General features: G+C 34.5%; 8 protein-coding genes and 1 non-coding gene across 9 annotated transcripts; 3 read left to right on the forward strand and 6 right to left on the reverse strand.

The window, feature by feature from the left end:
- Window positions 1-1121: 1121 nt before the first annotated feature.
- Window positions 1122-2892, forward strand: LOC131660146 (ubiquitin-fold modifier-conjugating enzyme 1). The gene is made up of 3 exons (XM_058929306.1): window positions 1122-1541; window positions 1638-1699; window positions 2607-2892. Exons 1-3 carry the CDS (start codon window positions 1209-1211, stop codon window positions 2734-2736), a joined length of 525 nt encoding a protein of 174 aa, XP_058785289.1. The 5' UTR covers window positions 1122-1208; the 3' UTR covers window positions 2737-2892.
- A 21762-nt stretch (window positions 2893-24654) lies between these two features.
- LOC131660148 (glutamyl-tRNA reductase 1, chloroplastic-like) lies at window positions 24655-27746 on the forward strand. Its single transcript, XM_058929307.1, has 3 exons — window positions 24655-25083; window positions 25983-26224; window positions 26301-27746. The coding sequence occupies exons 1-3, from the start codon at window positions 24831-24833 to the stop codon at window positions 27429-27431; spliced, it is 1626 nt and encodes a 541-aa protein (XP_058785290.1). The 5' UTR covers window positions 24655-24830; the 3' UTR covers window positions 27432-27746.
- Window positions 27747-27849: 103 nt separating this feature from the next.
- TRNAV-AAC (transfer RNA valine (anticodon AAC)) lies at window positions 27850-27923 on the reverse strand. The gene has a single exon. It is a non-coding gene; the product is annotated as a tRNA-Val (tRNA).
- A 3322-nt stretch (window positions 27924-31245) lies between these two features.
- On the reverse strand, window positions 31246-33781 carry LOC131657460 (uncharacterized). Its single transcript, XM_058926857.1, has 2 exons — window positions 32161-33781; window positions 31246-32078 (listed from the first exon to the last, which is right to left on the reverse strand). Exons 1-2 carry the CDS (start codon window positions 33779-33781, stop codon window positions 31246-31248), a joined length of 2454 nt encoding a protein of 817 aa, XP_058782840.1.
- Window positions 33782-42699: 8918 nt separating this feature from the next.
- On the reverse strand, window positions 42700-45837 carry LOC131660149 (E3 ubiquitin-protein ligase WAV3). The gene is made up of 2 exons (XM_058929308.1): window positions 45267-45837; window positions 42700-45173 (listed from the first exon to the last, which is right to left on the reverse strand). Exons 1-2 carry the CDS (start codon window positions 45636-45638, stop codon window positions 43227-43229), a joined length of 2319 nt encoding a protein of 772 aa, XP_058785291.1. The 5' UTR covers window positions 45639-45837; the 3' UTR covers window positions 42700-43226.
- Window positions 45838-59108: 13271 nt separating this feature from the next.
- On the forward strand, window positions 59109-60323 carry LOC131657461 (uncharacterized). Its single transcript, XM_058926858.1, has one exon. It carries the CDS (start codon window positions 59109-59111, stop codon window positions 60321-60323), a length of 1215 nt encoding a protein of 404 aa, XP_058782841.1.
- Window positions 60324-68765: 8442 nt separating this feature from the next.
- LOC131657462 (uncharacterized) lies at window positions 68766-69272 on the reverse strand. The gene has a single exon (XM_058926859.1). The coding sequence runs from the start codon at window positions 69270-69272 to the stop codon at window positions 68766-68768; it is 507 nt and encodes a 168-aa protein (XP_058782842.1).
- A 35339-nt stretch (window positions 69273-104611) lies between these two features.
- LOC131654802 (uncharacterized protein At5g65660-like) lies at window positions 104612-105496 on the reverse strand. The gene is made up of 2 exons (XM_058924734.1): window positions 105201-105496; window positions 104612-105106 (listed from the first exon to the last, which is right to left on the reverse strand). The coding sequence occupies exons 1-2, from the start codon at window positions 105414-105416 to the stop codon at window positions 104972-104974; spliced, it is 351 nt and encodes a 116-aa protein (XP_058780717.1). The 5' UTR covers window positions 105417-105496; the 3' UTR covers window positions 104612-104971.
- Window positions 105497-133975: 28479 nt separating this feature from the next.
- On the reverse strand, window positions 133976-135771 carry LOC131654803 (transcription factor bHLH93-like). Its single transcript, XM_058924735.1, has 4 exons — window positions 135125-135771; window positions 134863-135021; window positions 134515-134679; window positions 133976-134416 (listed from the first exon to the last, which is right to left on the reverse strand). The coding sequence occupies exons 1-4, from the start codon at window positions 135716-135718 to the stop codon at window positions 134330-134332; spliced, it is 1005 nt and encodes a 334-aa protein (XP_058780718.1). The 5' UTR covers window positions 135719-135771; the 3' UTR covers window positions 133976-134329.
- Window positions 135772-144179: the final 8408 nt, after the last annotated feature.

Here is a 144179-nt window from a genome sequence, read left to right on the forward strand (position 1 = left end):
TATGAAGAAGCAGATGATTGAGTATGTGGCTTCATGTTTGACTTGTCAGAAAGCTAAGGTAGAGCATCAAAAGCTAGCTGGATTAATGCAGTCTCTGGATGTTCAACTATGGAAGTGGAATAACATTTCCATGGACTTTGTTGCAGCATTACTGAAGACGTTACGAAAGTTTGATTATATATGTGTGATTGTGGACAATTTGACGAAGTCAACTCACTTTATACCAATTACGATCAATTATGATGTGGCCAATATAGCAGAGATTTATGTTGGGGAGATCTTCAGACTACATGGAGTACCATTTAGGATTGTTTCAGATAGGGATCCGAAGTTTACTTTTCACTTCTAGGGAGCGTTGCATGAAACTTTCGGTACAAAGTTGAGATTGGGTTCTGCCTACCATACTCAAACAAATGGACAGATCGAGAGGACCATTCAGACCTTGGAAGACATGTTGAGAGCGTGTGTCTTAGATGATCAGGGGAGATGGGACAAGTCATTACCACTTATGGAATTTACATATAACAATAATTATCATGCTAGTATTAGAATGATGTCGTACAAGGCTCTATATAGACACAAATGCCAGACACCTTTATGTTAGTACAAGGACGGAGAAAGCTCGTTTATGAGACCCTAGTTGGTACAACAGACGATTGAGAAAGTCAAGTTGATTTAGGAAAGAATGGAAACAACTCAAAGCAGGCAAAAGAGTTATGCAGATAAGCAGATAAGAGCTGTGAAATTTCAAGAAAGGATTCTCAAAATAAAAATATTTCAGTAGTTTATAAATTGACCGCTTTACATTTTAAGTTATTTACTTTCCTTCAAATGAATTGAAAATGCTGTAATTTACCACTTATGAATTTGAATTGTCATAGAGTTTGGTTAATTTCAAAACCTATTATTTTTGTTTAAACAAATATTTTTATTAATCTCTGAGACATATCTTGGATGAAAATCAGAGACGTTACAACACGGGCCGTCCTGCGGGCCACGACCCACGACCCGTTTTGTTCCGCGAAGCCCACAAGCCCACAATTGAACCAACTTACCTACGGACCTACTAGTATTCCCGGTTCATCTATTTGAACCGCTAAACCGGTTCAATTCTAAAAACACTTCACAGAGAGAGTGTAGACAAGGAATGCAGCATAACTAAGCGCGTACGTTGAAAGCGAAAAGAACATAACAGAAAACACAGAACAATGGAAGGTTGGGACCCGAACACGAAATCCACACTAACACAGATCCCACTGTTAACCACAAAGGCCGGTCCCCGCGACGGCGCGGCATGGACGGCGCGTCTGAAGGAAGAGTACAAATCTCTGATTGCATACACTCAGATGAACAAATCCAACGACAACGATTGGTTTCGGATCTCCGCTTCCAATCCCGAAGGTACTCGCTGGACCGGGAAATGTTGGTATGTTTATAATCTTCTCAAGTATGAATTTGATCTTCAGTTTGATATTCCGGTTACGTATCCTTCCACCGCGCCGGAGCTTGAGCTTCCTCAGTTGGATGGAAAAACTCAGAAGGTTGTTTTCTATTTTTCGATTGTAGTATTGATTGATTGATTGATTGATTAATATTGTTTTGATTTGCTGATTTTGTTGTTGGGGTTTTGGTTTCAGATGTATAGAGGAGGAAAGATTTGTTTAACTGTGCACTTCAAGCCTCTTTGGGCGAAAAATTGGTACTTTTTATGTTATTGTTGGATACTTAGGGTTATTGTGATATTGTTTGATATTAGGGTTTGGACAGTTGGGAATAGAACCTTGTTTTTTGAATATGAAATTGGTTTGACTTGAATGAGGTGATTGTTTATTTGGATATGAGGGTTTTAAAAAACGGTCACAGTCGCGTAAAGACTTCAGCGATTTTGGTCGGTACAGGTGTTGTGATACTGATTGCGGTCGTTGCGGTGTGAATTAACCATAGTTTGTTTTTTAATATAAAACGGTGATAACTGTATCGGTATCGGTATTTGCCGAAACTGTTATTTGAACTTATCTGGCGACATAATCACTTGTGAGCTATGAAGCACGGACACCGGAAACACGACACCAACACTAATACAAACGCTAGTAATAAATTGAAAAATAATGAGTAAATTAAACGTAATCACAAGTGTAGGCGGTAATAATTTGAAAAAAATGAATAAATTAAACGAAGTCACAAGTGTAGGTGTCAGTTTCAGACATAACTTTTTTTAGAGGTGTCGGTGCTACAAAGTATAGAGCATGCGAGGATATGCTAGAGAGCTTATAGAAACATCATAAGACATGTTGTTAAAGTTGTTTTCAGCTCATTTCAATATGCTCTCGATGATAGCTGTGATGAATAGTATTGTAGCTTATATGAAATAATTCGACTTTATTTTAGTTTTGTTATAGAATTAACTTATACACAAAAAGTTATACAGCAAATGTAGATGCAGTAACTTGTAAGTGATTAATTAAGTTGTTCGTCCAAACATGGTCTAGTTTTAGGTGATTTGTGATGCTAACTTTGTTATGGAAGATTTTATTTTACGACATTCTTTCACTGATTTGCTGAATTCTAAGCACTGATATCTTTGTATCTTTGGCTTTCTTTTACAGCCCTAGATTTGGTATAGCACATGCACTTTGCTTGGGTCTTGCTCCGTGGCTTGCGGCCGAGATTCCCATTCTTGTGGATTCTGGTATGATCAAGCACAAAGACGATGCGACCACATCATCTGAATCTTAGTTATTCAATGCTTGATTTAAGCTGTAAAAGTAGAACTCGTGTTTTATACTTATCAAATTTGTCAAAAGGGAAATAAAATGAGCTGTTTGACTGCGTATTTAGGATTTTTCTTGTAACTTGCATGCATTTATCTGCAGATGTTGAAGTCTTGAGATCCGTAAGTGCTTTGACAAATTACTATATAGTATATTATAGACACAACAACATGGATAATTTACTGGTGCTTTTCATCTAAACCTGATTTTTATTCAAGTGATTGACTGAAAAGGTTCATCTTTTTGTATTTATAATAATGAATTTATGTTGAATTATGATTAAAACTTCACCTGAACTGAAAGTGATGACAACATTTGCATAGACTATAGGTATGGTTGAAGTTTTAAAATGAAGTTTGGGTCAATTGTCCAAGTTTCACCTTTCTCATTCCATGACTAATGTTCTATGTTCTAATTTTTTCCACCTGGAATGCTCTTCTTGCATATGTATTTCTTGGATAAAATGTATAGTATATTTTGCCTTTGTATCACTCAGCATTTACATGTCTTTTTTTGTTCATAGGGCAAATTTATGTCTTCACTATTTTAGTATTCACTGGCTTTTTCTTGCCAATGAAGTTGTAGAGGTATCTTAAGAAATAGGAGGTGTAGGATACATCATTAGATTGGCCCTGTCTTTGTAAGTATATAGGTTAGTGTCGGACTTCTCTCCCGTTTCTTCAGTCGTCTTCCATTTTCTATTATAGTTATGTGTAAGTGTAACATTAACTGCAAATCTCTGTTCAAAGATTTGATGAATGGGTTTTGAAGCTTTATGCTCTCCTTTTTGTCAAAATGATAATTATATTAGTTTCACTTTTGATACTCTGCCACACAGTTGACTAAGTTGCTGTTTACGTAGTTTACACCCCTGCATAAAAGAGGGCAAATTACAGTGAACTGGTATACTTTTTAATTTTCCCAGAATCATACTTCTTTTAGTAGATCCGTGAATTTTTGTGTATAGTTTACAACAGGTAAGGTTTTCTTGTATGAAAATGATTTTTCTTGGCCTGAAATCTTTTATAAACAAATTTTAGTAGTTGATTTCTCAGGATAGAAAAAGTATGTCCTTGTTTAATGGTATGAAATAGTAGTTGTCATCGGAAAATTTACATCTGCTAACATTTTTTCATTGGTATTACTAGCTCCAAACATCTATATGGGCCATATGACATTGAGTCTTCACACTGAGGTCTGAGATTTTGTCTGATAGTTTTGACAGAAAAAGAGGGAAGTTTCTTTCCTAACTCTTGTTAGTGCTCAAGTTTCTCCAAATAATGAAGAGTGTTTGTTGCTTCCCCTAGATCTTGTTAGGGTTCAAGCTGATGTCTGTCTTCCTGTCTGTCCCTTTGTATGGAGTTATCAGCATGTTTCTAGTGTCATTTCCCTTCATCTTGCATTGCCTCTTTCTCCTTTGAGAATGAGTATCACCTCTGGCATTTGCCTTTGGCACCATCACCCACCCCGTCCACCCAAACTTCCTTTTTTTTCCTTCTAATTTGGCCCTCCAACCCTCAGATTTGGTCCCTCAAACATCAAGTATTGATGTTGCAACATGAAAGACCGGGCTCACAAGTCTAAGGAAATAAATGACAAGGTGCCTTTGCAAAACCTCCATAATTGTTTTTTTAGGTGGTGTCTTTTGGTGGTGTTTGTTTCATTCTTAGCTAGTCAAGGTAGTCATGAATGATTGGTAGATGTATAAGTCAGGAACAGTTCTTGTGTTTAAAGTTGTATTTTTCCCCATTAATTATATACTTTATTCTATAGTGGATAATTGTCTACACATGGTGTAAATGTAATGTTTATGACCGTTCAGCCATTTGAATGAATGAAATATAAAAAAGAAAAAAGATAATAGAATTTGTGGAAAAATAATTATAGGAAAAGAGAGAAGAATTAACTGATTAGTTTTTTTTTCTTTCAATTATTAGGAAAAAAGAGGAAAATGATTTGGAAAAATTGACAGAGTCCTAAAAATTATCTTCCAATATATTTTTAGATTTCACATATGAGAAAAATAAATCCACTTTTTATTTTTATGCACCAATTTGCAAGTTTTAAAGTTTTATAAGACTAATTTAGATTTTTTTACACATTTAAAAAGACCAACTTACAATTTAATAAAAATTTATAAAGATGAACTTGCTGAATTTGAAAAATATATGGATCAATATGCAAATTTTAAAAATATATAAGAATTGTACTTGATGTGAGTATAATGGATACTACACTACTTGCGTTATTGAGTGCACGAGGGCTTTAGGGTCTAATGCGTGAAAAGTGATTCAATCTTACATATTTAGGGCTTTAGGGTCTAATGCGTGAAAAGTGATTCAATCTTACATATTTATTGGCTTTAGGGTCTAATGTGTGAAAAGTGATTCAATCTTACATAGTTGTCTGACTATGTATTTATAAATGTGGTCGTTTGATTGAAGAGTCGATCGAGAGATCGGTTCGAACGCCTACAAATTTTGATACATGTCTCTAGACTTTGACTCACTAGTGAAGTGACAATGGTAAGTCATTTCTTTAATGTAGAAGAAGTGGTTAACCCATAAGACCATGAATAGTTTAGGTATTGACGGAGTTAATCTCGTTAAACTTACTTAATAATATGACTTAACACATTCTTCTACGATATAAAACACAAAGAAAGTGAGGTGAGATTGATCATATGTTCTCCACGTTATCTCACCCATTCTTATTGACATTTTTTGTGTCTTTTGCGAGATGGAGAATTGATGGACCAAGTTCATTGACCTTTAATGGACTTGTTTTATGATAGTTGGGTATGACCTAAGATATTCCAGTCCAGAGTCTCTAAAGCATAAGACTGATAAGGGCAAAGTGATTAAGTGATGACATTTCAGTCTAGTTCCTCATGCACAAGGTTTGGAAAGATGAAATGGTTAAGAAAAACGTGTTCCTCTATAGTAGGCGAGTAAACTTGTACTGATAAATGGCTTCGACTATGATATGTTCAATGAGACGGAGAAAGATTCTATCAACTTCTCAGGGCAGTTTCACGTTTTAAATAAGTGGGAGTTAATGGACGATGTGGAGGACGATAAAGTACTCGATAAATATTTACATAAGTGTCAGCCATATGCCTACTTTGACTTAGTTTGTGCATTATTCCCATTAATTTCATGATTCTTTTGTAGAGAGGATGGCTCCCCTATTTGTTTTGAGAGGAAACTCTATCAGAGAGGAAGAAGTCAGAGAGGCGCGGAGTGAGGGCCACCAACCTGAAAATGACCCTTATGGATTACTGACTTAGGTTGCAAAGAAAAGAAAACTCGTGGACGAGGCTCAAATTATCCAGGATATTTTGTTTTGAACCATAAAGTCGACCACTCTTAACGAGGTCCAATCTTCTCCCAAGGTAAAAAAGTAGAAGGTTGTCAAAGGAAAAACTCACATTAATCTAGAGGCGAGCGCTTCGATAGACATGAAATATATGGTGCCATAAGATAATAATATGGTTGTTCCCCAACAGAAAATATCCTCTTTGACTCCTTCCAAAAATGAGGGGGTGCATTCTCTCTGGAATGAAGTTTTTGATGTCGTCTTCGTGCATGACCATCACAACCTTCCGATTGACTTGCAAAAAAAAAAGATGTGTGTGAAATGGATGTTTAACAGGGCAGAAACCTATCATTTGAGGAGTGCTCTTATGGAGTGAATGGTGTGTAAAAAACATGACCATGCAAAGAAATATGCGAGGGTGTTGAAGGCATACTTAAGGAAGATGAAAGGAAGTTTTGATCACACCAAAATTTCACTTGATTCGGAAAATAAGAAACTCACCTCTTTAGAAAAGAAACATTGAGACACCCATTGCTTGTTACAAAAGTTGGATGTGGAGAAGAAGGAAAAATATGAGGTGCACCAAAAGTAGGATGAAGAGATGGAAAAGGAGAGATCCGAGATTCTCGTCTTGAAAAATACAATTGATGGTGATGTCGTTATTTAGGCCTCGTTACAAGATGGCTTGGACGACTCTTGTACAAAGAGCGTTCTTGCCTCCAACCAGGAATTTGAGAAAGGAAAATAGTAGGTGAAATTCCCATACCCTCACTTGGATCTGATTGTTCTTGATCTGTTCAAGTTTGTGCGATATGGAAAGTTGATGAAGGAAGAGGATGACCATCCGTTTGAGGAGAAAAATGTATATATTTCAGAGCAAAATGTTACTTTCATTTCTAATGACAAAACTACTCCAGAAGAAGGCGAGCCTATGATGCTTGATAATTAAATTCTATCAAGTGTTTTTTTTTTTTTTTGCTTTTTAGTTTGAATGTTTATGGAACTATTCCTTTTTAAAGGCCTTATGATTAATGAAGCATATAATACGAACGAGTCATGTTTAAAATTGTGTTCACCCTTTTGAGTATGGATTACCCTTGGTTGTTGTTTATCCTTGATTTTTTTGGTGATATATCCTTGAATATGATTAAGGTCTTTTAGTCTTCAGCTTGTCGATTTACCACAATTTATATTGCATTTGAACATATTTAAGAGTAATGTAGTTATGAGTGAGCTCTTAAACGCTTGATATTGCTTTGGCGAAATTTAGGCACAATGACTTTTGTCAAGACGCTAAAACGCCTCCAAGGGCGTAGTGATACCCTGAAGGATGCAACAATACCCCAAAGGGTAAACAATATCCCGGAGGGTGCAATGATATCTCGAAGGACACAATGATAACTTGAAGGGAACAACGACACTCTGAGGGGCACAACGATATCGCAAAGGGCATAACGATATCCTAAAGGGCGCAATGATACCCTGAATGGTACAATAATACACCGAATGATACAATGATACTCCAAAAGGTGAAATGATTTTTTATATTCTTGGAAACATATAACCTTGGTAAATAGAATGTCTTGTTAAAAATTCATTCCCTTTAAGGGGGAAAAGTGCCACCATATTCCTTTTATTGATATATTGAGTTAGAAATGCAAATTGTGGCAGTATATTTGATTACCGTATAAACATAGATAAATAAAAAAAACTAGTGGTAGTAATACCTCATATTTACTAAGTTTTACGATTTGAAAATAGGGCCATCATTTAATTATTCTAGCTTGTAGGTGCCATGTGATAATTTTTATTGTATTCTATAAGCTTCCTTATAATTGGGGAATAACTTTACAATTCAAGTAGGAACCATGACCTTCTTGAGTACCGGATCATCTTCTTTCATATCCTTGTTGCATACTCTTGAATATGGGCGATTTCACACGCTTCGTTGAGAAGATATGCGACACACTTGTTGATGTTTGATTTTCTTTATATATAAAAAATAACGAATTTTAATAAGTCATTCTACAAGTCATGAATAATCATAGGGTGAATAAGGAGTTACAGATCATGTTAGTAATTTTAAAGGATAACTGAATCTTTTAGAAGTTATACCTTTCTCAATAAAATGCTCGTATCCTCACGTGGACGTGTCAACTTCAATTGGTATCTTGGCTTGGCGTCAACACCATAAACCATCTTAGAAAGTGTCTCTTTGGTGGAAGAACGGGGTGTCATATGATAAAATTAATATTATTTATAAATAAATAATTTTTTTATTGATATGTAAATTAAAATAAATACATATAACGAATACGATAAAATATAAACATAAAACTTGTTGATTTTTCTAAAAAATTAAAAAAAATAATGGTTTGTGAGATTTTAACGAAGTTTGGTTTGATTTGGTTTATAAAATATAAATCGCAAACCGAACCGAACCGAACCGTGCACTTATGTTAGAAAATGATCCAAACACATCTGATCCAAATGCAATTTTTTGTGGTTTTCAATTTGATTGATTCGATTAACAATTTGCTATTGGATCGGTTCGATTTTGAACATCTTTGTTCTGGACTGGCCCAAATGTCCCAATTGGCCGAATTCATTCTTGGCATACACCGACCCACTAAGCATTGGCCTAAATCACCATAGCCAAGAGGGTTACAACATTAACCCAGCATTCCGAACACGTATGAGGATTAACCGAGCACGCTGGGACCCCGTCCCCGGCAACTGCTAGTATCCCGGGCACGACTAGTCTAGACGTAGTCAAAGATCCCCTATATTCTGGGCCAGAAAACACGCCTAAGCCCAAAAGATAGGAGATCCATGAGAACACTTATATATAGCTGTCTATCCCTAGAGGACAAGCTAATCCAAACTTTGCCCAAAATCTCATATTTTCTGTTGTACCTTGTTGTTCTCTTACTTACTTTGGCATTGGAGTACCTTGCAGGTACGACCCCCCATTTTTCTCAACCATCACCGAAGATCAAGTCTACCGTTGTTGGCCATCTGTTCTGCTCGTAGAGAACAATCTCTATATGGCACGCCTAGACGTACCTTCTCAAATGACCCTATTGGATGAGACAATATATCTCCAACTTCAGGTGCTGATAGTCATTTATGTGATTACCCTTTAGTTTGGGGTATTTACACCACTTATTAGGTTCATTTTCAATCACCTCCCATTTGGGAATTGTTGAAAGAGTATTGTGGTGTACTTTTCGTTATTATCGTATCCACAGGGATTATTGCGATATCACCGCCGTTCTATAGCCTATTTTGTCTTGAGTTAATGTTACTTTAAATTTGGGTTTGCAAAAGGTCATTCAATTCTTTTAGTAGCAAAGAGTAAATTAATGAAAGTTCTAAGTTAAAGAAAATGTATCAAGATTCGATTTCATCGACCTAAATTTGTATGTCTCCTTATAAATATACGTATATGAACATGGTAACGATCAACATAATTACGTATCGACGCCTATATCGTCCGTGTCCGCAACGATATAGTTAGATTTACCGTATTGTTTAACCGACGATTTCTCCACCGTTTAAACAATACAAATAACGTTTTAAAACCGATACTAAGTAAACATCAAACGCTAAATCCATGTCTGCAATTTATAGTTTGATAGATGATAAAGTTAGATCTAGATACAAATATTGATGTCTCAAACACTTATACCAAAGAAAAAGCTTTAATAAACAAACTAAACCATCTATATTGATCATCACTTGTTCATACACATATATTCACAAGAAAAACCTACAAAAGGCTAGGAAGATTACATCTTATCTTGATACAAAAGAGATTTAGCTATCCATGAAAATGGTAGCTTGCTCAAGAAGTAAAGGATGAAGATCAACAAGCATCAAAGGCGATTAATCGACGATCAAAGCTTCCAATCTTCGATTCTTTGTTTGCTACAGTGCACAAGTGTTCTTTAGCTCTCAAGATCAACCAACCAACACAAAATATCTGAAAACCCCTTTATATAGCATTTCTGAATTCTGTCCAGGGCGCGTCGCGCCCTCCAGCGCGCTTCGCGCCAATACACTTAAGAAATTTAAACCGCCCATGCGCGTGACGCGCGCAACTCTCTGCTTTGAAGCTCCAAAATATCTTGCCCAGGGCGCGACGCGCCCACATCTCCGCGCGACGCGCGCTTACTTCTGCCAGGCACTCTCTTGCAAAGCTCAAAACAAGCTCCAAACTTCCCCAAAATTGGCTAAAACCTACAAAATCATAACTAAAACACATATTAACATAAAATGAAAGCTTAATATTATAAACTATAAATAATTATCTAAAACTTCAGGGAATTGTACGAATATCCGATAAAAACGGTCGAAAGGTGCCATTAATTAAACTAAATATAAACACAATTTGGCACCTAACAACTCTCCCCAACTTAAACTCTTGTTTGTCCTCAAACAAAACAATGATAAATTACCGGGAACACAAAATATCACAAATGAAACAACAAGGTAGAAACAAGAACAATTGAATGGTTCAAATTCCAAAAGTACACAAAGATCAATCCTTACCAGTTTTCATCAAAGTACCATGATAACAATGCTAATCCTATATACAAATTCTATGTCAGAAATTCCACAAAGCAAAAGAAGTTCAAGAATGAATCACACCTACGTATTTCTCTACTGAGAGAACAAAATTGGAGGATCCTAACACTCACCAGACAATGACGCAAACATACCGAATTAATTATAAACTCATCTAAGCATAAGATATATAAAAAGTATATAAGCATGAATCACTAAGGACTTTAGGGTTGTAGCTTGGCTTGGTTAACAAGGAAGTGTCTCATATCTCACGGCCATTGAATCGAAAATGTCAAAACCTAAGAGAGCATTCAAATTCAATTATAACAACCTAAACAACCAAGTTTACCACATTATTCATTACTTGCTCAAGGGTCACAGAATTCTTTTCTTTCTTTCTCTTTTTTTTTTTTTTATTATTATTATAAATATATATACCCCTTGAGCACTATCTTTTGATATATCCTCACCAATGTACACCTTTATTTCATTCTCCCCAACTTGTATATTACCAAGACATCACTAAGAATGCTCCCTATTCTAAGGCAAAAAGGGGTCAATCCTTACCATATCAAATGGCAACAGTTCAAGGTAGAAAGAAAAGAAAGTCATCAAGATTCTATCAAAAATCGGTATAGAGATCTATATACAACATAAGCTTAACCGATAAGAATCTTGGAAAACGGCTCAAAGTGGTTAGCAAATACTCACACACTCACCGGGTAGGTTATATTTGGATTGGAAGTTTTTCTCATAGTGCAGAACAAAACGCCTTGATCACTTTCATGCTTAACACAATTTAATAACAATGCAAGATTAATCATAATAAAAACGAGTTAAAACGCACATTGCTGGTATCCAGCACAATTTATATATATATACACAGTGGAAAGTCTCCTCACAACTACAGCTAGGCTAAAGTGATTCACAATTGAACTAATTTTATCCACAGAAATTAATGACAACTAATTTGTACAATTAAAAGCATCAGAATCGAAGGTACTTGATAAAAAAAATGATAAAGGATGTACCTTGCGCGTACAGTTTTCAACTTATATCATCACCACTCAAATTGTGTTGCATCATCCAAATTCATCGTGGCAACAAAAATTCGTGTTCCAGCTAATTAATCATCAGGACAACTTATCAAACCATTATTTCTAAAATATAAACACTAAACTAAAATAAACTACTTAAAAATAAATAAATGCAAAAATAAAATAAACTGAACTTATATAAAATAAAAACCACACCAAACAGGTGTTAACTATCCAAACTATCCAAAGGCGTAAACTTAGCCTTTCAAAGTACCTCATCCAAAAGGATGGAACAAAACTATAAACATTAAAAACAAAGTAACTAAAAATTGTTCTAACATAAAACTAAAAACAATAAAACATAAAACAGTAAAACAAAACTACTCCTCATCGGAAGTCTCCGGATCATCCTGCTCCATCCCCTCCTCAGGATCTGGCCTGCCCTCAGGCCATGAAGCATAGGCAGATAAATCATCCCTGGAACCAACAGGCTGCTGCAGAGAAAGCTGCCGGATAGAATCCTGCAAAAACAAAAACGCTCTCTGATGCGCCATATGCATCTGATAGTTCCAATCACTTGCATCACCATACTGTGGACCAGCAGGCGGTGCAGCAGCAACCGGAACAGCCTGAGAAGCATCGGGAAGGTCAGATGCACCAGCAGCAACACCAAAAGGACGACCTCCAGGCAAACAGTACCTGTTAGCAAAAATATCATCTATAACACCATCCATGGGGATCATCCCACCAGTTGGGAACCGGACACCAGCCTTCCTGCACAAACCCATTATTAAACCAGGAAAAATCAACCTACATTTCACCCCATCTCCATGAAGAGTCCCATTCAGGGCGACTCTTTTCAGCTCATTCGCCACAATCCTGGACACATCAATGTTATCACTATTCAGAATACCCTGAACCAAACCTGCCGTATCAATGGTGAGGGAAGAAGTGTGACTCCGTGGCCTAATGTTGTAAAGGACCACCGAAGTCACCAACTGAGCCTCCTCCGTCAACTGACTACGAGTAAAAGTCTTTGGCAGCCCAGCTTTAGTCAGAGTATAGGTGAAACCAGTCCTGCAAATCCTGTCCCTAATGCTGTCTGCATCCCAATTTCCTCTATTCAACCTGGGATGGTACTGACACTCTTCTACCAAAGCAAGAGGGTTATCCAGAAAATCAAAAATAGCCTCTTTGCTAAAATCAATGGCCTTACCTCTCACCCATGTTTTAAACGGGTAAGCTTCAGTACCTGACCAACTGCTCGGAGGCAAGGCATTTGCATAAAACTCTCTGACAATCTCCACCTGATAGAATTGTGGTGGAGTGAACAACTTGTCCCAGCATGTTTCAGACAAAGCAGTCCACGCCCTTTGGAAGAGGCCGTGGTCAATAGGAACCACCGTGCGTTCACTCCACACAACGCGGCTTTCAAGCTCATGGTACCTCGCCTCTTGCTCCGGACCTAGAAACTTCGTCCGATCAAACCTGCCAGCTTGTGAGGAAGATCCCTCACCAGAACCAGTCTTCTTTCTCTTTAAAAAGGGTGCCATTCCTGCACAAATTTAAAATCAAACAAAACACACACAAATTGAAACAAAGTTAGCATAACCTCAATTTTAATAGCCTACATCAATCCACATTCATCATCAATCACAAAACAGACCCTATACAACTTCACAGAATGCATAAAAAAAATTCAAAATTTAACCCAGGGTGCGACGCGCGCTGAACAGGGCGCGACGCGCGCTCTGCGAAACCCAGAAAATTTCTTCAGAAATCTGCAAAACAGAAAAGGAGAACAAGTTTCTCCTCCCTTCTAAAGGTTCCAGCACACAAAATATGCATCAATAACATGTTTTCTACCCTAGTTTTTCACAATTATTCAAAATATTCCTAAATCTAAAAACCTAACTTCTAAAACTATATTAATGGAAATAGAAGGGAATAAGAACAAACCTTTGATGATGATGACAATGGAGAGACGAAAATAGTGAGAGAATGCAAGAATTGAAATGAGCAAGTGTGTGTTGTGTTGTTCTATTCTTGGAACAAAGAGGAAGAAGGGTGGAATGGAGGCAAAGACCTCCAAAACCCTAACTAAACCTCTGCCAGCGAAACCGGGTCGGGCCCAGCATGGGTGGGCGCAAATAAAAATTATTTTTTTTTTCAAAAATATACACAGCGCGCGACGCGCGCAGACTCGGCGCGACGCGCCCTCATCTCTGCCAAGAAGGGGTCTTAGGACTCACAAAGCGCGCGACGCGCGCAAATGGGTGCGACGCGCGCTACACCAGAAACAGCAGAAAAACTGCATTGTTTCAGCACGCCCAAAAATACCGGTAGATCGCTTCTGGCTCGACGACAACCTAAAAATCCCACCTGCATAAATAACACAAATACAAGTGAATATATACAACTTGGGGTGCCTCCCAAGAGCGCTTTGTTTAACGTCGGTCAGCTCGACGGTCAAAGGCAATCAAGGATCGCCAAACGATAAAACGCAAGTTTCACGATTAAAATCGCTTCCCCGATACACCTTCAACCTCTGACCATTTACTACCCACTCTTGGTTTGATTTTTGGTCCTCTATCACAATAGCCCCTTGGCTTCTCACTTCTTTGACCAAAAACGGTCCGGACCATTTAGACTTCAACTTTCCCGGGAAAAGTCTTAACCGAGAATTGAAGAGTAAAACTAATTGCCCTACCTTAAAGTCCTTCATTCTAACCTTACTATCATGATAGAATTTGGTCTTTTCCTTGTAAATTGAATTGGACTTATAGGCATGCAATCTCATCTCTTCCAACTCATTAAGTTGGATTTTTCTTCTCTCTCCACACAACTTGTGGTCAAAATTCAAAAGCTTTAAGGCCCAATATGCCTTATGCTCTAGTTCTACGGGAAGGTGGCAACTTTTACCATACACCATTTGGAATGGTGTAAGACCGATCGGTGCTTTGAAAGCGGTCCGATACGCCCACAAGGTTTCATCTAACTTCATTGACCAATCCTTCCTAGAGCTAGACACAGTTTTCTCAAGAATTCTCTTAATCTCTCTATTGGTCCTCTCAACTTGCCCATTAGTTTGTGGATGATATGGAGTAGCTACCTTGTGCTTTACTCCATATTGCTCCAACACTTTTTCAAGCGGAGCATTACAAAAATGAGATCCACCATCACTAATTAATACTCTTGGCGAGCCAAACCGCGAAAATATATTTTTCTTCAAAAACTTTATCACGGTCTTACCATCTGCTTTGGGTGAAGCAATCGCTTCCACCCACTTAGACACATAATCAACAGCTACCAAGATGTATTCATTTGACATTGAGGAAGGGAATGGTCCAACAAAATCAATGCCCCAACAATCGAATACCTCAACTTCTACAATACTTTGGAGGGGCATTTCCTCTCTTTTCCCTATTCCACCAGTTCTTTGACAACTGTCGCATGAGGCAACATGGTGGTAAGCATCTTTGAACAAAGTAGGCCACCAAAATCCCGATTGAAGGACTTTTGTGGCCGTACGCAAACCATTAAAATGACCACCATAAGGCGAATTGTGGCAATGCCACAAAATGCTTTTTGCCTCCTCATCCGCGACACATCTTCTCAAAAGATTGTCACTACTCAAATTAAACAAGTGAGGATCGTCCCAAACATAAAAATTAGCATCGTTTAAAAACTTTTTTCTTTGATTCCAAGTTAGATCCTCCGGTATCCAGCCAGATGCTTTGTGATTAGCCATATCTGCGAACCAGGGTCTAACTTCTTGTACCATGTACAGTTTTTCATCGGGGAATTCTTCCCTCACCTCTTTTTCATTGTTTGTCACCTCGGTATTCACTAACCGAGACAAATGATCCGCAATCAAATTTTCTGTACCTTTCTTATCTTTCACTTCAAGATCGAATTCTTGAAGCAAAAGAATCCACCGAATAAGCCTCTGTTTTGAATCAGGCTTGGTGAGAAGATATTTGATTGCGGCATGATCAGTATAACACACAACTTTAGAACCAATGAGGTAAGGACGAAACTTTTCCAATGCAAATACAATTGCGAGCAATTCTTTTTCTGTGGTGGCATAGTTAACCTGTGCCTCATTTAAAACTTTGCTCGCATAATGTATAGCATGGAATTGTTTGTCCTTCCTTTGGCCTAAGACCGCACCAACCGCATAGTCACTCGCATCGCACATGAGTTCAAACTCAAGCGACCAATTAGGAGCGACAATTATGGGTGTGGTGGTCAAATTTGCTTTAAGTTCTAGGAAAGCTTTTAGACATGATTCATCAAAATTAAATTCCATACCTTTGTTGAGCAAATTACTCAAAGGCTTTGCAACCTTGGAGAAATCCTTGATGAATCTTCTATAGAACCCAGCATGTCCCAAGAAGCTCCTTATGCCTTTCACATTCACCGGAGGGGGAAGTTTTTCAATAACTTCAATTTTTGCCGGATCGACCTCAAGACCCTTTGAAGAAACCTTGTGGCCAAGAACAATCCCATCCGTCACCATGAAAGTACATTTCTCCCAGTTGAGAACCAAATTTGTTTCAATGCATCTCTCCATTACCACATCAAGGTTCTTTAAGCACAAGTCAAATGACGACCCGTACACAGAAAAATCATCCATGAACACCTCAATGCTTTTCTCAATCAAATCAGAGAAGATAGCTTGCATGCACCTTTGAAATGTTGCAGGAGCATTACATAGTCCAAATGGCATTCTTCGGTAAGCGAAAACGCCAAAAGGACATGTAAAAGCAGTTTTCTCGTGGTCCGCCGGATTCACTGATATTTGATTGTATCCCGAATAACCATCCAAGAAACAATAGAAATTTCTTCCGGCTAACCTCTCTAACATTTGATCCATAAAAGGTAATGGAAAGTGATCTTTTCTTGTTGCTTGGTTCAACCTCCTATAATCAATACACATACGCCACCCGGTCACCGCTCTCGAAGGAATCAACTCGTTCTTCTCATTTCTCACAACTGTCAATCCACCCTTCTTAGGAACCACATGCACCGGGCTCACCCATTCGCTATCGGAGATGGGATAAATCATCCCCGCCTCTAATAACTTCACAACCTCTTTTCTAACAACTTCTTTCATGGTTGGATTCAATCGCCTTTGAGGTTGTGCCACGGGCCGAAAATCATCTTCTAACATAATCTTATGCATACAATAGGCCGGACTAATACCCTTCAAGTCGGATAAAACCCATCCTATTGCTTCTTGATTCTTCGTCAACACTTCCTTCAATCGATGCTCTTCCTTGTTAGACAAACCACTATTAATGATAACCGGCTTAGTAGAATTGTCACCGAGAAACACGTATTTCAAGTGAGATGGTAACACATTCAACTCCACCTTTTGCTCTTCAACTTTAGGTTCATCCTTCAACTCTTCAATTTGAGTTTCAAATGGATTCATCTCCTCACAAGCCTCTAAATTTCTCAAGCAATCTTCAATTTCCTTCTCTTGATCTTTGGTGAGAACTTCGAGAGCTTCCATTAAAGTCTTCTCAAGAGGATTCGACAAGTGCATTTGATTCTCCACTTTCATAATAGCCCTTTCGGTAGCATCGATTCTAAAACAATCATCCTCATCATTAGGATGCTTGATGGCTTCAAAGAGATCAAGACATAATTCTTCATCTTGGTACCTTAATTTCATTAAGCCATCATCAATATCGATCATCATTCGGGCCGTCTTCATAAAAGGCCTTCCTAAGATCAATGGAATCTCAGGATCTTCTTCCATGTCTATGACAATAAAATCAACAGGATACCAAAATTTGTCAACCTTGACAAGCAAGTCTTCCGCAACTCCATGAGGATGAGCTGTGGATTTATCTGCTAATGATAACGTCATTCTTGTCGGCTTCAAATCGTTGATTCCTAATCTTCTCACCATAGACAATGGGATCAAATTAATGCTAGAACCGGTATCTACCAAACCTTTGCCTATGTGAACATTTCCAATAGACACCGGTAAGGTTACCCGCCCAGGATCATTTGATTTTATCGGAGTAGTGCGTTGAATTAACGCATTACAACAAGAGCTCACCGTTACTACCTCCGGATCCAAGAATCTTCTCTTCTTAGTGATGATGTCTTTGATGAATTTTGCATACATCGGCATTTGCTCTAATGCTTCGGAAAAAGGGACATTGATTTGCAACTTGCTAAAAATGTCCAAGAACCGAGCATAGTGCTTTGCATCTTCTTTCTTTGACGGACCGGGAGGGTAAGGTAATTTCTTCACTTGTATAGAATCATCCACCTTCTTCTTTCCCTTTTCACTCACACTCAATTTTTTTCTCTCTTTTTCTACAACTTTCTCAAGAGTTTCTTTTTCCACTAATTCTTTCTCTTTCTCATTTTCAACTAAATCACCCTCAACATTTTTTTCTACTTCAATCACCCTATCTTTTTCTTTCTCAACAATTTCCTCCTCAACTATTTCTCCTACACCCATATCAATTTTTCTACCGCTACGAGTTAGAATTGACTTACAATGCTCACGAGGATTTTCTTGTGTAGTAGCCGGAAAAGGACCTTTGTTTTGATCGGCAAGTTGCTTTGACAATTGCCCGACTTGAGTTTCAAGGTTCTTAATTGCGGCATCCGTACTCTTTTGGCTTGCAATTTGCAATTGCATGAATTGGCTAAGAGTGTCCTCGATAGAAGGCTTTGTTTGTTGAGGTTGTTGATTGTAACCGCCTTGATAAGGATTTTGACGATTCGATGGGCCCGCTTCCGGCCTCCATCCTTGTTGATAACCTTGATTACCTCTTTGTTGGTAACCTTGGTTATTGTTGTAAGGTTGTTGTTGTTGTCTTCCACCATATCCTTGATTAGGATTAGACACATAATTCACCTCTTCACCCGGTGGAGGACAAAAACCTGTTTGATGGTCACCCCTACACAATTCACAACACATCACATGTTGATTTTTAGAAGGGCTCCCATTTATCTCTTTGATTTGTTGAGGGAGTTTTGACATTTGTTGAGTGAGCAATTCTACTTGTTGTGTCAATAACTTGTTTTGAGCAAGTATTGCATCACTAGTATTCAATTCAAGAACTCCCGGTTTTCTTTGCAATGCACTACGGTTGTGTTGCCCTTGATGATCATTCAAAGCCATTCTATCAATGATAGCAATCGCTTCTGCAGCAGTTTTTGACATCAACGAACCACCCGCGGTAGCATCTAAAAGAGTTTTTGGTTGAGGTTGGAGTCCATTTCTAAAGATATGGATTTGAGACAACTCATCAAACCCATGACCTTTGCACTTTCTAACCATGGACTTGAACCTCTCCCATGCTTCATTGAGAGATTCATTCGAACCTTGAGAGAACACCGCAACAGAAGTTTTCGCTTCCATGAACCTATTGTGAGGAAAGAACCGATCCAAGAACTTCTCTTCTAACTCGTTCCAATTTGTCATGACATTATTAGGTTGATCAAGGTACCATTCCTTAGCTTTTCCAATTAAGGAATGAGGGAAAAGTCTCCTGAACACCTGCTCTTCTTGGTCTTCCGGAGCACCAATTGTTCCGGCAATCTCGTAGAACTTTGTTAGATGAGTAAATGGATCCTCGTGATCTGCCCCTGTGAACGGATTTTGGTATAATAATTGAAGTAACCCCGTCTTCATTTCGGAGTTTCTTCCATTGGCCTGATCACGAGCAAATTGTGCATTGAGACGAGGGCTGTTAACACATGGCCCTCGAGCTGGAGGATCCGCAGCCATTTCTTCCTCAACCAAGTTTTCGACAGGAGTTGAAGAAGAAGATGCCTCTTGTTGCTGTCTTCTTTCCCTAGCTAGTTGTCTCCTCCTACGAGTTTTGCTATTCTCTCTACGAGCAGTCCTCTCAATCTCAGGATCAAAAAGGAGTTGATCTGCAGGTACACGTCCTCGCATAAACTGTAATCTGAAAAACTAACCAAGCAAATTAACAAACACAAGGAAAATAAATTTAGAAACAAGATATTAATTATAAGACTCAATACAAAACAAACTATTGCAATGCTTGCAATATCTAAACAACATTCCCCGGCAACGGCGCCATTTTGTTGAAAGAGTATTGTGGTGTACTTTTCGTTATTATCGTATCCACAGGGATTATTGCGATATCACCGCCGTTCTATAGCCTATTTTGTCTTGAGTTAATGTTACTTTAAATTTGGGTTTGCAAAAGGTCATTCAATTCTTTTAGTAGCAAAGAGTAAATTAATGAAAGTTCTAAGTTAAAGAAAATGTATCAAGATTCGATTTCATCGACCTAAATTTGTATGTCTCCTTATAAATATACGTATATGAACATGGTAACGATCAACATAATTACGTATCGACGCCTATATCGTCCGTGTCCGCAACGATATAGTTAGATTTACCGTATTGTTTAACCGACGATTTCTCCACCGTTTAAACAATACAAATAACGTTTTAAAACCGATACTAAGTAAACATCAAACGCTAAATCCATGTCTGCAATTTATAGTTTGATAGATGATAAAGTTAGATCTAGATACAAATATTGATGTCTCAAACACTTATACCAAAGAAAAAGCTTTAATAAACAAACTAAACCATCTATATTGATCATCACTTGTTCATACACATATATTCACAAGAAAAACCTACAAAAGGCTAGGAAGATTACATCTTATCTTGATACAAAAGAGATTTAGCTATCCATGAAAATGGTAGCTTGCTCAAGAAGTAAAGGATGAAGATCAACAAGCATCAAAGGCGATTAATCGACGATCAAAGCTTCCAATCTTCGATTCTTTGTTTGCTACAGTGCACAAGTGTTCTTTAGCTCTCAAGATCAACCAACCAACACAAAATATCTGAAAACCCCTTTATATAGCATTTCTGAATTCTGTCCAGGGCGCGTCGCGCCCTCCAGCGCGCTTCGCGCCAATACACTTAAGAAATTTAAACCGCCCATGCGCGTGACGCGCGCAACTCTCTGCTTTGAAGCTCAAAAATATCTTGCCCAGGGCGCGACGCGCCCACATCTCCGCGCGACGCGCGCTTACTTCTGCCAGGCACTCTCTTGCAAAGCTCAAAACAAGCTCCAAACTTCCCCAAAATTGGCTAAAACCTACAAAATCATAACTAAAACACATATTAACATAAAATGAAAGCTTAATATTATAAACTATAAATAATTATCTAAAACTTCAGGGAATTGTACGAATATCCGATAAAAACGGTCGAAAGGTGCCATTAATTAAACTAAATATAAACACAATTTGGCACCTAACAGGAATCAAAAGATCAATAATGACCTTGGTGTGGATAATCTCCCTCCATATATGTTCTTAGTGGCTGTTTAGAGCTGTGTAATTTTCCATGGTGGATTCCAACTGTACAACATGGTGGATTCCAACTGACAACATGGTCCATTTCCGTTTTACGAAGTCCAATGGTGGATTCCAACTGTACTTATTATGAGTACAATTAATACTACACTACTTTCCTAGTTGAGTAACTGAGGTGAGTCATCCCTTTAATTTAGAAGATGCGTTTGACCCATAGGACCATGAATACTTCAGTTATTGACATAGAGAGTCTCGTTGGACTTACTTAAAACATGGTTTGATACGTTCTCCTACGAGATACAACACAAAGGAAATATATGTTTGGATGAGCTCTTCAACCACTATTTTCTAGGGGTGAAAAAATGGGTCCTGTCCGTTGGACATGCTTGTTTTTCTCGAACTTTAGTGCGGGGCGGGTCAATGGTTTAGGCTCGCACCCTTTAATGTGCTCGTCCAGTCCCACCCCGTTTTTACGAGCATTTGAGGACACATATATTAACTTAATTTTTTTTTTGTATTTTTAGGCTTAAAATGTGCAGTGCCCGCGGACTTGCCCTGTCCTCACTTTTTATGCGGGCTAAGGTTTTATGGCCGTACCATCAACTATGTGCGCCCCATTTTTTGCGGACTTTTACGGGGCGGATCTAAATGGGACGAACATGTCCGTTTGCCATCCCTAATATTTTCACACCCCAATGCAACTTTTAACGTGATTTTGTGAAGTTAAAAAACTAAGTGTTTGGTTTAACATGATGATAAAGTAAACTCCAAACCAAACATATATAAATGAGGTGAGCTTGATCACGTGTTTGCCACATTATCTCGTCATTTCTTATATAAATATTATGTATTATTTACAAGTCAGAGAATTGATGGGTCAGGTTCTTAACTTTTCATGTACTCGTTTTATGATAGTTGGATTTTCAAAAATATTTCATTTTAGAGTCTTTCAAACACAAAGACCTGTAAATAAGAAGTGATTAAGGGATACCATTTTATTCCAAGAAACAATTTGGATAATTTAAAAGTATTATAAAGACAAATTTAAGATTCCCACAATAGAAAATAATAAATATAAAATTTAAATTCTAAACTTTTTACCTAGTATTCAAATTTCATGAAATTAGGCCTTAGACAAAATATATCATCAAAATTTATTTATCTGAAATTTCTCCAAGTTTATATCAAAACAATTGAATTTATATAGAAGAATTTAAAGTTTACAGATCCCCGTACAAAATTTCACCATCACACTCTAAATGCATTTTTGGAATGAATAAAATATTTGATATATGATCTATATGTTGCAACTAATTAGCTTCTCTGTTAATTGATGCTCTTTTTTTTAGAGAAAATAAACTAGTACAAGGCAAATGTGATAAACCAGGTAAGGATAGTTGGAAAGTACCCACAGAATAAGCATATCTGAAAGCTGGACAATTATCTTTGAACTCACCCTATGGCAAGATCATAAATAGAAAGTACATAATTTCAAGCCAAAGACTACTAAATAAAAACCATAATTTCTAATCAACTTGTTGATTGTATAAAAAAAAAATGCAGCACATAGTATTTCAGACAGACATCTGTTTAAGAGTATATATACTTATGTCAAGTAGACATTAATGCTTAAGTTATAAGATTATGTGCATCAATCAAGGCAAGACTGTCTCTATTATATTGCTTCTCCAACTTGATTCATGATTCTGGTGAATTTATGATGATTATATCTTACCAACTATTGTGATATAGATTGTTTGTTTTTGGGGGCCACAAGGTAACAATAACAACAGAATCTTTTAAGGATTTTGTGTATGGCTAGGATGGTTTAAACTTTTTCAGTGAAATTGTGGCAAAATGAGAACTTGAAATCTCAAAGAGTAGTTTGGATCACATATTCTAGTATTGTACCCTACCTCTCATTGCCTTATCTTTTTCTCTTAATAAGCATGTAAAGATATTCAATTTCAAGTATATGCCTTGGAGATTCAATGACTTTGTGAGTACCACGTTGTTATTTATACACCATAATAACTGGATTAATTTAGTTAAATTTCTCATTTTATGAAAAGGGTGTGTAAAAACAAATGAAGATCCCTTAGTAAAAAAAGGGTAATGATTTGTAAGCATAAAATTGAAGACTTTGTTGATTCAAGGTCTCTTATATTTATGACTAGATATAGTAGTACAAAAATGAGTGATATTTTATATTTTTTATGCTGCATTTCTTTTTACCATTTAAAAAAAAATGGAACAGAGATCGAATTGGTAAAACTTTCAACATATGATTTAATTGATTCAACCGGTTAAACCTATGATCAAATCGTTTATTAAATAAACTAATAATATGAAACTATTTTTTTATAGATATGTTACTCATAATCATATTTTCACAACTTAGTAAAATAAATATTTCAAAAATCTATTATAAACTTAATACAACAATATAATAACAAAACATAATTGTGCATTTCATTTAAAAATAATTTTATCAAATTAAAGAATTACACTCAAATAAGTTAAACTAATTTAAACCAAAAGTAAAATAAAGTTCAAATAATTAAGAATACTTAAATTTAGATACAATAAAAAAATAAACAATACAATACACTTAATTAAATAACAAAAAGAAAATTCGAGTTAGTTGAAAGAAAATCTATAACGGAGTGACAAAATTTAAAAATTTGTATGTTTGTAATAAAAACACGAAATTCTTTTTGTGATTGGAGAATGCATGTTAAGTTTTGATATTTACATATTAAACTTTTAAAAAAAATAATAAATGGCCAATTTGATGCACTTTTTTTGAATCGGACGGTTTTATAAAACCGACTTCGGTTCTATGATTCTAATGATTTTGGATGGTTCAATCCGATTTTTCTGATTCTACTCCGATTTTGATCCACTAAAGGTTTTAAAAGGTTGACCCAATCGAATTCATTCCCGATTCACGGTATAATCAATTGAATCGGACGATTCAATCCGTTTTTTAAAACATTGATATCAATAGTATATTCATTTTGGAGTAATGAAATAATACACCCTCCATTATCTTTTATAAATAAATTTGACTTTTTACCTTCATTCAATAAATAATGTATTTAAACTATGATTATGCTAACATGTGCCCTTAGGGCACGTGTTAATATACTTTAATTAGAAAAAAATAAATATAATAAAATTATGTTTAAAGTTTTAAAAAATTAAATAAACGCATAAAAATATTTCTAATTAAAGTATCAATAACATGTGCCCAGCACATGTTAACATTTTTTTTAAACTATATATAAATTAGATATGTTTTATATTCAATGAATCTAAAAAGTTATATTTTATTTATAATAAAAAATAAATCTGACTTAATTCTATTTATTTGATAACCAGAGTAATGATATACAATTTTTTATAATTAATTTTAAAATTTAAAATGATTATAATTAAATACTATTAAATTTATTTAAACAATGAAAATCATTTTAAAAAATGTAATGTAAAAAAACATTACATTAAAGAGTAATAATTATGAGTATGATAAAAGATAGTGAAATTTGGATTGTGGAGTAGGGTCCATCGAAGAGAGAGTGTGGATAAAACGCGCGGTACACAAGCCAATCAAAACTCACAGAAACACATCCCAAACTATTTTCTCTCTAAAAACCCATCATCTTCACAACCACACCGAGTGTGCGTCTCTCTGTGTGTGTGGAAGGGTCAATTCAATTACACCGTTTTTTCCCCCTTCCTCCTCCTCTTTCAGATTCAATACTAGGGTTACGGTTCTTCTCTCACAATGGCAGTTTCAACCACTTTCTCCGCTCCCAAATTCGACTCTCTTTTCCTCAAATCATCTCCATCTTCTTCTTCTTCTTCAAGGTCATCATCACCGTCCACTCAATCTCATTTTTCACTTCTAACGAAATCCAGAACCACCTTCATTCAAAAAGGAATCATTCGTTGTGATGCTCAAAATTCTGTTCAGAATAATGGCAGCAGCAGTAGCTCCCTCTCTCCTCTTGAGCTCCTCAAAACTTCCTCAGCTGATAGTAAGTCAATGCATTCATCTTCCATATTTTCTGTCCTATTTTTTTCTAATTTCTAATCCTATGAATTATGTTAGATATACGAATAGCTAATGCAACAGCAGTGAGTTTGCATTATTGCTCAAAATGTTGATTCTATTGTTTCTCTGGATGCTGAATAGTATTTAAGCATTGAATTTTAATGTTTTATCTCTCTTTTTTCACTGGTGATTTTGAGTCTATTTACTTCATAGAGAAGACTTGCGATGTTGTACGAGACAGAATGTGAATGTTGGGTGGTTAAGAATCAACACGGGAATAAAGTTTGTGTAGAAGAGGTGTGTGGTAAGACTAGAAAGATAAGATTATAAATGAAAATATTAGAGATAGTGTTGGAGTTGTGTCTATCTATAGTAGAGAAGATGGTGGGAAATATGCTTAGGTGGTTTGGATATGTAGAGAGAAGACCCATAAATTTTGTGGTAAAGAGAGTAGATTAGATGGCGAGAAGTCAAACAACTAGAAGAGGAAAGAGATCTAGAAAGACTAAGAGAAGTTATGAAGAAAGATCTCGAGATTAACAATTTGGATAGAAACACGGGTCTTGGATAGAACGTTACGGCGAAGGTTTATCCATGTAGTGGCATAATGCTTAGTTGTTGTTGTTACTTCATAAAGGAGATCTGTTTCTCTTTGATATATTTCTTTATTGGTTGGGCTTTTATGTTGCATCACTAATTACATATCAATGTTTCTAAGACTTCTAGCATTTGTGATTTGTAACGTCTAGAGGGTTATTTACCAAAGGAGAGAAAGAAAGACGAGATTACATGCTTTTCATTGGTCAATGATTTGTTATGGTTAATTTTTTTAAACATGCAAGTTGAGACTTTCGAATAATTTCTACAATTAACTTTTAACAGGATATACAAAGGAAAGGAGCAGCATTGTTGTCATTGGGCTCAGTGTGCACACTGCTCCGGTGGAGATGCGTGAAAAACTTGCCATACCGGAAGCAGAATGGCCTAGAGCTATTGCAGAGCTGTGCAGTCTCAATCATATTGAAGAAGCAGCGGTTCTGAGTACCTGTAACCGAATGGAGATATATGTTGTTGCTCTATCCCAACACCGTGGTGTCAAAGAGGTCATGGAATGGATGTCAAAGGTAAGTAGCAAGTTTATCTCCTAAAGGTATTTGTAGTACATTGCAACATATTTAAGGTTCATGTTCTTGTTTGCAGACAAGTTCTGTTCCTGTTTCAGAGCTTTGTGAGCACCGGTTTTTACTTTACAACAAAGATGCCACACAACATATTTTTCAAGTATCAGCAGGTCTTGAGTCTCTTGTATTGGGAGAAGGTCAAATCCTTGCTCAGGTTAAGCAAGTTGTCAAAGTTGGACAAGGAGTTAATGGATTTGGAAGAAATATTAGCGGTCTATTCAAGCATGCAATAACTGTTGGAAAACGGGTTAGAGCCGAGACTAACATTGCTGCTGGGGCAGTTTCTGTGAGCTCAGCCGCTGTTGAGTTGGCCTATATGAAGCTACCTGGAGCCTCTCATGGTAGTGCCAGAATGCTTGTAATCGGTGCTGGGAAGATGGGAAAGCTAGTAATCAAACATTTGGCTTCAAAAGGTTGCTCAAGGGTGGTTGTTGTCAATAGAACTGAGGAAAGAGTTGCTGCAATACGGGAAGATCTGAAGGATATTGAAATTATTTACAAACCTCTTTCAGAAATGCTCTCCTGTGCTGGTGAAGCAGATGTAGTATTCACCAGTACAGCATCAGAAACCCCATTATTCGTGAAAGACGACGTCAAGGACCTTCCTCCAACAAATCAAAATGTTGGAGGTCATCGCCTTTTCATTGACATTTCTGTTCCTCGGAATGTTGGTTCATGTGTCTCGGAGATTGAATCTGCGCGAGTTTACAATGTTGACGACCTTAAAGAGGTTGTGGCTGCAAACAAAGAGGATCGGCTAAGAAAAGCAAGGGAAGCACAGGTGATCATTAATGAAGAGTTAAACCAATTTGAAGCTTGGAGGGACTCACTGGAAACTGTTCCTACCATTAAAAAATTGAGGGCCTATGCTGAAAGGATCAGGGCTGCGGAGCTTGAAAAATGCTTGGGTAAGATGGGCGACGATATCTCAAAAAAGACACGGAAAGCTGTGGATGATCTCAGTCGGGGTATTGTGAATAGGATGCTTCATGGTCCAATGCAACATTTAAGGTGTGATGGGAGTGATGACCGCACTCTAACCGAGACCCTTGAGAACATGCATGCTTTGAACAGAATGTTCAGCCTTGAGACTGAAATATCTGTGTTGGAGCAAAAGGTTCGAGCAAAGGTGGAACAAAACCAGAAGTGAGATGGATCCAACACCAATTTCTTTGACGATACACATTTGTTTCTTTCATTAGAATAAGAGGAAACAACACCCTCACCATTTTAAGATTTAAAATGGTTGTATATTTAGTTGCATAGTTGAAACAGTAGAAGTCTCCTCAGTGGAGCTTCAATTGATTGTTGTGTCTATGCATCTGCTAGACCAAACTTGTTTTGGCATTTGGCTTATGTGTTTACACATCCATCTGGTTTTGTATTATACCGAAATGAACATGTTTTTATGAGCTTTGTATTTACCACAAACAATATTTGCATGAAATGAACATGTTTTTATGAGCTTTGGATTTACCACAAACAATGTATCCGGTTATTGTAGTAAGTTGCAAAAACTAACAGCAACAAACGCCATTGATGATGAAAGATGAAAAAATTCAAGATTTTGGCTTCGCCCGGACTCGAACCGGAGACCTTCAGTGTGTTAGACTGACGTGATAACCAACTACACCACGAAACCAGTTGTATATATTTTCCATATTTTGGTTGAACAATATCAGTGTAGTTCCTTCAGACTGGAGAACAAGCATTTCATAGTTTATATATATAGTGTAAGTACCTTTATATGATAACTCTATCAGAATGAACAAAATTTACAATTTTCTTTCATCTTTAATCTCATACAGTCATCAACCTCTGTTTTTCCTATAGTGCGAGCAAGCACTTGTTCTAGCAAATTGGTATCACGAGCACTGATTCAAGGTGTAGAATACGCATACTGTGGTTTACAATCATTATCAACCAAACACACTTTCAATTCTTGATGTCAAGATTTGAGATAGATGGCACAAACCGATGAAGACCTTGTTTTGTTATCAAGAATTCCATGCAAATGCAACAAAATCCCATAAGGTTCTTCCCAAAGATCAAAAGAGAAATGACTCCAAGGCCATGCAAATTTTGATAAAATTTCTCATGCTGAGAGTGCAAACTAGACATGGGATCTTTTGATTAAATACTAGTATAAAAGAGGTGAAAAGGTGAAGAATGTAAAGTTGCAATCCCTGAGAAGGTAATATGAAATACTGCAAATGGATAAGAATGAAACTGTTGTTGCAGCTTATACATCAAAGATTCAAGGCTAGGTGTACACTATGAAGAGTTGTGGTGAAGTAATGACCGAGAAGATGGTGATTATATTGAAAGGGTAATAAGAACACTCACTCCTCATTTTGATAATGTTGATATTCAAGAATCTGGTACGTCAACAACTTTAAAGATGGAAGATCTTATAGGATCATTAGAAGAACATGAACTAGGAATTCTTGAAGGAAAGTGAGTGCAAGAATCATTTCAAGAACCGCAAGTTCAAACATATTATTCAAACATCAAGCTCGATCATTGTTTCTAGATACATGTTATTAATGATGGAAAATCAACAATAATTAAGGATGTATTGTTTGTACCAGGTATGCAATACAATTTATTAAGTGTTGGCCAAATCATAAAAAAGGGCAATATAATGCTAGGTTTGCTCAGTCTTACTATAAAAAATTGCAGAAAAATTTGGCTGACGTGATAACCAACTACACCACGAAACCAGTTGTGTGTATTTTCCATTTTTTGTTTAAATAATAACAGTGTAGATCCTTCAGACTTTCAGAAGTTCATGAGAAATAAACCAGTCGAGTAGTGTAAGAGAATGCTTCAAACAATGATAGAAACTGATAAATACTTGCTTGTCATCTGGCTGGAAACTCAACCACTATATATCAAATAAAACATAAAAAAAAATCATGTATGTTTAGAAAACAATTTTCATCATAAAAAACTCTATGAATCTTTGTGCACACAAAGATCAGTCATGTTAAAATTACATTATTTGGAAGAGTCAGTTCTGTCGTATGTTTATTCAGTCATAGGTCAATTTGTGAATGGTTACTAGTTATAGAAATTAGTTAGTTAGTTTTGAGGATAGTCTATAAATAGTGTACGATAAATCAATCATTGACAAAATTTACTATTTTCTCTTATATTTAGGGCCAGTTTATTTTGGTTTTTTTTTAAAAACGATTTTATAGTGTTACATAATTTTGTGAAAATAAAATTTATAAAATTTTTTTAATAAAATTTTCAAATAAAAATTTTGTTTGAATAGTTATTCTTAAAATGTGATTTTAGGTATTCCATCTATTTATGGAGAAAAAATTTGGATATAAAAATTTTAAAAAATCACTTAATTTTAAAGCTATTTCAAATAGATTTTCATAAAAATCATTTTTGAAATACAACTTTTTTAAAAAATTACAATTTTGACTAAGTTTTAGTCTTCAATAATATATATTTATGTTATAGGATGTCAAAATTAATGTTTCATATTTAAAAAAATAAATATAAAAAATTTGTAATATTTAAAAAAACGGTTTTGAAAAATCTATTTTTTTAAAACTGAAACAAACGGACCTTTAGTCTATGTTTTTTTTCCACCTTTCTTTTCCTATAGTGCAAGTAAACACTATGAAGGGGGTGAAAAGGTGAAGAGTGCAATATCTGAGAATGTAATATGAAATACTACAAATAAATAAGAATGAAGATTTTTTTACTGTACTGCCACAAAAATGAAACAAATATACCATAATGCCACAAAGTGAAAATAAATGACCAATATGCCACATTTCCAGTTCAGGTCCGGCCACCCCTTGGACGGACGGATGAAGGCCTTTTTCTCGTAGTTTGGGTCCGGCCAGGGGTGGGCCGGACGGTAACTGGGCCCTTTTTTTTTATTTTTTTTTGTTTTTTTTAAATTGATATAATGGTAAATATTAATTATAAAAAATTGTTTTTTTATTTTAAAAAATGAGTTAAAGGCAATAAAATACAATTAAATATAATAAAAAATATTATAATATAATTAAAATTAATTTATAATAAAAGGTTCAAAAAAAATTAAAATATATTTAAAAAAAATACATTTGCCAATATTTATTTTAATTGAATTTAAAAATTTATTAATCTTGAAAATGGTTTTTTTATTAAAAATAATGATTAAAATATAATAAAATTATGAGTAAGTCACGGGTTGGACGAACATGTGTTGGTTCGGCCAATAGATGGACGAACATTTGTGGGTTCGGCCAATAGATGGACGAACATGTGTGGGTTCGGCCAATAGATGGACGAGGGCATATATTTTATTATTATTTTTTTGCCTATAAATAAGACAAAACAACCACATTTCCAATCACATCAGTTACAATTGAAGGTATAGTGTTACTATTGGAGATGTCTTCTGAACCCCTTCCAACGTTTCCACCTATGAAGAGAGATGCAACATTATTTTTTTCAGCAACAAAGCCTCCGTTGAAGATCAAACTATGGAACACTCAAACTTTCGAGCATCTACAGAGGCACTTGATCGGATGGTTAGACGGAAACATTCTTGAGGGTGAAAAGATAAGGAAAATTGAAAGGCAGGTCACAGAGAAAGACCCAAATGGAGTAGTAACTCGTTCTTGGAGAGCCGTGAAAAATGACGCTGGTGTCCTTATGATGATGCTAGGACCACACGATATTGTGTTGATGGTTGTAATCTCTTAGAATATGTTTTAATTGTTTCCTGTGATGTCGTTTTAAGTGCTTCATGTGTGGTTGTTTTATTTGTGGCGGTCTTTATTTCGATGTCATTGAATGTTGTATTAGTAATGTGAAATGTTGTTTTAGTTATGTTCAATGTGAAATGTTGTTTTAGTCATTGATGGTTGCAAACTCAATTAAAAAAACATTATATTACATTCATAAAGCTAGTTTTAGTAAACATTAAATAAAGCTAGTTGAAGTAAACATTAAGGAGGCCTATTGGACGGGCCTGATACATTTGGACATTTACTTCGGATATGGCCTACTTCACGGCATATCCCACACATTCTCTTTTCCTTTTCCATGTCGTCCATTTCGGTTCGAATCCGAGTACTGTTAGGGCGGCCTCTTTTTTTCCTACGCATAGTTTCGTCATGACAAAGAGTAGGCCCTCTATATTGAGGCCAATTGTCTTGATGTGGGAGGATCTGGAAGCTTTGTTGGTAGACTTTAAAAACATGTTGTATCTTGAACACGTCGGGTATGTGAATGGTGTAGTCTTGGCGTATACTTTCACATGCTGCAATCACATGTGAGCAAGGCAAATGGAACGCTTGAAATTTTCCACAATCACATGTTCGCTTTCGCAGATCAACACCGTAAGTACCAGTTGGACGACCATCGTTGCGGTTTATTCTTTCGGCCACCATAAAATAGAACCTCTCCCGGTCAAACTGGTAAACATTATGACTGCTTGCTTTGTTGACTTCTTCAGTCATCCCCTTGATACACTTGTCTGTAAAAGTTTGGCCTGATGTCAACCTCTTTGTCCATTCATGTCCGCGTTGACCAAATAATGCTCCCATCCGAAAATATGTGGCCGAAAACAAAGACGCTATTGGAAGATTTCTGGTAGCCTTTAGCACAGAGTTCATTGCTTCTGCAAGGTTAGTCGTCATGTGTCCCCATCGTTGCCCTCTATCAAACGCCCTTGCCCACTTCTCCCTGGGGATATTTTCAATCCACTCCATAGCATCTCTATTTGTCTGACGAATTTCGGTTCTATAGTAATTGTACGTTGACTCCGTCAATGCATATCCTGTTACAAATAATAAACATGTCAAGAAACCGACAAAGTGAATTTGAAAAAATCACTTCATAAAGATCAACCAGACTATTACCCATGTTGACGAGTTTTTTACGTAGTTCTTTGTCTCTAATCGCACGCATAAAATTTTGCGCGATATGCCTTATGCAATAGACATGTGATGACGGAGGATTTTGCCATCCATTTGCAAGATCATCATAGGCACTTTTAATCGATGGATGTCTGTCTGATATTAGGCATAGATTGGGTTGGGGTGTCACATGGATTCTTAGATTACGAAGGAAAAAACTCCAAGCATCCTTGGTTTCACCCTCGACAATAGCGAAAGCAATTGGAAAAATGTTACCATTCCCATCCTGCGCCACAGCCATCAACAATGTCCCTTTGTACCTTCCATACAACCATGTTCCGTCGACTTGAACGATTGGCTTGCAATAGGCAAAACCATGGATGCAAGGTTGAAAAGCCCAAAATAGACGATGGAATATCATCTTATCACCCAACTGACTTCCTTCGTTTGAAAATGCAGGTAAAGTTTCCAAGTCTATTATCATTCCAGGCAGATATGTTTTCATTACCAATAACCATTGTGGAAGGTCATTGTAAGATGTCTCCCAGTTTCCATACAAGGATTCTATGGCCTTTACCTTTGCAATCCACGCTTTCCTGTAAGATATATTATAACCATACTTTCCTGTTATATGAGAAATAATGAGCTTTACCTTAATTGAGGGGTCGGTGTTAACCAAATCTCTGATGCAGTGAGAGACAATATCTGATGTAAGTTGTCTATGATCTTGCGACATTGAAGTGGTTGTGCAGACATGTGGTCCACTCAACTTAGCTATCATCCACTTAGAATTCTTCTTGCGAACTGATGCTCTACATTTGAATTTGCAAGTTGGATTTTTGCATTTGATGACATATCTCTTCGTATCAGATTTGTATACCCAATAATCAAGATTATTGGTGATATGCCAATGTTGAATAGCAGCAACGCACTCCTCCTTGTCTTCAAACTCCATTCCCTCATATAAATCAACATCACTATAGTTTGTTATGTGGGAACCAAAAATTGATTCAGACGGTGCCTCTTCTAAACAGATATTTCGCATGTGATCCGGTGGGGCGTACATGCTAATCGGTCGTGCAAGTGTAGGCTGCGACGGCTCAACAGTATCAGGGTCATTGTCATCACCAAAAAGATCTTCATATTGCACTTCTTGTATTTCATCCTCACTGTACTCGTCCACCTGTTCGTCGGGTATAAATGGTTCATTGTTTTGGGTTGGCTCTTCGTCAGTGGGTTGGCTCAAACCGTATTGATGCGAATGCGACTCTTGCGATTGGTTAATGGGAGGACTAACAATATGAACATATAGCTCCATATCGTCAAGAGGAGCAAACGAATTGTGACATTCGAACATCACTTTAACGCCATCGTCGTCCTCTATTGGTTTCATGACGTAAAAAATGATACCGCTTTCTCCATTAAACAACGGAAGTCGATAAATAATTTCACTTACAGGAAGTTGCAATTTTGTTTCGATCCGTTCCTTCAAATGCATAAAATCGGCTCTACAATGCACTTTGAAACGTTTTGTTTCGGTATTACTAAACGAAAAACCGTTGGTTAGATCGTTACTGATAACACCATTGTAATGCACTGAACAAATAATGTTTCTCTGAGCCATTGAAATGAATCTATATTTGTTCTCTGAACAAATAAATTTTCTATGTGTTTGAATGTGTGTTTGAATGTGTGTTTGAATGTGTGTTGCTATACATTTATCAGTCAAAGTGGTATTAATACTGTGCCAACCAAAGATGGACACGTAGGGAATCCACCAGGCAAAGGACGAATGTGTGTTTGAAGGGTTCGGTAAAATTGACATGGATACACGACGAGTTGAATGAATTAGAAAGCCATTCTCAACAAACCGAGGAGGAAAATATACTGCATGCAAAATTATATATCTTAAGTATGATTGCTGTTTTATTTCCTGATAAATCTCATAATGTATTGCATTCTTCTTGGTTCAAATTTGTCAAAGATCTTGATGAATGTGGCAAATATAGTTGGGGGTCTGCGTGTTTGGCTTACCTTTACAGGGAGATGTGCAAAGCATGTCGTGTAGGATGCATGAGTGTTGGAGGCTGCTCACTCATTCTCGCTGTGTGGACTTACTATCGCATTCCACAACTTGCTCCAAGGAGTGAAATTGCTCCAACCTATCCATACGCCACTAGGTAAATTCTTTACTCTATATATTTATTTTTCCAATAAATTAACGCATAGTCCTAATTGAACTTTTTAAATATGCAAGATTTGCACAACGAGGTATGGAGTATTACTCATCTCCAAATGCTTTTCTTGATGGATATCGTTTCATTTTGGATCACATGGTCCAAGGAGATGTAAGTTATTTTCCAACCCATATACTAAATCTTTCATTTACTTGAATACGACTCTTATATTTATTTATGTCTTACAGTTTTTGTGGAGGCCTTACGAAGAATATCCTCGTCGCACTCAACGAGAAGCTAAAGCGTGGAGTGCAACTACATATATTATCTGTTTTCATATTGTGGAAATGCATCACGCCGACAGGGTTAGGCTTTAATTTGGTTTTACGCAAAACATCCCTCAACCCCCGAGGTGTCTTGGAGATCATCACTTGGTGACGAAGAATGATGTAAAGGATTGTAATTATCGAGATGTGAACATTCACGAGAACAATGAGTGGAAAGGTAGAAGAAACTTAATAATGACAGGTGAGTTGAGTACTACTTTACGCCACACCGATGATTATATGCAATGGTTAAGAAATATTCCATTGTTATATTTGTCGAAAGAAACGTATTTGGCAGACCCTCGTTATTACACCTCCTCTACATCAACCCCACAAACAACCTTTCATCAACAAATCCCACAATCATTCCAACCAACCACACAATTCCAAACAACACAACAATTCCAACAAACACCACAATTCCAAACAACACCACAATTCCAACAAACACCGCAATTCCAACAAACACCACAATTCCAAACAACGCCACAATTCCAACCAACAACACAATTCCAACAAACACAATTCCAACAACAAACTTCTTCCTTTCCACAAACATACCAACACACTCAAACCACACAACAACACACATTTTTTGCCACCCCATCTCAAATTCCAACCCCCTACACCTCAACCCCCCAAACAAACTACTACTATCACCAAGAACAATATCAACAATCAACACTTCGACCACCGCTACATAACACCCCAATCCCTCAACCCGACTTCGACCAATCATACTCCCAATCTCAACCGCTTTCACTCTCCCAACCACAACATACCTTTGACACCACAAATGTCTACTATCCAGACATGTCATCAAATGTGCCACAAACCTTTGTAGCTTCTACTCAACCATTCATTGACATCACTGATGATCAAGTACTCGAAAATTTACCGACAATAACTCCACAACAACTGGCGAGGTTTATGAATGATGGTCCGTCGCATCAAAACGATGATCTTTCAAGCGACGATTCTCCACAAAGGCAACCTCCACCAAACATTGAGCAACCGTTAGGTAAGGGTAAGAGAGCAAAGATACCCAAAAAATGTCTCACTGGTGGCCATATGGTCCAACCAAAGCCCAAAAAAAAATAGGCCTTCTTTCCTTGTACGTGTTTATGTATTGAATAAAATAAATATTGGAAATACAATTTTTTTTATTCATATTTAATGTTATTTATTATATTTTAATGTTTTTTATAAATTTTATTGTTTTTTATTTAATTTTATTGTTTTTATTTAATGTATTTAATTTATATTTTAATGTTTTTATTTAATGTATTTAATTTATTATATTTTTTATTTAATAAATTTTATTTATTATATTTTTTATTTAATGTATTTAATGTTTTTTATTTAATTTTATTGTTTTTTAATCTTTAATTAAAATAAAAAATCAATTATAGCTTTTAATAATCAATTTAAAAAAAAAAAAAAAAAAAAGGGCCCAGTTACCGTCCGGCCCACCCCTGGCCGGACCCAAACTACGAGAAAAAGGCCTTCATCCGTCCGTCCAAGGGGTGGCCGGACCTGAACTGGAAATGTGGCCTATTGGTCATTTATTTTCATTTTGTGACATTATGGTATATTTGTTTCATTTTTGTGGCATTACAGTAAAAAAAATCTAAGAATGAAACTACTGCAGCTTATGCATCAAAGGTTCAAGGCCTAATGTACACTATGAAGAGCTTTGATTTGAAATTGATTTTGAAATATGAAACGTGGGATACAAATTCTCCATACGAAAATGATATGCAAATCTGTATCGGGTGTTGTACAGACAGAGTGAACAACGGTCCCCCCCTACAACATCACGTGAATAAATTCATATCACCACTACTATTTATGCTACACAAATTTCTTCTTTTATTTAATAGTATTTAAACAACATGAAACAGTATCATTATGAATATATGAATATGATGGTTATATATTTTTTGGTTATGAAAATATGTGTTACATTTGCAGTCACTTTAAATAGATATAATTTATTTTGTTCATATAATATACAAAATCTCCACCACAACCTCATGGCTTGTACGTGCAGCAATAATGTCCTAGAATAATAGTAATATACATTGTCTGTAACCTTGTTTATCATATAACTAACCAAGTCTCACTCTTAATATTCTTAATTGTTTGATCCTTTACAAAAATTATAAAATTAAAATTAAGTTGCGTTTTTTTTTTTATATTTAACCAAGTCTATTGTTTGATCCTTTACAAAAATTATAAAATTAAAATTAATTTCTAAAAAAGAAATAAAAAAAATCATATTTAATCTCTCTTACTTAAATAAATCGGGCCATATTAATTTTTAAGTACTCTTAGAACATCTCCGATGGGGAAACTTATTTAAATTGCTTGAACTATTTGCGTGGGACCAAATTGCCACATTACATTTAAATAACATCTAAGCAATCTAAACCAATTTTACTTCAATGGTAATTTTAATGAGTAATCTATATGTGGTTCAATCAATTTATATTTGGCCCCACAAATTATCAAGATTAATATTATTTAATGATAAGCAACTCACTTTTTTGGATTGCTTCATGATGTAACTTACACAAATATTTTAGCAACGGGAACGCCACGTGTGTCAGCTCCAATGATAATAATACTAAGTTCCAGAACTTATAAATCTTAGTGTACATTAAACGACCCCATTAAAAATGCTCTTAGTACTCTTGTTGGAATACAAGTTGCTTATAATTTCTTTTTTGTTAATATATTGTTTTAAACAATTATTTCCTACTTTTGAATTTTGAATAATGATCGACCTGTCATATATATATATATATATATATATATATATATATATATATATATATATATATATATATATAGATAGATAGATAGATAGATAGATATATAGATAGATAGATAGATAGATAGATAGATAGATAGATAGATAGATAGATAGATAGATAGATAGATAGATAGATAGAGAGAGAGAGAGAGAGAGAGAGAGAGAGAGAGAGAGAGGAGAGAGAGAGAGAGAGAGAGAGAGAGGAGAGAGAGAGAGAGAGAGAGAGAGAGAGAGGAGAGAGAGAGAGAGAGAGAGAGAGAGAGAGAGAGAGAGAGAGAGAGAGAGAGAGAGAGAGAGAGAGAGAGAGAGAGAGAGAGAGAGAGAGAGAGAGAGAGAGAGAGAGAGAGAGAGAGAGAGAGAGAGGGTTATATTTACTCCTGAAGTAAGTTATTATAACTTACTCCAAATCTAGACCATTGATTCTTTTCAATCTAGTGGTTAAAAATAATAAGTAATTAAATGTGGAGAGAGAAAACTATTACTTATTATTTTTAACCATTAGATTGAGAAGAATCAATGGTCTAGATTTGGAGTAAGTTATAATAACTTACTCTTGGAGTAAATATAACCTTCCTTATATATATATATATATATATATATATATATATATATATATATATATTATTTTACATAATATTTATTTTCTTTTTAGACGATAGGATAGATCTAGAAGGGGGTTGAATAGATCCCTTGTTTATTTTTCGTGCTTTTTCAAATATAAGCGAAAGCACCCGGATTTAAATTCGTCTAAAATGATCTTTTATTGGAATGATTGAATATGCGAGACCGAATGGATTGAGATTGATGAAAAGTGAATCAATACTTTGTTCAAGATTATCAAGTGCTTAAACTATGTCACTCGGTGATTATTACTTCCAATGATCTATTTAAGGTAGCTACAATAATTTGTGTGTTTGTTAATTCGTCAAACACTTGGTGAGCAAAATGCACCAAGTTCAAACAGTTCACAATCACATAAATTATGGTGAATGAAAGGGTCTTGTTAACACCATGATTGATGCATAGAGGGTTTTGTTAACTATCCTTTTCAAGATTCTGGACATGTTTCCATATGATCCTAATCTTGTGGATCTGTTCTTAAGATTCCTCCAAACCATGTTTGCCTTCGTCGAATCTAGACGATGCTTTGTTGTCACTTCATCATTAATGTTCTTAAAACATGTCATTAATGTTTTCTTGAACAAATGTCTTTTTTGTTTAACATCTTTGTTGACTTTCTTCTGGCTAAAAATTACAATTAAGCAAACTTTAACTAACCTAATTCAACTAAAATTACAAAAAAAAGGCTAAGTCAAAATTCCTGTCGAGGCTAACTCTTTCGACATTTCGACAGCTATACAATTTCGACACACATAATACATTTCGACATACAACATAGTTTCAACGCAAAGAATTACATTTTTAAACAAAGAAGTCAAATGAATGTTGATGAACCTATACAATAAAGGACAACCCATATGGATTTCTTGATATTTATGATGAGATATTTGCTCCATTTGTAAGGATGAATATTGTTAGAATATTATCATCTCTTGTTTCTCACTTTAGTTGGGAGCTAAACCAATTTGGTGTTTAAAATAAATCCATACATGGAAACTTATAGGAGGAGGTGCATACAGAGATTTCACCAAACTATGGTATCACAATAAAAAAAGTATGTTAACTAAGGAAGGTCTTTATAGACTAAAGCATTTCTATCAGGCATAGTTTGGAAGATTCACAAAGCAATGACATCTTTGGGTTATAAGTAAATCCAATGAGGTCACACTCTATTCTTCAAGTATTCACAAGGAGGAAAACTAATTGTACTTCTTGTTTATTTTGTTTATATTATTATTATATAAGACGATTTGACTGAGAGGTAGTTACTCAAGGAGAAATTATCGGTGGAGTTCGAAATGAAGGACATTGGCCAATTCAATTATTTCTTTGGAATTGAAATAGACTGGTAAAAAAACACATTTATCTCTTAGAGAAAATATGTACTTTATCTTTTGGACAAAATATGAAAGATTGGATACAAACTTGTAAATGTTTCTATTGAACAAAATTTATATGATGAGTTATGAAGAAGAAAGAGCCAAAGTTAACAAGACATAATATCAGAGACTAATGAGAAAGTTGATTTATTTGACACACATTTGACCATATTTGGCTTATGCAATCAGTGTAGTGAGTCAATTAATGTATGGCCCAAGAGCAAGGCATTTACAAATTGTTGACTGAATTCTATAATATTATCTCAAAGCAAGTGTGAGAAGAGACGTCTTGTGCAAAAGAGATGGAAATCTATCTATGAAAGTATACATAAATGTTTATTATGCATGTTCAATAAACAATCGAATTTCTACTTCTGACTATTGTATTTTCTTGTGTGAAAATCTTGTTATTTGGAGATGCAAGAAGCAAAGTGTAGTAACTCGATCAAGTGATGAAGCATAATTTAGAACTATGTCACTAGGAGTTTGTGAACTATTGTGAGTGAATTACGTGCTAAAAGATTTGAAAATACATTGTGAAAATTTTATTGAGCTTGTGTTTGACAACAAATAAACCATCAGTATTACACATAATCATGTTCATTATCACAAAATAAAACGAACTGAGATTGACCGATATTTCATCAAAAAAAAAGTTGAATAGTGGAAGATAACTACCGAAGTCGTTTAGTCATTACACGATTTTTAGCGAGTTTTTATATTATTTTTAATTGTTTTTCTATTAATAGTTTGTGTTTTCTATCATTTTAATCATAATTCAAAGGATTGTGGAAAAGATTGATCCGATTTAAAATTATCCTAACTAGACAAATTATACAATATTTTTATGGTGGAAGTTATGATGATAAAAAGTAAAATGAAACTTGAACACAAGAATTGTAAAAAAATAATAAATATGATGATTAAATAACTGATAAAATGTCAATCAAAAGAGATAGTATTAATAATAAATAAAATTAGAAGGATAATTCAATTAACATTTGTTAGTTGAGTTAAATGACTTAAATAGTAGGTCTATGATTCAATTTATATTTTCATATAAATATAAATTACTTGTTAATATTTATAAATCAATAAATTAAAAAAGTAAAAAGAAAAAATTGCTTGTTCAGTTTATTTTCTCTTTAATGTATCTTTTTCCTTTCAATAGAAGTGAAAGAAACCTCCATATTTAGTAGTAATAGACATAGGCTAAGTGACATAATAATAGGCATGCCCCCTCAATCATATCTATACCAATGTTGTTGTTGTTATAGTGGTAGCTAGCTAAGTAAGGTTCTTAGTAATTACTAATTACTACGCTAATAAGAATAAAACCAAAACAACTCAGGGCCTGGCAATAACAGAAAGGCCTAGATAGTGATGGATTTAGACAACTGATAAACTTATTGGGCTCCACAACTCTGGTCTCTACTTAAGATCCTATTTTCATGCAAACTAGCATAAATTGTCCCCCCTCAATCTCTTATTTATTTTTAGAAAGCAGCTGGAAATTTGTTGTCAAACAGAGGAAGATAAGCTTGCTTGATTGTGATTGAGAACTGTTTTAATGTTACATATAGTTGGCCTTTTGTATTTATGAACAACTTCTAACCTCGACTTAAGCCTCATCATATCTATATCTAAAGGTGTTGGTAATTTGAGACTTTGTAGCTTTCATTCCTTTGAGGAAGATGACAAAATATCTCTCATCAATATATCATGACACAGAGATAATAGGTGAGTACATGAAAAATAATTGTGATGAGATGACTTAATGAGAATTTGAAGGAAAAACATCAAATTAAATGTATAAAGAGAAACTTATGACTATCTAAATTAAGATGTTCTTAATTATTTTACCAAGTTTTGGAAGTAGTCACATTTTAATAAGGTGACTACATTTTAAGAAGTAGTTACATGTTATGTAATAATGACATTTTTTAATAGAGGTGGCACCATCTAAGTTATGTAACACCAACACTTCTAACATTAATGTTCAATGTAGGACATAGAGGTTAGAGTTGAATTCGACATATATGATTATATTTAATTATGTTTCATTGCATCGTAATCTAGTTTCCTTATTTAGATTGAGGTATCCTAGTTTAATTCACTTCGTCCTTATAGATGTCGTGTTTAAATTCCAACATAAGTATAATAGTCAAATTTTGCTTAAATTTTTGTAGTAGTCAAATTTTGAGAATTTTGCATAGCCCTAATTTGCCTATGTTTAGATTTATGGTAAAATTGCGGTGAAGTTGCACGATTAGTAAAGCTACTACTTGTAGTTTCTCAAAAATCACGGTGGAAGAGTATGAAACGTGAGGTGGCGGTGACCCACCACGTTTTCAAACACACACTTTAACTCACTTCCCCCTCCATGATTGGGCAAAATTCCCTGAAGGAATAAGTATAGTAGTCATTGGACCAATCTCACTTCTAACATAAAAGGATAACTGAGCACATTTACTCTTTTAATGAAACAAACTTAAGAGACAGGTAGTCTAATTTTGTAAGCATAAAACCTATCTCTCCACTGCATCTATAAATATTCAGTTAAACATTTGAAAAACCTATCTCTCCACTGCATCTATAAATATTCAGTTAAACATTTGAAAATAAACATTCAATCTTGTACATATCTTATTAAATAAAATACTCTTCTACCCAAATAAAACTTTCATTACTATTACCATGTTTTGTTTAGGGTGTTACTAATATTGAAATAAAGTGAAAACCGTCTGAGTAAATTCAATTTCTTGCAATACACTCACTTGCCATAACATTTTTAGATGTCTTATTTCTGACACAAAAATGCACCCTATTTCCCATCTTTTTTACCCACATAACTCCAAAGCACGTTATTGGTATTTCTCAAATAATTGCCTTTTAGCACTTTTGGGTCCCTTCCACATATTTCGATTCTAAAGTTGTTAAGGTAAGGAGTATTTCCAATAAAAGCATCAAGTTGCCATGAAGAATGCAATCATTCATTCATCATTTCCCTCTATCTTGTTTTTCTTCCAAAAGATCATGTTAACCCATACCTATTCCACTCCTTGATTATTAGACCCACATATTATCCAATACAATAAAACCACATCCAAAATCCTCAAGATGTTGACATAAAAGGCAAATCATTATAAAAAAATCATACAATCAAAAAACCCCATGTCAACATAAGTTTTGAGTTGTAATGAATCTCATGGACTATGATCTTTGAAAAGGGAATGATTAAAATTGATAACAGTATATAGAACAGAGAGAAGACAAAAAGATATGATCAACCAACCAATCAAATTCTCCCAATTTAAAGTGGGCCATACACTCCCATCTTCCCATGCACAAAGGGCCGCACCGGTTGCTACCACTTTGTCTCTATTCCCATCCCCAATTGTTTTCTTCCCTCAAATTTACATAATGTTCAAAATTATAAAAAAATAAGAAAAGATAATTACTCCCTCCGTCTCATAATAAGTGTCTCATTTGCACTTTTTTCATGTCTCAAAATAAATGTCTCTTTAGAAAACCAATGCAACATTTATAATTTTTTCCACTACTATACCCCTATTTATTAACTTTCACGTTTTTCAACTTCTCTAATACCTATAAGAAATAAGGGTACTTTAGTAAATAATATTAACTTTATCATTAAAACCAACACATCCAATCATTTTCTTAAAAACCGCGCAAAACTCAAATAAGACACTTATTATGAGACGGAGGGAGTATTAATTAAAAAAAATTAAAACCTAGCATTTTCGAAGCCGTGTAAGTCGCTGACTTTATTCAAGGACTTCTTGACCATAGCCATCTTAGCCAGCATCTCAGCCGCTCTCCAAGCTGATGTAGGTGTAAGCGGCTCACCATTTTCATCCACCATATTACTATTCATCTCTCTCTCAACTCCTCTTCTTCTTTGCACCATTTGTTGCTGTTGAGCCTCAACTTGAACTTGTTCTTGTTGTCTCCTCCAATGAAGCTCTGCCAGCTCAGCTTCCAAGCCGCGAACATACTGTTCAGCCGAAGCCGAGCCAGATTGAATCAAAAGCGCACGAGCTGAAGAAAGTAAATGTTGGGCGCTGGTGAAGTCACTGTTATGATCTAGAAGTCTCCTTGACTCAGCTATGGCTCTGGTAGTTATGAACAGGTTTCTCAGCCTCTCGATCCTGGTTTGTGATGATCGTACGGTCTGAAACTGATTCTGATTATGTAGTTGCACTGTAAGTCCCTGTTCTCTACCGTATACTATCTCTTGACTTGCTGGGTCCTTATAAAGACACCGTACCGTCATCACATGGTTGGTCCCTGTACCCAAAGTTGACAAGGGAACTCTCATTTCAACTAATAGCTCTCTTTCTTCCTCAGCGTATAAATCGCCGAGCCGTACGGCTCCTAAGCTTAGCAGCGTGGGCCTACCACTGCAGGAATATATAGCACTAATTTCGGCCCGGGCCGAATCAGATTGAAAGCCCAATTGAATCCTCAAGTCCTGAACTACAACACTCAAAAGCCCACCAACGCATTTAGCAAACGCGTCTTCCCCAGGTTCATGACTGTAACCGGTTTTACTTCCAAACCCAAACGCGTGAACCGGTATTTCAATGTGAGCAAACCGGGTCGAGGACGCGTGGCTGAATGTCTTGCGTTGATTTTGTTTGTTACTGTTATGAACCTTTTCATCTTGACCGTCAGATAAAAGCATGACGCTACAAACAGGGTTTCTTTCTCTACGATCTTCCAATACTCTTGTTGCTTTCCTCAAAGCCTCTCCTAAGCCGTTTCCTTCACCGGTGACAAGGCGGTCAATGATGCGCCGAGCCATACGCTGACCTTGAGCCGTCATTCTTCTCAACGGTAAGAGCCGTTTGGAAATAGAAGAAAATGCGACAATAGAAAGCCTATCAGCTGGGCCTAATGAGGAAATTACCAAACGCATCGCGCGCTTTAGCATTTGAAGCTTTGCACTAGTCATGCTTCCTCCAATATCTAGTACTGTTACGAGATCTATCGGTGCTCGCCGTGAAGGATCCAGAGTGCTGGTTCCGCCGCGGAGGGGCGGCGGTGCTTTCACTTTCAAAACCAAAGCGTATGTTTCGTGTGTTCTGGAAACTGATACGACTGCACACTCTGGCATTAACTTCACCTGGACAGTTCTTGAATCTCCGTCACCAGATTGTATATCGTCGGAGTGGGATTTGTTAGATGATGTAGATTTTGTGTTAACGAAAAAACCTTGAAACTCGCCGTTGTCGTTGTCATCCTCATCATCTTCCACGTTTTCATCAACTTCAGGAATAGTGATAATCCTTCCACCACCGGCGGAAGAAGAAAGAAGAGGCTCATCATCGTCGTAAGATCTCGTTGATTCTGATTGTTGCTGATGTTGTTGATGATGTTGAGACTGATTCAAGTTCTTGGTTCTGAAAACTGGAGGTGGATTTTCCATTTGTTTTGAATTATCATTTCCATTGGAGTGGTTTGTGTGAGATTGTTGAGCAGCGAGATTCTTGTGCGCCGCTAGTAGCGGAACGTCCTTCCATGTGGCGTTGCAGACAGGGCAAACAAGAGTAGCATGATTGCGTACATGTGCTGCGATGCACGGGAAATGAAAAGCATGTGCACATTCCGCCGTGTAAATCGCCATTCCTTGTCCAGTTTTCACACTATTCAAACAGATTCCGCAGCTACTCTGTTTAAAAAAATCAAATCAATAATAAATATCTTTGGAATTGGATCTCATGAAAATTTCTATAAATGAATATGGATGAAAAAGTATATATACCCTGAATTTGAAGCTGTTTTTGAAGAGAGACAACTTCAAAGGAGAGCGAGGAGAACTTGGATTCGACGCTGAATTTACTCTAGGAGATTTCGTTATCCTTGGAGTGTTACTGCTACTTTTGCTTTGAAATCTGGGGCTATCATTCATTTGAGAAGCTGCTTCAGTTATTGTACGACAACGCAGGCTTGGACTTGAAGCAGGTTGAGATTGATTCAACCGTGGAGTGGAACTATTACTACCACCACCAGAAAGAAAACTCAACCGAGCACAGCTTCTCGGGCTTGGGCTCGGGCTTCGGTTCTTCTTGTTACTATCAGAAATAGTAGATTCAGGGTCGCGTGTACAAAAGGCTCTTCTCCATCCAGTACCCATTTTTCACTCACCAAAAGAAAAGGTACTACACTTTTTCTATCCTGGATAGAAGGAAGATATGATATGAGAAAGAGAAGTTTTGTTTGCTTTGGTTTTGAGAAAAGCAAAAAGATCTCTGCAATTAAAAGCCTCGAGAGAGAGAGATCTATCTATCCTCTCTCTTTCCCTACCTGGCTGTTTGTATTTATATATATTTTTCTTCTTGGTTTTGTTAATAGTTTTGTGAAAACATTAACCTACTCTAAATAAACAGGTTTTTACCTAATTATGTAAATTGGTCAACGCTTCCACGTTTAATTAATCATTAATCATTTCAATTATTTTATAATAATTATATTAGCAATTAAATATGGATCACAGATCAAGTTGATCTTGATCATAATAACCGAACAAACTGCTAAATGCAGATCCATGCACATTGTACACCAACTCAATATGTAATATTTAATTATATTATATTAAAAGTAATATTAATTATTGGCGGTTTGATTCGTCACATCATGTTCGCGATTGTAATGAATTATTCACAAAAACTCATTGCTTATTTATAAAAATTGGGACCACTGAGTAGGGTTAGTCACTGCCAATTCCATTTTCTTACAACCGACTGTGACTGTATGTAAGTATGTACTAATCCAATGTTTACGTGAGATTAACCTCGGATTACACAGTAATGTAATTTTTATGTAGTAAAAAGCTATGGCTATGTGTCAGTTATAGAGCTAAAATTTGAAACTAGACTAGTACTATTTCATGCATGTTACACTGTAGTAGATTGAAATAAACATGTATAGGAATACAAAAAGGTGAAAACGTTGATGGCAATAAAAAAGAGTCAGAATTACTACTACTATATAAGAGCATCTCCAATGGTGCAACCCATTTTTGGGTTCTTTATGGGTCCCACTAGCCACATCATCTTAAAATAATTTTTATAATTTTTATTTTAATTGTATAATTCTAAAAAGTTATTATTGGGCCCACAACTTTACCTCATAAACTAATTTGATTGGGTACCACAATTTTTTCATAGTTGCATTGCAATGCAATGGTACTATGATGTGGCATGTCTAGGTGGAGAACTTATTAGAAGAAACTACCATTGGAGATGGTCTAAATGACTCGCTGATCAAAACATCCACATGACCCGTCCTTTCTTGGTGTGTCAGTAGTTTGGAGACCTATGCCCAAAGGGCCCCTCTACCTAGGGGTGATCAAAACCAAACCAACCCAATAGAAAACCGCAAACCAAACCAAACCAAACCGAAACCGCAAAAAACCGCATTTGGTTCGGATTAGTTTGGGTCAGTTTTTACAAAACCGCACGGTTCGGTTCGGTTTGCGGTTTGTATTTTGTAAACCGAACCAAACCGAATCAAACCGCACTATGTTACAACCTAAATTTTACTAACTCACATCCAACCCAAACTTAAACTTATTATACATTAGCATTATGATTACGAACAATTTTCTCATCCTTACACATATAATTTCAGTCCCGATCTTCTAAAATCTCTAATAACATTATCGCACCTTCTTTGCCACATATATCTTCTCTCTTCTTCTATAATCTCTACTCTCTTATATTCTTTCTTTTTCACCTTCTCATTTTTATGTAAATGTTTCGTATTTCAGATTCGTTTTTATCGCATATCTTCTTCTCTAATCTCTCAACACTTTTTTTTCTTTTTCACTTTCATTAATCTTTCGTCGCTTCTATTTTTTTGTTTCGTTATAATAATTTTTATATTATTTTATGCTATTATTTTATGTTTAATATTCCGCTTTTGTCTAATTTAATTTTTACATATTAAATGAATAATTGTTGTCAAAATATGACGAGTTTTGTTGTTATTTGATAGTGTATGAATGTATAAATACAAAATTATGTTATCATCTATATGTGTATGTATGGCTCAATAAAATATTTGTAAAAAATCGAACCAACCGAACCGAACCAAACCGCATTAGTTTGGTTTGGTTTGGTTCGGATTTTTTTTAAAAGCCAACCGAACCAAACCAAACCGCACTATTTTTTCTCTTGCGGTTCGGATGATTTTTTTCGTCAAAACCGCCCAAACCGCACCGCGAGCACCCCTACCCCTACCCAATCCAAAACTCAGACCCTACTGCAAACTCTTTTTACTTTGTGTAATGCAACCATTACCCACCTGCTTGCTATCTTACATTTTTTTTCTTTATTAGAATTCTATATTCAAACATTTGAGAAATAAATTCTTAAATAATTTATTTTTACTTTAACTATCAACCCATTACAATCTAATCCCTCCGTCCTATAATAGTTATTCATTTGAAATAACATGATGTTTCTTAATGAATGTTCTATTTCAATTTTTAATATATTTTTTTTTTCAATTTTATTTTCTAATTAATAAAAGTTTTATCATTTCCAATATGTAATAAGGGTACTATAATAAAAATACTATTCTCTCTTACTTTTAACTACTTTTCTTATTCTATGTTTGGTTTCACGTTTGAAGCATCTAAAACTGATTTTGGACGTCTAGAATTGATTTTGACGTGTTTGGTTGATCTCGAATAGAATTGATCATGCTTTCTAGAATTGATTCTACTTGAAGCTAAGATTTATAGCTTTGATCAAACGTGATTTTTACACTGAAATTTATTGTTCAACTCTCTTTTACAAAAATTTCTCCAAACATAAATACCTTTACCTTTAAGTCACATTTATCCAGGATCAATTTTACTTAATCAATTCACTCAAAATCAATTTTTTTCACCACATAATCAAACACACGTCTAATTTGTGTAAAATGGTGGATTGAGTCACTCATTATAGGACGGAAGGAGTAATTATATACTCTCCTCATTATGCCTTTTTAGTGTATTTTTTTAGACAGTCAAAAGGTCACCTTTGTCATTTTAAAATGTCAATTAATTAATCATATTATGAAGATTTTTTTTTAATAACCAAGTTTAAAAAAATATATAAAACAAACTAATATTTTAAAAAAATTACCCATCTAACCATGTTTTAGGTTGTTTTCCACTTAGGCGTCATGTGTCATGGCGCCTCCTATATATTTTTTAAAATTTTTCAGTTATCTGCGAATTTTCCTGCAGATTTAGTGTTATCTGCCGATTTACCTGTGAATTTACCTACGGATATATTTAATGTTTAGTCTGCAGGTCAATCCGCAGGTAACACCGAATCCGCAGGTAAAGCCGCAGGTAATTGAAAAAAATTTAAAAATTTATAGGAGGCGCCATGGCACATGACGCCTACGTGGAAAACACCCCCAAACATGGCTAAATGGGTAATTTTTTTTTAATATTATTTTATTTTGTATTTTTTTAATTTAAAAACTTGGTTATTATAAAAAAAAATCTTATCATATTATACCGTAAAAGAGAAGGGATTGACTACTTTTGATTTTGATGTCTTTCCCTCTATCTCTCTTAACCACTACTCTCTCTCCTAACCATTGTCTTCAAGGTAGCAAATTCATTCCCTGCCGTCAATGTGGTTAAAAATCAAAACTTTTTCAACATTGTTCTATCTAGTCTAAAGGTTTTTACTTTAATGTTTATAATAACGTGTTTAATATGGTAAATGTGGTTAAAAATAAAAACTTTGTGATAAGTCTTCTAACCATCTGTTTTACGTTGTAAAAGTGGCTAAAAATCAAAACTTTGTGATTAATGTCTTCTAACCATGCGTTTTATTTCATTATGGTGTCATTTTCTGCTATGCTATGATTTTCATTACATGGAGTTAAAATTGCATATTGACAAGAATATAAATCCAATGTTGGCGTTGAGGGAAAACTAAAAATCACATAGCTTCATAGAGGATACTATTATTTGTAAACTGTGTCGGTGAGAGAACACGATATTATCTTAGCCAACTTTGTTATCCTTGATTAATCCTTGTTAAAATTTCTGAAAATTGTTCAATAGAAAATATAAACTAGACCTATATCATACAAAATAATTGGATATCTATCATATCATTATTGGATATCTATGACATTCTTTTTCTTTAAGGTTGCCTCACATTGGTGGCCACCTTTTTGGCATTTCTCACAATTATAATGGCTTTCACTCATACTCCACCGGTTGCTTCATTCGTTGGCCTTGGCTATCTTTAATAGTTATTTCTTTCGCGAGCTCTTGAGTAATGTCCATTTGAGTAATATACGAGCATAAGAAACTCTCAGTTTATTTTTCGTACATTCATCAGTGAACATAGATTTCCCAAGAGCACTTCCTTTCTTGTTTAGGCTTTTCGTTTCCCATAGGTACAGAGGCAGTTGTGGCAATTTAATCCATATCAGTATCACCCTTAACATTTCATTATGTAAGTTAAACCCCGGTTTCCACTCTTTTAACAGCACATGCATGTCGTGGATATTGAAAGGTCCATTCATCAACACCGTCGCTTTTTCTCTTATCAAGTGGAATCGGAGTATGAAGTATCCTTCCTCGTTATAGAACATGCCAGGTAGCATAACAAAGTTCCAAGACTTACTCTTGTATTGCTTGATCGCGTTCATACTCAGATCGCCTCCTATGATGTACATGATTAGCGCTAATTCCTAATATTTCACTTATGATTCAATGTCTTGTTTTTCAATCTCGATTTCGCCATCCACCAGTGTCGATGCAACGAATTCAATTGCCATTCCATTAGTTGGGTTGCGATTTCCACTAATAATATATATCCATCCATAGCTTTTTCAATTCCTCTTCATTGGTAGATTCATTTTCCTTTCTCCCTCTGGGGTTTTTGTTTCATCATGATCCTCACTTTGTTGTACCTCGTTGATCACCTACTTACTTTGGCATAGGAGTGCCTTGCAGGTACAACCATTTCCCCCCCTTCTCAACCACTCCGAATTTCAAGCCTTCTTTGTTGCTGGCCATCTGATCTGCTCGGTAAGATCAGTGGCGCCGTATGTGGGAAACCTCCAGCTTCCCCGTTTCTCTTCTTGCATTTCTTGACCCGTTCTTGCCTCCTGCAAGAATCCAGAAACCAAAGCTCTAATCAACCAACATCCATGAATGGCAATAACGAAGACTCTTCTTCTTTGGACGCTACAATACTCAATAAGAACGACATCTCTGTCGTCATTCCTCCACCCAGAAACACCGTCCCTCGGGACGGCATCACAGCATCTCCTTCCCCGAAGGATTTAAGAACTTTCCTTCAAGTTACTCCCGCCCGGCTATTCCTAGCCACACACAAGCAAACGTGAAAGGAAACAAACAATACTATAACAAATTTACAAGTATAGAAAACATGTGCAACTATAGTAAACATATACAAGTATCAATATAAACAAGTGAGAATATACAATATGTGCGATATATACAAAACTCAACACTATAGAAACTATTGCAATGCAAATTCAATAAAACACCAGTCCCCGGCAACGGCGCCATTTTGTTGAAACGGTAAAGCGGCAAGCAACAAAAGTTTTGGAAGTATTTATCCGGGAAATTATCGTCTCCACAGGGACTAGTGCATTGAACTGCCGTTCAACAGTTTCCACAGTTATGAGTTTGGATTGAATTAGTAAAAAGTAAATATGGGAAAGTAAATATTAACACAAAAAGAATTCATTCTTTAGAGAGAAGAAACTATCAAGTATTGCATATAATCTACTCTTCACAAACTTAAACTTATTGACCGAATATACTCAACTTGTAACCTATCAATATTACCACATGTCAACAACACAACCCACAACATTATCTAAGTGACGATCTCTCAGACACCTAAACAACACATGAGAAATCTGAGCTTCCCGTAAATGTCGATCTCTCAGACAAACACGACCACTCAGACGCATTAAGCACTGACACTAAGTGATTATCAACCTAATCCATCTCTGCAATTAAGTTAATAGAAAATCATCCTAGATAAGCATTAGAGCCCTACATCTCTATAACAACTCAAACACATAGCAACAAAGCAACAATCTAAGACAATAATCCATAAAAATATGAAAGCAAGCTTTATATAACATAATAGTCAATAAATATACATGAGATCAAAGTATATACATAACAAAACTCACAAAAGAAACTACAAAGAGAAGAAATGGAGAAAAACCCAAAAATCTCCCGGTTTGTCGGCTCCGATTGATGAAGGATTCAACCCCGGATCATCCCTTTGACAACTCCAATGTGTTTTCTAGCATCATTCCACTCAAAAAATGCTATTGGATGGATTGGAGCTCTAAAATATCCAACCATCCTTCCAAAAATGTGATTTTTCTACCTTAAAACACGTTTCTGCCGACACTGCTTCGCCCGGCGACTAAAATGGTTCGCCCGGCGACTCCAGACAGCAAGTTGGCACATTTTTGGGTCGGTTGGGCTCGCCCGGCGAGCCCTTTTTTCGCTCGGCGAGACACACCAGTACAGCAAAAAGTTCTACACTGTTTCGGCCATAACTCGAGAACCGTAACTCCGATTTGCGCCCGGTTCGAAGCGTTGGAAAGCTTATTCCATGCTCTATCCAATAATGAATGAATATCAACTAAATTGATGATTTATTTTTATTTGATTTTGAGATTTATTCGACGATTTGTTGGTTCCGTCGCTCAAAATTGCGAGTTTTGAAGCCGTGTCTTTGGCACTTTATTGCTCGTGCTCCAAAAGCGACTCGATATCTACAAAATGAATAGAAAACTATCAAATGGTATATAAATGAATAAAAACTCAATTAAATCCTATTTATACATATTTATACAAAAAGCGGGGAATTATTCAGAGAATATAATACAAAAGAATTGATAAGTGCCACAAAACAATAGTAAAAATAACGAATTTCTGGCACTCAACACTCTCCCCAACTTTATACTTGTTTGTCCTCAAACAAGAAACAAACAACTCAAAGAAACGAAAGCGATCAACCAAAGAATCACGAATCGACAAGTTTTGAAAAATGGAAACAAATGTATGGCTCAAATAAAAAATGGTACACACAAAGTAAACACTTACCACTAAGCTACGACGATAACATAAACATGAAACAAACGCAAAGTACAAATAATATACCAAACATTCTAAAACAATACTAGTTCAAAAATGAATCACACCTAGCAAAATGAAATCATCGGTAGATGACAAACACACAAAATAAGGTAATTTCACTCATCCACAATCTTGCAAACAAAAGACTAAATTATGCAGTCATCCAAAAATTATGTTGAAAACACAAATGCAAGAATCACAAGGACTTTTCAAGGTTGTAATGTGGCTTGGTTAACAAACAAGGGATAATTCCTAAGGCTAATCGAAACAAAATTTTGCCCAAACCTAAGGGAGTGATCAACTCACAAAAGTTAAAGCCCAAAATTCCAATCAAACTTCCTCATCAACCCACATTTCACACCAAAGCACCATACTTATTTGCACAATTATTCAAACTCTTTTTTTTTTCTTTTTCAAAACTTTTCTCTTTTTTCTTTCTTTTTCTTTTCACTTTTTTTTCACATATATTCTTTTCTTTTCTTTCAACCTCATAGCAATCAACCAATAAATACACAATCATTCTCTCCCCAACTTGAATTCAACCATATTATCAAAATGTGAATATTTCCTACTTTATAAGGCAAGGTAAAAATTTAAATCAAAAATCATGGTTAAGGGTTCAAGAAAACAAAGAATCAACATCCATACAAAAATGAGAACCAAACACTCATAGACAAGCATTTAGCAAAAAGAACATGGACATCGACAAAAAGGCTCAAAGGAGGTACTAATGATCACACACTCACAAGGTGAATTGTCTATTTGGCCAAGGTAGTTGTGCTCAAAATGAAACAAAAATGCCTTGATCCTTTTCATGCTTTCATATAATCAACACAAACAAAAGATTAAGCATAATAAAATCCAGTTAGAACAAGAATGTGGTCTCCAGCATATGTAAATAATGGAAAGCTACCTCACAAAAAGGTGGGAACTAAAGCGATTCACAAATGAACAAGTATACAAAAGAATGAATGGCATAAAAGTTGTAAAAAGCCTAAGTATCCTGAATATGCTAAAGTATAGAAAGCGATAAACACATACCTCGAACGTGTACAAAACCTTAACAAAATCATTACCACGCATTTGCAAGTCGAATCGATCAAACTTGACAAATCACCTAAATATCCTCAAGCTATTCAAAACAAGCTCAAAGACAAACACACAACTATTAATATACACAAACTAAAAGACCGGATGAAATTGTCTAAACAAATTTAAAAGTGAAGATATGAAATTTAAGAACTGGTCTGATCTAAATTTGTTTAGACAATTGCATCACACTACCTAAACTAAACACAAACTAAAAATAATAAACATGCTTGTTTTACGTCGTAAGCTCGACGCCTGTTATTTAAGAACTTTCCTTCAAGTTACTCCCGCCCGGCTATTCCTAGCCACACACAAGCAAACATGAAAGGAAACAAACAATACTATAACAAATTTACAAGTATAGAAAACATGTGCAACTATAGTAAACATATACAAGTATCAATATAAACAAGTGAGAATATACAATATGTGCGATATATACAAAACTCAACACTATAGAAACTATAGCACATCAAATTCAATAAAACACCAGTCCCCGGCAACGGCGCCATTTTGTTGAAACGGTAAAGCGGCAAGCAACAAAAGTTTTGGAAGTATTTATCCGGGAAATTATCGTCTCCACAGGGACTAGTGCATTGAACTGCCGTTCAACAGTTTCCACAGTTATGAGTTTGGATTGAATTGGTAAAAAGTAAATATGGGAAAGTAAATATTAACACAAAAAGAATTCATTCTTTAGAGAGAAGAAACTATCAAGTATTGCATATAATCTACTCTTCACAAACTTAAACTTATTGACCGAATATACTCAACTTGTAACCTATCAATATTACCACATGTCAACAACACAACCCACAACATTATCTAAGTGACGATCTCTCAGACACCTAAACAACACATGAGAAATCTGAGCTTCCCGTAAATGTCGATCTCTCAGACAAACACGACCACTCAGACGCATTAAGCACTGACACTAAGTGATTATCAACCTAATCCATCTCTGCAATTAAGTTAATAGAAAATCATCCTAGATAAGCATTAGAGCCCTACATCTCTATAACAACTCAAACACATAGCAACAAAGCAACAATCTAAGACAATAATCCATAAAAATATGAAAGCAAGCTTTATATAACATAATAGTCAATAAATATACATGAGATCAAAGTATATACATAACAAAACTCACAAAAGAAACTACAAAGAGAAGAAATGGAGAAAAACCCAAAAATCTCCCGGTTTGTCGGCTCCGATTGATGAAGGATTCAACCCCGGATCATCCCTTTGACAACTCCAATGTGTTTTCTAGCATCATTCCACTCAAAAAATGCTATTGGATGGATTGGAGCTCTAAAATATCCAACCATCCTTCCAAAAATGTGATTTTTCTACCTTAAAACACGTTTCTGCCGACACTGCTTCGCCCGGCGACTAAAATGGTTCGCCCGGCGACTCCAGACAGCAAGTTGGCACATTTTTGGGTCGGTTGGGCTCGCCCGGCGAGCCCTTTTTTCGCTCGGCGAGACACACCAGTACAGCAAAAAGTTCTACACTGTTTCGGCCATAACTCGAGAACCGTAACTCCGATTTGCGCCCGGTTCGAAGCGTTGGAAAGCTTATTCCATGCTCTATCCAATAATGAATGAATATCAACTAAATTGATGATTTATTTTTATTTGATTTTGAGATTTATTCGACGATTTGTTGGTTCCGTCGCTCAAAATTGCGAGTTTTGAAGCCGTGTCTTTGGCACTTTATTGCTCGTGCTCCAAAAGCGACTCGATATCTACAAAATGAATAGAAAACTATCAAATGGTATATAAATGAATAAAAACTCAATTAAATCCTATTTATACATATTTATACAAAAAGCGGGGAATTATTCAGAGAATATAATACAAAAGAATTGATAAGTGCCACAAAACAATAGTAAAAATAACGAATTTCTGGCACTCAACACTCTCCCCAACTTTATACTTGTTTGTCCTCAAACAAGAAACAAACAACTCAAAGAAACGAAAGCGATCAACCAAAGAATCACGAATCGACAAGTTTTGAAAAATGGAAACAAATGTATGGCTCAAATAAAAAATGGTACACACAAAGTAAACACTTACCACTAAGCTACGACGATAACATAAACATGAAACAAACGCAAAGTACAAATAATATACCAAACATTCTAAAACAATACTAGTTCAAAAATGAATCACACCTAGCAAAATGAAATCATCGGTAGATGACAAACACACAAAATAAGGTAATTTCACTCATCCACAATCTTGCAAACAAAAGACTAAATTATGCAGTCATCCAAAAATTATGTTGAAAACACAAATGCAAGAATCACAAGGACTTTTCAAGGTTGTAATGTGGCTTGGTTAACAAACAAGGGATAATTCCTAAGGCTAATCGAAACAAAATTTTGCCCAAACCTAAGGGAGTGATCAACTCACAAAAGTTAAAGCCCAAAATTCCAATCAAACTTCCTCATCAACCCACATTTCACACCAAAGCACCATACTTATTTGCACAATTATTCAAACTCTTTTTTTTTTCTTTTTCAAAACTTTTCTCTTTTTTCTTTCTTTTTCTTTTCACTTTTTTTTCACATATATTCTTTTCTTTTCTTTCAACCTCATAGCAATCAACCAATAAATACACAATCATTCTCTCCCCAACTTGAATTCAACCATATTATCAAAATGTGAATATTTCCTACTTTATAAGGCAAGGTAAAAATTTAAATCAAAAATCATGGTTAAGGGTTCAAGAAAACAAAGAATCAACATCCATACAAAAATGAGAACCAAACACTCATAGACAAGCATTTAGCAAAAAGAACATGGACATCGACAAAAAGGCTCAAAGGAGGTACTAATGATCACACACTCACAAGGTGAATTGTCTATTTGGCCAAGGTAGTTGTGCTCAAAATGAAACAAAAATGCCTTGATCCTTTTCATGCTTTCATATAATCAACACAAACAAAAGATTAAGCATAATAAAATCCAGTTAGAACAAGAATGTGGTCTCCAGCATATGTAAATAATGGAAAGCTACCTCACAAAAAGGTGGGAACTAAAGCGATTCACAAATGAACAAGTATACAAAAGAATGAATGGCATAAAAGTTGTAAAAAGCCTAAGTATCCTGAATATGCTAAAGTATAGAAAGCGATAAACACATACCTCGAACGTGTACAAAACCTTAACAAAATCATTACCACGCATTTGCAAGTCGAATCGATCAAACTTGACAAATCACCTAAATATCCTCAAGCTATTCAAAACAAGCTCAAAGACAAACACACAACTATTAATATACACAAACTAAAAGACCGGATGAAATTGTCTAAACAAATTTAAAAGTGAAGATATGAAATTTAAGAACTGGTCTGATCTAAATTTGTTTAGACAATTGCATCACACTACCTAAACTAAACACAAACTAAAAATAATAAACATGCTTGTTTTACGTCGTAAGCTCGACGCCTGTTATTTAAGAACTTTCCTTCAAGTTACTCCCGCCCGGCTATTCCTAGCCACACACAAGCAAACATGAAAGGAAACAAACAATACTATAACAAATTTACAAGTATAGAAAACATGTGCAACTATAGTAAACATATACAAGTATCAATATAAACAAGTGAGAATATACAATATGTGCGATATATACAAAACTCAACACTATAGAAACTATAGCACATCAAATTCAATAAAACACCAGTCCCCGGCAACGGCGCCATTTTGTTGAAACGGTAAAGCGGCAAGCAACAAAAGTTTTGGAAGTATTTATCCGGGAAATTATCGTCTCCACAGGGACTAGTGCATTGAACTGCCGTTCAACAGTTTCCACAGTTATGAGTTTGGATTGAATTGGTAAAAAGTAAATATGGGAAAGTAAATATTAACACAAAAAGAATTCATTCTTTAGAGAGAAGAAACTATCAAGTATTGCATATAATCTACTCTTCACAAACTTAAACTTATTGACCGAATATACTCAACTTGTAACCTATCAATATTACCACATGTCAACAACACAACCCACAACATTATCTAAGTGACGATCTCTCAGACACCTAAACAACACATGAGAAATCTGAGCTTCCCGTAAATGTCGATCTCTCAGACAAACACGACCACTCAGACGCAGTAAGCACTGACACTAAGTGATTATCAACCTAATCCATCTCTGCAATTAAGTTAATAGAAAATTATCCTAGATAAGCATTAGAGCCCTACATCTCTATAACAACTCAAACACATGGCAACAAAGCAACAATCTAAGACAATAATCCATAAAAATATGAAAGCAAGCTTTATATAACATAATAGTCAACAAATATACATGAGATCAAAGTATATACATAACAAAACTCACAAAAGAAGCTACAAAGAGAAGAAATGGAGAAAAACCCAAAAATCTCCCGGTTTGTCGGCTCCGATTGATGAAGGATTCAACCCCGGATCATCCCTTTGACAACTCCAATGTGTTTTCTAGCATCATTCCACTCAAAAAATGCTATTGGATGGATTGGAGCTCTAAAATATCCAACCATCCTTCCAAAAATGTGATTTTTCTACCTTAAAACACGTTTCTGCCGACACTGCTTCGCCCGGCGACTAAAATGGTTCGCCCGGCGACTCCAGACAGCAAGTTGGCACATTTTTAGGTCGGTTGGGCTCGCCCGGCGAGCCCTTTTTTCGCTCAGCGAGACACACCAGTACAGCAAAAAGTTCTACACTGTTTCGGCCATAACTCGAGAACCGTAACTCCGATTTGCGCCCGATTCGAAGCGTTGGAAAGCTTATTCCATGCTCTATCCAATAATGAATGAATATCAACTAAATTGATGATTTATTTTTATTTGATTTTGAGATTTATTCGACGATTTGTTGGTTTCGTCGCTCAAAATTGCGAGTTTTGAAGCCGTGTCTTTGGCACTTTATTGCTCGTGCTCCAAAAGCGACTCGATATCTAAAAAATGAATAGAAAACTATCAAATGGTATATAAATGAATAAAAACTCAATTAAATCCTATTTATACATATTTATACAAAAAGCGGGGAATTATTCAGAGAATATAATACAAAAGAATTGATAAGTGCCACAAAACAATAGTAAAAATAACGAATTTCTGGCACTCAACAGTCCTCCACTCCTTCCGCCAGCAACGAAGAAGAGGAGCGCCGGGGCCCTCTGTCCCATGCAATCTTGGAAGCACCCCTGCCGTCCTGTCTTGAAAAACCCCCGCCGTTTGGTACATACGACGGGACCACCGACCCAGATGAGCACATCGAAAACATCGACGCCCTCCTAGATTACAGAGGGGTGTCTGACGCAATCAAGTGCCGTTTGTTCCCGACCACCCCGCGTAAATGAGCCATGACGCGGTACAAAAGTTTGCCCGATGAATCCGTCACTTCATGGAAAGTGCTCGAAAAACTTTTCTCTAGACACTTCACGACCTCCCGAAGACATCCAAAATCAGAAGCATCCTTAGAGGCCATCATCCAAGGAAAAGATGAATCCCTCCGGGCCTACATAGAAAGGTTCAACAAAGAGGTCGTGCAAGTGTCCACGACAGCCCATATGAAGAAGTTCTTGCTCGAGCGAGGCCTCCGACCGCGCTCTGACTTCGCCAAAGCCGTCGGGATCGAAACGCCCGCCACTTTGGACGAATTCTTCCTTAAGGCCCAAGCATACATACAATACGAGGAAAAGGAGGTGGCTCATGCAGTCCGCAACTCAAGACAGGAAGAGAATACTAAAGGTGCCCGTCAAGACGACTCTCACCGAGGAACTAATAAGAAGAAAGAAGATAAAGGTCGAGATCCAAAAGACTACAAGGCATCAGTAGGAAAGTTTCGGGAGTACACCCCGCTGAATGCGTCCAGGGAACGCATTTTGAACGAGCGCGCGAACGCAGAATTCCAAATGGGCAAAGTCCGCTTCCCGAAGTCCATGCCTACACGGCCAAACATGGATAATTCGAAGTTCTTCCGGTTCCACAAAGGCCACGGGCATAACACAGAAGACTGCATCCACCTGAAGGACGCAATAGAAATATTAATCCGAGAAGGACACCTGAAGCAATACGCGAAGAAGCAAGAGGCCACCAAAGAAGCCAAGCCGATCACTGAAGAAAAGTCGGCGGAAGATACGCCCGCCATGCAAGTGGCCATGAGTATCACCAGACCAGAGGACTTTTACCTCCCCGATTGGGCCCGGGTGTCTTCCATTCCCTCTCCTCACAGCCCATGGGAAGTTTTCCCTTCCGCCATGGTCATATCTGGGGGAGGATTCAACAAACTCACCGTCGGATCCGTGAAACGGAAATTCGACGAGCTAATTTCAGCTAGTTCAAGCAAAGCCGCTACTCTCGACCTCACCAAGGGTGGCTCATCTTCCATATCTTTCTACAAAGAGGAACTGCCCGACGGAGCACCCAACGCGACCATCCCCTTCCTTATCCAGGCTCGAATGGCCAACTTTGATGTGTGCCGCATTCTGGTCGATCAAGGGAGTTCGGTGGACATTATGTACTCCCAGTTATTCAAAACGCTGCAATTAAACGACAGCCACCTCACCCCTACGTAGGATTAGACCTACAAGGTTTCAACGACACTGTGACAAAACCATGGGGGTTCGTTGAGCTTATCGTTTCAATTGGGTCAGCGGAAACCGCAAGGGCCGTTAAAGTCTAATTCCTGGTCATCGACTGCCCCTCAATCTACCAATGCATCCTAGGGCGTCCGACGCTGGCCAAACTGATCGCAGTCCCCTCAACCGTGCATCTCAAACTCAAGTACTACACGGTCAAAGGACAAGTTGCAACACTCAACGACGACATCAAAGAGGCCAGAAGGTGTTTCGAAGCCTCCGCCAAAGGCCTCAACTCTATAAAAGCAACCGCCCAGGACAAAGCAGCATCCAACGCAGACCTCGAGCCCAACAAATCTATGCCCCACATTGACACCATCGACCTGGACAGCCGCTTCCATAAAGAATCCGAAAGAAAAATAGATGCGAAGATACGTGAGGAAGGTCTCCGTCCAGTCCCCGACGGTGATTTCGAGCTGATAACCCTTGGTGATGACCCGACCAGAGGTGTCAAGATCGGTACAGACCTGCCCGAACTGGCCAGGAGACAACTCAAGGCTTGCCTCAGGGAGAACGCCGAACTCTTCGCGTGGAGCGCGACCGAGATGCCCGACCTCGACCCGGAAGTAGCGTGCCACCACCTGACGATCGATCCCGCGTGCAAGGTCGTCGCCCTGAGGAGAAGAAAGCAATCCCCGGAAAAAAGGTTGCGGCCGAACTAGCTGTTAGGGACCTCCTAGAGGCTAAATTCATATCGGAAGCCAAGTACACTACTTGGCTCTCCAACATTGTACTTGTAAAGAAATCTAATGGAAAATTGCGCATGTGCATTGACTATACCGACCTTAATAGGGCTTGCCCTAAAGACGCTTACCCTCTGCCTAGCATAGATAAATTAGTCGATAATTCCGCAGGTTTTAAGCTTTTATCATTTATGGAAGCGTATTCTGGGTACAACCAAATACCCATGTCTAAAACGGACAAAAAATACACGGCTTTCATGACCGAGTCGGGCAACTACTACTATAACGTAATGCCCTTCGGTCTAAAAAACGCCGGAGCTACATACCAACGAATGATGAATGTAATACGGTGAACTGACTTTATTTGAAATGTCGCGGTAAGCAAGAGTCGCCACCGACTTTTGTTTTATCCAATTTAAAGAAAGGCTAAAAGAACAGAAAAAAACCTTTTAAAGAAATTTTGAGTTCGGGGGGTAGGTTATACAAAGGGAAGGTGTAAAGCACCCTTTGCATCCATGGTTATCCATGGGCTCTTAATTGCTTAACTCACTTTGTTTGTTTTGAAAAGTTTGAAGTGTCGTGTGTGAATAGAAATTTGTATAAGAACTTTAGCTTGTAAATAAGCGTAGTCTTTTTGAAAAGATTCTTTGAAAAGAAGTGGGAAAAGATTTTGAATTTTGAATTCGAATTGAGCAAGCAATTAAAAGTTACCTACCCTAAGTTTGGAAAATCTTTCTTTTAGCCTTTCGGGCGAAAGGGTCTATCCATACCATGAGGGGGCAGGAAGCCTTTCAATTGGATGTTGAAGGGTCATCGAGAATTATCGTTTGCCATAAGACTGTCCCTACCATAAAGAGGGAAGGTAGTCTAAGGGAAGGATAGAATAGTCATTAATTTTTTAGGTATCATGCGAGGATACCTTAGCAATTGGGACAATCATTATGTTTTAATAAGGCAACTTCGAGGGAGTTTCAATAACTTTAAAGACAACATTTGCTTTAGGTATCCTCGGAATCGAGGGACTTGACTATTTTAAGGCAATATCAATAAGGCAACAAGGCAACAAGTAATAAGGCAACAACGCAACAGAGAGATTACCCTAAAGGTGTGTGTGTGGCACAATCACGTGGTTAACTTCGATTACATTTATCTTGTAAAGTTAGTGATTCTATGTTCAATTCATGGTTTATCACTCCCTAGGGTTACTAACCACACAGCTTAAAATTGCAGAAATTAAAGGCAGAAAAATATAAAGTCCTACGCTATTACAATAAACACCTGCGGGGAAAGGGAAATAAAAGCAGAAAATAAGAGGGATAAATAATTAATTTAATTATCTTGAGCCTTGATCTTCCTCGAACCCTTGACCAGCTCTGAAAATTAAACGGAAAATAATAGGGGTGAGTGTAGGAGAGATTCATTGACTATTTGAAGTAAACCCTATTTTGGGCAAAAGGAAAAATAAAAATAAAAATGATATTTAAACAAGAAAAGAATTAGAACTTAGCTTTTCGATTGGTATGGCGCGTAGTCGGAAGAACTCTGAGGGTAACCCTGAAAAGTTGCACAAAGAAAAGGAATTTTTAGTGTATGAGTGATCTCAATAATTATAACGTGGCAGATCAAAAATTAAAACGGTAACAATTTAGGCAAACAAAAAAACGAGACAAAAGGCAAATCCTGAATGGGCCAAAAGTTAATTATAGTTAATAGAAGAAACAGGTAAAAACCTAGACTAGGGTTAATGGACAACACCTACCAGTAACAGTGATTAGTGACCATGATGAAAAGAAATAACTAAAATGAAATCAGAGTTTAAAGCAACTGATTTAAATATAAAAAGTGAATAATTTAATATATTTGAGAATTAAGAAGATCGAAAGTTCGACTAAATAAATTAAAGAGTCATGAAAATATTATTTACAAAATAAAAGATGGTTTAAATAATTTAAATAAAAATATTAAGATAAAAAAGAAATAAATAAATAAAAAAAAGGTTTATATAATTAAAAATAAATAAATTAATTGAAAAAACTTAGCTCTGGATTCTGTGTGGTTGTCAAATGAGTGTCTACCATAGACATCCTTTTCTGGGCGCTTGGATTTAAGTTTGATGAAGATCTGGTGGTGAGGATTTGAGGCCATATGATGAACCTGCGTGAGCTAGGAACACAGGATTTAGTTTCAAACAAAAGGTAAAATAAAATTGTACAAAATTGGGTATCGAACCCAGGTTACTCTGGTCACCACCACATCCATGTCTGCACCTGCGCCACACTTATTTGTTGTTTAATAAACCAAAGAAAAAGATAATATTTACAAACACGTGCCAAATTATATTTTTTAAAATGCAGTCAAACGCTGGGCCCCATGTATCACTACGCGTCCAATCAAACAATGAGAGAGGAATGCGTTTTTGTTGACCAACCAATGGGCAAGAGAGAGAAGAATTCGAATTTCTAACCGGCCAACGAGAGAAGGCCACGCGTGGTCAACAATTCCAACGCAATTGTTCATCATCTTCCACCATGATACCTGCGGATTTACTTAGGCCCTTTACTGCGGCTTTTCTTGCAATAAAACCTGGGTGATTAAAACCTGCAAAACACGCACGTAACAAGCATACTAATGATCCAGATCTACTTAAAATCCTCTCCTGAACACGATGGTGGTGCCCGTTTTTCCTGAAACCATATGCAAACATGAAAACGAAAGGCAAGCTTGTTTATGCCCTAGTAGTGGTGTTTTTTCAGTTTCCACGTTAGAACTCCATGTCAAGGACTCAAACCTTTCCTAAATGATCCCAGCAACTCAAGTACATCATTATCTCCGATTAAAACACAAGAAAATGTTAGATTCGAAAAGTTAAAAGTTGAATGATCATGATGAACATTATGTGACTATTCCATGCCTTATAAGACTTAGTTTTGGATGTGTACTTACTCCTTATTACCTCTAGAACGAGATTGGATGGTCGTTGGCCTTCGAAACTAGCTGCACCAAGAAACAAGGATTTCTCACTTTCTTTGACTTTTGTATCTTTGAAAACCCTAGTTCTTTTCCCAAAAAACTCGTCCTCCTCTATGCTGAGTTAGTTGTGCTTATATATGGGAGAATTAGGGTTAATAGTTTAGGAAAGAATCACTTGATTTGGATGGAGAAATTTGATTCAAAAATATCAACAAAATCTTTCTATTTTTGATTTTATTCTTTCAATCTCTTCCCACGATTCCATGGCTCCCATGATTGATATTGAAGTGGTTAAATATTTGGTGAATGATTTAATAAAATTTATTTCATTAAAATTTGAATTTATTTGATTTAATTTGAATTTAAATGAATAAAATCAAATGTAAATAAAATAAAAATCATGAAATAAATTTTATATGGCCAATGGACTCCTTTTGGGCTTAATACCACGTGGGAAGTTCAAACATTGAGGCCCATTTGAAGAAAAATCAAGGTTACTCCATGTTGGCTTCATGAACTTTTCTCCAAAATTGCTCAACTTCGACCCTGCGTATCTCTCTCAATTTTAACCATATGAAGGTGTTCTTGAACATTTTAGAAAGCTCAAGATGTCTTTTAAAACCTCCTTTTGGTTTCATCTCAATTGAGTTTACCATGTTCATGTACCACTCTTTGAAAGAAAAGGACTATTTGTTGACTTTCAAAAGGACCTATAATGTTTTGGCTCATATCTCTCAAATGAAGCATTTTTTGCCTTGACTTGTGAGAGACAAAGTTGTAGAGAATTCAATTTCCTTCAAAAAGGCTTTGGTTGGGAAGTTTCTGATGTTCCATGTGAAAGTTATGGCTGGTCAAAGTTGGGTTGACTTTTAGTCCAAAAACCCTAATTTAGAAACTTTGAGTTTTGTTGATTTGAAGCTTTACTGGATGAATCATGATCAAACATTGATCAAATGATGAATAATACTTCAAAATAAGGATTCTGACCAAAAATCAGGAATTTTGACTGTATTTTGACCACAGTTGTCTTTTAGGTCAAACTGGTCGACTATTGATCAATCGAGCAATCTTGTGAATCAAAGCTTGAAATATAGTGGGCAAATTTTGGGGTATGACAATGAACAAAGTGTTCCAGGCGGAGATCGACGATATGCTCGAAGTCTATATGGACGATATGATCGTCAAATCCCAAGAGGAGACCGATCATGCCGTTCACCTCAATAAAGTTTTCTAACAAGCCCGGAGGTGCAAAATGAGGTCTAATCCTGAAAAATGCACCTTCGGGGTCCTAGCAGGAAAGTTTCTCGGTTTCTACCTAACAGAAAGAGGGATCGAGGCGAACCCGGACAAATGCAAATCCTTTTCAGAGTTCCCGACGCCAAACTCCAAGAAATCCATCCAATCCCTAAACGGCATGCTCACATCACTATCCAGATTCGTAGCCAAATCGGCCCAGCATGCCCTCCCACTTTTCAAACTTCTCCGAAAGGAAACAACTTTCGAATAGACGGACGAATGCGAGCGCGCCCTTTCTCATCTCAAGAAAGCCCTCTCGCTCCCACCCGTGCTCTCGAGGCCCGAAACCGGGGAAATCCTCTATCTCTATCTTGCTGTCGCGACCGAGGCCGTTAGCGCTGCCCTCATCAGAGAAACCCCGGAAGGCCAAAGACCCATCTATTTTACGAGCAAAGCGCTCCAGGGCCCCGAGATCAGGTATCAGCAGATCGAGAAAGTCGCCCTCGCACTGATCACAGCGGCTAGAAGGATGAGGCACTACTTCTTGGCACACACTATAGTCGTGCGCACTGAACAACCCATAAAGCAGTTATTAGGGCGTCCCGATATGGTCGGAAGAATGCTCCGCCGGTCCCTGGAACTCTCAGAATTCGATAAAAAGTACGAGGGAAGAAAAGCACTTAAAGCACAGGTCCTAGCGGACTTCATAGCCGAAATGGCCTTCCCCGACACAACGACATGTAACGCTCACAAATGGACCCTGTACGTAGACGGGGCTTCCAGCTCGTCCGGGAGCGGAGCAGACATCATTTTGTAGAACGGAGAAGGGACACTAATAGAAGTATCGCTATCACTCTCTTTCCCGACCTCTAATAACCAAGCAGAATACGAAGCACTGCTCGCAGGACTACGTCTCGCCGACGACCTAGAGGCCGAGGAGATCGAAGTGTTCACTGATTCCCAACTGGTAGCTTCACACATTTTCGGTGAATACCAAGTCAAAAGTGACCACCTCGCCGGATACCTGAACCTCGTGCGTGAAAAGATGGCCCAGTTCAAAAGCGCCAAGGTAAAGCATATCCCGAGAGAGCATAATTCTCGGGCAGACGTTCTATCAAAACTCGCCAGCACAAGGAAGAAAGGTGGCAATAAGTCTGTAATCCAAGAGATACTACCCAGACCCAGCACCGAACCTTTGGCCGGGCTAACGCTCGTCAGCGCGATCGGAGACGCGTCTTGCTGGATGACCCCCGTGTACAACTGCCTAACGAGCGATCTCCTTACGAATGACCCTAAAGAGGCCTCCGTGATTATAAGAAGAGCCTGCTCGTACGTCCTGGTCGAGAATCGACTCTACCGACGAGGGTTCTCCATATCCCTCCTTAAGTGCGTTGAAGAGGGCACATCCCCCCACATACTCCGAGAGATACGCGAAAGAATCAAATCCCAACACCTAGGGGGAATATCCCTCGCCAGGAAAGCACTCCGAGCAGGGTACTACTGGCCCACCATGCAGAACGACGCTAAAGAATACGTAAAAAAGTGCGACAAATGCCAACGCTTCGGAGACATGCACCTCGCGCCCCCAACGAACTCAAGTCTTTATCCTCTCCCTGGCCGTTCGCGTGGTGGGGCATGGACCTCCTCGTCCCATTCGTGACCGGGATCAATAAGAACAAATACCTCATAGTCGCGGTCGACTACTTCACCAAATGGATCGAGGTCGAACCATTGGCCAAAATCACATCTCTAAACGTACTACGCTTCTACAAAAGAAACATCCTCGCCCGGTTCGGAGTTCCCCTAGCCATCATCACCGACAACGGCACCAAGTTCCCCGACAGGCATTTCTAAGAGTTCGTCACGAAGTTAGGAACTAAGCAACACTTCGCATCAGTCGAACACCCCCAGACGAACGGGCAAGCCGAGGCCGCTAACAGAGTAATTATGAGGGGCATCAAAATAAGGTTGGACGAAATCAAAAAGGGATGGACCGAGGAGCTACACAGCGTCCTCTGGGCCTACCGCACCACCTCCCATTCCACTACCGGGGAGACTCCCTTTCGACTTACATGCGGGACGGAAGCCGTGATCCCCGTCGAAGTACATGTGCCCACCAGGCGCGTTGAGTAACCCCTCGAAACAGAGGGCAACCTCGAGGCAATTAGAGAAGAGCTCGACCTTGTCGGAGAAATCCGAACAGGAGCCGCTCTGCGCGAAGCTTCACTCAAACAAAAAATTGCCCTACGACATGACACAAAGGTCATCAAACGGGAATTCGAGATAAATAGCTTAGTACTCAAAAGAAACCACAAGGATTCCCGCGAGGGCAAATTGGCCGCAAATTGGGAAGGCCCCTATCGTGTCCGGGCAAAGACCGAAAACGGGGCATACTATTTGGAAAACTTACAAGGAGAAGAAATCGCTCGACCTTGGAACACTGAAAAGCTCAAGCAATATTACAGCTAAAACGCAGGTGCGGCCCGGATACACGTCGAGCACCTCCAAATGAAACAAAAAGATAGAAGCTCGCTCTCTTAATCGAGCAGACTCCTTGTCCTTCGAGGGGCATGAATACCGAGCATCCCCGTCGTAAACGAGTACCATGACGGCAGAACACCCCGCTCACGAGGGGACCGTTCACGCCATGAGGCTCAGAACTCAGCACAACGAGGCCTGAGACTCACCCTCGCCAGGCACATGTCCCCGGCCATCGACCACTGTTCCACACACTTGGCGATCAATACATTACAGTCGAGCAAATCTCGTAATTAAGCAAAAACAAATATACACGCGAAAATTATAGCAACAACAGTACTTTATTTCATCGTCCACAAAGGCATTACAAAATACACACATCAAACAAAGGAAAAACGCGTCATTCTGCCCGACGTACGAACTCCTCCGAATGAAGGTACTGATATAAGTCCTCATCCCACTCAGTCTCGGAACCGTCAGCGTTGGTCACAACCCTCACGCCTGAAGACTGAGCCTGCGCGTCCAGACTGTGGGCCTCCTGAGAACGGGAAGCAGATCCGAACGAAGCCTTCTTCTCCTTCTCCTTCACCTCCTTCATTCCGCGAGAACATGAAGTTGAAGAAACCCTTTTTCCCTTAGCGCCACCCATTCCTGCATAAAAATGAAGAAGGAAAGGCCCATAAGACCTCCTTTTATAGAAAAAGAAAGGGGACAGAAACGCTTGTGAAACGGACAAGTCATTAAAAGACAAAGCCGTTGGAAACCAACGACACGCCATCCAAGGAGTCAGAACGCATGCACACAGACTTAAAAAAAAACGAGCACACTAAAGGCGTTAAAAATAAAGTACTTGCAAATTAAAACGGACATGTAGCCCGATAAGTGTGCTCGACTACGACCATAACGGCCGAGCCGGTAATATCATTACAAATCAAAATGGGGGGCATACCCCAGGGAACATAACAACAGAAAACAATGGCACGCAGGCCAAAAACTTAAACACAGAAAATCTTCATGCACCTTCCTCCATCTGAACTTCCCCGGTCTCCTGGGTCGCAGGCTCCTCCCCGAAATCCGGAGAGACAATTTGGTCGCCATCCACGCGGTGATACGGCCCGGTGCCCTCGCTCACCAACTCCACCTCTGGGTTCTTCAACTTGAGCTGGGCTACAGTGGAATTATAGGTGTCCTCGGCGGCAGCAACACAATCGCCTCCCAATACCCGTATGTACTGAATCAAATCCGCCCGGGTCAAGAGGGCCTTCTCCTCGTCTGTCTCATCCTCGGCTGGAGCCTGATATCGACGCAGGGAAGCCTCCTTCACTGAGGAAGACATCATCACCCCATACAGATTCCGGTAAAGCAGAGTGTACTGGCCCTGCACGACCGCCAGAGCGACTTCTTTGGCACTCAGTTGAGCCTTCACGGCCGCCAACTCCTCACCCTGCTCTTGCAGCTGCTGATCCCGTTCCTCCAAGGCAGAAACCTTGCTCTTAACGTCCTCCTCGAGTCTCCTCATGGCCTACGCAGACAAAGGAGCCGAACGAGCATATTGAATAGTGAGCTCAAGGACCCTAACCACAACAGCAGCATCTTGCACCAAGAACCGCTGACGAACAGACGGGTCCAGGCCTTCAATGTGGAGGGACTTCGCCTGAGGAATAGTCAGAGAAGGCCCTCCCTCGAAGAATCGGGGCTGAAGGAAACAGGAGGGCAGAGTAAAGACATCACCAGCCTCCTCCCGGGTCAGATCCACAGCCTCGACCCTTTGTCGGTTGTGACGGACTAGAGCGTCCGGATCCGATTGTTGACGGAGGGGAGAAGGAAGAACAACTGCAGGCCTCAACGAATCCCCTTGATCAGACGCTCGAAGTGGAGAGCCAGCAACAGCAGGAGAAGAGAAAGAAGTGTCTGAACTGGTCACCGGAGACTTTTGCACAACAGTCAACCGGGGACCAGCACTCTTTTTGACAGCCGCTTTAGCTTTGCTTGCCTGTTTGAGCATCCGGTCATGGTGCACCCGATCCATTGATTCTGGAAAAAAAAAATATACGAAAAGTATAAGAGTCAGCCCGTCATAGATCGCTACCGTAAAATTATAACATTAATAATAAGTTAGGCGCGAAACGAAAGAGGGGGGCAGGTACCCAAGTAGGCCGCTGCACCCTCATCGGTCCCGCTGGTCAGAAGATCCTTTATACTGATCACGCCTGACTCTCTGACAATAACCCCTTTTTCATCAACAACAGGTCTCCCTGACCGATCCAATTTCGCAACCGGGGGAAGACCCTGCACGAACTTCTGGAGGATGGCATAATCCGCCCGAGCATCCTCGTCCAAATTTGAAATCTTAGTAATATATTGATCGGTCCCGTACTCAAAATGGTCCCGGGACCAGAAAAACCTAAACTTCTGCCTGCGGGTAGTAACAGGATCTCCAATATCATTGAGCACCGGACGACCGTGAATATCTAAGGTCGGCACCCGAGCAAAAACGCTGTCATGGGCCTCCTGAGACTGAGGACGGATAAGGAAGAAACACGACTTGTAGTTTTTCAGAGAATCCGAATAGGACTTGAAAATCTTCCTAGACTGTTTCAGGGACACCCACCCGAAACGACCATCCATTACCTTCCGCTGCACACAGAAGATGAAAAAGAATAAAGGGATTGTCGCCGCTATTTTCAAGTGGGAACAAGTCAACTCGAACGCCCGGATAAAAGCAATCGCATTAGGATGAAGCTGCCAGGGAGTCACCTCCAGGTGATTGAAAACGGCCATCTGAAACTCGGTAAAGGGCACGCGGAACCCCATCTCTCAAAAAACCACCTCATACATCGGGATCAGGTCGGGGGCGTACACGTCGCAGATGCGGTCCTCCTCAGCAGGGACAAGAACCGACCACCCATTCTAAGACGCATCCCTAGCAGGGTCGACGTGGCCCCCAATCTCCAAAAAGATATCTGAACTGTCCTCCACGAAGTGACTCTCAATATGGAGCGCCTCTTGGAGCACCCAAGCCGACAGAGGCACCCTTTGCGGAGCCGGGAGAGTCGAGGACGACGATCCTGACGTGGACGGGCGCCTGCATCGGCCATGTTCACCTGAAAAACAGGGGAGAATAGTGAATTCGACAGTACAATCAAATCCACCCTTCCACCACCGTTTAGAGTGAAAGGGCGCGCCAACATTCCGGGGACGAAGCAGCCCCCAGTCGTATCCCTCCCAAAGAAATGGCTGCCGAACAGAGGTTGACTCGAGCCAAAGGAAAAAGCTAGTATCCATACTACGTCAGGGTAACACACTTTCAACAGAAAACCCAAAAACGCCTCAAAGGGTAATCTAAATCCTCAAACGATAGTCAACGAATCGAAAGGTGGCTCAAAGCAGGTAACCCAGTCGCGTACAGCCATTGAAGGCGGAGAAACCAATCATCTCCACCGTCTGCCATCAATAAACTCCTAAAACCTTCCTCAAAACCATTCTTAAAGGTCTACCCTAACCACATGCAAACGATTTCTAAAACAAATCAAAGCATAAAAAACCAGAAACAAAGGGAAAAACGAACTTACGAGTAAGATTCTGAAGGAAGAAACAAAGGTTGAAGAAGAAGCGTTGCGGCGGAGCTCACGATCGGCGACGGAGAGAAGAGAGCGAAGAAGACGAATTTGAAAAGTTTGGGGAAAATGACAACCCCTGATATTTATAAGCACTTGAGAACGTCACGTGCGCGGTACGCGAGCTCTGGGAACAGAATGGCCATCATTAACCCTAGCGGCCTACGAGTAGGGTAGCCATCATTTCGCATTAAATGTGACACGTCCCCCAACTGACAACTCTGAAGCGACACGCTTCCTAACTCCCGGCCTGACCCTTCTTCTCCCCGGAAGCTTAGGACCAATCTCCCTCGGAAACACCAGGTTCGCTTCCCCGGAAGATCTCCTCTGACCGACGCCCTCTAAGTCGTCACTCCCACGAGCAGAAGCAACGACTTGGGGGGCTCCTGTTCTGGACCGACCCAATCACTCCAATTGGGCCAATCCAGCCTTCGGCCCAAGGCACTCTAGACACGCGCGCGACAACCCCCCCGGTCCACTCCGGGAAAACGCCAGACGTAACCGAGCACGCAGGAGCCTCGTGCCCGGTAGCAGCCAGCTCTCGCATCATCCAGATTCGCGCCTTACAAAGCGGAGCCTATTTCGCTTAGGGCAACTCTATAAATAGCCCTCTAACCCCAGAGGGCAAGGTAATCTTTTTCTTACCCCGAAAACCTCTCACTTTGTTGTACCTCGTTGATCACCTACTTACTTTGGCATCGGAGTGCCTTGCAGGTACAACCATTTTTACTCCTTCTCAACCGCTCCGGATTTCAAGCCTTCTTTGTTGCTGGCCATCTGATCTGCTCGGTAAGATCAATTGGTTTAATTGATTATTCTTAAAATGTCATTTTAGATATTTTATCTTCTTGTTATAATTTTTTTTATATCAAATTGCAAAAAAAAAAATCACTTAAATTTGAAACTATTTCAAATAGTTTTTTTCCATAAAAATAATTTTAAAAATATACTTTTTTTTTTTTGTAAAAATTGTGATTTTAACTATGTTTTGATCTTCAATAATGTATATTTATGTTATTGGATGTCAAAATTAATTTTTAATTTATAAAAATAATATTAAAAAAATTATAATATTTTAAAAAACATTTTCATAATTCCATTTTTAAAAATACAATGAAATAAAATCTATTTTTAAAGTTAAACAAACGGACTTTATATAAAATTGATTCATATTAAAAATAATTTGAATGGAGGGTGATTTATGTTTGCATAACTTTTAGACTATTGAGTTGAACAATAAATTTTAAAATAAAAATAATGTTTAAGTTCAAAAACTACACAATCTAACTTTAAATACAATCAATTATAAAGAGAAAAATAATTCTATTAAAAAAAAAACAAACATCACAAAACCATTCTAAAATCAATTTTACATTTTTAAAATTCTTTAAGAAATTTCAAGTGTAGAAAGCACATGGAGTTGCTTAACTAAAATCAAGGTCGAGATAGGATTATGGCAATGGTACCTTCCCAAAAGGACAAAGTAGCAAAGAGAGACATTTGACTGGTACTTTACTTTCTTGTAGTGTACTGAGGTGTGTCACTTTGTCATCAATGACTCAACATTTCCGATTAATTAGCCTGCAACTCTCATCTCAATGCTGCTCGACTTCAATTCAAAGTTCATTTTAGCTTTATATCGCTAAAATTCATTTTATTTAATGTGCATAATGCTAACGAATGTCACTAGAATATTGTTTAAATAATTTAAAAAAGTAATAATGTCTATGTTAGAAAATGAAGAATTTATTATTTTTATATGTGGCTCGCTTGTAATTTTAAATACTTAGCTACAAAGTACTTGAATTAAATTATTAAAAAATAATAAATTAATAAAAATAAACTATTGGTTTGTGAGAAATTGAGAATTATTAAAAGAGTATTTTTTTTTTTTAAATATATACGAGCTTGCCAAACAAAACTTAAAATATGATAATTATAATTGAACTAGTAGTAAACTTGAATAGGTATTATACGCACATTTATTTTTAAAATATAATAAAAATAAAATAAAGATAAATTGTTAACTAAAAGAAGTCGTTTTTTTTAAAAGACATATTTTTATTTATATTTATATCATAAATATAATTGTTTTCTTATTATAAAAATATTTGAATTAATAATATATTTTTTTCATATATAAATATATTTTTTTAATATTATTTATAAAAATATTTAAATCAACAGTAAACTTATTCCCGTTTATAAAATAACACCATTTATAAAAATATTTGAATCTAACAATATATTTTTCACATATAAAAATATTTGGATCAACAATAAATTGGTTATCATATTTGTATTTATGTGTCATATTTTATCTTTTTAAAAAATAATATTAAATAAATAAAATTTAAAGAAAATAAATTTAAAAAATAAAATAACACTTACTTTGACAAATGCTAAAATTTGTATATATATCGTAAACTTGGTAAAATAGAATAATTGTAAAAATATTTTTTCTTTATGTAAACAAAATCATAATAAACAGTAGGTGAAAGTTGTTATATATTTTGTCACATTGAATGCATTAATGGAATTGAAACGATTTTTTATTTTTTTTTCAACTCTAATTTATTTAGAGTAGGAAGTGGGGATGCATATTAAAATTGTGTTTTACCTGAGGAAACAAATTGTGTTTACACTTCCATGTCAAAAGGATGATAGATTTTTTCTTTTTGTGTTACACTATGTTCACCATTCTATCAAGTTGAGATGCTGCCAATCATAATAGTAATATTTTGTGACCTTATCAATATTATTGTTGTAGTTTATTGTAGTTAGAGAATTATATGATGCATCTGTAAAGAAAAAAAAAAGAAATTTCACAGTAATCAAAATTGATGGATACAATTATTTTTTATCTTTTATATTTTTTAAAAAGAGATTTTTTAGAAGCGCCTACGTATCTTTGTTAGTGCTAATTAAATAAAACAATACTATAGATGTTGTAATATGCTCTCTTTGAAGAGGGTGATGAAAATGCTCCATTTGTTCTAACGCATTCTCAAAGGATTTTATAAGGATGGTGAACACTAAAATATTATCTTCTATTCTATTGACTGAAATTGGATAAATTTTTTTAATTTTTATGAGACGCTAAGGTGGAATATATGTAAATTTTAATTAATAGTATAAAAGATAGTGTTAAAATATGCTAAGGTGGAATGTATATAAATTTTAACTACTAGTACAAAGGATAGTGTTAAAAAGTATTTTTTAATGAGAGAGTGAGTGTTAAAATATGTGTTGGGGAATTTATTGTTTACACACATCTTTTGAATAAATGTTGTTAAAACATTTGTGTATAAATGTGTCTAACTCTGATTTTTTGCTCCCTGAGATTAGCTCGTTTATGTATATGCCAATTGTTTGGTTGTTGCTCTTGTTTGGGAGACAACACTCAACCTCTGCAAAAGTCAATCTTTGAATTTCAAAGATCGGTTATTGAGATTTGAATGACTGAGGTTGTTTTTGTCAAACAATAGAAAAGCTAAATCATTTTACTAGAATTAGTTAGTATATATTAGTAGTAGTGAATAACATAGTATTCCAATTTCATAAAAATATATTCCAATATCATAGAAATCATGTAAGTTAACTATCATCAAATCAAATCATTAAGCTTTCTCTAAAAAAAATTGGTCAAAAGTTGCATAAAAAATTTACTCCCTCAATCTTATATTAAATATCTTATTTGAATTCTACGCAGTTTTTAAGAAAATAATTTTATGTGTTAATTTTAATAATAAAATTAATTAATATTATTATTTGCTAAAATACTTTTATTTATTATAAGTGGAATTATTGAAAAACGTGAAAATTAATAATATGATAATGAAAATATGCCCTGCTTTGATATTAAACTAAAAACAAATGAAAGTGATTGTAAATGTGAAAGGTGACTTGTAATAAAAACTTCCCTATACAGCTGCTAAAATTGACTAGTAAGAACTAAAAAAGAAAAAAAACATAAACTAAGGATGATAAAAATGTCAATCCATTATGTTGGATTGGAAATCTTAGACTATTTACGATGGTTTCCAAATTCAACACCCTACTTTTTCACTTTTTATACTCCACATCATCTTCTCTCTCTTCCACCTAATAATTCAACACACATTCAACTTTTACTCACTACAATAGTTTTGTTTAATAAAATTCAACACCCTACCCCACTACTTTTATTTCATATTCTTATTTTCTTTTATATTTTTGTTTTATGATTATATTTTAAAATTAATTATATATTAATATTATTATCAATTGAAATTATGAAAAATGATGAATTTAAATATTATTAATTATATATTAATATTATTATCAATTGAAATTATGAAAAATTATGAAAAATTATGAAAAAAGTGGAATTTTTTGGTGTGTCCAAATCAAATGAACCAAGTCTTTATTTATAGACAAAAAAAATGATGAATTTTGGTGAAAATAAAAATAAATAAAAAATTTATTTACTATAAAATAAATGACATTAAATAATTATCATAAAATAAAAATATAAACACTCACAACAACCAATAATAATTTGCCAAAAATATTATGTGGCCTCCACTAATTTCTCATTCAGCATGTTGAATGTTTTCAACACTAAATAATCCACATCACTTTTAACATATGATTCAACATACCATTGTACCGATTCAACTATTGAAAAAAAAATTCAACACCTCCATTGTAAATAGTCTTACCTAGCTCATTTTTTCCGAATCCGTCAATATATTTTTTTTTGAAAATACTTCCTTTAATCTTTATTATAATAAAAAATTTATTTTTTAAACTCATTCAATGATTAATGTATGTAGTTCATATATAGACCAAATAAATTAATTATTATACGAATCTAAAAAGTAAATTTCCTCTTATAATAAAGACCAAAGAGAGTATTAGTTAAAATATTTATAATAAACTTAAAAACTAAAAATAAATAAATCTAAAAATATTTTAAAGACACCAAAATAAACTATCAACCTAAAATAAAAAGTTTATGAGTTTATAAATTATAAGATAGTTGAAGTTAAATTTATAAAACAAAATTGGTTACATTAATTAACTTTTCTCTCCATTCTTTAAAAACAAAAAGAGAACAAATGGTGACTTATAAGTAAAAAAAATAGTTAAAAAAGAGACTTTGATTTTATGAGTCAACCCCTCCTGCTTTGCCATAACCTCATTTATTTAAGAGGACTGTTATTTGAATATCTAATATTTGACACCTTATATCAATTGTATAGTGTATACCAATGTTTCTTATTTATTTGAATTATTTTTATATTTTTTTTTATTAAAGACTCATTTTTAAAATTAGAACAGGGTCTCCAAATTGTTTAAGCCTCCAAATTATTTAAGACGGCCCTGTCTACAACAACCCAGAAAAAATGTGATTACACACCAATGACATGCAAACATAAACCATAGAGTCCCATTTGTCATTTCTACAAATGGGGCGTAAATATCCCAGAATCTTCCAATTTAGCCCTAGATTAATTGAAATTACTCATCATAAGGAAAGGGTAAGAAGTGAATATTTCTTACATTTGTTATCTTTTGATAAATATTAGACAAAAAAAAAATCAACAAATAAACTCAAATTTGACAAAATATCAACCGCCAAAGAGTAATTTTTAAAATGTGTGGCAAATCACTACACACGATCAGATCAGATGAGACTAACTCAACGAAATAATTCTCATGATCATGCTTTATCATTGAAATGACAATTGCCTAGTTAAATAAAAGATCTTACAAAGAACAATTGATTTGATACTTAAAATTCGAGACCTTCTTCTAACTAGAACTAGCTTAATGTTAATTATCCCTTCCACAATCTTTAAATTCTTTTATATGTTAAACAAATTTATCTTTCACAATATTTTATTTGTTTAAATTCATTTACTTTATATTTCAAGTCATTTATATTTTTAAGTCATTTACATTTTCAAATCATTTATATTTCAACACTTTACTTTCATAATCTTTAAATTCAACTATCATTTTTAAGCATTCATTCATTTTTTTTAACAAAATATCCTTTTTGTCTCTTAAGTATACCCCAAGGTACATTCTGGTCCCTTATCTTTAAAAAATTCCTTAAGTATACCCCAAGGTACATTCCGGTCCTTTATCTTTAAAAAAGTCCCTTAAGTATACCCCAAGGTACATTCTGGTCCAGTAGTTGAACTTAGGCCATTTTGTTTGCTAGGCTAGATATTTAACCACTAGATCACTTTACTTTTTTGAAATTAATTTACAAATTAAATATATATTGAAATCTTGATTATTAGTAAAAAGAAAATATTCAACCCAACTAATACTAAACCCAGAAACGTTTCCATCTTCATGCTTCCATCTTCTTCCAAACCCCAACAACAACAACAACAACAATCTCAACCTCATAAACCCTTATCCCCATTCAAATCCCCAAACCTCCACGACACTAAAACCCCTTTCAATTTCATCATTAACAACACTTATGCTCCTAACGATTTTTGCTTCCATCTCTGCGAATTGGGATTAGGGTTTATCTTAATGTCCCTACTGTTGTTTTGTTTTTCGACTCTGATTTCGCACAAAATCCAATGCTTCCAATTTTACTGGGAGTCAACCACGAAGGATACGTACTCCTCCAAATTGTAAAGTTCAATTCGTAGAGTTATCACAAACAGAGATCTTCAATTTGGATGCCACAAAAAATAGAGTCAGTGTTGGCATCATTAGAGTTATCACAAATGGATTTTATATGATGCTTGCGTTCAATGAAAACAATGTCATGAATATAAAACATCCATTGTACGTTGCATTCAAATTGAAATATAATTCTATTGTTATAAAACATCCATTATTGCATTCAAATTGAAATATAAAACATCCATTGTTCCATTGTTACAAAAATTAACGGTGAGTTTCTTTTTCAATTTCATACCTTAAATCCTCCCTTTTATTTCATTGATTTTAATTCTCATCATCCTTATGTTGTGTTCTTATGTTGGTTGTTTTTATGCTTGCAGTTTTCACTTTATTCAACAATTTCGTTCTGTTGTAGATGAGGTTGAAAGATAGTTGCAGACCGGATGTTGTTCTGATGAAGATGAAGATGAATGTTTTTTCTGAAATAATAAACTTGATAATAAATGTGAATGAAATAGTTAACATTAATTGTAAAGTGGTGTGGTGGTTAGTTGAGATAGCTTGCAAATAAGGTGGCCTGAGTTTGATTCCAGACTTAATCAAAAAATTTGAAATGTTTTTTCAGAATTTTAAAAACCTTGAAGATCAATATGTGACCAAGTGCCACGTCAGATGCCACACAAGCAAAAGTTGACGCCGTTAGTAAAAATTAGACGGAAAGGACTAACGTGTACCTTTTTGAATAATTAAGGGACTACTCTGACACTTTTTTAAGATAAGGGACTAGAATGTACCTTGGGGGTATAGTTAAGGGAAAAAAAAATGATATTTTGCTATTTTTTTTCACAAATTAAACTTTCAAATATTTTGTTTATCAATTTCATCATTTAAATTTGAGTCCAATTTAGAGACATTTTCAAAACAAACATCAAAGACATGAGCTACAAGTTAAATATCAGTCAGAACTCTGTAATCATTCTATTTAAATATTCATATGTGTTTTGATTTAGTTGACCTTTCTCTGACCAAAAATATTCATAAAGTTACATCATTTATATATACAATATCAAATATTCAACTTGCAAATAAATTTAATTAAAAAAATAAAATAATAAGTATTATATTGATATTTTAAAATGATAAATAATTTAAAGCATGAGAAAATAGCAAATAAAATACTTTTAATTAAATGGATGTAGTAATGTTTTCCGAATATCCTTATTGATAAGAATCTAATATACAAATCTCCATGGTTTTTGCAAAATATTTCAAAATATACAACTCAATATATTTCAAAATATTTCTTATAGGATCTTTCAATTCATGTGGAGGTTGTCACTTATCAACTTCACATATTAAATAACTCCCTACAAATCTTGGTCAATAACTTGGAGAGTTGTCAACACACAACATCTTAAACATATGATTGATAGGCACTATCAAAATTATCTCTTACTATTTGGAATTTTTTTAGGCATCTAATTGACATGATGGAATGAAATAACAAAAAACAATGAATCTCATTTAATTTGCTATATTTTGGTCAAAGACAAGCCCATAAGTAGTAGGACATAGATTTGTCAACTAAAATTTGTTAGCATTATTAGTTATCAAAACACTTCTTTAAGCATAGTTTTAACTTTAAAATGGGATTTCAATTAGTGGTCATCATGTGGATTGCTTTGAAAGTTGGTTAGATTTCAAGACAAAATACAAAATTAGCCATGACCCTGCATGGTTTGTGTTTCCTCTATCACTGTCTGATTTGAACTATTCCGCTTAGATAAAGTGCATCAATCCATCCATTTTTGGTAGCAAATTTTAGGCAGAATGGAAATTTTCAATTTGACATTTCATATTAAAAAAATTCATATTCTTTTATGTTCCATAACACAGTGAGAGATCGGTGATATAGTTGAGGAGAGCTTCTCCGACGTAGTAGTATGAGTGTCTGATAATGTGAAATAATAGAGTCCATCTCTTTGGCGTCGACAAAGGTATTTCGAATTGAACCTTTAATATTAAACCGATATTATTAGTCCTTTGACCTGGTCCAAGACATTTTAGTTGGAAAATCACACCCTAAAATTAATGAAAAATCACACCCTTACATTTAGGCTTTTTATTTCTAAGTAGATGTAATATTTTAAGTTCACTTGTGCAATAGCTACTAGGATGTTTGTCAAAAGAAACCCACTTTTTTTGATTGAAAATTGGTAATTAAATACGGTTGGTGATTAATTAATTATAATATACACCAATTATTTCTTTGTGATCTCCATGGTTTATGACTTTAATTGTAACTACAATCTCTAACCACTCCAACTTCTTTCAATCATGCAATGAATAAGGCACTAAAGAAGGGGGTGCCAAGTCCCTATACATTCTTGCACCATGTTTCACATAATTTGTCATCCTAATTAATATTTTAATTAAAAGTACTTTAATTAAATTATCAAACAAAGGGATTTGGATAAGGTGGGGGACTTTCAGTGTTGAAATTCAAGGCTATTCTAACTACTTCTCTTTTTCCAAATCAATAGTTTTTAGGGGACAAGTACTAATGTTATATTACTTTAAAAATACATAAAAATTTATATCATGATGAATTTCTGAAAAAAAATATATAGATTTACACTAGACGGGAACGAATAATAAATTTTTTTATATTTGAGAACGAGAATGAAATAAATTTTTTCTCCAATAATGATCAGAAATATGAAAAAAAATAAATTTAATAATAAAAACAAAAACGGAATAGAGAAGTAATTTCCATCCCGTCCTATTAATATCGGGCTTATCCAAACTCGAAACTCGGGATGGAGGACTTCTCCGTCCCGCCCCAGTAACATCTCTCTTATCCAAATTATGTCAATGACCAATTGACCATCCTTTAGGTGTCTTGTTTGTGGTACCCTTTGCCATTCCTTGCTGCTGCTAAATTAGTGTAAGCTCTTTATGAATGCTGACACTTGATGGATTTGAGGTTGAATAGAATAATTGAAGGAATGGGTTTAGATCTTGTTGAAAAGATATTCATGAATTCAGTGACGTGGTCAGATATAAATATAAAACATGAAAGGTTATATGAATTAATTGGAATAGTTATAACCATCATGTTGTGTTGGGGGATCTGTGGAGCATTCTAAATATTGAATACTAGTACACATGAGTCTCGGGATCCTTATAAAATTAATAATTTATTACTATGAATGTTGAATAGTTGTACCATATCATTATCTTATTATTAATAATAATGTCACATCATAAAATTGATGGAGATTAAATAAATTTCAAAAATTATAACAAACTCAATTGAAAATTATACGTGGAAATACGTCAGACCAACTAATAAAGATTTACGATCTAATTTATAATCCAATTTACATAGATCAAGTTAAGTGAGACTTTTTTAAAGTAGAAAAGCTTAAGTTTTTTTTATAAATCTATTTAGCCATATAGAATATAGACTAGGTCGTATGCTATAAAAAAATATTTAAAAAAATATGAATACATTTATTATTTTTTATATTTTATCTTTTTATTTTATATTAAAATACAAAAATAAAGTTTAGTTATCTTGAAAATTTTGTGAAAATAAGTTGAAAAAACGTTATGAATAACGTTATAAGTTATTTCCATAAGTTCTCCCATACAAATAATTTCACAAAACTTATGCTATTATGTATGCTCAAATAAATCAATGTAAAAAAAAATTAGTCTCATAAGAATTTTGATTCTCTAGTATATTTAAAGTATTGAATTGTTTATTTAGATATGTTCAAATGATATAAATATTTTAAGTAGACTATAGACTAACCAGTCATTCGAAAAGGCGAGACTCATGCCAAAAAATAAGTCTATGATATGCTACAAGATAGACTTAGACTTTGAATTTTTTAGTAGGTTAGGCCCAAACTTGCCAAAATCTAACTCGGCCCAGACTATTTCCACCCCTACTTACATGTAAAGTATGTTTGGTATTTTTTTAAGAGTTAAAAGTAATTTTAGAGGTGTATAATTGATTTTGAAATGATTTTGAGATGTTAAGTTATTTAAAGTAGACTTGATTTTGTCTCAAAAATTAATTTTACTTGAAACTAAAATTTGTAATTTTTTAGTTTAAACCTATTTCTTACATTTAAATTAACTGTCCAATTCAATTTGTATTAAATTATTAAAATATAAATTGTTTTATATTTAAAATCAATTTTTTTCACCATAAAGTCAAACATGCACGTAGTAGATTCTCCAAAATCAATTTAGCATCGAATCTAAAACACTAGCCAAAACAAATCAATTCTGAAAGTATAATTTCTAATTCGCTTGTAGGTTTGTTTTCATCTTAATGTGATGATATTGAGGGAAATCCGAAAGAACAACAAACATTATCCCAAGAATATTCATCTATTACATAATGTATTTAGCACGACATTTTAAATTAGATCAATTGATTGATGAAAGATTGTAAAATTACTAATAGCATATGGAGAAGCGGCTATCCCTGTCGTCATGGGAAAGGTTGAAGGCGACAATAAAAAAGGAGGAAGACGAAATATTAAAGTTGTAAAACACAAGGGGAATATGGACGAGAGAAAATGGAAAAAATAAGTGTGATATTTTATAGAGGAAGCTTTCGCATATATATTAGAAAATTATGGTTTAGGATTAGATGAAACACAAGTTTTCCACTAAAATTAATTGTCTTTTAAATAAAAAATTGATTGGATTAAACGAGCCCAATAAAAGACGAAAAACTTTTTTTATAATTAAGATTTAAAAATCTCAATCTTGACCACACAGTTGACAAAAACAATTTTGTTATGATTGTAACACAATTAAACAATCGTGACACATAAGATCGTACGATCCATCACTCAATCTTGACTATACTATCTTATGCATTCCCACAAAAAATCTTAATAAATTGAACATAATAATTAAATATTTTATGTATTATTAATTTAAATTTTAAATTTATTTCTAATGTTCTTCCAAAATAAAATTCCAATGTAAGACTAACCAAACTTGAATACCATCACCTTTTCTAAAATACATTCAAACAAACAAGCCAAAATCCAATGTGGACCACAACATTTGTCTTGTCCCTTCCAATCATGATCATATGGAAGTTCAGCTCCAAGTCCCAAACCTACATTAATTAATTGAGGGCCACAATATATCTTATACTAATTAATTTATACCATAAGGACCCTGCAACAGTTTAATTATTTGGATATCACCAAGAATTAATTAGGCTGTTGCATTTATTTTAATGGATTTGTTAAGACGTTGACAGGTTTTAAGTATGAGACAAATCTGCTGTACATATATACTTAATTTGGAGCTTTTTTTTTCCCAAAATATTCTGACATTGTTAATCATTAATCAATGTATTAAAAAAATGTGAATGAATGAATAATCATAGTGCATGCATTTGCAAGTTGACTTATGAGACTTGAGATGTAGACCAAAATTTGGATCTGTCGTGAAACCACATGGGTGATTTGTCAAAACAGTATAATCTGTTTGGTTAGATGATTAAATAAATTTAAAGTTGGACAAATTTAAACCGTCTGATTAAAATTGTTTTTTTATCCAAACGGATTGGGTCGGATTAGGTGTCGGTTTGATTCGTCAATTTAATTATAAGATTGCTTCGGTCGAATTCGGATGATTATTTTGAATCCGTCGAAAACTAAATCCAATTGAACTTAATTAATATTTATTTTATTTATTTTTATTACTATAAAACTCAATCTGGAGTTCATAATGTTCTTAAGTTATTATACTTTAGTAGTTTAATGGTGGTATTGTGTAATTACAAAAATGAAAGACATGTAATATTAAATTATTAATGTTATTTAATTTGTTGTTTAAAATATGATAATAACTAAATTAATGTTAAATGATATTAAAAATATTATTATGAAATAGTAACTTTTATTTTTTTTATTTTTTTTTGGAGCAATAAAGTAACTTTTATTTTAATAATAAAAAAAAATTGTTCTTTACACTTTTCTAAAATTTTGATAGACTTTTTTGAAAAAAATTAAAAAAAGTAAATGTTTGTGAATTTTATAAAAGTTGAGTCGTTTTTATAAATTTATTTTGATAAATTTTAAAACAATAAAACCGATCTGATTTATCCGTCAAATTGATTTAACCAAATCCTCCATAAACTAAAATTTTATTAGTTGAAATCGAGTCTTAAGAATGAAATTGCGATTTACATCAAATTTTAATTTTTGATTCGAAATCGATCTGAACCGACTAATTATTCAACACTAATAAAATATATAATAATATTGATTATTATTAATATTTTTCAACTATCATATCGCATCAGCGTCATAAATCATATTCTTATTTGATTCAATAAAAATATTTTATTAGTTTTACAACTTTTTAGAAAATAATTTTTGCCTTCAATTTTTTTTATAAGATTGATGTTCTAATTAAAGTCATTTTTTGATAGATAACTTTATTAAAAAAATGTGAGAAAATGTTAGTTTATTATATTGAAATGACAAGCTAAAGGGCTTAAATTTTGGAGATGGTTTAACTCATTTTCAAAAAATAAATTTATAAGGTGAAATATGTTATTATATATATAAAAAAAAAATTATCTGTCTCTAATTAAAGTGATATTCTGATTTTCTTTTCCAATATGCCATTTCACTATCAATATTATTAAATTTGATGCGTGTATATATATATATATATATATATATATATATATATATATATATATATATATATATATATATATATATATATATATATATATATATATATATATATATATATATATATATATATATATATATATATATGGTAGATAGCATTATCAATAGATAGGTTAGATTTTTGAATTTGACCTAACTCACTATTTCAAAACTAGTAATTATGAGAGTGTCATTCTATATAAATTCTTTTTATATTTTATATTAGGAAATGTTAATCAGTGCCTTTAGGACAATGGTTAAGCATTCCTAAATAGTAATTTTATGTCAGTAATCTGCGTATTTAATGCTTTGGAAATTGAAATATTAAAATTTCTATAAAATATTTTCTTTTTTAGGAATGCTTAACCATTGCCTTGAGGGCACTGGTTAGCAAGACCCTTTTATATTTAGTCAATGTGAAACTTGAGTTTTTCCAAATTAAAAAAAAGTTTAAAATTTTAATAATGTAAGTAACATAATCTATTAAAATAAGGGTTACAACATAAATACATAGTAAAACATAAATAGACAAATCTATCATTAATTTAAGGGTTAATATTACTTTACCCCCTGTCATATAAGCGAGATTCGGTTTACCCCCTCTAAAAAAAAAACTTATTGGACAAACCTTGCAAAATAAAGATTCCATCAAATTTGACCCTGATCAGTTTTTTTGGCCAAGATTCTTAGAATCTTGCCTACGTGGCATTTTTGGTAGTGCTGACTGTACAGCACATTGCTTATGTGGCACAGTCAGCAATGCCACGTGGAATTTATTTTAAAAAAAAAAATTTTTTTTGAAAAATTTTTTTATTAATTTTTTTTAATAAAAATTTAATATTTTTTTAAATTTTTTTTATTAATTTTGTTGATTTTTTTAATTTTTTTTTTTAAAAAAATTAATATTTTTTTTACGTTTTTATTATATATAAATTATAAAAAATTGGAAAAATTAAAAAAAATTTACGTTTTTATTAATTTTTTTTCCAAAATTGTTTTACTGTTTTTTTTTTTTTTAAAATTTATTTTTATTATATATAAATTCGCAGGTATTTTCAAATCCGTAGGTAAATCCACAGGTATTGTCAAATTCGCAGGTAAATCCACATGTATTTTTAAAGGTAAATCCGCAGGTAATTTTAAATTCGTAGTTAAATCCGCAGGTATTGTCAAATCCGCAGGTATTTTTAAATCCGTAGGTAAATCCGCAGGTATTGTCAAATTCGTAGGTAAATCCGCAGGTATTGTCAAATTCGCAGGTATTGTCAAATTCGTAGGTAAATCTGCAGGTAAATTCGCAGGTAAATCCCCATGTATTGTCAAATTCGTAGGTAAATCCGCAGGTATTGTCAAATCCGTTGGTGAATCCGCAGGTATTTTTAAATCCGTACGTAAATCCGCAGGTACTGTCAAATATTTTTTTAAAAAAAATATTAATTTTAAAAAAAAAATTAATTTTTTAAAAAAAAAATTATTTTTTTTAAAAAAAAATTAATTTTTTTTAAAAAAAATTAATTTTAAAAAAAAATTTCAAAAAAAAAAAATAAAAAAAAAATCCACGTGGCAGTGCTGACTGTGCCACATTGCTTATGTGTTGTACAGTCAGCACTACCAAAAATGCCACGTAGGCAAGATTCTACGAATCTTGGCCAAAAAAACTGATCAGGGTCAATATTGATGGAATCTTTATTTTGCAAGGTTTGTCCAATAAGTTTTTTTTTAGAGGGGGGTAAACCGAATCTCGCTTATATGGCAGGGGGTAAAGTAGTATTAACCCTTAATTTAATTATAACAAAAAGTTTATAAAACACTTCCACACACATTATCTAACATTTCCACATCAATGCATTATCATAAATACTTAGAGTTTGTTGAATAAAAAAATCAATCCAAAATTACTAAAATTTTAACCAACTTAAAGAGAAACAACAACTAAAGAGAAAAAATGTAATCAAATTAAGCAGAAAGAAAAACAACTAAATTAAAGAACTAATAGAGAGATACACTCAAATAGAAAATTTAATAAATAGAGGAGTAATCTAACAAGAGAACCATGAGAGGGAAGATAAATCAAACAGAAAAACCAATAAAGAGATGAGCAATTAAATTGAAGAGTCAATAGAGAAAGGACCACACAAACAAAAGAATCAGTAAAAAAATTAGTTACCCAAATGACTTAAAACTCAAGTGGCAGGAGAAGGGGTGAATTTTGTTGTATGATTTTTGATTTTTTTTTATAATAATATTGATTTTAACTTTGTCAATATTAAGAATAGAGATTTATACTAAAAAGTGCACGCCAGGATTTATACTGGTTATGTGTTAAACCATGTATCATATTCCACCCCCAAGAGTTTTCTTTTGAGAGCTTCGTTATCAACTTCAAATTTTATTCCAAAATCATCCCACAATTATGTCATGGAGCAAGGGTCGATGCATCGCCGTTTGAATGCAGTAAAAAATAAGCAAGTTTTCCCACATTTTCTTGAACGGGTGTGGATAAAGAAGTTAGTTCATGAGAGTATGATTCATTTTAGATCATAGAATATAAGCACGCTTACTGGAAAATCTATGGAAATAGTGGACACTATGGACTATGGTTAGGAAGAAGATCAATTTTATGTGCCTACAGGAAACTAAATGGACATGTGAAAAAGAGAAAGAATTTGATAACTCGAGATTTACGCTTTGGTACACTAAAAAAGTTAGATCGAAAAATCTGGTGGAATTATTGTGGACAGTGAGTGTAAGAAGAATATTGTGGAAGTGAAAAAGTTGGAAATTGAATCATAGCCTCGAAATTTATAGTGAAATAAGATACCCTTAATGTTATTAGTGCTTATGCACCTCAAGCTGGGTTAGCAGAACACCTTAAGGTACAATTTAGGGAAGATTTAGAAGGCTTACTTCAAGATATACCCCTAGGAGATCAACCTTTTATAGGAGGAGATTTAAATGGTCATGTAGGGAGCGTAGCAAGAGGTTTTGAGAGCTTACATGAGGGGTTTGGTCTAGGGGAGGTGAATGCAGCAGGGAAATCCATCTTAGATTTTTTGTTGGCTTTGGATTTTACTATAAAAAAAATCCTGGTTTAGGAAAAAAAGACGAGCATCATATCACATATAAAAGTGGGGTGACATGTTCTCTGATAGATTTCTTTCTTATTAGGAAGCAAGATAGAAAGATTTGCTTGGACTATAAAACTATTTTAGGAGAGATCTTGACGACCTAACATAGAGTATTGGTTATAGATATATGGGTAAATGAGTAAACAAAAAGAAGAAGTCACATGGGAGTGCCACAGATCAAGTGGTGGCATTTGAAGGGAGAAGAACAAGAAAATCTCCAAAGCAAGATCTTGGAGGGAGAGTTCGGAAAACCACAAGGAAAAGCAAATGATATGTGGAATATGATGGCCAAAGAGATTAGAAAAGTGGCTAAAGATACATTGGGAGAATCAAGAGATTTTTGACCTATGGGTAAAGAATCATGGTGGTGGAATGAAAGTGTTTAGGGTAAAGTTAAAGTAAAAAAGGAATGTTTAAAGAATGGTCTAGGTGTAAAAATGCAGAAACATGGGAAAAGTATAAGAAAACTAAGAATGAGACCAAGAATGCGGTGAGTGAAGCAAGAACCAAAGCTTTAGAGGGATCATACCAATCTTTAAGAATCAAGGAGAGAGAAAAATCTATATATAGGTTTCTTAAGGGAAGAGAAAGAGACAAGAGATTTGGATTAACTAAAGTGTGTTAAAGATGAAGAAGATAAAATTTTTGTTCAGAAAAAATATATAAAGGATAGGTGGGAAATATATTTCTACAATTTATTTAAAGAAGGATGTGATATCTCAACAGACTCCAGCACACTCGACATTAGAGAAGAGGACCAAATTATAATTATTACTGTTGGATTCAAAAGGAAGAGGTAAAGTAAGCGTTGAAAAGGATGAGTAACAATAAGGCAATTGGGCCAGATAATATACCTATTGAAGTAAGGAAAATTGTTGGAGAGAGATGTACTAAGTAGCTCACCAAACACTTTAATCAAATTATGAGGTGAAAGAAAATGTCGGATGAATGGAGAAGAAGCACTTTAGCCCCAATCTATAAGAATAAGGGGGATTTACAAAATTGTGCAAACTATAGAGGAATTAAACTTATGAGTCATACCATGATGTTATGGGAAAGCGTGAGAATCAATTTGGTTTTTATGCTTGGAAGGTTAATCATGGAAGCGATCTATCTACTACGACGTGTGATAGAGCAGTATCGGATGGACCAACAAGACTTGCATTTAATTTTTATTGACTAGGAGAAGGCGTATGATAAAGTGCCTAGAGAGATTTTATAGAAATCCCGAGATAAGAAAGGCGTTATGATTGCTTATATTCGAGCTATCCAAGTTATGTTTGAAGGAATATTGACTAGCAAGGGAATACAAGGTGAGGAGACAGACAATTTCTCCATTACAATAGGTTTGCATCAAGGTTAAACTCTAAGTCCCTACCTTTTTATCTTAATTTTGGATGTACTCACGAAACACATCCAAGAGCTAGCATTGTGGTACATGCTTTTTACAGATTATATAGTCCTACTTGGGGAGTCAAAGAAGAATTTAAATGAGAGGCTGGAGACTTGGAGATGAGCTTTAGAAACACATGGTTTTCGCCCAAGTATAAGTAAGACATAGTATATGGAATATATGTTCAGCAAAATAGGAAGCATTTCTAACCTAAAGGTGAAATTTGGAGACCATATCATCCCTTAAGTCACAAGGTTTAGATATCTTAGGTCTGTAATACAAAATGACGGAGAAATAGAAGGATATATAAACCATCTAATTTAGGCAAGGTGGCTGAAATGGAGGAGGGCTTCAGGGGTTCTATGTGACTGTAGTAAGACCCTTAATGTTGTACGAGACAAAATGTTGGGTGCTTAAGAATCAACACAAGAATAAAGTAAGTGTAGCAAAAATGAGGATGTTGCGTTGGATGTGTGGTAAGACTAGAAAGGATAGGATTAGAAATAAAAATATTGGAGAGAATATTGGCGTATCACCTATAGTAGAGAAGATGGTGGAAAATAGACTTAAGTGGTTTAAGCATGTAGAGAGAAGACCTGCAAATTTTATGGTAAGGAGAGTAGATCAGATTGATAGAAGTCAAACATCTAAAGGTAGAAGAAGACCTAGAAAGACTATAAGAGAAGTTATTAATAAAGATCTTTAGTTTAACAATTTGGTTAAAAGCATGATTTTGAATAAAATATTATGGCGAAAGTTGATCCATGTAGCCAAACTTACTAAGCAGGATAATGCTTTATTGTTGTTGTTGTTGTTGTTGTATCATCCCACAACCTCCTTACACTAAACTTTTATTCAAGTTTATCTTGCAACTTTTATATCAATTACAGCGTCCCAAGAGAACAAAACTTTTGACTTACAATTAAAACACAATGTGATCATAAAAAATCACACAACTTTTGTTTTAAGCTTTTCGCTCTCTCAACACTAAAGTAATGAAAAGTGTATAAAACCATTTATAGAAAAGTTCGTGTAAGAGAGAAGATTATAAAACAAATTTTCGTGTTTTGAAATGGACACAAGGTCTCCTTTATATATGAGAAAACGTTTGACCAAAAAGAATAGAAAACACGAGATGGAGCCAGTCTATAATAGATTAGCACACATCATTAATAGATTAATTAGTTAATCAGGAAAGAAAGTTGCCAGATTCAGAGCCTAATCGATTAATAGGGTTCTTAACCAATTAGGTTGAAAGCTTGTTCCATAATCGATTAGATACATGTTTTGAGGGAATAGAGATCAAATTTTATTTTTCTTAATTGGTTAGGACGCTTGTTAATCGACTAGCAAATGACCATAAATTTTTTTATTGAAGGATTTGTAAGATATGAAGTTTATAAAATCATTTTGAGTGTGCATCTGCATTACTTTTGTACTTTAAAAAATACTAACACTTAATTTCACACTATTGATCCTAAACATATAAAATTATACTCAGTCACATGATTAGGCGAGCTTTTAAAGGCTTAAGTTACTTTGATGTTGATATTAGCTCCACTTTTTGATGAACTTCAATATTTTTCTTCTTCGATGATACTCAACTCATGATTACTTTTTTTTTTGTAGCTATTTTGTCATCATCTAAAACAATAATTGACTTCACATAAATTTGTACAGTTCATTGGACCAAAAGAATATTAACTGAAATTATGATTCAATCCTAAACTTCAAGTTCACAACTGAAAGACGACATGTCGACAAAAGTTAATGAACGATTCAAAAGAATGATTTTTCTTCAATATAACCAATTAATTATCAAAATTAAAACACATTTCCAAACTTTTAAAAACTCAATAGTCAAACGAGAAAGTGACAATGTTTTCAACTTTATGAATACTAATTTATTTTAATAATAGTTCTAAAGAAAATATTTATAAAGACATGAATATACTAAACTAACATGAGCTAAATAATTTATGAAAAAGAACCACTACTTATTGTTTAGTAGCTATAATGTTCAAATTAAGAGATTGCTATTTAAGATTGATAAAATAATGAGATTTATTTTCAAATTATTTATTTGTTATAAGGGAAAATATATAAACCTCATATATGCTAGTTATTATACCTTAAGCATGATACTTCTACTTGTAGATTGTTTGTGATTTCGTAGTGTCATAGCTAGCTAACGAACTAACTAACTAATCATTGAGTTAAGTTGGTTGCTTAATCAACAAGTTATTATAGAAATTGTTGTAACTTCAGTTTGAGATTTAATTCTATATGCACAAGTTACAACATTCATTCCATTGATCATTGTTCATCACTGTGTGTGCATTTGATTGCTTGCAATATAAGAAATTCTTGATTTGCACTGACAATTGGCATTTTGAACATTGTTTTCGAATACTAGGAAAAAATGAGAGACAACTTGTGAAGGATCATCAAGTTGGGAAACACGTAGTGGGGTGCGTGAATTTTGTGTTCTTGATCAACAATAATGAATATAAATGGTAGATTTCTATCTAACATCTTGGTTCATGATATAAGTAATTGAAAAATATGGAGTAAGTTGATGAAATCTCGTGTTGGAGCTTAAGTATTAGTTGAAACTTAATGTTAATATATTGGTTAATAGGCTAAGAGATTGTCTACTAGGTAATACGACAGATCTTACGCCATTGACTCAGACTTGAGCTACAACGAGAGCTTTAGGCGGTAATATTAATAACTGAATGGGATTCCATATTACTAGTCAAGGATGCTACATAATAATAGGTCAATCAAGTCTAATCCCAACAAAGTTTTCTCACTGTTTAAACATCGAACATTTTATTCTTGCTAGTTTACATTTCAAGTATTCACCATACAATCAATCATCTGATAAAGCAAACTTAAAGTAATAAAAACTGTTGAACGGTCTTTAAAACACAAATTGTCCTCATGGAGATGATAATTAACACTTGGACTTCTATGATGCCACAATATTTAAATGCATTATTCAGTCTGCAAAGGAGGTTTGTTTTTCAAGAACCATTTATGATGATCCTGAATGGCTTTGGCACGTAAGGTATGGTCACTTGAATTTTAGAAGCCTAAGTGAATTGAGCTCTAAAAATGTAGTGTTTGGCTTACATAAATTGAATATAAACAAGATATCATGTGAATCATGCATGAGAGGAAAATAAAGTAGATTGTCTTTTGCACCAGACGTGCGTAAAAAGTCAAATGTTACAGTAGAAGTTATGCATTCCGATTTATATGGACCATTTGAAGTTTCATCACTATGTGGGAGCAAGTATTTCATTACTTTAGTCGATGAACATACAAGAATGTTGTGGTTGTATACCATCAAGCTCAAGAGTAGGGCTCTTGAATTGTTCAAGAAATTCAAAACTTTATTTGAGAAAAAGAGTAGAAAAGCATTAAAGGCTTTTGAGGACTGGTGGTGTTATAGAGTGCACCTAAAAATGATTTGAGTCATTATGCATCATTGAGGCCATAAACCATGAAATCATATCACCAAATATTCTTTAACAAAAGAGGTTAGCAGAAAGAAGAAAAAACTAACCAAAAGCATGCTAAAACATAAGAACATGCCTTAAAGGTTCTAGGGGGAGGTAGTTAGCACAACCAAATATATATTCTAAACAAGTGTTCCACCAAGAAGCTGAAGATAGAAGTGCCCAAGGAAGCTTGGAGTGGAAGAAAACCAAGTGTGAAGCATTTGAAAGGGGTTGGCTCACTTGCTCCAAACACATACCTAGTTGAAGAAGAAGAAAACTGGAATATAATAGTGAAAGTATGGCGTTCATAGGATATCTTACAACATGAGCTTATAAGTTCTACAATCTTGTGACTAAAATGGTGCACTTCAGGAGAGATGTGACTATTAATGAATCATAAACATGGAATTGAGACGATAAACTATGATGTGGCAATGAAGAGTAAAGTTTTAAAGGAAGCCATTATTGAACAACTAAAATTAATTGAAGAGAATCACACTTGTAAGTTGATTGATTTATTTGAAAGGAAGAAAATCATCGACGTCAAGTAGATTTTATGGTCAAAACAAATTCAAATGGTACAACTTCAAAGAATAAGGGAAGGTTAGTAGCTAGAGGCTTCTTGCAAAGATATAACATTAATTATAAGGAAGTGTTTGCTGATTTGAAAAGACTTGAGATAGTGAGACTAGTTGTGGCAATAACTAATTTGTCTATCACTTAGATGTCAAGTTTTCTTTCTTAAATGGTCTATTAAGAGAAATTATTTATGTCGCTCAACCACCATGATTTAAAGTGAAAGGCAAATAACACTTAGTATACAAGTTGCACAAATCTTTATAAGGATTCAGGCAAGCCCCTATAGTTTGGAATAAGAGAATTGACCAATTTTGGATCTAACCCGAATTTAAAAAATACACAATTGAATATGGTGTATATGTGAAAAATTCTAGCTACTAAAGTGTCATGATAATATACTTATATGTGGATGATTAGCTCATTTTCTGAAGTAATTCATTGGAGATTGAGAATATAAAAGGCAATATGAAGGCTAAGTTTGAGAAGAATGATTTAGGAAAGCTCTCATACTTTCTTGGAAAAACGTTTATGAAGTCTAGGAAGACATTGTAATGCATCAAATGAAGTATGTGAGAGAGTTATTTGATAGATATGGCATGAAAAATTGCAAAGCACTCACAAATTCATCTGAATTAAATGCAAAGCTTGATGAATACAATGGTGAAGAGAAAGTATAGGCCACCATGTACAATCAAATAGTAGGATCATTGAGATACTTATGCAAAAGAAGGCCCATTATTTGCTATGTAGTAAGCATCATTCATAGGTTTATGAGTGAATCTAGAAAGTCGGAAAATTCTTATATGAACACAGCCATAACACATGGATTTACACACAACCAATCATATTTTTCTATTAATTAAAAAATTAAAATAAAATTGTCTCTCTCCTCCGTTAAACCAACCACCCCATGATAGCAATTAAAAACGAAATTAAATTTTTAATAAATGTCAATATATTTTCTCATTTTTTATTGGTTGTGCCTAAAAATAAGGATTTAGATTCGTATCCATATAAGTATTTCTCTAAAAAGTCTTATCTAATGGATGCAAAGAGAATACTCATTACCTCAATGGAACAATGAAGCGTTATTTTCAAATAGGATTTAAGAAAGAAATGCAATGTTGTTTGGATACACATATTCTGACAGGTGTCGGGGAAAATTTGATAGAAGAATCACTTCATATTATGTTTTCAAGTACAATGATGCAACCATTTCTTGATGCACCGAGAAACAACTTATCACAAAATTATCATTTTGTGAAGCAAAATATATTGTTGGTACGTTTTCCTCTTGTCAATTCAATTGTTTAGAACTTTTTGATGAATAAATTAAATGTGAATTACAGAAGTCATTGAAGCTCATAAATTTCATCAACACAAGTTATAACATTCATTCTTTATTCATCATTGCATGTAAGTATTTGATTGCTTGCACGGTAAGAAACACTAGACTTAGTTATCGATGGACTCATACTAAATATGATTTCTACTAACAACGAAACTTGAGGAAATTAAAATTTTACTACATAAAAAAAATTAATGTTCAAATCTCCATAAGAAATAATATATATGGAAAACAAATAAAAGAAGTATCTATATAGATATTATTTCTACTTTTAGATGTAACATGCTTTCACTCTATCAATTTTATTGTTCTACTTTGACTTCATTATTTTTTTAGTAGAATCATAATTATGAGTTTATATTGTACCAAAGCAAATATAAATTTGTAAATGACAATCTTCATTATCATAACATTTATTTATTAAAAACAATTAGATTATAGTACTTTTGACGTATCAAAAGTGATTATTTGATGTCGCACATGTTCAAGAATGGGAAGACTAAAATTAGAATCTAAAACGTGATTACATGAAGATTACAATAAGCAATTGATTGAACACCATGTGACAATTCCAACTTAATCACATATTTAAATAATAGCTTCGTATTGAAGATGCATCTGAAAGATTATTATAAATGTAATTATATGATGTTCTACTTTGTTCCTTTACTATGGAGCTGTGAGGATTTAGATCGTTGTTTTTTTTATTAAGTAGTACAATGGTATGTTAAAATCCACGATCATGCATCGTTGCATAATTATCAACTGAATTAATTTAACCGAACTAAATTGTTGTTATTAAAAATAAAATCAAGTAAATCTTTAGACTAAATTTTCTGTGAATTGAATTAAATATTATGATTTAATTTATTTATTTTTTTCAAAAAATATTGTTTCATATTCAAATTTAAAATGAGAGACAAGTTATTTTCAAGCAGTTATTCTTTTAAAAAAACTATTATTTTTCGAAAAAAAGAGAAACATTTATATTTCTTTGTGTTGATTATTTCATATTTAATTGTCTAATGTTTGTTTGGATAAAATAATTGGGTGCAATAGTTTCTCATTACACCCCTTAGTACTCTTCTCACATATTCTAGAAATTTCAAAAAATTTCTTTTTCGTACCATTCCAATTTTAAAAAACTTAAATAGAACTTTTAAAAATTTAAATTTTGAATATTTAGCAGATGATTTTTCTCAATTTACAGGAGTTTTTAACTTCTCAAATTTATATGAAATAGTTGTAAAAAAAAATTGATATGATGAAGTCCTTTATAATACAATATTTAAAAGTTATGATCAAATGACATTTGTGTCATTTGATCCCGACCATATATATATTTTAAAATTTTAGTATCTGACCTTGTAACCGACTAAAAACTCTATTCACGTGTAGGATTCATTTAAAAATAAAGTCAAACTGTCTATAGACTTGGTTCAACACAGAAATTATTTACATCTAACAAGATTTGAATCTGAAATCTTTAGAAGAGCATGCTCTAATATCTTTCACCAATAAACCAATTTCTAGAAATTATATAAAGTTCAACATATAAATATTATGATTAAAATTGAAATGACATGAATATTAATGAGATACTGAATAAAATTGAGGCAAGTAAATGAAGTTTTGAAACCCATAAATGTTGAGTTTTTAAAAAGCATAGCAAATCAATTTAAAGAGATTAAAAAATTCATCAAATTTGAGAAAACAATTTCATTAAATATTTGAATTTCAAAATTTAAGCAGGATTAATTGAGCATTTGGTGCATTTCAAAAGAACTTGAACTCTTTTATAGTATAATGTATTTGAATTTCAAAATTTAGACGTGCAAAAGAGGCATTTCTGATAATTTCATAGGGCGTGACAGTAGTTATTTGGGTGCAATGAGCAATTCAGAAATTAAAAGATTAAAAAAGGTAGACCAATGGCCTAAACAAAGATGGCTCAATGTAGCTTCTCTGTCTCTCTATGAGCTTATATTACATTGAGCCCAATATGCCCTAGTTAAGGCTGTGAAGGTTTTAAAGAAGTACTCATGAAGAAATATATAGGGATACTTTTAACGGTCAGAATAAGTGAAACATGATAGAAAAATTTATCTTTATTTTTTTTAACTAGTAACAAATCCGTGCATACGTACGGATTTTGGTATGATACGCATTTGTTTACATAATACTTTATTTTAAATAGAAAGTAAAAAGAGAAAAATATTTAAATCAATAATAAATTTTTTCCTATATACACTATTTTTATCATAAATATTTGGATCATAAATATTATTTTACGTATATATAAATATTTATATAAATAATAAATGTTTTCTCATGTACAAGTATTATTTATGTTTATGTATCTTTTACAAAATATCTGGATCAATAGTAAATTTTCGTATATAAAAATATTTAGATCAATTATAGATTTTTTTCCGTATACCATTTTTAATCAAAATTTTGGGATCATAAATACCATTTTTTGTATATAAAAATATTCAGATCAATAATAAATTTTTTTCCATATACAAAAATAATTGGATCAATAGTAAATTTTCGTATATAAAAATATTTAAATGAAGAATAGATTTTTTCTCGTACACCATTTTTGGATCATAAATACCATCTTTCGTATATATAAATTTATAAATCAATAAAAGATTTCTCCCGTATACAAATATTATTTATGTTTAAGTATCGTTTACAAAAATATCTGGATCAATAGTAATTTTTTGTATATAAAAAATTTAAATCAATAATAATTTTATTTCGTAAATAAAAATAACGCTGTTTATAAAAATACATGGATCAAATATATTTTACCCTGTACACAAATATTATTTTTTGTAGGCATTATTTTTAAAAATATTTAGATTAATAATAAAATTTGACTTTGACCCCTAACAAACATTTAACACATAATTAGACTAATAACATATATTTTAGAAACTAATTTACTTGTGAATTAAAAAAAGAGAATAATACTCATGCACCGACAAAAAATGTCCCCAAAATATAATTTAGTTGCGAGCGAAAGTACAATTTATAACCAAAAGTACAATTTAGAACAAAAAAATACAATTTAATTGAAAAAGTAAATTTTGGACACAAAATACCCCAAAACGATGAGGTGATGGACAAAGACAAAATATTAAAATGGTATTTTCGAGAGCATCTCATTTTTTTATATTATAAATATGTTATATAAAAGTTGTCAAATAATTTAAGCAATTTTTACATTTAAATTAAGAATAATTTTATAATTTTCCGTAGTTATTAATTTATTTATTTATAATGAGTTATTTCAATAATTAACATTTTTTTTATATTTATTTTTATAGATATATTGATAATAATTTATTTAAATAATTTACATTTTTTTATATTTATTTTTTTTTTAATAAAAATTATTAAGTAAGTAACATAATTTACTTGACAATATCTCAATCTACCCCATAATATTTTTAGGCACCCGACAAAATTTCATTTTTGTCCCCCACTTTCGTAGAAGTACTTACAAAAGCATTTTTTTTAATTTTACGTTGAATTGTTCCGTAGGTACATCTACGAAACTGTTTAAACAATATTAAATAAAGGTTCCGTAGATGCACCTACGGAACAAATCAACGTTAAATAAAAAAATGTGCTTCCAGAGACATTCCTTCAGAAGCAAGAATATTTTTAGAAACGCTGCGTAAGAAACACCAAGGAGTTGGATGAAAGATTCTCTTAACTTTTAGGTTTAAATTAAAGATAATTTTATCACTTTTATGTTTATTTATTTATGGGTTAATAGTCATTTAGCCCCTGCCATATAAGCGAGTTTTGATTTACCTCCCTTTTAAAAAAAAATTGGATTACCCCCTATAATATTTGGGCACCCCCCTAAGCGTGTAAAAACCAGAGGGGTAAATCAAAAAAATATATTTTACAAGGGTAATTTTTGCTCTTAGGGGGCAAAAGACTTAGAATTTTAATATTATAGGGGGGTAATCCAAAACTTTCTTTTAAAAGGGGGTAAATTAAAACTCGCCTATATAGCAGGAGGGTAAATAACTATTAACCTTTTATTTATTTATTTATCTTATGTATAAAATTTGTTTCTTGAACATTTTAGATAGGAAGTTGTATTTTAAATATTTAGAGGTGACTATTATTGTCATATCTAAGTGTTAATTGCAACGATGAGTTATTGCAGGAATAGACTTTTAAAAATAAACTTCAAGAGATTTTTCAGAAACAAATTATCTAAGGTTTTCAGAGTTACGTGCGGAAATGTTTTAGAGCAAAATAGAGAGAATTATACTTGAATTGAATTTAAATCACGTAACACTTAATCAATGTAGAAATATCTCAAATTAAAATAATAATGATACACAAGGTATTCAATTGATACCAATCATATAATTCACGAGAAGTGATTACACAACGATTTAATTTGCGATTTCCAAACTCAACAGGTTTTCCAGACTTTAATTACCACGAAAGCTCGATTAGATCCAAATTCCAACATAACTTAATCTTAAGTAATAAATCACTATCAATGCAATAAACGATAAACTACTCTATGAATCGAAATCCTAGGCATGCAACATACTACGAAATTTAAATGCAAGAGTAAAGGTAGAGAGATGACACCAAAATTAACAGTGCTTCGACTCTATTGTCCTTGTGTGAGTCTACGTGCATTCTTCAATGGTTTCCCATCGGAACTTGCATAACTCCATTATATTTTGACATTATTCCAAGAGTTTATACAATCACTAGTCTACAATAGTGCAGAAGAAAATAAAACTTCAATTCTGGATCTTGACTTGTATACAACTTCACGCAAAACTCTTATGCGCTATCTTTACTCGATTAACGCTTCAAGAATCTTCCAATATCGCTAATTCTTCTCCAATCCTTTGTCTGTAGCAATCAAACTTTGATCCTACTGATTCCTTGAGCGGTGAATTATCCAAAGATCTAAGAAGAACTCCGCCTTATCCATAGCCTTCCACACACTCACTACTAAGGAAATATGGAGAGAAGAACCTCATTCTTTTTCACACTAGAATTTGCAACACCAATGACAACTCCTCAATCTTGCAACATCATGAAAATCTTTATCCAATATTCAAGAATGGCTAGTTTCAATTCAACGTCTCCCCAATCAATCATAGATAAATAAGAACTGGAAATAAAATCGAGGTCGAAGATATAAGAAATTCGAATGCAAGGGTTTTGAACCTTTTCAAAATAGGAGTTGATTACAAAAAATCAGAAATGATTATGAAATTCTTTTTATGGAAAGTGTTAACAAAATGTTTTATATGTGTTTGAAATTACGCACAAAAATGAGTGGTAAAAGTTTGTTAGATTCAAATCAAGAAGAATGGATGTTTAAGTCAAGTGAGCAAGTGAATGGAATAAAGAAAATTCAGATTTTTGACCCGATTCTTGTTTGATTCGAATCAAGTACAAAGCATGTCTCGAATCAAAGACCCCGTGATTCAAATCATGTACAAAGTGTGATTCGAATCAACTGCAACAAGCTTTTTAGAAAAATTTTCAAAAACTGTGTGATTCGAATCATGTACAAAGTGCGATTTGATTTAAATTAAGCAAAGGTGACCAGTAAATTGCATGATTTGTATCATGTACAAAGTGTGATTCAAATCAATTGGTTTAGAAAGTTTTGGTTCATCCTGTTAGATTTGATTTGAATCAGAATGTGTGTTTAATTTGATTGATTCGAATCAAACACACAAAATCTCAAATTTTTCATGTTTTTAAAATTACTTTGAGATTTTTCATTGCACCTAACTTGAATAAAAAACATCTAGTTTTTATTCTACAGACTCATGCAATTGACTAAAAGCATCACGATCAGGTTCAAACATAACCATTGGTTTATGCATGCTAAAACGAGTAACGAATTGATTTAAAACTTGATTCAAGAGATGTGCAATCATGAGGTAGACTCAATAAATAATAATAAATGAAAGCGATAAGACAAACAACAAAATAACCGTATTTGGTGCTCTCCCTACAAGTGTTAGGGACATGCAATAATCTCCCCTAGAAATATGTAGCTTCACAAGCGAGGCTTGAGCTTGAAAAAATTGTTCGTTAAATATTGAATTTGTAGAGAGCAACAAAGTGGATGGGTAAATTGTTATTGCCATGGTTTTAAGTCAAGGTGAATATTGCTAAAGTATGCGTGAAAATATTAAATGATTAAGAGAAAGAAAACATATTTCGAAAATGTAAAAGTCAAAATGAATAAAAGCATCTAGGAAATTGTCAGAACCAAAGGTAGGCGATCACACTTATGTGATCAGCGGCGGGGATGAAATTGCACAGAAGCAGTCTGGCGGTCAGAAGCGGTGAATAATGACGCTTCTAGTGGCTGTCGGATGGCGGCGCTGGTAGTCGAGACCCGTGCTCGGAAGAACATGATAAAGTTCTAACACGAGGATGGTCAACGACAATGACTATAATTTAAGTTGTTTCGTGGCGGTTAGGGTTTTCGAAATCCTATCCATTTTTCTCGGTTCGTGTGTTTAGGAATTATTCGTTTTAATTAGTTATTGGATTAAGTTTTGGACTTTATTGATTGTTAGGTTCTAATAGTTATAAATATGTATCACTTGCATTCTTGTTATCACAATTTTCATAAATTTAGAACTGAAGACAATAGGCATGGTAAATAAATCTTCCCTCGTCTTGTCCCAGCCGCCCCGCACCGAAATTAACGGAGAAATTAACGGAGACATTATTATGAAAACTTAATTTCCGTAAATAAGTTACTTTTTTCAAGTATTTTTGTATTTTTTACCTACCCGGTCAATCCAACCCAAACCAATCCGTTGTTTCTCGGTTCGGTTCGGTTTGGACTTTATCCCAAAATTTTGCATATCCATTCCAAACCAATCCAATTACTTTTAATCGATTTAGGTATCAGATTCTCTCAAAACCGAATTAAACCGGCCCACAAACACCCCTAAGAAAACCCTATTTAATATTTGGGGGTGGGTGTAGTGGTAGGAAAATCCCTATATAATTGGGGGCATGTGCAGTGGCAGTGGATGCTAGTACCCTCCCCGCACCCACCCATGCCTATTAAAATTAATTAATTTACTTTATTTTGAATAATTTATTATTCATTTACACGTCTTAATCTTACAATATCATGTTTATTATAATTATTATAAGTTTTTTAAAAAAATTAAATTAAAATGATCAAGCATTATGATTATTCTTAAAATAATTATTTATTTAATTTAATTATTGATTTTTATTGATATTGAAAAAATATAGATTTTTCTTTAAAAAAAATACAATTTATGCAGGTGGGGGCGAGGCGGGCCGGAAAAACCCATTCCTCGTTGAGGGCGAGGGTGGGAATGAGTCTGGGAGGCGGGATGGGTCTAGGTTTATTTAAACTCGCCCTGCTTCGCTGCCATGCATAGAAGACAATGAAAAGGTTTTTGGAATCTTAGTGGTAATCTTAGAGAGACAAGAGTATATTCTTAAGAATGTGTTCTTAGAATTCGAGAAATTCTTGGAGATATCAAATGGGCATTGAGAAACACTTTTAAACACCATAAACATATGTAATTTATATATTGAGAGTATCAGAGATTGAGAAGCACTTAGGCTCTGTTTGCGAGTTTGGAGGGGAATGAAGGAGAGAGCTTTGAAAAATAGGAAGAATTGGGTGAAAAAAATAAAAAGATTTTGGATAGGAGGGTTTTGGAGGGTTTAATTTTATTCATAACACCAAAAACTCCATAAAATGGGGGAACTCAAAAATTGTATTGAATGAGGGTTTTGGAGGGCTTCCATAAAATTTCCAAATATCTTTGGGTTGTTATACTATTTTGAAAATTAAAAATTTAGTAATGATAATGACTCTTTTATCATTCTAAACAACATCATTTTTTCAAAAAATGTCAAATATTTTTCCATATTTTTTAAAAATTTCATTTTCGGAAGCCTTCCCTTCCTCTCCCTTCCAAACTCGCAAACATAGCCTTAGAGTATTAAATAAGATTTGTTCTTAGAAACTTTGATAACTATTTTCTTGTAACTTCTTTATAATATTTTATAATAATTATTATAAGTATAATGAATTAGTGAGTCATTTTCTTCTTTAGAGTAGATCATTTGATCGAGAGTAAACAATTACTTTTATCTTCTTTTGTCAAATTAAATTGTTGTCCAACCTTAAAACTCCATCAAAGCAAAAATTGAGGATACAATTCTCTTTGCCTTTACTTACTCACTACTAATCTATCCTTTAAACTTTCAGAACCACCATCACAATCATTTATTTTCCGTTTAAACAAAAAACTCTAGACTTCAAAAAATGAAATTAAATGGAAACCATCGAAAGATTCATGCAATCAATATGGGGCTTATGACTAATACAGTACAAGGAACATGATGGTATAAAAAAAGCAGGAAAATGTGAAAACTTACACAACCAGAGCTAGTATGGCGAGGTACAATTCCGATGAGGTACAGGTAAGCTCGACATTGACTCTACCTTTTCCTTCTTTTCTTCTTTTCTTCTTCTGCAAAAATATTTATGGACTGGCTGGTTGTTGCTCTGAATTGCTTGCAGGTTATGGGGCTTTAGCTTATACTTGATTAGAGCTTCAATCTGAAGCCTTAATAGTGTTTAAATGGAAGCTTTGGTATGGGGAATTGGAGGAAGTTTTTGATAATTTTCTGCAAAATTTGTGTAATTTTTTTTCCTCTTCCTGCTACCGTGTTCAGTTCTCTTTAAATAGGTGAGGTGTTGAAAAAAATAAGTGAAGTTTAGGAGGGAAGAAGAGTGAAAATGAGGGGTAAATTGAGTGAGGTTGAAAGGAATTTGTTAGGTTTGGTGGGAGTTTTGGTGATGATCCCACATATCACTTGGACCGCGGCTTCTCGTGATGACAACGGTTTCTCGCGTCGGTGAAATGAGTAGATTTGGATCCGATTATTACTACGAAGTTTGGAAGTCGAGGATATGGAAATTCAAAAATCAAAGTTGATACGATGCTCGATCACATTGATCATGGTAGATCTTTGTGTTCAATTTATAGAACTTCTGGTCCAATAAATTGAAAAGGTTTCAAATCGACAAATCAAAGAGCGAATGTACGATTGTGGAAAACAGAAAATTCAAATAACAGGTAGGTTATGGTTACTTATTAGATCCTTATAATATCCTTATAGTGGTAGATCACAAGTAAATGAATTGTTTACTTATTGCAGTTCAACTATTTCATAAAAATTTGTTAAACAAATCATAACAAAAACTTTATCAAATCATGCAGAATTTGTAGCACTACATGAAGCAAGTCAAGAATATGTTTTATTGTGGTCTCTATTTCAATACATACAAGAGATTTTTAGTCTGTCTTTTGGAGAAATAAATACAGTAACCATATATTAAGATAATAATACATACATCACTCAATTATAAGAAGATTACATTAAAGGAGACCGAATAAAACACATTTTTTTTAAATTAGTTTTTACTTTGATCTTCAAAAGAGTGGTGATATAATCATTCAAAAAATTCAACTATGTGCAATCTTGCACATCTTTTTACAAAGTCTCTCTAAAATAGAATATTTAATCAACTAGTACAAAAGATTTGTCTTAATCGTTGAAGATATGATTATTCAATAGTAAAAAAGAAATAAATATATCTTAGTATCTTAAAAAAAAACATATTGTATTATTTTTTCTTCACAAAATTTTCTTCCACATGATTTTTTTAAAGATTTTAATAAGACAATCCAAAAAAAAATATTCGAGGGAAGCGTTATAAATAATGGATGATTAATATTGTTGTCTATTTGTCTCTTAATAAACTCTCAACTAAATAAATGCTAACTCTCTTAGTGTGTATTGATCATACTAATAAACTATTTGTATCACATAAATATGCTTCATATTATAGTGTAGATACACACTAATGAAAAACCATAACAGAAAGTATTCCGATTTATCTCTCTAACTTTTGATTCTTTTATTTTTATTTATAACAATTTTATTCTTTTTACTTTTCATATCTCTTTCTTTTGTCACTTTTTTTTCCACTTTTTCTCATCTAATTTTTCTTCTCTATTTTCTTCTCCGCAACCAAACAAAGCATTAATCAAACTAGAGGAACTAGATCCAACATGAGTAAGGTTGAAAAAGTTTCATAATATCATTTGAAAAACAAATATCCTTTATTTTTCTTGTTTAGCCTACCTTGTATGTTTTTTTTTTCTTCTATAAATTTCTAACTACTCCTTCTGCACATGGATTATGATCTTTTCATCCTTTGGAGGCTTACATGCACTTGCCATAGCTATGAATTTTGGAACCTTATCTCCCGGCATCAACACAGGAAAGCTTCGACAATGATTCTGCTTCATCATCTAAACACAACAATAACAAACAACATTAGTTTCAACATTAAAAAAAAAAGTTTCTTTGAAAAATAAGCTAGAAATCAAGTGAAGTGATTATTACCAAAACAGGAAATCCAGGTTTGTGATGAGAGGAAGCAAAGTGTGTTTCTATACGAGGTTGTGGGTTGATGACATTAACCATAGAAGATGGAAATAGAAACTGGAGTTTGTCCCAATATAAACAACAACAGAAGAAGCAACAAAAGAAGAATAAGAAAGAAACAAGAAGAGCTAAACCTAATGGGAACCCAATGTATGGTGTGTCTTCAATAACCATTTTTGTGATATGTTGTTTTGACTCTCATTTCACCTGAATGAATGAAACATATTACAATGAACATGATTTATTTAATAACACTATGAAAAGTGTGATGGAATTTGGTTTTAGTTAATTGGATTGTTGTTGATGATGATGGTGCGCACTCAGAACTAGTGAGTGGAGTTTGACAAGTGAGTCAAGTGAGTCATATTAGTGGAGGTACATTTTTTTCCTTTTTGTACGGTAAATTTTGTTTTATTCATAACAAGGACAAGCATATTTTTAGGTTTACTTATCATTCTCAATTTTTTATTGTTTATTTTTTCAAAAATATAGATGGAACTTTATTTTACATAACTCATTATTCAAGCTCGGACATGCTTGCCTAGTGCTAACCATAGTACGGTGGTCCTAACATAAGGTAAACGAGTTTTTTCTATTAAAGAATCAGATATATGTGATAGATAAAGTCATGGAATGGAGCTCAGATGCGATAGATCGTCTTCTGGTGAGATGGATCTAACTTGCTCCGGGAAAGTCACGTCATATAGTTGTCGACTCATTGTGCACATTGTCATACGTCAATTTTATTTGGATCAGAGAGGCCACTGTGTTCATCATTTCCGCGAAGGGTTTGCCCGAGATTCAGTTGTAAACACTTTTGTTAAGAGTCCCACATCGGACAATATATGGCCTGAACATGTCCTTATAAAATGGGGGCAATCCTCACCCTACTAGCCGGTTTTGTAGGGTTGAGTTAGGCCAAACCACATTTCTTAACAACTTTTACAGAGAACTACTAGGAATTGTAGGTTGATTGTCATAGTGTCTTTCACTTCTTCCAGAGTAACCATCAGCTCAATATAACCTTGGAAAAAGTTACCATGTTGTCAAAGGATTGTAGGTAGGATCCTTCATGGAACCACGTCTTTTCCCTTCTTAACCCAGGATTTTAGAAAATTTGTGCGTACATAATGTTGCAAAAGATCCCCCATCAATGAGGATCTTGGATATTTCAAAGTTAGTGATTGATCAGTGCATTTTAATGCACATTCTCCTATGTTTGTTCTTAAGCATTTCTTTGATTTTCTTTGTTTACTTTTATGTTTTATAATGTTTTTCTAATTTAGTTTATTTTTGGTTTAATTTGATTTTCGCACTTTATTTTCAGCATTAGTAGTCTGCACTAAAATGATCATAAGTGGAGCTCCGGGAACCCGATTGAGGCGTTATAATAATCGCCGGAAAGCTAAGAGAAAGAGCTACAACTTTCGTGTTGGAGTTAAAGTCAGATTCGGAGCATATATTTTCCAGAATTTCGTTTGAAGCTGCAGCATTAGTTTTATTTAGTTTTGGATCGTTAGTTTTGGGCCTGGGTTATGTTTGTTTGACCCAGTTGGGTTATGACCCGAATTATTGTTTCTCCCATTTACCTAGGTCTGGCCGCTAATGTTCATTGTTACATTTTTATTATTCAAGAAATTATGAGTCAAGCTTGTACGAATTCCATGGAGAACTAATTCCTTTGAGACAATTTGCTGTATTCAGGTTCCGACCTTGAGGTTATTATAATTATAATTCAGTTCTATTCCTTTCAATATTAATCTATGTCTCTTGTTTGCTTAATCCAATTTGCATATACTATATTGATTTAGTTCGATTGGTTGTATGATCCTAACTATAGTCACGTTATCGTTTGCTTAATTCGTTATCGTGTCCGTTTAATTCATGTTTGCTTAATTCATGAAACTTAATCCCGTTTGCTTAATTCGGATAATAGGAACATACAACTTATACTATCAATTGCGCTTGTCAATGGATATTATGATCGAGTAGGAATAGATAATCCGCTTAGGAGGTTGGAATTACAATAATCAATGATAGATAGGAACCGAATCAGCAAATTGTCGTTTTAGCTTATTTTATAATCACTTATTTTAATCTCTTATTTGCTCTATTGTTCATAAATCAATATAAAACCATAAACCCCAATTTTATTTATATTAGTTAATAACAAAACAAGAATCCTTGTGATACGAATCGAGTCATTGTCGCTATATTACGTTTTCAAAATACTCGTTTTTGATCCGCGCGCGACAGCGGATCAGTGATGGTTGCTGTTATCACCTAAAAGAAAATCTCATTTCAGATTCCACCTACCTTTTCTCTACCCCAGAATTTGAGGATAGGCTTTTCAAGCTTCTCTCCTTGAGTTATTTCTTCATCCTTGCAGATCGCCATTAACTCGTCAATCCTCCTCTTTATATTCTCATTGGAAGGGTTTTAATATAGGAAGGCCTTTAGTAATGTAAAAAATATATTGTTGTTCCCCTTTTCAGTCTTCCTCTTTATCCCGACTACTATCTTTGTTTCCCTTGGCTACATCACAATCTCGATAGTTTTCCCGGAGGATGCTTTCTTGGATGGAGGACCATTTCTTTGTTAACGACTTAACCCATCCCCTTGATGTGTTCAAAGGAGTGTTTGCAGAAAATCTAGCTCGAAGTCTTCGGTCTCTGTCGTCTCTACGATGATTACTGACTTCTTTTGGCCATGCCATATCTAGGGCATCTCGGCTAAAAGTTTTTTGTCGTAGCTGATATAGAGTTGAGCCTTAGTCATCATGTTACTTAAGTTGCAAACTCATTACAACCCTAGTTTTTCTTGAAACAAGCAATATGATGTTAACCCCTTTTTAATTATCCAACATTTTAGTTCATTATTTATACCTCCTTGTTCCAATGCTACCTTGATGAATGAGTCAATGTACTCTTACATGTTCTCTTTCATTTTCTAAATGATTGCGCTGAGTACGACCATAATAATAGGTTGTCGTTTTTGAGCGCTAAAGTGTGCGTTGAATGACTCACATTGTTCCTTCTATGATTCTATGTTCCTGTTTGGAAGGGTTTTAATGTGAAGAGCTTGCATTTCACAAATCCTTGGGAGTGGTAATAGTTCAATCTATTTTCCACATGTTCGTATACATCCCCTATACAGTCATAACTTTCTAGATTTGGGGGATTCTTGATTGGTCTCATGGTCCGAAAGTCAAGAATGTGTATGGAGAGCGGGTTCCACTTTCGTTCAGAGGCCGATGTATTAGTGTTGTTCATTTCCCTTCCTTGGAAGAGGTATGGTGGTGTCATACCCCAAAATTTGCCCACACTTTTTAGTGACAAAAATTTTCAAACTTATTTTCAAAATTGGATTTTATAAAATCTTGGGTTCATTTACATCCTGAATTTTATAAATATTCGATTCAAATTCTATTTTAAAATATAGTAGTGTACTCTTAAAATTGCTTATATTTTAATAAATAGAAAATGCTGGCCGATACTTCATACACTTTCAATTGGCTTTTTATTTCAAATAAATAATATAGCTCAGTTGGTTAGGAAGTAAGGCTTACATACAAAAGGTCACGGGTGCATTTCCCGCTTGGTGCATTTCCATCTTTTTAATCTTTTTTGCACCTTCTCAGTCTATAAATAGAGCACTCCACACTCTTCCTTTCTCACTAACAATTTTCTAACAACTCTCATTCTCTCCCAATCAACAATCACCCATATTTTCTCACAATTTCTAACTCTCTCATTCATAATTTCATAAAACTTTTTTTTGCATACTCTTTCAAAAACCTTTTTAAAAATTATTTTGGTCAATGATGATGCCTGAGGCCTCTTTTTCAAAATGTTTTTTTAATGTTTTTGGCCGATGATTCTATATGAGGCCCTTCAATTTTACTTTCGATTTTTATCCCGTTTTATTTCGTTAAAACCATATGATGTCAATTCCAATGGTTCTTGTATTTAAAAATACTAATATATTTATATCTAACAATACAAATAATTTTATCACGTTTTTTAATTACATATACGTTTTTTGCTGTTATCAAAGTTCTACTTTTACCTTTTTAACTCATCCATGTATAATATTTTTTTTAAAAGAAACTCATAAGCTGTAATAAATTTTCATTCACAAAAGATGAACTACAAATTCCAAAATTCTCACAAATCATGACAGCCAAACAATAACATCATTACCATTCACTTTTTAAGCGAAAATTAAATTAACACAGCAAATCTAACCAAAATCTTTAATCTTAACCTGTTAAAATTTTCGGTAATTATTTTCATACCTTCTTTCATCTCTAACCATTAACCATACTAATAATCACAAATCTGCAAATTACTTGTGTTTCAATCTGATTAGAACCAAAATCATACACCAATTTAACATAACTTTATTTTATCACCTGAATCATTCAACCATAACACTTTATTTTCCATAAATCCATAGCTAGTGTATAATATACTAATAGATATATGTATAAGTTTTTTTTTTTGTTGCAGATGAATTAGTGAGATCTGGAAGCACATAAACAGCACAACCACACGCTCAGACCACCCTCACCGCCACCGTGTCCGACGCGCGCCGCCCCGTGAGCTCGGTTCCGACGACACCCATTTTGTGTCAATCGGTATTATTTCCTTGTTTTTATGTTTCTTTGATGTGGTAATTGCTTGTGATTTCGTTTTGCTGCAAGGTGGAAAATAGAAGGAAGAAAAGCCATGGAAGTTGAAAGAAGAACAAAGAAAAAGAACCACAAGGAGGCGGATCCCTCTCTCACTCACTTTAGGTTTTTTTTGCTGATTTGATGATTTGGGCTTGAGTGTGGCCCAACCTGATTTCAGTTATGCATCCCATCTCTGACTTATACACCTCCTCCTGAACTCCAAATAGATCTTTGGACCAAGCTAAAGGCCCAACAAATTTCTCATTGACACATCCTTTTTTCATTCATTGACACATCCAGTTTTTTTATTTTATTTTTTCAAAACTTAAGTAGGATTTAATTAGACTTTTTTAATTAATTAAAATCAATTGAACACTTAAAAATTTAACTAGATTTAAATTGATTTAATTTGTATATAATTATAATTAGATTTAGGTTAATTTTCACAATTAGGTAATTAACTTAGGTTGAGAATTTTTAATTAAATATTGTCAAATCCCAACTTTCTCCCGATTTCTTTTCTCATCTCTAAAAAACCCTTGTATGGCGCATGTTTGATTTATTTTATGTTTTCTTTTAGACATTAGAATGTATATAGGTCAAAAATGTAAAAATTATAGTGAACCTCTTTACTTTCCCGCATTTTTAAATTTCCGTATTTTTATTGTTATATATATTGTGTTAGATGTATGTTTAAATTAGGGCGTGTATGGCAAGAACGAATCAAACGTTAGCTCACTAAAAATACAAGATAAACTATAATCGAATCAAATACACTTTGCACGCACTCACCCTTAGGGTACGCCCCTCTTGGTTGCCTTACGAATAAAGGTCGTGTCCCTCGAACGTAGAGGTACCAATTAGCAAAGCCCCCTCGATTTAAAAATCATTGCAAAGATCATAAGTCCCTCGATGACCCGCGATGTCGCCTCGATAATATGATCTAGTCCCTCGAGTGGTTGCCTACGAAACAATGATTGTCCCTTCGAATATTGCTAAAGGTACCTTTACCTGTTGCCTTCAAAACGACCTCGATGACCCTTCGATGACCCGCACGTCCAATATAAACAAGGATTTCCTACTCCTATATAGTATGGATAATCCTAGGAATTTTAAAAGGTATAGAAAAAGACCAACTATTTAAGGTAGTGCTCTTAATATGCCTAGCTCAATAAAAAACATCTTTTCAAAACTCTTTCGAAAAACTAAGGCTACGCATTTACGCTAAAGTCCTTATGTCCCTTTTCAATTCAAAACAAACAAAACAAACATGAGCTAAGTAAATTAAGAGCCCGTAGATAACTACGGATGAAAAGGGTGCTTGCACCTTCCCTTTTCATAACTTACCCCCCGAGCCCGCTTTCTTTCAAAAGGGTCTTTTTCTGTACTTTTTGCCCTTCCTAACATTGGACAAAATAAAAGTCGGTGGCGACTCATGCTCACCGCAACATTGTTGCATATAAAAATAAAAGTCAGTTCACCGTGTTACAGGTGGCGAGCTATGAGGATGATGAATCTCCAGTTTTCTATGACTGCTACTTTGCCCTTTGGAGCCAGGTAGAGGAGTTTGATGTCTTCAGTTTCAATTACCACTTGGCGATCTTGGTATTGTTCTTTGCAGCAAAGATGCATCTATTGGAGCCAATTGCATTTGCGGTATAACTCATTAGTTTTTGTGCGGATCTGCCTCGCACATGATGATGGTTCTCAAAGGAGCTCAATGCAGGTTTTCTTACTATATTAAGTTATAAACATTGTTTAGTATACCGCCATCTCTTTGCATACCTAAGTTAGCCTGTAGTTTCTGAATATTTGAGAGCATTTATCGTCCAGGATATTAACGCTTACGATGGAGTTTGCTTCGACGGTTGGCCCTAGAAAAGCAGTTGTGGAGGTTGGAAAATCAGAAGGGCCTAAAACATACCCCATCCAATTCTCAGATGAACAAAATTATTTTGCAAGAAAAGATGGAGAGATCACTATAGTTGTATAATCTTCTATTGTAGGATGAGGTGGAGCCTTGTTAACTTTAGCAGTCGTAGCGGCAAAGTGGTGTTGAGTTGTAGATCTAGTACTCTTCAAGGTCATCATAGCTTAACAAGTTAAATATTTGGTCTGTTCAAGAAAGATATTTGTGCTTTGTGAGAAGAAGATCATTGATCTGAATCTTCGGTGAAGAGACAATGGTTTTTGTGTGGAAAATGGCAGGAATCAACACTCGATTCTCATACACAGCGCCACTGTCCAATTCAGAAATCATAGATTGGTAATGAAGTGATGAAATGGAGCTCAACAGATCAGTCTTTTGGTGTGATGGATCAGAGTTTCGGTGCAGTGGAGATAGGGTGGACCTGCAGGATTAGCACTCTAAATTTCAAGTAAGTGTGAATGAAAAGTAGTTTTAGAGTGAGAATGAATTGAATATTTAAAATGACGCGAAGTGATCTTTATATAAAATAATGGCGGTTAAAAATCGTCTACGTGTGATTCGACTATTTGTACAAATTATTGTTCGATTATGTTGTGAAAAACGATACCAATAACAAAGTATAATAGGGAATTAGGGAAGAGAATAAGAACACAAGAATTGGTTATAACTGCTATTCTTTCACTTTCTCTTAAAACAAGATTACAAGTTTACAAGAATAACAAATAACCCCTCTCACCCTAAATTAGGATTTGCAGCTTAGCAATGATGAGAGACTAGTATGCTATTTATAATAAAACCTAACATACTAACTAATGGGCTTTTTCAGCAAGGCCCATTACACAAGCCAACTTAATAAACAAGCTAACTTAACAAATTAGGGTTTAAACACTAAAACCTAATTTAACATGCTAACAACTCTAGCATCTTCGACATCTGCATGCTAGACCCATCTTCGACTACAGCATGCACACTTCGACACCAACATGTGAACAATCCTTCGACTTCATGCTTAACTCTGTCGAACTGTCGAACCAAGAAGCTACCCTTCGACAATACTAGAGTTCGATCCAATATCTCACAAATCTCCACCTTGGACCTAACTCTACAACGTCAAGGAACAAACTAGCTTTCTTCATGCAGCTTTATCAACTGCATACAGTGGAAAAACTTGCAACTCGGCAATGTCTTGGTGATCATATCAGCAGCATTGTCTTCAGTCGAAACCTTCAGCACTTGGACTTCTCCACGCTCGATTACTCCTCTGACGAAATGCAGCCTCACATCAATGTGCTTAGTTCGCTCATGATAGGCTGAATTCTTCGACAGGTGTATTGCACTTTGACTATCACATTTAACAGTGATACCTCGACCTTGAAGTTTCAGCTCCTTTGCAAAACCTTCAAGCAACAATGCTTCTTTCACAGCTTCAGTTAGGGCAATATACTCCGCTTCAGTGGTTGATAGAGCAACAACCTTCTGAAGTGTTGCTTTCCAACTAATTGCAGTGCCAAACATAGTGAAAACATATCCAGAAATAGATTTTCTGGAATCCATACAACCTGCATAATCAGAGTCGACATATCCTTCTATTACTGCTTTACTATCTTCACCCAAGGCTCCACCATAAATTAGGACTCTATTCAGAGACCCATTTATGTACCTTAAAATCCACTTCAATGCTTGCCAGTGAGCCTTTCCAGGATTCGCCATGTACCTGCTTACAAGACTTACTGCGTATGCTATGTCGGGTCTAGTACAGACCATAGCATACATCAAAGAACCAACTATATTAGCATATGGGATGCTATTCATATAGGCTCTTTCGACATCAGTACTGGGACACTGATCAATACTCAGCTTGAATTGAGGGTTTGTTGGAGTCACAACTGGCTTCGAATTCGACATACCAAACTTTTCAAGAATCTTCCGTAGATATGCCTCTTGAGATAGACATAACTTCGACTTCTTTCTATCTCTTCGAATGTCAATTCCAAGAATCCTGGAAGCAGCTCCCAGATCCTTCATATCGAACTCCTTATTGAGTTCAGCCTTCACCCTCATCACATCTTCAACATTGTTGCTTGCTATGAGAATATCATCCACATAAAGCAACAAAATAACAAATGAATTACCAGGTCGAAATCTGAAGTAAACGCAGTGGTCGAACTGACTTCTAATGAAACTTATGCGTGCCATGAACTTGTCGAATCTCCTATTCCACTGTCGAGGAGATTGTTTCAGCCCATACAAAGATCTCTTTAACTTGCACACATAATCTTCCTTCCCCTTTTCGACATACCCTTCAGGTTGCCTCATCAGGATCGTTTCATCTAAATCACCATACAAGAACGCAGTCTTCACATCCATTTGTTCCAGTTCAAGATCGAACTGTGCCACCATGGCAAGCAACATTCGAATGGACCTATGCTTCACAACAGGAGAAAACACATCATTGAAGTCGACACCTTCTTTCTGAGTGAAACCCCTTGCAACTAACCTTGCCTTGTATTTTTTCGACGTCACTCCTTCAATTCCTTCCTTAACTTTGTAAATCCATTTACAGCTGACTAACCTTGCCCCAGCAGATTTCTTGATCAGTTCCCAGGTATGATTATCATGAAGAGATTTTATCTCATCATCCATGGCCTTCAGCCATTCAGTCTTATTTCGACTCCTCATAACTTCCTTATAGTCTCTAGGTTCTTCGTCTAGAACCTCACTTGCAGAGATTAAGGCATAAGCTATAAGATCTGCATATCCAAGTCTTTGAGGTGGCTTGATGACTCTTCTCGACCTATCTCTCGACAATAGGTAGTCATCGTCAGTTTCCTCAACTTCAGCATCTTCTGCTTCTTCTTCGACTTCATCTGGGATATGCAATTCAGCATCAACATGCTCCACCTCAATAGGAATCTCTACCTGTTCCAGCTCTTCGTCAGATGTTTCTGTACTTCGACCAACATCATCAGTTTTCTTAAAAGCCATTTCAGCTTCATTGAAAACTACATCTCGACTGGTGATACACCTCCTGTGACCTGGCTCTAGGCACCATAGCCTATAAGCTTTGACTCCTTCAGGGTATCCCATGAACATGCATTTCAGAGCTCTAGGTTCGACCTTGTCTTGCCTAATGTGAGCATAGGCTACGCAGCCAAATACTCTCAGTTTGTCGAGATCTGGTGGATGTCTCGACCAAACTTCTTCAGGTGTCTTCATATCTAACGCTGTCGAAGGACATCTGTTTATCAGATATGTTGCTGTCGAAACAGCCTCAGCCCAGAACACCTTTGTTAACCCCGCACTAGTCAACATGCATCTGACTCTCTCCAAAATAGTTCGATTAAACCTTTCAGCCAAACCATTTTGTTGTGGAGTACCTGTAGTAGTTCTATGCCTTGCAATACCAGAGGCAACACAAAAACTGTCGAATGCCTCATTGCAAAATTCAAGGCCATTGTCGGTTCTCAACCTCTTGACCTTTCTGCCAGTCTGATTTTCAACCAGAGTCTTCCAACTTTTGAAATTCTCAAAAGTTTCATCCTTAGTCTTCTGGATGAATACCCATAATTTTCTGGAATAATCATCTACTATGGATAGAAAATACCTTGCTCCTGAATGTGATGGACACCTTGCAGGCCCCAAAAGATCAGCATGGATGTAATCAAGGGATCCATGTGTTCTTTGTTTGCCTTTGTTGAACTTCACTCTGCAAGATTTTCCAAGTACACAGGGTTCACAAAACTTCAGCTTTTCGATTTTGTCTCCACCAAGCAGATTTTGTTTCCCTAATTCGACCAGACCCCTTTCACTGACATGGCCCAATCTCATGTGCCAGATTTCTATTTTCGACAAAGGTTTCGTGGATGCAACATTTGTCGAACCACTTACAACTTCAGCCTCAAGGGTATACAAGCCTTGTTTCTTCACGCCTCTCAAGACTTCCTTCGAACCCTTCATGACTCTTAGGATACTTTTCTCTCCTTGGAAAACATATCCTTTCTTGTCGAATTCACCAAGAGAAAGCAGATTTCTCTTCAAATCAGGAACATACCTGACTTCAGTCAACAACCTTATTGACTCATCATGGAGCTTGAATCTCACAGATCCAACACCTGCAATCTTGCAAGCCTTGTTGTTTCCCAGCAATACTGATCCACCATCTTGATCACATAATTCCTCGAACAAGTCTTTGTTTGGAGTCATGTGCCAAGTGCAACCTGAATCCATAATCCACTCCTTCTTAGAGTCACTGCTTGAAACCACAAGAACATCAGATGATTCGAAATCATCTTGAACAATGGCAGCGTTGCCATTATCCTTACCTCCATGATATTTCAAGCGTTCAGGGCACACCTTTCTTGTGTGACCCTCCTTCTTACAATGGTAGCATCGAATGCCAGATGCTTCGCCACTATAAGTCTTCGACTGGCTTTTGCCTTTCTTCTTGTCGAACTTACCATCCTTTCGTAAGAGTTTTCCTTTAACGGCCAAACCTTCGCCAACAGTCGAAGGTTTATGCTCCTTTCGTTCATTCAAGTCCTTAGAGTACAAGGCTGATTGAACTTCTTCAAACGTCAGGGACTCCCTTCCATACAAGAGAGTTTCTTTGAAGTGAGCATGTGATCGAGGCAAAGAACACAATAGTAACAGCGCTTGATCTTCATCATCGATCTTCACATCAATATTTTCAAGATCAAGAATCAGCTTGTTGAACATATCCAACTGCTCAGCCAATACTTTGTCTTCAATCATCTTGAATGAATACAAAGCTTGCTTCAGGTAGAGTCGATTTACCAGCGATTTGGTCATATACAAACTTTCAAGTTTCACCCATAACCCTGATGCCGTCGTCTCCTTTGATACCTGCCGGAGAACCTTATCACCAAGGCTCAACAAAATTGCGCTGTGTGCTTTCTCGATCATATTTGTCTTCTCCGCTGCCGTCAATTCTGCATTCATGGCTGCCTCTCCCTTCAACGCTTCCAAACAACCCTGCTGAACCAGTAGGGCTTTCATCTTCAAGCGCCACAGACCGAAATCATTCACTCCGGTGAACTTTTCAATCTCATACTTTGTTGAAGGCATCTTCTCCACGCTCACCGCACCAATTTGTTGTGAAAAACGATACCAATAACAAAGTATAATAGGGAATTAGGGAAGAGAATAAGAACACAAGAATTGGTTATAACTGCTATTCTTTCACTTTCTCTTAAAACAAGATTACAAGTTTACAAGAATAACAAATAACCCCTCTCACCCTAAATTAGGATTTGCAGCTTAGCAATAATGAGAGACTAGTATGCTATTTATAATAAAACCTAACATACTAACTAATGGGCTTTTTCAGCAAGGCCCATTACACAAGCCAACTTAATAAACAAGCTAACTTAACAAATTAGGGTTTAAACACTAAAACCTAATTTAACATGCTAACAACTCTAGCATCTTCGACATCTGCATGCTAGACCCATCTTCGACTACAGCATGCACACTTCGACACCAAAATGTGAACAATCCTTCGACTTCATGCTTAACTCTGTCGAACTGTCGAACCAAGAAGCTACCCTTCGACAATACTAGAGTTCGATCCAATATCCTATGCATTTTCTCCTTCAACTTTTATTATTGGAACTTTTTCGTGAACCTTACCATTGGCGAGCAGTTGTTGTATCCACTCTCCGCCATCACAGAGGAAGATGTTGCCGAATATTTATCATATGTTATATTTGACGTCCTAACTAAAGTGGAGCCGATGCCCTGTAATTAAGAAGTACTTTCTGTCTCTAACTATAAAATTTGTTTAGAATTTTTATCTGTCTCTTAATAAAAATTCTTTAAAAAAGATTTAGATGTATTATTATTGTTTATCAAATTATTATGTCTTTTCTTCCTCTTGCTTGCCGTAGTTTATTTTTCTTCCGCTAAAGAAAGTGCTCCACTTTGAGTGGTAAATATATAACAATTTTGAAACACAGTAGTTTGCTAGTACTAGTGTTAAGCACGGGTGCTTATAAAGGTGTCCCATGATTAACAGTTAAAAGCAAATTCATAAGTTTTCCTAACATAACTTTAAATGGACATATATAGTTCGGACGTAAGTTAAAAATAATTTAATTAAAATTGTTTTTATGAGTATTGGAATTTGAATTTTTAATGTCAATTCAAAGAACAATATATGTTGCATGTTAATTGAATATTTAGTTAGAGAGTTGGCTACATTGCATCTTGGAGCAGGTTGTGTGGCTTGTGATGATTGGATCAAGTTCTTTTGACACTTCGGTTTTAGGAGTGGAGCGATTAGGTCTTTGTCCCCGTCAAAAAGTTGAAAATCAAGGGTGGAAAGCATTATAATTTTCAACCTAACCTATGAAAACCAAATTACCAATCAAAAAGAATTTGGATGCTAATCTTTTACTGTATCTGTTAGTATATTTAATAATTAAGAATTGAGAGTTTCTTAGTTTATCCCTCCTTAAAGAGTAGAAAGACATCTTAAGAAATTTTAAAAATGCATCTTAGAACTTTGAAGTGTATTTTCAAAAGTATTATTTTCACACTAAAATATCTTAAGAGAGACTCGCTCAAAATTTTGTTCTAAAATTTAATTTAAAGATGTATTTTTGAATTCATCTTTACTTATATTTTATATAATCTTAACTGAGACACTTTTATTTTATCAAAAAATTGGGTTAGAAATATACTTTCGGATTAATCCAAAAATATATTTCCGTATTGCTTCATTTACCGGCTTTTTTGATCAAATTTTTTAAAATTTCAAATCAGTACAGACCAAGTAAAAAAAAAAACTATATCTAATTTATTCCATAAATAAAAAAGAGTTATGTGTTGCTATTGAAAATTCTTATGAAGAAAGAGAGAATATAAAATTCAATCACTTTCTGTTCAATCCTAAAGCAAACTCAAAAAATGTTGTTGTCCTCATTTTTGTATTGTGATATGAATGTAATAAATTTAAATAAGTTTAATAAAGTTGATATGAGTTAGAAAGTAATTATGAAGGCATATGAACACAGAATGAAATGCATTGATGCTAAAGGTTACTCTGACCATAGTTAAAGCATCTATGTAGAGGTGTTAATTTAAGGGGCCAAAAAATTTGATCCCTAACCCACTTAATGAGGGGGCCTAAAAATATCTAAGAATAATTAGCCCCTAAACAGATAGGCCCCAAAAATATAAGGCCCTAAAATTTAGAAGGGGGACCTTGAGCCCCAAATCAAAAATTAATAGTTTTTAAAAAAATATTTTAATTTCAAAAAAATTTAATATAAAAAGTTAATAAAATTCTTTTTAAAAAAAAACTACTTTTTTATATAAATTATGTATATTACTTTTATTCATATAAATCATCTCTTTATATGGAAGATACTCTATATAGTTAGCTCAATTAGGGCATTATAATGAATTACTTCTATTCATATAAATCATTTTTTTTCCATACAGAATAATACAATATATCCATTAAATTCATGGACATAGAATTTTGCTAGGAACACTTAAATGTCTAAATGACTTCCTATACATTTTTCAAACTAGAAATGTACGAACGAAATAAATATGAAAATAACAAAGTTTTATGGATAATTTAAATCATCTACTTTATTTGTCTCACTAACAGAGGTGGAGTTTTTTATGTGCGGTGGAGTTTTCTCGTTGAAAAACAAAGGAATTAGTGTAAAGTTACTATAGTGATGGAATTTTTGAAATAGAATAAGGCCCCCTCAATAGGGCCCAAAAATAACATATTAACTAAGGGGCCTAAAACTATAGGGCCTTTCTCATTAAGAGGGGGCTTAATAAAGTGGGGTTTTAATGGGGCCAAAAAATTGGGGCTTTGAAAAATTGGGCTTATTTGACAGCTCTACATGTATGGAATGGAATGCATTGATTATGTAAGAATATTTCCGGATTGATTCAGAAATATGTATTTAGACAATCTTTTTATAAATAAGGGTGTGATTGGCTTACGCCGTGAGCTTAGTGTATTTGTGGTAGGGGTGGCAAAACGGGCCGGGGCCCGCCGGGCCGCCCGCGCACCCGCCAAAATTTGGCGGGTTGGGTTGGGATTCTAGGCTCGCCGCTCGCTAAAGCCCGCCCCGCCAAAACCCGCCGCCCGCCATACCCGCCCCGCCAAAGCCCGCCGCTCGCCAAAACCCGCTCCTCCTCCAAAACTCACTATTTTTTTAGTTAATTCTCGTAATTGTAATTCTTGATGGTTTATTTTATACATTTATTTATAAATATATGTAATATTTTTTAGAGTAAATTTGTTAAAAAATTACTTTTATAAAAATTGTTTTAAAAAATAAGTGAAAAGTTTAATTAAAAGGTAAAAAAAAACATATTAATCTATTAAAAAAATATAAATAAAAATAGGCGGGTAAGCCCGCCGCCCGCCAACCCGCCATCTTGGCGGGGCGGGCATGATTTTGATGCCCATTTTACTTGGCGGGCATGCCCGCCCCGCTCATTTTTTGGCGGGCATAAGGCGGGGCGGGCGGCGGGCGGGGCGGGCGGCCCGTTTTGCCACCCCTAATTTGTGGTGTGTTAAGAAGTGTATTTTCGGATTCAAAGAATAGTTTTGGTGTTTTACTTTAGTAGAGAAGCAATACTTAGATGTGCCTTATCCCACCCTATGGGATGAATGACCATCCTTTGAAAACACACAAATACTCTTTAATTTTGGAAATATATCTTCAGATGTATTTATAATACACAGTACACTTTACGCAGGGCAAGGCAAACAAGCCATTGCCTTGACCCGTTACATTACCTCCGTCCCTGCATAGATCTTTGGCCGACCCATACAATATCATATTGGTTAATTTACATACATAAAATAAAGTCATGCACTTCAAATGAATCACAAACTCTATGCAACTTGTATAATGAAGCACTTTAAATCACAGCTCATGCACAAAATTTAATTTTATGAACAACTTATATATTTTTAAAAATAAAAATATAATAAAAAATTGACTATGCTATGTGATTGATCTGCCCATTAAAGCATCCACACCAGGGTGTTTAACTTAAAATTTTCAATGATTGTTTGTATGCAATTGAGCATACTAACCAAAGGAATTTCTGTCTCAATATCCTATTTGGTTCTTCTATAAGATAACTGAAATTTTCTCAATTTTTCTACACTGCAAATTCGGATCTCGATACCAGATTCCTGCAATGCTTTGAATACATATTTTTTCAATTTCTTCTTCTTCAATCCATTAGGATGAGATTTGGACTGCTTTGATAAAATTCTTCCATTTTGTTTTCTCTCCTTGAATTACTTCATCATATTCGGTATTCATTCTTTCATTTTTTTAATTAATGCATAAGTTTCCTTTTTTCTTTTCTAAAAATCCCCATTCACTAATTTCAAATAATTTTGTTCAAAACACTATTGTACTTCTATTAATGCATAAGTGTTAATGATTTGATTTAAGGATTTTAAAGAATTGTCTGTGAACGTGAAAATGGACGCGACAAACGGTTTTGACAGATGCCGATATCAATACTGCTATCACTGTTTTCTGTATTAAAGAATAAATTATGATTAATTAACACCACGACGACCACAATCAGTATTGTAACACCTATATCGACTAAAATAACGAAAACCTTTGCTCGACCACGACCTTTTTTAAAACCCCAGTTTGTTTTCTCTAATAAGATTTAAATATCTCTAGTCAACCATTATATGCAGGAGTGAACTGTAATCACATTTGGTTGCTTGTTACTTATAGTGCATGTTTGGTTTGGCTTTTGAAAAGGCCAAAAGCAATTCTAGAAGTGTAGAATCAATTCTGGGTGATTTTAAGATGTTTGGTTTGATAAAAGTAGAATTGATTCTACTTGAAGCTAGAATTTGTAGCTTCTGCCTCCAGAATTGATTCTGGATGATTTTTACACTATAATTTATTATTCAACTCACTTTTACAAAAATGTATCCAAACATAAATCAATTCTGCTAAACTCAATTCTACTAGAATTAATTCTACCAAACTCAATTCTACTAGAATCAATTCTGTCCACCGCCAATCCAAACACATCCATAATATGGCTACATTGCAAGTCTTACATCTATCTATCCTTATAGTAGAACCAGTAGAATTAGAGGTGTGCAAAATTGTAGTTACCTGAACCAAATATTATAATCGAATTGGATTGAAACAAAAAATAAATAAATAAATATTTTTCAGAAATTAAACAGTTATTTTATCAAAGAAATTCTGTAAATAATTTTTTCCTTAAAGATTATGAAAAAATTTAAAACTTTTTAGTTTATTTTTGAAAATAAAAAGAATTGAAAAAAATTGGTCCTTAAAGAGTTCTAAATATTATAAAGTAATTTAGATAAATAAATTGGTGTTAAATTGACTTTAAACTGAACTTAAACTGTTTTAACAATTAATTTATTAACTAATTTATTATTAAAGTGTTTATTGAAAATTGAACCGAACCATTAATATGATTTGGTTCACTACATTTCATAACCATGAACACCCTAACTAGAACAATATAATTATTTATCCTTGTTGAAATTTTAGGATTTAGAATTTAGTAATGAATGAAAAATGACTTAGTATTTGGAAGCATAGATTTACATATCAATTAGAATTTTGTTGTACATTTATCAGTTGTAAGAATCCAGGCTGAAACCAATGACAAAAGTACTTCAACAACGTATTAAACATAACATAGATCAAATTAAAATATGATATAACTTGTATCTGCATTTATAATAACTGAATTAGCATTGGCGATCCTCTTCCGGAATTATTATAAAATGTTCTTCCTCCTAATAAACTCTTTAAATGTTGATTCTTGTAACTATCCAAATTAAGATACACCAATATGTCCTCTAATATGGAAATTTAAGTAACTAAATATACATTTTAGTAGAAATTCAAGCAAATCTCTCAAAACATTTGTGTGAAAGCAAGCATGATAGTTACAAGAATATACAAAAATTAAAGTTGGAAGAATTATTCTATGAATCTGCAACCAAAACTTAGTTAGAGTCCACAGCTTGGATAAAAAGGTTGCAAAATAAACTGTGAAATGAAAATATGACATGCGAGTTTTTTTGATATTGCATATAGTTTTGACTTCTAACATAACATTAACAATATGAAGTAATAAAATATTTGTTGAATTAATGTTGCCATATCCTTTGCCTCAGTAACTGTAAAATAGATTAAGCTGAAAATATAGTTTAAAGTAACAATTGTTGGTACAACTGGTATAGTTTAAGATCTTATGCCCTTAGTTATAGATACATTTTCTAAAATATTTAAGAAAACATTTGCTATCATTTACAAGTATCAATTTTGAATAACATAAGGCTTGTGGAATTAGTGTATTCACACTTTATTTCTGGCAATTTTTTGCAACTGATAAAACAATGGCAATACAAAAAAAATGCATATGTGCTATGGTAGTAAAACTGTTAGAGACAATACTTCAATATGACAGTGGAATCAAAATGAAGTATATAACTAATCAAAACATATATATGACATGAAGAAAGCATGAGCTGAAACTGTACCATCAATTTTTCATAAAGTCATAAAACATTGGATAAAATCTGTTCTGGGCAATAATTATGACCTAAAGAGAATAACGATCCACCGCATTACAAGTGGAGCAGGTAGGCTATCCTAGTTAAGAATGTAGGTGATCTCAATCCAAAATCCGTTAGATCGATCTCCTTATTTAATGTTGGTATATCAAGAAACTGTTATAACCACCCTACTATATAAGAGGGAAAGCGTACCATTTCTCAAGTAATTCGAATTCAAATCTCATTCCTTTCATCTTACTCTTATACTAACTCGGGTATTGAAGTGTTAATCTTGCATATCAGTCTCTCTTACACCATAACAGAAGTTCAAGCCCATCGTTGCAATCCACATTCATCGATCACTGATCAACTCTAGTTCCCTCGTGGAACATTGACACCGTCTATGGGAATCGACATCTGATTCCCGCGTTTTCCACGTTTGAACATTCATATCTTGATTCTCTAAGTTGAAACTTCTTTCACCTAGAAATTCATATTTCTTGAATCTCAATCTATATCTCTTATCTCGATCCTCTCTAGTCAAAAATTAACATTGCTCCTCATATTTCTGTCTAGATCCATCAGCAATGGCAAGTTCCAAAATTACTTGCTCTGCTCCAAAGCTTAAGGCCCCACAACTGTAGTTGCAACTGCTAAAGCTACCAAAGATCCACCAGCTCCTCCTCAAAGCGGTAGCGATCAACTCCTCCGGAACACTCCATCTGCATCGTCACATCAAGATCCAATTCAACCTTTCCCGTTCTTAGGTTATGCTCTGCAACTTCAATAGAGTGAGCCATCTCTCAAGCCTCCAACACCGCCGACAGTACAATTGATCAAATCTCAAACATAACAATTGATTTATGCATGCTTAAAAATAAATTGCTTCGAACTTGATTAAGAGATGTGCAATTATGAAGAAGACTCAATAAATAGAAATAACCAAATATGAAAGTGATGAGACAAGCAACAAAACAACTGTATTAGGGGTTCCCATTAAAGATGTTAGGGGCATGCTACTTCAAAAACTAGTCTGACTCATTAGTTTTAATTAAAATGAAGGAACAGGCAATTTTTTGAAAAAATTTCATTACCCAAACAAAATTGGGGGTACTACATGCATGATACGTTGGGCACTTCACAACGGTTATGAAATGGTTAAGGTCATAAGGTGTAGCCCCCTATAATACACATACTATGAAGGCTTTGGAGGCTAAACACCTATACAAACCACCACCTTCCATGCCGACCATATTCTTTTTCTGAATCTCCTCTAGTGGGTGAAGTTGGTACTATCTTCAAGTGCATTAAGCTATTTCTGAAAGGGACTTCATATGGTAGAGATGGTTTGTGAGCACAACATTTATTGGATGCAATGTGTGAAAAAGGTTATGATATGTCTAGAGATATCTTATATGCAATCACTCCAGTTATCAACCTATGGATGGGAGGCAGATGCTCGATGAGCTTGGCATAGTTTATTGCATTCACACCCTTGACGATAATATTAAAGCCTGATGTTGGGATAAGATCAATTATTGTGGGTTCTATTTGGAGGCGGTTGGTATCCAATGTTGCAATAAAAAGGGTTAGTAAGGATGTGGCAATATCTCATTGAAGTCATTTTGTACAACACCAACAAGGTGTTGAGCATGCGGCATGGAGATGGCTCTTTGACTATACTCATGGTACATTTCACAAATGCTTTCAACCTAGTATATCTATCAGCCATATTGGGATAGGTGGGGTAAGATGCACATTGACTTTCTTATGTGTTGAGTTTCTATATGGTCAGGAAGCAAGGTCATACCTTGGGGATGGGCATTATGTCATCCACTAGAGTGCAACAAGGTGATATGTTAGTGACACTTTTGTTTTCCCTTGTGTTATACCCATTTATTCCTCAAATCAGTGACAATTGTATGCTTATTATTCATTCTTGGTATCTTATTGATAGGACCATGATAGGGTATTCAAAGAAGGTGGCTAAAATCGTTGACATCATTCGGGATACCAGTCTAGGATTAGGTCTCGAATTGAATATTCATGAAGTTTGGATCTTTTGGCCATTGTGTGATGATTGTAAACTTCGTGGGAAGTTGTTTCCTTCGAACATTGTAAGCCCGGTGTTGCTTGGAAGGGTTGTTAGTCAAAATTAATGCTTTATCGAGGAATTGCCCATGAAAAGAGCAGCCACAGTTGTTTAGTTAATGCATCTTCTACCACAACTAAGGGAATCTCCAAGTGAGATTCTACTACTTCAATCTTGCATGGGTATTGCCTAATTCTTATTAGGCCTTAGAACATGTCAACCTAATCATATGGAGAAAACAACTATTTGGTTTTATAAAGAGTTGTGAAGGGCGGTTGAAGACATTGTGGTTGGTGGGGATTCTTTTTTTAGGGACCTTAAATGAAAATTCGTTTCTTTAACTATTAGTTTTAGGGAATTGGGTTTGTACGTTATTGTAAAGGCATCGTCATATACATTTGTAGTTCTTAGGGCCTAATCTTGGGTGTTACATGATCATATATTGAGATACAGTGAGACATATGGTATGGATGTTGATTTCGATGTAGCTTTGAATGGTCTTAGTGCTTCAATTCCATATTTTGACCTTAGCTATTTTACTAGTAAGGACTCCGTCCCTCACAAAGCACATGTTTTGGCGAGTGTATTTTTTTGTAAAAGTGTTCAGGACATGGCCGGATGTAAAGTTTTACATAACCACAAGACAAAAAACGATTTTTAATTAATTGCAAGTAACACATGCTTAAGATTTTCTCCTTGCGATTACTATTGATAGTCTACACCAACATATGTCCCCGGTAGAGTATGATTATGATACCATCCTTAAATATCGACTTATAATCCCCTTATTTTGTGTTGATGAATTTTGCCATGTATGCCACAATGTGTACTTGAATACATTTGAGGAACTCACCATTCATTGTAAGGAGGTTCCAGTATTCAAATATCAACACGACTTTGTTACGAATGTCTTATTTGATATATTCATGCGTGTTGAGGTATTTGTAAAGAAAGTGGCATGTGTGAATTTCTTGATTGACTCTTATGAAGGAAGATCGAAATTTAGGTCATCAGTTGTTATGGTGTATGTTGTGAAAAACGATACCAATAACAAAGTATAATAGGGAATTAGGGAAGAAAATAAGAACACAAGAATTGGTTATAACTGCTATTCTTTCACTTTCTCTTAAAACAAGATTACAAGTTTACAAGAATAACAAATAACTTCTCTCACCCTAAATTAGGATTTGCAGCTTAGCAATGATGAGAGACTAGTATGCTATTTATAATAAAACCTAACATACTAACTAATGGGCTTTTTCAGCAAGGCCCATTACACAAGCCAACTTAATACACAAGCTAACTTAACAAATTAGGGTTTAAACACTACAACCTAATTTAGCATGCTAACAACTCTAGCATCTTCGACATCTGCATGCTAGACCCATCTTCGACTACAGCATGCACACTTCGACACCAGCATGTGAACAATCCTTCGACTTCATGCTTAACTCTGTCGAACTGTCGAACCAAGAAGCTACCCTTCGACAATACTAGAGTTCGATCCAATATCTCACAAATCTCCACCTTGGACCTAACTCTACAACGTCAAGGAACAAGCTAGCTTTCTTCATGCAGCTTTATCAACTGCATACAGTGGAAAAACTTGCAACTCGGCAATGTCTTGGTGATCATATCAGCAGCATTGTCTTCAGTCGAAACCTTCAGCACTTGGACTTCTCCACGCTCGATTACTCCTCTGACGAAATGCAGCCTCACATCAATGTGCTTAGTTCGCTCATGATAGGCTGAATTCTTCGACAGGTGTATTGCACTTTGACTATCACATTTAACAGTGATACCTCGACCTTGAAGTTTCAGCTCCTTTGCAAAACCTTCAAGCCACAATGCTTCTTTCACAGCTTCAGTTAGGGCAATATACTCCGCTTCAGTGGTTGATAGAGCAACAACCTTCTGAAGTGTTGCTTTCCAACTAATTGCAGTGCCAAACATAGTGAAAACATATCCAGAAATAGATTTTCTGGAATCCATACAACCTGCATAATCAGAGTCGACATATCCTTCTATTACTGCTTTACTATCTTCACCCAAGGCTCCACCATAAATTAGGACTCTATTCAGAGACCCATTTATGTACCTTAAAATCCACTTCAATGCTTGCCAGTGAGCCTTTCCAGGATTCGCCATGTACCTGCTTACAAGACTTACTGCGTATGCTATGTCGGGTCTAGTACAGACCATAGCATACATCAAAGAACCAACTATATTAGCATATGGGATGCTATTCATATAGGCTCTTTCGACATCAGTACTGGGACACTGATCAATACTCAGCTTGAATTGAGGGTTTGTTGGAGTCACAACTGGCTTCGAATTCGACATACCAAACTTTTCAAGAATCTTCCGTAGATATGCCTCTTGAGATAGACATAACTTCGACTTCTTTCTATCTCTTCGAATGTCAATTCCAAGAATCCTGGAAGCAGCTCCCAGATCCTTCATATCGAACTCCTTATTGAGTTCAGCCTTCACCCTCATCACATCTTCAACATTGTTGCTTGCTATGAGAATATCATCCACATAAAGCAACAAAATAACAAATGAATTACCAGGTCGAAATCTGAAGTAAACGCAGTGGTCGAACTGACTTCTAATGAAACTTATGCGTGCCATGAACTTGTCGAATCTCCTATTCCACTGTCGAGGAGATTGTTTCAGCCCATACAAAGATCTCTTTAACTTGCACACATAATCTTCCTTCCCCTTTTCGAGATACCCTTCAGGTTGCCTCATCAGGATCGTTTCATCTAAATCACCATACAAGAACGCAGTCTTCACATCCATTTGTTCCAGTTCAAGGTCGAACTGTGCCACCATGGCAAGCAACATTCGAATGGACCTATGCTTTACAACAGGAGAAAACACATCATTGAAGTCGACACCTTCTTTCTGAGTGAAACCCCTTGCAACTAACCTTGCCTTGTATCTTTTCGACGTCACTCCTTCAATTCCTTTCTTAACTTTGAAAATCCATTTACAGCTGACTAACCTTGCCCTGACAGGTTTCTTGATCAGTTCCCAAGTATGATTATCATGAAGAGATTTCATCTCATCATCCATGGCCTTCAGCCATTCAGTCTTATTTCGACTCCTCATAACTTCCTTATAGTCTCTAGGTTCTTCGTCTAGAACCTCACTTGCAGAGATTAAGGCATAAGCTATAAGATCTGCATATCCAAGTCTCTGAGGTGGCTTGATGACTCTTCTCGACCTATCTCTGGATAATAGGTAGTCATCGTCAGTTTCCTCAACTTCAGCATCTTCTGCTTCTTCTTCGACTTCATCTGGGATATGCAATTGAGCATCAACATGCTCCACCTCAACAGGAATCTCTACCTGTTCCAGCTCTTCTGCACTTCGATCATCATCATCAGTTTTCTTAAAAGCCATTTCAGCTTCATTGAAAACTACATCTCGACTGGTGATACACCTCCTGTGACCTGGCTCTAGGCACCATAGCCTATAAGCTTTGACTCCTTCAGGGTATCCCATGAACATGCATTTCAGAGCTCTAGGTTCGACCTTGTCTTGCCTAATGTGAGCATAGGCTATGCAGCCAAATACTCTCAGTTTGTCGAGATCTGGTGGATGTCCCGACCAAACTTCTTCAGGTGTCTTCATATCTAACGCTGTCGAAGGACATCTGTTTATCAGATATGTTGCTGTCGAAACAGCCTCAGCCCAGAACACCTTCTTTAAACCGGCACTAGTCAACATGCATCTGACTCTCTCCAAAATAGTTCGATTAAACCTTTCAGCCAAACCATTTTGCTGTGGAGTACCTGCAGTAGTTCTATGCCTTGCAATACCAGAGGCAGCACAAAAACTGTCGAATGCCTCATTGCAAAATTCAAGGCCATTGTCGGTTCTCAACCTCTTGACCTTTCTGCCAGTCTGATTTTCAACCAGAGTCTTCCAACTTTTGAAATTCTCAAAAGTTTCATCCTTAGTCTTCTGGATGAATACCCATAATTTTCTGGAATAATCATCTACTATGGATAGAAAATACCTTGCTCCTGAATGTGATGGACACCTTGCAGGCCCCCAAAGATCAGCATGGATGTAATCAAGGGATCCATGTGTTCTTTGTTTGCCTTTGTTGAACTTCACTCTGCAAGATTTTCCAAGTACACAGGGTTCACAAAACTTCAGCTTTTCGATTTTGTCTCCACCAAACAGATTTTGTTTCCCTAATTCGACCAGACCCCTTTCACTGACATGGCCCAATCTCATGTGCCAGATTTCTGTTTTCGACAAAGGTTTCGTGGATGCAACATTTGTCGAACCACTTACAACTTCAGCCTCAAGGGTATACAAGCCTTGTTTCTTCACGCCTCTCAAGACTTCCTTCGAACCCTTCATGACTCTTAGGATACTTTTCTCTCCTTGGAAAACATATCCTTTCTTGTCGAATTCACCAAGAGAAAGCAGATTTCTCTTTAAATCAGGAACATACCTGACTTCAGTCAACAACCTTATTGACTCATCATGGAGCTTGAATCTCACAGATCCAACACCTGCAATCTTGCAAGCCTTGTTGTTTCCCAGCAATACTGATCCACCATCTTGATCACATAATTCCTCGAACAAGTCTTTGTTTGGAGTCATGTGCCAAGTGCAACCTGAATCCATAATCCACTCCTTCTTAGAGTCACTGCTTGAAACCACAAGAACATCAGATGATTCGAAATCATCTTGAACAATGGCAGCGTTGCCATTATCCTTACCTCCATGATATTTCAAGCGTTCAGGGCACACCTTTCTTGTGTGACCCTCCTTCTTACAATGGTAGCATCGAATGCCAGATGCTTCGCCACTGTAAGTCTTCGACTGGCTTTTGCCTTTCTTCTTGTCGAACTTACCATCCTTTCGTAAGAGTTTTCCTTTAACGGCCAAACCTTCGCCAACAGTCGAAGGTTTATGCTCCTTTCGTTCATTCAAGTCCTTAGAGTACAAGGCTGATTGAACTTCTTCAAACGTCAGGGACTCCCTTCCATACAAGAGAGTTTCTTTGAAGTGAACATGTGATCGAGGCAAAGCGCACAATAGTAACAGTGCTTGATCTTCATCATCGATCTTCACATCAATATTTTCAAGATCAAGAATCAGCTTGTTGAACATATCCAACTGCTCAGCCAATACTTTGTCTTCAATCATCTTGAATGAATACAAAGCTTGCTTCAGGTAGAGTCGATTTACCAGCGATTTGGTCATATACAAACTTTCAAGTTTCACCCATAACCCTGATGCCGTCGTCTCCTTTGATACCTGCCGGAGAACCTTATCACCAAGGCTCAACAAAATTGCGCTGTGTGCTTTCTCGATCATATTCTTCTTCTCCGCTGCCGTCAATTCTGCATTCATGGCTGCCTCTCCCTTCAACGCTTCCAAACAACCCTGCTGAACCAGTAGAGCTTTCATCTTCAAGCGCCACAGACCGAAATCATTCACTCCGGTGAACTTTTCAATCTCATACTTTGTTGAAGGCATCTTCTCCACGCTCACCGCACCAATTTGTTGTGAAAAACGATACCATTAACAAAGTATAATAGGGAATTAGGGAAGAAAATAAGAACACAAGAATTGGTTATAACTGCTATTCTTTCACTTTCTCTTAAAACAAGATTACAAGTTTACAAGAATAACAAATAACTTCTCTCACCCTAAATTAGGATTTGCAGCTTAGCAATGATGAGAGACTAGTATGCTATTTATAATAAAACCTAACATACTAACTAATGGGCTTTTTCAGCAAGGCCCATTACACAAGCCAACTTAATACACAAGCTAACTTAACAAATTAGGGTTTAAACACTACAACCTAATTTAGCATGCTAACAACTCTAGCATCTTCGACATCTGCATGCTAGACCCATCTTCGACTACAGCATGCACACTTCGACACCAGCATGTGAACAATCCTTCGACTTCATGCTTAACTCTGTCGAACTGTCGAACCAAGAAGCTACCCTTCGACAATACTAGAGTTCGATCCAATATCTCACAGTGTACATGTGGGTATGAGAAAAACATGCACGTGTAGACTTGATTGAGATTTCCATAATCGTGGGAATGAGTACAAAAGGGTTTTACTATGGGATATGAGGCTCTCAAAGCCGCTTCAAGTAAAGTGACCAAACATGAAAAAGCGTGTTCCGACTAAGCTTATCAATGGGGCGAGGGCTGATTTAAGCATTACCATTATAATTCTAATAAATTTTCTATCTTAAGATTAAGAAAAGTAAATGGATAGTAAAATTATTAAAAATAAAGATAAAAAAAATTTAAAAGGTTGGGGCGGGGTGAGAGTGGTGCAGGGTAGTACTGGCATTCCCTAACCCATTCCCAGTCAAATCAGTTTTTCCCTGTTAGATTCAAGGTGAGGACCGTCAAATCCGAATTTTTTTGCCATGTGTAGTTGCGACAATCAACGTGTTTTCATACTTCTTGCTTTTGACATTTTTGATTTTTTCTACCACGAGAAATTGTGGACCTTTTACAAAGAGTATAAAAGCTTATGCATAATAATATTTTGTCTCTTATGATAGTAAATATAATTTTAAGGGAATTTATTTTACCATCTAAAAAAGCAGTGTGGTTTGGTGTCCGTTTGTTTGCTATTTTATTTATTTATTATATGTATTAATATAAGAATATATATATATATATATATATATATATATATATATATATATATATATATATATATATATATATATATATATATATATATATATATATATATATATATATATATATATATATATATATATATATATATATATATATATATATATATATATATATATATATATATATATATATATATATATATATATATATATAGAGGAGGGATCAAATTACACCCGAAGAGTTACACCACGAGTTACACTCGTTCAATAACTACATCTCGAATTAATATTTTTTAAATTCAACCGTTGGATTGAAATATAATATCATATAGATCATACCTATAAAGTTTGAGCTTAATCTATAATGATTTACTATGTCATTGAATTACATTAAAATTAACGTTATATGAAAGCTCATTTTGACGTTAATCTTTGGATATCTTGATGATATAGTAAATCATTATAGATTAAGCTCAAACTTTATAGGTATGATCTATATGATATTATATTTCAATCCAACGGTTGAATTTAAAAAATATTAATTCGAGATGTAGTTATTGAACGAGTGTAACTCGTGGTGTAACTCTTCGGGTGTAATTTGATCCCTCCTCATATATATATATATATATATATATATATATATATATATATATATATATATATATATATATATATATATAAAAAGAAAATATAAATAAAATTTTATCACTTTAAAAAGAGAATATATGACCTCACTTAATGGAGTTTTCACACACCATGTGCTTTGCCAATTTTGTCCTTCTGCTTTTGGAGGTGTGTCTCCAGAAGTTTTTTTTTTAAAATTTTATGTTGATTTGTTATGTTGATGCATCTACAGAACTTTTTCTTAGCTAAATTATTTGAGAGTTTTCCCGAATGTTTTCCAATTTAAAATACTTCTGTAGATACATCTCCAAAAAAATCCAAATTTTTTAAAAAAAAAAGTACTTTCGAATGTGTATTTACGGAAATAAATGACATAAATGTAATTGCGCCGGGTGCCCAAGAATATTATGGGGTGGATTGAGATATTCTCTTAAAAAAACTGTGAATTTCTTAATTGAATACACAAAATATTATAAATTCTTTAAAATTTAAATCAAATACAGTTCTAATTTTAAATTGTTTCATGTGCGTTTGTAAGAATTGAATTAAAAACACTTTCTAACCAATGTTTGCATCTTTTAATTTATTTTATATTTGTTTTGCTTTTAGGAATATTCCCTGTCCTCTGTTTTTTCCTGGTCCCCCAATAAATTCTCTCTTATCCACCCTTTTCAAGGTGAAAATTGAGTATAGTATTAAATATCACATTCTTACATTCTAGAGAAAAGTGTTGCATACATAGAAGCTATACAAATAGAGAAAGTGAAAAGTGACATCTAAAAGTGATATGAAGAAGGAAAAAAAAGAATAGAAACAAAAACCCTAACTTTACTTTCTTATCATGTCTCACAATTTTGCTTGAGCCTCCACATGCACACCCTAAGGGACCATCCAATGGCAACAACTAGGCCCTCCTCATCCATAAACTATATTCATGTTCACACTCACATGACATAAAGATTTTATGATTGGTAATTGTGTACAAGATTCATTGGGACAACTCCACCACACTCTAGATATTTAGATTTGTTTGTGTGCGCGCAATTGCAGAAATTTATCTTTTAAGTAGGAAAAAAATTATAATAGGTGATTTACACTGCTACGTACTTAGAGTTCTTTTTAAACCTAAAACTTCTAATTTAATTGAAAAAATCATTTACCATATTATCCAAATATTCTTTATTTCTCGATAGTTAGATATTTGAGAGAATAAATCCAATCAACCATAAATAGATGTCTTTCATTTCAAGCAATATTAAAAATATTATACCTTCTTTCTCATGAAGAAAACATTATAATGGATATCTCATTTGAATCAATACTATCTAAGAAAAAACTAGCCTAAAAATTCTATAATGTAACTCTGCGATGCAATTACAGATCTCTTAAACTAAGATACGAATTATGTAAAATGATTCGTCTCTCTAAAATTAATGATTGTGATTCATTACTTGCGTGTAACCGCATAAAACTTCTACCGCTGAAAATTTGAATTCGAGACCTCGATTTAACTTTATTATATATTCTCACAAACATCTTCCTCCATACCCTGCACTTCTAAATAAAGCTTGCTTAATATCTTCAGAACTCAACATTGTCCTTCGCTCAAATTCCTGTTTTTACATAACAAATAAGAAAATATACAATTGATTATAGGCATAAGATGAATTAAAAACCAAAAACCAAATAATAGTATCAACTAATATACTACCTCTGAGCAAGAAGCTTGCATTGAGAACTCATTGAAGCAACTTATAACACATTGTTGAATCTCAAGACCTAATGCTTCCAATGTGTTCACTGTGGATTGCAATAGCCCTGGTTTCCCTGCACAACAAATTTCAACCCTTGTGTCTAGGCCTCTCTCCACCTCAAACTGCGAAGACGAAATTTGAAAAATACACAAAAAAAAATATCAATATAGTTATTTTACAACTTTCATCGAAACGATTTGAACTATAATTTTTATGTTATAAATTCAAACTCTTACTACTGAATTGACATCTCGTCATAAAATGACTGATTACGAACTTCAAAAAGGGTTAGGATAATTTTGTACCTTTGGAGAGTTTCTGATTAAGATTTCATTTGGCTTTACATCTTTGACAATGCTTGACATGTTTGAATCTAGTTCAATTTCTTGTTGTAGATTGTTGATTTTCTCTAAAAGCTCTTTCATGTAATCAATAGTATCTCCGAGTATAGCCGTTCGATCCATCTATCATATATTTAAAATCGACATTCAACAAAATAAATTAGATCTGCCTAACGACTAATATACTAACATTTGTTTATAAAAGAATTATGTATTTATTAACTACCTTGCTTATCTTAGGGACAATTGCTCGGAGCATCGATAGACGATCGTTTAATCTCTTCCGTCGTCTCCTTTCCGCCATTAAATTCTTCGAGGGTTGTCCTTGAAGCTTCTTCGACCGATTCTTTCTCTCCAAACTGTTTCCAGTGTTGAAAACTACCGGCATTTCAGGTGATTGAGTTTCCTCCATTTTACACGTTGTTTGTAGCTCCAAATTCTTAATCTCTTCGCCAAGCAAACATTGATCTTCTTCTTCTCCAATCATGGACAGTGGAAAATCTTCTTGAGAAACAAACGGCGCGTCGAGTGTATTATTATTATAATACGAATCAAGAATCTGAGGTGTTGAAGATTCTTGAAGCAATGAATCATAGATTTCATTGAAACTGTTACTGTAGTAATCATTGTTGATGCAGCTTTGAGGAAAATGTTGAGAGTTTTGTTGATAGCATAAAGAGTTTTGATCGAAACAGTTTTCGAAACTCAAGTTGTTGTTGTTGTTACTTGATGATGAGAAGAATTGGTTTTCTTCTTGAGTTGGAGTTTCTCTTCTTAGAGCCATTAGTTCTTCCATGAAATCTCCATCATAAAACTCCATTGTTTGTGAGAGTTTGCACGTGTATGTGTTGTGAATGGTAATGTTAATTCTTTAAGAAACACCTTTTGAAGAATTTATAGGAGAATACAGCAAGGTTTATGACGTATTTGATTATAATAATGCAAATATATATATATATATATATATATATATATATATATATATATATATATATATATATATATATATATATATATATATATATATTGCCGATTCAATAGCGCATACAATTTAGCAGGTGTTGTGATTGCAGTCATTACAATTAATGTGATACGCGTTCCGACCGTTTCAGCGTTTGAAATAGACAGTGCGTTCCGAACATTTCAGCGTTTGAAATAGACAGTTAAAATATTGAGTTTTGACAAAAATATTTGAAGTATCAAGTTGTTTGATGGGTAGAGTAGAGTCCTCTCAAGTTTACTATGTAAATTAATTGAAGTTTAATTATGACAAAATAGTAAAAGTCCTACTTTATCATAATTTATTCGTGACAAATATTTTAGTAAAAGTCTTCCATTTAATTGTAATAAATTTTAGACCTTGAACAAAAATCTGCTTTACATGTTCTCAAAAATAGTCTTGTTGATGCGGTTTCTATTATATAAGATTGGATGATTTCAAATCACACTACAATTGTTGTTTAATATAGTTGCAGACTGAGACTCTCGCATCAACAATATTACGAACAATTGTTGTTTAATATAGTTGCAGAGACTGAGACTCTCGCATCAACAATATTACGAACAATTGTTGTTTAATATAGCTGCAGAGACTGAGACTCTCGCATCAACAATATTGCGAACATATATATATATATATATATATATATATATATATATATATATATATATATATATATATATATATATATATATATATATATATATATATATATATAACATATATATATATATATATATATATATATGCATTTCATTTTATTTATATATAGTGTCTATACTCTATATAGCCTAAGACATAAAGAGAATCTGCTTTATAATTTTCACAGTGGTGTTTATGTCTTTTTCACCGAAACTTTGCAATAGAAAATCAGAAAACTACATAAATTTATTTGGCTTTTTGTTACAAAACTTTGACTCTCACAACTGTCTGGAAACATAAAAAGACTGATATAACTTTTATTAAATTACCTGCCAGGTTCTTTGTATGTTTAAAATTCTCTATTATTAATTCTTGTGAACACAACATCAAATTTAAAAATAAGCTCATTTTTTCTCTGAACCCTTGAATAAAGTTTCTTATTTGGGTCCCACTTCTTAATGACTCCAAAATTGGGTTTAGAACAAAATTCAAATGGGTTGTTGGTGATCTTGTTTTGTTGTTTCATTTTCTATTTTTATGGGTGAAGCCATGAAACAATAAATATGGAACCTCTATTATATATCTATTTTCTCTATGATATATCTATTTTGCCATACTAAAATTTAAATTTTGTAATCAATAATTAGTTTAGTGGTAATTGGTGTTAGATTTAGTAAGAAAAACTATAATTCGATCATCTACAATTATGATCAGAAGAGAGTTGAAATCACTTAATATCATAACTAATTTATGAACTAGATTAATATATAAGAGATGTAGTTCATATTTTTATTATTTTAAAATTTTGAATAAATATATAGTCTTTAAACCAGATAACTTGTTATATAATATTCAATTAAAATTTGTGTGTAGGTTTATAACCTTTTTGGTTTACCTTTAAAAAATAATTTTTTTCTTCATATTTTAAAAAATGATTTTTATAAAAATATTTGAAAAAATTAATTCTGTATTTTATAAATTATATGAACAAAATTGATATTTAATAATATATATATATATATATATATATATATATATATATATATATATATATATATATATTATATATATATATATATATATATATATATTCATGAATATTAAAATATAATCAAAATTATAATTTTTTTCAAAAAAATACATCTCAAATGACTTTTATGAAGAGTTATTTAAAATAACTTTAAATTTAAGTAATTTTTAAAAAAAAAATTATATTCAAACTTTTTTTAGTAAGATGAGTGTTTTAAGAAAAAAATATTTAATTCAATTTTTTATCTGAATTTTTTTTTGTAATTTTATAAAAATATAATTCTATAATAGTTTACAAATTATTTTAGAAAAAGTTAAAATAAACAATCTATAATATCGAAGTTTCTCCCTCATATTTATGAATAATAATCTTCTCCATTTTCTAAAAAAAATTGAAAACTTCATTATAACAATTTTATTTGTAAAAAATAAATAAATAGTAATTATATGTCACATGTTTTAAATATATGTATTTTTTTACACAACTATAATAAAAAAATAGAGGGAAAAAATAGAGATTTTAACCCTATATTTCATAGGGTTGAAATATTGATCGGATAAAAAAAAATTAAGTATAAAATTGTATATATAATTCAAATTATTGAACTTGAATTTAGAGAGAATCTTTAATGTACATCTTTATAACATTATATTTTTTTGTACATGAATAAAGTAACAGTGTGATACAAACTTAGTATAATATCCTATAGATGATCTAAATTTGGCGTATACATTTGGTCTGTTCTATTATAGGAATAAGCAATATGATAGACAATTCCTAGCTTGTCCTTTTGGGTTCTTTCTAAGAGTTATTGGTATTTTAGGGGCTAATTAGTCTTTGTTCTATTTTCAGCTATACTCTTATAATTAATATATCTTAACTGTAATCTTGATCTTGATCCTAATTAGTACACTAAATGACAATTAAAGAGTGGTTTTGTTCTTATTATCGCCGTTGTAATATTTAGCGGTTTTTCTTGGTTGTTAAACATCTAGCTAGGTTTAGAAAAACATGCACATGATTTTCGAGCATATTGTATATGATTCCAAAGATGAGTTATAGTTATAGTATGTCACAAATAATTAAATCTATTCGATATTTCTATTATATAGTTTTTATTTAGGGAAGGCATGTAGTGTGTCTAACATGTCAGTGTCACACACTCTTACTTGCAAGTTCAGTTTTGTGATTACAGTTAAAATTTTAAAAAATTTAAATTAATTTTGAGATTTTTTTTTTTAAAACAAAACTTTTGTTTTCAATTTTAAATTTTGAACACTACTAAAATAATAAAATTTGTTTTAAAAATAAACATAAAAATAGATATTACAAAATATATAATATATTTAATTAATAGTGATTGAGTTTATCTAAAAATTAATAGTAGGGGTGTTCGCGGTGCGGTTTGGGCAGTTTTGACGGAAAAAATCATCCGAACCGCAAGCGAAAAAATCGTGCGGTTTGGTTTGGTTGTCTTTTAAAAAAAATCCGAACCAAACCAAACCAAACTAATGCGGTTTGGTTCGGTTCGGTTGGTTCGGTTTTTTACAAATATTTTATTGAGCCATACGTACACATATAGATGACAACATAATTTTGTATTTAGATATTCATACACTATCAAATAACAACAAAACTCGTCATATTTTGACAACAATTTTCCATTTAATATGTAAAAATTAAATTAGACAAAAATGAAATATTAAACATAAAATAATAGCATAAAACAATATAAAAATTATTATAATGAAACAAAAAAATAGAAGAGACGAGAGATTAGTGAAGGTGAAAAGGAAAAAAAAGTGTTGAGAGATTAGAGAAAAAGATATGCGATAAAAATGAAACTGCAATACGGAACATTTACATAAAAATGAGAAGGTGAAAAAGAAAGAACATAAGAGAGTGGAGATTATAGAAGAAGAAGAAGAAGAAGGAAGATGTATGTGGCAAAGAAGGTGCGATAATGTTATTAGAGATTTGAGAAGATCGGGACTGAAATTATATGTGTAAGGATGAGAAAATTGTTGGTAATCATAAGGCTAAGGTATAATAGGTTTAAGTTTGGGTTGGATGTGAGTTAAGTAAAATTTAGGTTGTAACATAATGCGGTTTGATTCGGTTTGGTTCGGTTTACAAAATACAAACCGCAAACCGAACCAACCGTGCGGTTTTGTTAAAAGATGACCCAAACTAATCCGAACCAAATGCGGTTTTTTGCAGTTTCGGTTTGGTTTGGTTTGGTTTGCGGTTTTCTATTGGGTTGGTTTGATTTTAAACACCCCTAGAAAATAGTAGTTTTCAGTGGTTCGTGTGAAATTCAATGATGACCGATGGTGGTCAATAAAGTTATGATTGATGATAGTCTAAGTAGTTTCCGACTACAATATAATGGTGGTCTAAGTACTAGTTGGTAGTGATTATATTGGTCATTAAGAGTTAACGGAATAATGATCGGAGGTGGTCGAAGTAAGTAATAGTTGAAATCAATGGTAATTTGTAATGGTTCGAGTGATGATCATGTTGATAGTTGGGAGTGATCAATGATGTCAAATTAGTGATTGGATGGATGAAGTGGTGATCAACGATGGTTGAAGTGATGGTCATATCGGTGATCTAAGATGGATCAAGTGAAATCGACGATAATCGAGAAAAATAGCTACAGTAGTGGTTGGCGTTGATCAGAGTGATGGTCATAATGATAATGAATGATAATCAAATTAGCGATCAGGTGTGAACATAGTAATTAAGGTGGCTTCGGGATTGATGCTAGTTGGTGCTATTCGGAGTGGTGACAGATGATCAAAGTCGTCGTAGTAGTCGGTGATGATCAATGTTGGTCGAAGAAATGGTAGATGATTAATGATAGTCACATGTTAAAAAATATATATATAATACGTATTTTATGATTTTTAGATTTATATAAAAACGGTTTCAATTTTAAAAAAAAAAATTAGAATATAGTCAATTTTGATTGAATAATTAATTCATAAAATAACGACTAATTCAAATTTTACAGAGCATAACCGCGTATGACTAAAATTATATAGCACAATTTATGGTGCACCACCATTAACTCCAATATCACCAATTGTTTTTGTTGTCTCTCCCTCAATAATCATACACAAAATATACATTTAAATTTCACAACTATATTTAATTAATTAATATTGAGGAAAACGCAAGTTCATTTGTTACGTCATAGAATATGATTGGTTAGAAGTCATACAACAATGATTCTATGACATTCAAAAAGATTTTGTTTGTAAAATGAAAACATTTTGGTATAAGCAACAAAGAATTATAAAAAACGAGTGGTGGTAAAATATTCAAAACCAAGTTTGAAATTCTCTTGGCAGCCATACTATGCAATATGCATGCACAACAATGAATTAAAGTGGAAGCCAATCATTACCTCTCAAGAATCCCACAAAATTCATTTTGAAATAATATTAATATATTCTTATTATAGAAAAAGTTTACTTTTAGGTTGATTTAAATGCACTTCAATATTATAATTAGAAATATAAAATAATAGTAAGAAACACTGTTCCAATGCATGCTAAAAACAATTTTCCAAGATGAACAAAAATCCTCAAATAATAGAAATATGTCAAATGTATTCATGGAGAAACCACCCAAATTCCCTCAAGTGAAATGAAGCTTAATCAAAGTGAAACTAATCAATTCAACTTTATCAATTAAATTATTGAAACATATGTAATCTTCACCTAACTCTTAAGCATGTCACCTTTTCTTTTTCTCATAGAATCTTCTGATAAGTAAGTGTTTTACCAGTTTGTCACTATTTTATTCACACATTAATTATTAACTTAGTTGCACAAAAGTAATATGAAAAACACTCAATTTATGCTTAATTTGAATATTGTTATGAAAACATTGCATTAATTGTGTTTTATTACTTTTTGATTAACATAGATTATTGGATTGGGGAAATGGATTTTCGACTAGCAAAATCAAAACAGTCAGATTGGGTTGGAAAACATGACAAACTCTATGGGAGAATCACAACTCTTCGAACAAACCTGAGGCAATTGAGAAAGTGGACTTGAAGATTACTTTGGCACGAATAAATTGAGGTGGAGTAGTTGAGGATTGACAGTTCGCCAACATGTGGTTCAACTTCTACACCTTCTATCTTGTTACCATTGTCATGACTAGCTAAGCTTTCTCTTGTTAGGGTTAAGTTTATACGTTATTAAAACTTTAAAATACTTGATGTGATCATGACTTTATGCTTGTTTTTCTTAATTAAACATTTATGATTTCTACACTTTTGTCCAATGTTTGTTATACCTGTATCATATCTATAATTATATTTGATGTCGAAAGCTTCTCTTAGGTTTAGACAAAGAATAATATTGTATTCTTAAAATGAAATGGTCGTTTATAATATGATAGTTGGGTCTATTTGATTCTGAGAGGTGCTTTATGTAACACCCCACTTTACCCGACGAATATATTTAAGATCAGAATTTCAAACATTCCAACATATAAACAAGATGTCACTACTTAAAATAACGACATTTAATCGCATGCAAAACAGATACATAACACTTAGACTCGGATGAACCGATAACAACGTAATGTAATCTTCAAAACAAATCAACTTTCAAATGAAGCAGCGGAATCACAAATTTCAACTTAAACGGCATAACATCTTTATCCAAATGAAAATAACTTCAAACCACAAAGTACTGAATAAAAATCAATTTAAAATGCAACAACTGAAGTAACAACGATAATAAAGCAACAAGCGTTCATCCCCTCAAGTGTTACATATCAGAGCGACGACACAGACTCGAACTAATGAAGGTAGGCAGCCTTCACTCTGGATTACCTGCACGTTACCAACATAGGAGTAACATTCAAACAGAAGGGGTGAGATATCAAACAATATAATCAGATGTATGATAAATACTTTGCTAGAATCAGTTCATGCAAATCACCGCATCACAACTCATTAAACAACGTTTATCACCACAAAATCATCAACATAATATAACAACTATTTTATCAACACAACAACTCATAATGCAACTTGGAATGCGACTCGTTATGATGTACGTGCATGTGGCACTAACAGAGGCATCAACAAGGCAAAAGCCTTCACCTTTAATCTTTTGCCAGTCCAAGTCAACTTACAGAGCATAAGATCCCAACTTTTATGCTATGTATGTGACAACAGTATGAATGCAAACAACTCGACCTTGGCATAAGCCTATAACTTGATTTTGCCAATTAATAAAGACACACAACAAAATTCGTCACCACCGATAACCTCACACCAATAATATTTACATTACAACAACTTTGTACAATCCTCGATTTTAACTGAAAATAATCGCAAACACTTTGTATAATTAAACGGACTATTCAGCTTTATCCGGACAAGTAATTTTTCTGCTAAGACTACTGATAATTTCTGCTCTGCTACTATTAATTAGTATTGTTGTTAACAAATTTTTACTGATAGTGGTATTATTCTACTGTCAGCTAGCCTCCACTATTGTTCTCTTAGGTTACTACTGTTTTCTACTCTGTAAGGTTATGAACCAACTTATACTAATAAGGCCATTATTTCAGTGTCAGTTACTGTATTACTTACTGTGTCATTTTTTCCTGTTAATTATCTTCTGCTAATGTACTAAATTGCTCAACTATATTAGTTTTGTTTTCCCTTAATTACATATGTCATTATTACTAAGTGTGCTTATAATTATAGTAGCCTACATGAATTATGCTAATGGTAAGTGAAAGAAGTGGACTAAACAATTACACATGGCACAACATTAATGAAATAAACATTAAAAGTGGGTGGCAGTCACCCTCACTCACAAGGGGCTACCGCCCAACCTTCCTTATGACCAAGGGGTGAGCGTCCCATCCATTCACAGCTTAGGGGGCATTCGCCCCTCCCTCTAGTGGCAATCGCCACTTGCCCAGTTTTTTTCAATTTTCTTTTTAGTTTCATTCAGATTTCCGCTTCGGTTCACAGATTCCCCTCGACTACCAACCTCAGCCAACACTATACAGAATCACATCACAATGATAACTCAATTATGTTCTCCTAAATTATTTTCCAACAATTTATCACTCACCATATTGCAACGGAAATCAGAAAGTTAAAACAGCAAAATACCAACACCAACCCATTTCATAAAACAACAATTTCATAATATTATAACAATCAGGTAGGAATCAATTCATCGACTCAATATAATCCACAACAATTTAAACACAACAACAATTATACAGACCCAATCCCTACATAATATCCATCATAAATCCCATTATAGAGTCAGAACCCCACCCTTACCTTGGATTGAAGTTCACTCTAGGATTTATCGATCAAACCTAGCCTTTTACCCTAACTTCCAACCTTTGCCTCTTTCTCTGCAACTTCTGACGTCTACTAAATTTTCTCCAAGACTTTTTCTTTCTCCTTTCTAATTAAATCTAATTTCTATTTACTTAAACCTCATATTTTGATATTGGTTTGGGCCTAACTTCACACACCCCCTAATTCTACTGTCAACACTCGAAAAATAGCCCAATATTAAATAAACATCACTCTACTATTATTAACAT

This window comes from Vicia villosa, linkage group LG3 (assembly GCF_029867415.1).
Source record: "Vicia villosa cultivar HV-30 ecotype Madison, WI linkage group LG3, Vvil1.0, whole genome shotgun sequence".
In the NCBI taxonomy this organism is placed as follows: Eukaryota; Viridiplantae; Streptophyta; class Magnoliopsida; order Fabales; family Fabaceae; genus Vicia; species Vicia villosa.

Coding starts and splice junctions, on each gene's coding strand:
- LOC131657462 (XM_058926859.1), bottom strand. CDS start 69,272: ATGAGGAGACTCGAGGAGGACGTTAAGAGCAAGGTTTCTGCCTTGGAG.
- LOC131660146 (XM_058929306.1), top strand. CDS start 1,209: ATGGAAGGTTGGGACCCGAACACGAAATCCACACTAACACAGATCCCA. Junction 1,542..1,637: donor TGGATGGAAAAACTCAGAAG/GTTGTTTTCTAT, acceptor TTTTGGTTTCAG/ATGTATAGAGGAGGAAAGAT. Junction 1,700..2,606: donor CCTCTTTGGGCGAAAAATTG/GTACTTTTTATG, acceptor TTTCTTTTACAG/CCCTAGATTTGGTATAGCAC.
- LOC131654803 (XM_058924735.1), bottom strand. CDS start 135,718: ATGGAGTTTTATGATGGAGATTTCATGGAAGAACTAATGGCTCTAAGA. Junction 135,022..135,124: donor TTGTCCCTAAGATAAGCAAG/GTAGTTAATAAA, acceptor AATATATGATAG/ATGGATCGAACGGCTATACT. Junction 134,417..134,514: donor TGCAAGCTTCTTGCTCAGAG/GTAGTATATTAG, acceptor ATGTAAAAACAG/GAATTTGAGCGAAGGACAAT.
- LOC131660148 (XM_058929307.1), top strand. CDS start 24,831: ATGGCAGTTTCAACCACTTTCTCCGCTCCCAAATTCGACTCTCTTTTC. Junction 25,084..25,982: donor CAAAACTTCCTCAGCTGATA/GTAAGTCAATGC, acceptor AACTTTTAACAG/GATATACAAAGGAAAGGAGC. Junction 26,225..26,300: donor TCATGGAATGGATGTCAAAG/GTAAGTAGCAAG, acceptor TCTTGTTTGCAG/ACAAGTTCTGTTCCTGTTTC.
- LOC131657461 (XM_058926858.1), top strand. CDS start 59,109: ATGACGCGGTACAAAAGTTTGCCCGATGAATCCGTCACTTCATGGAAA.
- LOC131660149 (XM_058929308.1), bottom strand. CDS start 45,638: ATGGGTACTGGATGGAGAAGAGCCTTTTGTACACGCGACCCTGAATCT. Junction 45,174..45,266: donor AAAACAGCTTCAAATTCAGG/GTATATATACTT, acceptor TTTTTTAAACAG/AGTAGCTGCGGAATCTGTTT.
- LOC131657460 (XM_058926857.1), bottom strand. CDS start 33,781: ATGGCTCAGAGAAACATTATTTGTTCAGTGCATTACAATGGTGTTATC. Junction 32,079..32,160: donor TAAAAAACTCGTCAACATGG/GTAATAGTCTGG, acceptor TATTTGTAACAG/GATATGCATTGACGGAGTCA.
- LOC131654802 (XM_058924734.1), bottom strand. CDS start 105,416: ATGGTTATTGAAGACACACCATACATTGGGTTCCCATTAGGTTTAGCT. Junction 105,107..105,200: donor AACCTGGATTTCCTGTTTTG/GTAATAATCACT, acceptor TGTTGTGTTTAG/ATGATGAAGCAGAATCATTG.